This window comes from Denticeps clupeoides, chromosome 18 (genome assembly GCF_900700375.1).
Source record: "Denticeps clupeoides chromosome 18, fDenClu1.1, whole genome shotgun sequence".
Lineage (NCBI taxonomy): Eukaryota > Metazoa > Chordata > Actinopteri > Clupeiformes > Denticipitidae > Denticeps > Denticeps clupeoides.
Genome location: NC_041724.1, coordinates 9,596,772 through 9,738,925, shown reverse-complemented (window position 1 = coordinate 9,738,925; position 142,154 = coordinate 9,596,772). Strand labels below are relative to the sequence as shown.

The 142,154-nt window shown below is 43.6% G+C and overlaps 9 protein-coding genes, 2 long non-coding RNA genes and 1 other non-coding gene across 16 annotated transcripts; 6 read left to right on the top strand and 6 right to left on the bottom strand.

Moving 5' to 3' along the window:
* Positions 1-10,454: 10,454 nt before the first annotated feature.
* On the bottom strand, positions 10,455-22,593 carry fbxo38 (F-box protein 38). Its single transcript, XM_028960014.1, has 21 exons — positions 22,247-22,593; positions 21,159-21,373; positions 20,907-21,040; positions 20,040-20,203; positions 19,645-19,810; positions 19,279-19,554; positions 19,068-19,161; positions 18,856-18,986; positions 18,532-18,702; positions 18,303-18,445; positions 18,004-18,202; positions 17,085-17,225; positions 16,594-16,758; positions 16,024-16,512; positions 15,628-15,728; positions 15,449-15,551; positions 15,133-15,299; positions 14,708-14,853; positions 13,723-13,826; positions 12,919-13,032; positions 10,455-12,026 (listed from the first exon to the last, which is right to left on the bottom strand). Exons 2-21 carry the CDS (start codon positions 21,293-21,295, stop codon positions 11,848-11,850), a joined length of 3,324 nt encoding a protein of 1,107 aa, XP_028815847.1. The 5' UTR covers positions 21,296-21,373; positions 22,247-22,593; the 3' UTR covers positions 10,455-11,847.
* Positions 22,594-24,386: 1,793 nt separating this feature from the next.
* fgfrl1b (fibroblast growth factor receptor like 1b) lies at positions 24,387-50,162 on the bottom strand. 2 transcript variants are annotated; one of them, XM_028960140.1, is made up of 7 exons: positions 49,952-50,162; positions 49,734-49,816; positions 35,135-35,407; positions 26,926-27,018; positions 26,189-26,467; positions 25,728-26,081; positions 24,387-25,593 (listed from the first exon to the last, which is right to left on the bottom strand). In XM_028960140.1, the coding sequence occupies exons 2-7, from the start codon at positions 49,810-49,812 to the stop codon at positions 25,235-25,237; spliced, it is 1,437 nt and encodes a 478-aa protein (XP_028815973.1). In that variant the 5' UTR covers positions 49,813-49,816; positions 49,952-50,162; the 3' UTR covers positions 24,387-25,234. The 2 variants fall into 2 exon arrangements, with proteins under 2 accessions (XP_028815973.1, XP_028815974.1); XM_028960141.1 differs by having other exon boundaries at positions 49,956-50,162.
* A 421-nt stretch (positions 50,163-50,583) lies between these two features.
* On the bottom strand, positions 50,584-53,029 carry LOC114768351 (uncharacterized). The gene is made up of 5 exons (XR_003743038.1): positions 52,912-53,029; positions 52,421-52,473; positions 51,943-52,019; positions 51,671-51,722; positions 50,584-51,423 (listed from the first exon to the last, which is right to left on the bottom strand). It is a non-coding gene; the product is annotated as an uncharacterized LOC114768351 (long non-coding RNA).
* On the bottom strand, positions 52,166-52,372 carry LOC114768654 (small nucleolar RNA SNORA74). The gene has a single exon (XR_003743099.1). It is a non-coding gene; the product is annotated as a small nucleolar RNA SNORA74 (small nucleolar RNA).
* Positions 53,030-55,516: 2,487 nt separating the features above from the next.
* c1galt1c1 (C1GALT1-specific chaperone 1) lies at positions 55,517-57,791 on the top strand. The gene is made up of 2 exons (XM_028960443.1): positions 55,517-55,657; positions 56,270-57,791. Exon 2 carries the CDS (start codon positions 56,286-56,288, stop codon positions 57,234-57,236), a length of 951 nt encoding a protein of 316 aa, XP_028816276.1. The 5' UTR covers positions 55,517-55,657; positions 56,270-56,285; the 3' UTR covers positions 57,237-57,791.
* Positions 57,792-59,724: 1,933 nt separating this feature from the next.
* mcts1 (MCTS1 re-initiation and release factor) lies at positions 59,725-61,455 on the bottom strand. The gene is made up of 6 exons (XM_028960392.1): positions 61,300-61,455; positions 60,932-61,084; positions 60,736-60,833; positions 60,266-60,399; positions 60,064-60,131; positions 59,725-59,947 (listed from the first exon to the last, which is right to left on the bottom strand). The coding sequence occupies exons 1-6, from the start codon at positions 61,308-61,310 to the stop codon at positions 59,866-59,868; spliced, it is 546 nt and encodes a 181-aa protein (XP_028816225.1). The 5' UTR covers positions 61,311-61,455; the 3' UTR covers positions 59,725-59,865.
* Positions 61,456-61,937: 482 nt separating this feature from the next.
* Positions 61,938-66,775, top strand: gcna (germ cell nuclear acidic peptidase). Its single transcript, XM_028959995.1, has 12 exons — positions 61,938-62,174; positions 62,550-62,733; positions 62,892-62,958; positions 63,083-63,132; positions 63,307-63,373; positions 63,462-63,538; positions 63,635-63,979; positions 64,069-64,225; positions 64,309-64,453; positions 64,536-64,671; positions 65,176-65,380; positions 66,284-66,775. Exons 1-12 carry the CDS (start codon positions 62,085-62,087, stop codon positions 66,513-66,515), a joined length of 1,755 nt encoding a protein of 584 aa, XP_028815828.1. The 5' UTR covers positions 61,938-62,084; the 3' UTR covers positions 66,516-66,775.
* A 563-nt stretch (positions 66,776-67,338) lies between these two features.
* Positions 67,339-69,412, bottom strand: cetn2 (centrin, EF-hand protein, 2). Its single transcript, XM_028959996.1, has 5 exons — positions 69,017-69,412; positions 68,334-68,492; positions 68,123-68,251; positions 67,906-68,043; positions 67,339-67,744 (listed from the first exon to the last, which is right to left on the bottom strand). The coding sequence occupies exons 1-5, from the start codon at positions 69,017-69,019 to the stop codon at positions 67,655-67,657; spliced, it is 519 nt and encodes a 172-aa protein (XP_028815829.1). The 5' UTR covers positions 69,020-69,412; the 3' UTR covers positions 67,339-67,654.
* A 296-nt stretch (positions 69,413-69,708) lies between these two features.
* nsdhl (NAD(P) dependent 3-beta-hydroxysteroid dehydrogenase NSDHL) lies at positions 69,709-73,834 on the top strand. The gene is made up of 8 exons (XM_028960156.1): positions 69,709-69,739; positions 69,842-69,877; positions 70,059-70,220; positions 71,846-71,992; positions 72,165-72,293; positions 72,428-72,570; positions 72,974-73,076; positions 73,405-73,834. Exons 2-8 carry the CDS (start codon positions 69,857-69,859, stop codon positions 73,735-73,737), a joined length of 1,038 nt encoding a protein of 345 aa, XP_028815989.1. The 5' UTR covers positions 69,709-69,739; positions 69,842-69,856; the 3' UTR covers positions 73,738-73,834.
* Positions 73,835-76,064: 2,230 nt separating this feature from the next.
* Positions 76,065-89,032, top strand: znf185 (zinc finger protein 185 with LIM domain). Of its 3 annotated transcripts, none has more exons than XM_028960154.1 (34): positions 76,065-76,166; positions 77,534-77,590; positions 77,982-78,093; positions 78,233-78,319; positions 78,397-78,429; positions 78,523-78,579; positions 78,674-78,721; positions 78,815-78,895; positions 78,980-79,060; positions 79,472-79,510; positions 79,598-81,472; positions 81,563-81,652; positions 81,738-81,773; positions 81,858-81,905; positions 82,264-82,326; positions 82,469-82,522; positions 82,653-82,736; positions 82,937-83,011; positions 83,313-83,378; positions 83,732-83,767; positions 83,923-83,970; positions 84,283-84,357; positions 84,516-84,554; positions 84,636-84,680; positions 84,863-84,916; positions 85,014-85,079; positions 85,153-85,224; positions 85,318-85,395; positions 86,744-86,779; positions 87,451-87,504; positions 87,621-87,668; positions 88,183-88,242; positions 88,358-88,457; positions 88,641-89,032. In XM_028960154.1, exons 2-34 carry the CDS (start codon positions 77,575-77,577, stop codon positions 88,737-88,739), a joined length of 3,855 nt encoding a protein of 1,284 aa, XP_028815987.1. In that variant the 5' UTR covers positions 76,065-76,166; positions 77,534-77,574; the 3' UTR covers positions 88,740-89,032. The 3 variants fall into 3 exon arrangements, with proteins under 3 accessions (XP_028815987.1, XP_028815986.1, XP_028815988.1); XM_028960153.1 differs by having other exon boundaries at positions 77,979-78,093; XM_028960155.1 differs by lacking the exon at positions 81,858-81,905 and having other exon boundaries at positions 77,979-78,093.
* A 6,104-nt stretch (positions 89,033-95,136) lies between these two features.
* Positions 95,137-102,072, top strand: LOC114768371 (transmembrane protein 182-like). 2 transcript variants are annotated; one of them, XM_028960607.1, is made up of 5 exons: positions 95,137-95,417; positions 97,862-97,904; positions 98,375-98,473; positions 99,331-99,468; positions 101,345-102,072. In XM_028960607.1, exons 1-5 carry the CDS (start codon positions 95,238-95,240, stop codon positions 101,566-101,568), a joined length of 684 nt encoding a protein of 227 aa, XP_028816440.1. In that variant the 5' UTR covers positions 95,137-95,237; the 3' UTR covers positions 101,569-102,072. The 2 variants fall into 2 exon arrangements, with proteins under 2 accessions (XP_028816440.1, XP_028816439.1); XM_028960606.1 differs by having other exon boundaries at positions 97,862-97,955.
* A 21,140-nt stretch (positions 102,073-123,212) lies between these two features.
* LOC114768276 (uncharacterized) lies at positions 123,213-127,100 on the top strand. The gene is made up of 3 exons (XR_003743034.1): positions 123,213-123,325; positions 123,500-123,573; positions 124,890-127,100. It is a non-coding gene; the product is annotated as an uncharacterized LOC114768276 (long non-coding RNA).
* The last annotated feature ends 15,054 nt before the right edge of the window (positions 127,101-142,154 follow it).

Genomic DNA, 142,154 nt, shown 5'->3' with positions numbered 1-142,154 from the left:
TTGCCATGACGATTGTTTCACCCTCCATTCTGCCGCCCTAAAAGGCTTCTGACAGCACTGTAGTATAATCAGGATGTCACGGCAGCGGCTGCTGCTCCATCATCAGCTCCGCTTCCGGTGAGCGGTGCCAGCTGCTGGTGTCCCCCTGGCAGTCCTGAAGGAGCGTGGGAGTGAGTCGAGGGTTGCAAGATCACCCCTGGTCTGGATGCTTCAGTTCAGATTGAAGTTCTTCGTCTCTGGGTTTCATGATGGTGCTCCTCCCGTGTCCCTCCCTGAGATGGTAAACAAGGAGACAGCGTCAGGTCAGGAATGTTCCGAATTTCTTCTGCCACAACAGGCAGACAAAACTATTTGTGGACCGCTTCAGCACGTTGCTTTCTTGCCCCTTACCAATGATTGCCATAGTCACTTCCCAGTACCTTCAGATTATCAAAAGAGCTATTTCAGCAAAATTATGTAATTTATACAAAAAAAAAAAAAAAGAATTGAACTGAGAGAAGGACAAAAGAAACACCAAAATTCCTTTAGAGACCCCCCCCCAAAAAAAAAGAAAAAAAAAAAAAACAGGAGCTTTTACGTTGTCTCAGATCCTCCTCTTGCTGTAAATCCCCCATATAGAACCATATAAGGAATTCTGAAAGGATTTTATTTTGGGATAATGGAAAATGTAAGCTGTGCTTTCGATAAACACTCGGCTGTTCAGTCTCTCACAGCCAGAGATTGTGAAGCAGATAGTTTGTCACTGCTCACATACCCCCCCCCCCCACCACCACCACTACCACTACCACACACACACACTTCACCAGCCTCCCCCCTTCCCTACTGCTCGTCGGGCCGCATACATTCCCTTTTCTAGTCACAGTCTGCCACTGACTGACATAAAAGGGAAAAGAGAGTGTATGTGCAGGAGAAGCCCTGGAAGAGGGTGAAAAGTCTCCTCCGCCGGTCTGGCAACAATACACACCGCTAGAAGAGCAGATCTGTTTCCTCCTGAGAGTTTATTATCTCAGACGGCGTGAAAATCCCTGAAAATCCCTGCTTTGGGATGCTGAGGACTTGCATTAAGGCCCTGGAAGTTTTGTTCATTTATGTGGTGTGGAAAACATGAAACGTCTTTGTGTCTGTGTGTGTTTAAGTGTTACTAATATCGGCACGCCTGGTAACTAATACTTACTAATAAACTCTGCATCCTCAACCCTAATCCTATTTAGCCTGCCAGAATTTCCCACATCCAGAAGACACAGAACACCGAGTCACATCATATTCTTCTATTTAACTTACACCGAACTTCAAACGTTTAGGGTCATACCGACATTCTGGTGATTTCTATAGAATTTGTGCCGACGATACAGCCAGCTCGTATTTGCTGATGCTCCGACCACTCATCTAGTGTGAATTTGGCCTTTTTAAAAGCAGAGCAGCTGTTTCCAGGTGTACTAAGATCATTGCAAAAGGTTTTTCAAATAATCAGAGACACTTTTAAAGTGAAGTTAGCATTCCATCCAGTGGTGACCTAAGGAAACAGACCCGTAATCATAAGGTTGTTCGAATCCTGAGCCGCCAAGGTGCCACTGAGGTGCCACTGAGCAAAGCACCGTCCCCACACACTGCTCCCCGGGCGCCTGTCATGGCTGCCCACTGATTAACAAAGGGTGATGGTTAAAAGCAGAGGACACATTTCGCTGCAGTGTCAATCACTTCAGTTTTATCTAAAGACTAATGGCTGGTAATAATGGGTCTCTTTGTATGCAAATATTACATTCATTAATGGCAACAATACACATTTACAACATGAACAATGTCTGCAGAGGAATTTTCATGACGTTTGTGCTATTTTTATGTACAAAACAATCATTTCCCAAACACATCAAATGCCCCTAAACCTTTGAATGGTATACTATGCATACTGTTTGTATTAATTAGCAAAAAACATTTTGTAATAGGCCTCATATCACAATATGTACCTAAAGGATGTGGTCTGTTGAAAATTAGCCCCGCTGATAGACTTAACTGAAGGACCATGCTAAATAAAGAATACTTTACAATGCCAGCAGCTACGCTTATTCTCCTACACAATGGAAATTCATCTTTTTTTTTTTACCAGAGTATAACATGTAAGAACGTGTTTACATTTACATTTACATTTACAGCATTTATCAGACGCCCTTATCCAGAGCGACTTACAATCAGTATTACAGGGACAGTCTCCCTGGAGCAATTTAGGGTTAAGTGTCTTGCTCAGGGACACAATGGTAGTAAGTAGGATTCGAACCCGGGTCTTCTGGTTCATAGGCGAGTGTGTTACCCACTAGGCTACTACCACTGTTCTGTGTCACTTTATTCTTTAATGATGGTAAAAGCCCAAAATGTATATAACATGTATATAATAGTACTAGCTAGCTATCCAACTAGATAGTAACATACAATATTGCTTGATAATGTCAGAAAGCTAGAATTTCATAGCATATTTTCAGAATGTGCAGATGGGCAGTAAGCGCCTCTGCTAAAGATAGCAAGCAGTCAGCTCAAAGGGTCTTAATGGTACATTGAATCTGCAAAGTGACAACAATTGAACACGTGTAACATTGTTTTTTCCCGACATCTTGGTGATCCTGCCATTGTCGCTGTGTGTGTATGTGGGTGTGAGTATGAGCGTGGCGTACGGCGGTGTACCCGATGGTGACGGACCCATAGTCATAGTCAGAGTTTGTGGGGCCTTGCTGGGTGTGTAAGGGATGCTGATGTGTTGTGTTTTTCAGATGTGGTGCGTCCCCGTGAGAGAGAAAGCCATTCCCTTTTCCCGTTTCCACTTTCCTTTTCTCAAGGTAGATCCCTATATGTTTGTCCCGTAATTCAAAAAACCTTTTTGAGTTCCACCTGCGCCTGGGTCCTCCCCTTCCTTCATGTGGAATATATGTTTGCTGGCCTAGTTGGCTGCCCGACCCCCGAGAGCTGTGCAGGAAGATGTTCTGCAGCCATTTGGAAATTGCCTATGTTAGGATATGTATAGTTATTGCTGCGTGACAGAGGACAGGCCGCGCCAAAGTGCTCACCTCCACAGAGGCACACGCTCTGTTTACAGAGAGAGGAGCACAGGGCCCTGATAGTGGAGCGAGCCAACGCTCCCGCACACCCAAACATTGCCTTTTAAGGCCCCCTCTCATTTCTCCCCTTCCCCTTCTCCTTAAATCATCTCGACAGGAAACGTGGAGTTTGGGGGTTGGGGGTTGGGGGTTATGGCTCCCTCATTATCTCCCTTATGTATTCCTGGGCTGGATAATCTGATCTAAAAAAACTGCGGCCCAGTCATCTCCCTTGGACTCGGCCCTTCCAAGCTCGCGGAGATCAGGCTAAGAGGCACTTAACCAAATTACCTTTGGGGGATCAGCCCACTGAAACAGTGGCTTCATGTAGAGTACATCCCATAAGTTGATGCCTCTACCAGTTCTGGGTAGAAAATGACCCACACCCTCGCAGCCAGGGTGACCGGGGGCAGCCTGTTCCTGAAAAAACTTTGTGATTCTTTGGGGGGAAAAAAGCATGATTCCTAGAGCTTGTTTTGGGGGGGGGCTTTTGCATAGGAAGGACAATTCTCTTTCCTGTGTGAGGCCAGGCTTTAGGGCGACAAGGGGCTTTGAGGAAAGATTAGCACATTAATGAAATCATAATATAAATAAACATGCACAAATCCATATTAGTAATAAAAACAGTGACATTTCACTCTATGAACTGCAGTAGATGTAACATGTAAGTTCTCCCCAGGTATAGTAAAGTGTGACATAATTGCACACACTATTTTTTTTTTTACAAGGCTTAGAACCTGGCGAGGGCATTTTACAACCCACAAAGGAACTGACAAACCCCAAAAGCATTCCTTGAATGCAAATTATTGGTGCGGTGAGGCGTATGGAAAATTCTTTTCCACCGGGGATTATGGAGAGAGACAGGAGACGCAGATGTCCTCATAAGGAAAAGCCGAACCTCCACCTGAGGCCATCTGAGTGACGGAGCCCATAGTCTCGGGGTACTAGCTGAACGACCCATTTGAAAGACCCATAGGCAGGGCCGTGAGTTGGTCTCCAGGGAGCAGCCCTCTGCCCCCTGTCCTCCCTGCCTCTCGTGTGAAAGTGACTCTGGGAACGGTGGTCCCATGGGGGTCCGGCGAGTGGGAGAGTGACACACGGGACGGGCCAGAGGAGCAGGGCTACCGAGGGGTCATGTGAAACTCCCCCTGGTTTGATGGCTTCCAGACTTATGACTCCTCAGAAAATAAATACCACACTTCCTCCCTCTGTCCACATCCCATCCATCCATATGCTAGCCCATGTATGAATGAATGCCCCACAGGAAAGAATACAAAATGAGGAAAAAATCAACAGCTGATGTGTCTCTTACCCTCAAAAAACTGGGGTTTTTAAAGAAAAATATAAAAGTTTAATGGAACACAGCTGCAGTCAGGATTAATAACCGGATGTGGCACAATGATAATACGGTTCTAGGCCGACAGCGGTTTTCATCAAAAACCAGGCTGGATGAAAGAGGATTTTGACCCTCAAACCCTCATTCACATGATTCCTAGCAGCCGTTTAAGGGCACGGCCCGACTCTGCAGTAAATGTGCTGGAATTTGCGGATTGTTGCGTGAATATGATTGCGTCGAGGTCACTGCCGTGGCATCCGACAGCCTCTTAGTCAAATCTACCAACAGCTGGGCACATCTGCTCTTCCCCTCTCTGTACCTCACACCAACTCTGGCCACTTCTCACAGAGACAGAGCAGGAGATTACGCATGGCAGCAGGTCTCTGCATCATTATTTAACTTGGACTGCAGCCTTCGAGTGATACATTATCAATACCCTGTCTGTCATATTTCATAAGATTAATGTCAGGATATCTGACCTGCGCATAATGTTCTGATTATGTATGATGGTTTCTTGCTGTGTATTATCAGAAGAGCTTGACAATAGCACAGGACTGATTAATTTGACAAAAAAAGACAAATAAAGTCATCTCTTAAATCCAATATTCTTTATCCTAATCATTTTTATCCTTATGGGGGTGTTGTTTTCAGCTATGAAGAGGCCCCCATCTATGGGACATGATCATCACTACTTGGTTGTAATGATGTAAATTCTATGATTTCAGCAAAGCTGAGCACCTCAGGGGGGTTTTGAAGTGACGTGAATCTCCACCACTTGACATGAAATGGAGGAATGGAATCCATCCCTCCTGGAGATGGACAGAAAAACATTTATATTTAAGGAATTTATCACCCTCATCCAGAGCATCTTACAGTCAGTAGTTATGGGGACAGTCCCCCTGGAGACATTCAGGGTGATGGTAGTTAGTGGGGTTTGAACCTGGGACTTTGTGGTCTTCAGGTTCGGAGGCTACTGCCACCCTCCTCTGAAGATAAGCGCTGAAGGTTCTCTAAACATTTCATCACATGATTAGTTACACACCGCACGTTTAATGTTTGTTCAAATTGATTTAACACATATTTAATTGACGCCTGACGCCTAATTAGCATAAATAAAGAGTGAGCTATTTTGAAATAAATGACAATGACAGAATTTCACCCCAATTTCTTAACCTTACATGGTCTCGGCCTAAGTGACGTGAAGGTAGAGCTGGTAAAGCTCTACCATTACCCGCCATGACAACTAACACCAGCTAGCACCGTATTCCGGAGAGAAATTACTCCCAGCCTTCAACACACTTAGTTCTGGATCATGGGGAACAGGGGCAACAAGGCGTTCATGGGCAAGTAAAATGAATATTTTAACCTTGTGTCACATTAATAATGTCTGGAGGACGTGGTATGTTGTTGAGTACGATCATTCTGATAATATTGCGACGTTATATAGAGTGGTGAAGGACGTCAAAAGCGAACTCACCTCAGCGGCTGTGGTGAAAGTATGTTGCTGGAAGCTGCCATGGATTCCAAGGCCAGGTGGGAGGGCAGTGGCAGCCCAGACGGGTGTCCAGCTCAGGCAGTGGTCAAGAAGGTGGTCGCGGGAGGGCAGGGTGGTGCTCCTCGGCCGGCCGATTGAGCCCTAACTATCTGGAGGGGGTTCCCGGCTACAGCCTTCCTTTTGAAGCCCAGCCGGCGCGCCGAGCAAAGACTTTTGTTTTACCTTATATGAGCTGAGGGGGCCGGCGCAGCGCTGGGGCAGCATGCGAGGGGAAAACACCCCGAGACGTGTGATTGGCTGGTGCCTGCAGACCCCCCCCTCACACTGACCCCAGCCCCTGACCCACAGTGTCTGAGGAGGGAAAGTCTTTGAGGAGGAGGGTCGACGCTGGGGAAGGGGGTTTGGGGAGAGGCGGTCCTGTCTGCCTTCGCAAAGGGAGCCTCGTTTGACAATTTTCATATTTCTTCTAAATTTGGAGATTTCTGCCCCTTGCTGGAGTCTTGGCCGCCCTCTCCCACAGTCCATGTGGAAGCCATTACGAACAGAGGGCTCGCTGCCATTCCCGCCTGGGAACAAGAGTGTAGCACTCAGACACAGTTATTTAGAATAATTAACGTCCTCTGAAACAGTACGCCACTGCCCCATATGGGAAAGCATTCGCTCAGAGGCATGCTGGGAATCATATACAATAAAGTAATGGGGAGCTAAGACAGATCCCGAACGAAGGGAGTGAGAAAAGCATTTATCTCTTCCCAGAGCCTGAGACACGCATCAAAGTTCGGATTATGAGTAGTACGCAGTCACGCGTGCACACGAAGGTGAAGTCGTCCTTAGTTCTTCTTCTCGCTCTCTCTTTTTTTTTTTTTTAAACTTTCCTCCCAAAGATCAGGCTTTGAAGATCAGAGGGTTAAAATCTAGTGGAAACGTCTGCTTCTGAGAACACGGCCTTTGCGAGCGAGCAGTAAACACTCACGGTAAACATCCTGAATGCACACATCTACATCCATATCTCACAAACACTCCTGAGCCAGATGATGAATAAATTCCCATTTATAAAGCTACTACTAACAAGAACAAAAAAGGACCATTTTAGGAAACAGTTCAGTAATATTGACTTCTTTTGTTGTTAGATTTCATCTTATATCTTCATTCCTCATTTACAGCTGTGTACAGAGTGTCTTACAATCAGTAGTTACAGGGACAGTCCCCCCCTGCTCAGGGACACAATGGTCGTCCTCTGGTTAAGCAAGTGTTTAACCCACTAGGCCACCTTCTGCATTAGTTTTGGATTTAATATTCAAGTTGGACTTCTCTCATGTCATAGAAAGAAAAGACAGTTCGGCATCAATACCATCATGCAATTGGGAACCAGCAGACAAAAGCCTGGTGGACAAATAATGAAGGTCAGAAGATTGGGTCAAATAAAGCAGCAGCAGATCAAGAAACTTGACCTTGTGATGTAAGTGCTGCCAGATGCACTCCCCTCCTGAACATCTTGAGCCACAGAGGTCAGAAAGACAGATTGGACTCTGCTTGGGAGCGGTGTATGTGTGTGTGTGTGTGTGTGTGTGTGTGATGTCTGTGAAATGTCAGCAATGGTAACTCCCGCTTCCACTCCTGCTCTGTAACCCTGATCCACTGATGTTTAGAGGTGCTGTCCCATCCCGAGGTGGGCTGCAGATGGAGCGGCTGGAAAGACTAAATTTAGTCGGGTTGGGTTGAGAAGGTGGGAAGCGAAAAGTCACACACACACACACACACACACACACACCGCTCCCAAGCAGAGTCCAATCTGGACAGCCCTTCTCTGTGCTGAGGCGGCCGCTTCATTAGTTCAGTGAACTCCAGTGGAGGTCAGCCCCTCACCCTCCAGTCAAAGCCTTAAAAAGGCAATGTTTGGGGAAGATTCTCTGTTTACATCTGCAGAAACGAAGGTTATTACAGACCGCAGCCAACCAGGACCTCACGACTTGGCAGCTCTCAGCCCTAAGAGCCGAGGCCTGATACGACTTTTTTTTTTTTGTTCCCTTCCCCAAACTTCATGGGCATTAACACATTTTTTTTTGCCTCACAGGGATAGAACCAGCACCGATTGTTACCGTTTTGCATATGATTGGATATTTATGTAAATATCATGCAGATTTGGAGGGTTTTTTTTTGGTGTGGCTGCTGTTGAATTGTATGGGGAGGTTGTAGGTTTCATCTGGGGGCCTGATTGGTGGACAGAGTGGAAAAACAGCCGTGGAGATACAGCAACCTGCGGTGGAAAGTAAAACAGTCGCTCGTCATGTCCTCGCCCGAGACCCCGGCACATTGTTTAGCTGCGATGAAAAATGGATCAGCGACGCGCTGTTTTACTGCCCAAATACACTGAGATAAACAGGCCCCGCAGAAATGTACACAGACACATTATCAGAGAACACACGTCAGCGTGGTCTGGTTTTTTCATGGTTACTTTGGTCATTAGACGAAGGGGGAAAAAAAGTTACAGGAGATAAATGAGTCTAAGCGCATTAGAATCTAAATAAAATACTTATTGTAAAGGAATTAAAATCGATGAATTTCCTATTAGTGGAAAACATCATCTTTTTTGGGGGCGTATTATCCTGGCTCGTGGTGAAGCTCTGCACAGACATGGGAAAAACCACATTTCCAAACTTCTGTTTTTTTTTTCTTTTTTCTGTTGAGGAGCATAAATTCAAACCGCACTGCGGATTTGCAACAGCGTCAGACACAACAACTGAAGGCGTTTTCTAAAGGATGATCCTTAACCGGAGCAAAGTGTTGGCTAAAAAGTAAAGTAAAGTGACTTGATTGTCACTTGTGATACATAGCAGCACAGCACATGATACACAGTGAAATTTGTCCTCTGCATTTAACCCATCACCCTTGGTGAGCAGTGGGCAGCCATGACAGGAGTAGTGTGTGGGGACGGTGCTTTGCTCAGTGGCACCTCAGTAGCACCATGGTCGGATCGGGATTTGAACCGGCAACCTTCTGATTACTTTTAACCGCTAAGCAACCACTTTCCCACAACCTGCTTACCTGCACACAAGCTTCATAGGTTCTAAACTGGACTTAAAACTTTCTGGCAGGGTGGGTCCTTCGGGATCAGAATTACAACATTAGACAATGCATAATAATATATTACTATATTATTTTCACACTCAGAATTTACCACTGATTGTAATAAATGACATATTCTCACTTCTAGTGTTCTATGTAACACTGATATTAAAAATAGTGTATATACTATTAATGTAGTAAACAAATATAAATCTTAGTAATTAAAAAAATATACTTAATAATGATGTCAAATAATGAGGAACAGAGATTTCAGACAGTTGATCAAGTTCACGGAATGAAGATAAGTTTACGTTGCCTTTCACTTGTCTCGTACTCATTTTATTTTGAAGACCTTTCAGGGCAGTGGGATGGGGACGCCGAGACGACGAAAGCCACAACCCACCACTGACAGCGGGAAGTGTCCGCAGGAGTGAATCCTGCTCACCTGACAACTGGCCTGATGGAACCACAGTGGGATTCATGGTCCTCGACAAAAACAGACTCTGCTCTGCACACCTTCAAAACCTCCTCGCAAAAGAAAAAAAAAAATCCGCATTATCTGCAGTAGTCCCAACAACTCTCATACTCCAAATGGACAAACTTTAATTTTAAATTCTAAAATAATCAACATCTAAACTTCCATGGACACATGCAATACGGTTAAAATAAGGATGTCAATATTATAATACAACTATTATTTATTTTACAGTATTTTATATAAGTTCCTGTTCTTTCGGGGTGGTGCTTCATTCTGTATAGAATCCAGCAGTTTTTTTTTTAATTAAACAAATTCTGTTCATATGTTATTACATATTGATGTAATTAAGAATAGATCTAATTGAAAGTCTATGAACGCCTACATTAATTTGCACTAAGAGAAAGGTATATGGTGATCTGCAAAGCAGTTTTTGGCAACGCTTCTTGTGCCTTTGGCAGGAACTCATCTAAGAGAGCATAACTGCACTCCCGCCACAAATCTCGCCGCCTTCCTGCTTAGACAACGTTAAGTGACAAATGGCTTCTAACATTAAACACCTTTCAAGGTGACGGGGGGGGGTGGAGTGTAAACAGTGCAGGAAGACTTGGTCCAGAAGGGCCCTGCACATGTCTTCACTCTCAGCACAGGTAACACGGACCCTTCGATACAACATCGGACGGCGAGCAGGGGAGTCGAGTCACATGGGGCCCAGCGCTCTTCTGGTTCATACGGATCTACGTCTAGCGCACAAGTGAAAATATTGCAAGTTCCACAACTATGACATGAGAACATCGCAGAGTGATGATTTGGCGGTGACCTTTCATAAGCATCGTGTTTAACAAATTCTTTTACTTTCCAAATAACTGTTGAGCACAAGCCCAGTAGCTGCTTCATTTTGTTTGATGCTCAAAGCTTGCTGAAAGTTACCAAAAAAATTAATTAAAAAAAGATTCCACTTGTGTGCGTAGCTTTATTTAAAAAAAACTAACCAAAGTCCCCCACATGCTCACCATCAGCCTTTTTATTATGCGAAATAGGTACCATTTGTATATAAACTTAGAAAACATCTCTGCAAGGTCCTTCAAAACAAAGAAATTCTGTACACAAGTCTCTTCAGTGCTCGACGAGCATGAAGGTGGCCTCGCTCTTGTGGAAAGGAGAGCATGAGGAGCAGCAGGATAAGGGTCCATCACACGCGAATAATGGCTTATTTTCAACTTGAGTTCATTTCCTGGAATCCAGGAAAAGCTTCTCTTTTTTTTGTCTCCCCCTCCACAGTTAATGCATTTTTGATTTTTGTTTTCCGCCCGCTGTTTCTTTTCCTTCTATGATTCCCTCTGCAAACGAACCCAGAAAGGGCAACTGTGTTTGAACGTTCTTGAGATGTCTGCTTTCAGCTGATAAATAGCACAATGCAGGTAATGGTCAGCACCCGTCTTCTGGGATGAAGCTGAATGGTGGACACAACAAGCCTGGAGCCGTGCGGATAGCAGCCCGAGCCACGCTTGGCAGCCTCTTGCACCGGTCTCCTTGATTTAAAGCAGCACTGCGTTGCTCAGGGCCTTTGGAAATGTGGGTTCAATTCAGGGGAGGAACCAAAATTTTGAAAACAGACTGGAACTGGATGGAAAAAAAAAAAAGCTTTTACTCTTGGTCAATTCTGCAGTCATTTTAAAGGGCAAGTGAGTCTCTTTTCTTAACCTGGTAGAGGCTATACATATCAAACTCAGGCCAAATTATCACAGTATATGGGGTGAAAAAACACACACATACCACCACACCCCTCAAAATAAAATGAACATTTAAAATGAAATCATTTTAAGAAGTGAGGGCAAAAAGGACTAAGCCTAAGGGCACTTGTAGCTGTGCAGGTGGGAGCTTTATCGCAAAGCTTTCTTCCTGTCAGCAGCAGAGGTAGAAGCTTAATAAAAAAAAAAAAAAAAAAAAAAAAAAACAGCGATTCCATCCACGATGGCAACATACATAACCCAAAACAACCAGGGCAGGATTCAGGAGAAGATTCTCTCCAGGTCCAGGGATGGCAGACCTCAACAGACCTGATCTTCAGCGCCGCACGTCTGTTGTCCGTGCATGTGGGAGGGTACTTTAGCACAATTTCCAGATCAACACACAAGCCTGCTTCCTTAAAGCTGGCAAAACCATGCAGCGAGGGACTGCAGGCCACGCCCCACTTAACTAGACAAGGAGAAACGCAGCTTGTCACGGTAGAAGCTGATGTGGATGATGCAGCCTCTCGGTTTCTGGTGAGACTAACTGATGTCAGCGACACTGTGGGCTGCAGTGGCGTCTCTTCCTCGATGAGGCTGCGGCACTTCCTTCACTGTGAAGTTTGCAGCGTTCGAACACTCTCTGCACCCTCCATGTGGCACTAGATGAAGTCGTCATCCATTGGCTCTCCATGCGAGTCGCAGTAGTGGATGAAGACCACAACAACGCGCTGGAACACGCCCCGCCGCGTCTGTCGCCGCTCGGAGATCTCCTCTCCAATAGTCTCCATGCAGATGTCGGCCGACAGCTGCCCTTTCAGCCGAGGAGCATATATTGTGGCTGCAGCGAAATAAAGTTTTACATTTACAGCTAAATCCTTCATCATGACTTCATGTAAAGCTCTATTTCAAACTGGGCTAAGACAAGTGAAAACTGTCCATTTGTTGAAAACATGACTGTTTGTCCTAGTCGGTGCCAAATCTGTACCACTCGCCTGATCGGCTTTGCACATATGTACAGATTGGGCACTGACGGTCCTAACAAAAACTACAGGCTATTTTGGAAATGCTCTAACAACACTATTAAAAAGTTGGCAAAACAGGTTTATATCCTTACTCTTGTCTGTCCTTCCTGCATTGACTTGCTGCTTAATAAATCACACCACTATATCCAGATCTCCACACAGTATATATATATATATATATGATTCCAGGTCTGACCAGACAAAACTAAGTTTGGACGCACCTACACAGTGGTGGTTATGGAAACTAAGATAAAGCACTGTTGAAGAATCCAATGCAAGAAACATTAATAGTATTTTTGTATGAGGACAGTTGAAGTATGTTTGATGATTTTAACTGTACAACATACAGACTTGTTAGATGTAATTGCAGTCTCAGATATGGTGAAATAATTGCCCAAATTATTAAATTGTAGAGCATGGTGTTATATGTACAGAGCTGTAAAGCTGTCAAATTCACTGTTCGACATGGTAGGCAAAACCATTTTCGCTTGCAGTAAACTGGTAACGTATTAGTCTGTGATGCTGTTCAATCATATCAACGAAAAATAAAATTTGTAGTGGAGTCTGACATCCACCAGCCCAGTACAAGTGTACTGGGTCAAGGACAGTAGTCCAATTAAATGGGCCAGCTGATGGTAATATTGAATAGAGTCAGCAAATAATACAGGGCAAAAGGGACAACTGGTTTCATAACAGATGTATACTCACTGCTCTCGTCATCCTCAAAGTCGTTGCGTGCGTAAGTGTTTGGTTTGGCTGCCCGCAGGGTACGCAGCCACGGGAAGTCGGTTATCATGTTGTACGGTGCCTCGTCCACCATTCCTATGCAAGAATTAGAGAGACACGAGAAGGTGATCAGGAGTGGAAGGAAACTGAACATTCCAAAAGGAGGACAGCAAGCTGTTCTTTCAAATAGGAATGCTTCAAAAGTACGGATGTAGCAAACACCTGGAGCCATGGTGAGCCAGTACTAGTTTAAACGTGCTTGTTCTGGTCGGTCACTACCTTTACCAGTCACATTACAGCTGAAAGCTCAAGCAGGAGGGTGGAGTTGCCCCAGGACCCACAATGCAAGGCTTGGCAACAGTTACAAAGTCTTGCACATAATACTGTTAATATTTTTAAATCACTTGAAGTAAACTATTCCAGTGTTTAAATGTTAACTGCTAAAAAGTTTTCCACTACTCTATTATTTTACAGTCAGGCTGGAATTTCCAGTCATCGCTGTGCACTGTTTGCAATATTTATTTTGAATATGTGTGGTTGTGCCGTTTTGTTCAGTTTCATGCATCTTGGACTGTATGAAATGAACCTGCACTACAGCACACACAAAAAAAAAAAAAAATTACGCAGGAGAGACAAACGTACGGCCCTGAAACAGCACACACATGTGATTTGGGAAGTGAAGGGAGCTGTGGTTCACATGCATTAAACACCAGTCTATTTATAGACAGGAAGTGTGGAGCATGGGGACTCCCTGCCTCTCTGGGGCCAGAGCCCGCATCCTCTCACCCTCTATGGTGTAGATGTCTCGGCCCCATGGGTAGTTGGGATGCTTCTTCACATCCTCTTCTGTCCGCGTGGCCTCCGGGAAAAATTCGTACTTTATGAGCTCTCTGCAAGTCGAATGAAAACGGCAGTTAGTGGAGGACTGAAATAACGCCTCCTTTCTCAGTAGGGAATGTAGCACCATCTGGTGGTGACAATACATGACCTATTTTGAGTCAGCGAGTTTCAAAAAAAAAAAAAGCAGACAGAACAGAGAAAGTCTAGCTCAGAAGCTCTCAAGGTAAGGGGTCCATGAAATCTTGGTAGGAGGTCTCTTGTGTGCAAAGAGTTTCAGTTTCAGTGGAGGAGTGGCGAAAAATGTTTCTTGGGGCAGTGGTGGCCTAGCGGTTAAGGAAGCGGCCCCGTAATCAGAAGGTTGCCGGTTCAAATCCCGATCCGCCAAGGTGCCACTGAGGTGCCACTGAGCAAAGCTGCCCACTGCTCACCAAGGTTAATGGTGTCACAATGACAATCAGTTCACTTCAATTTGTTTCACATGGTAGGTTAGTAAATTATTACTTTACTGCACGGTTGTGCAACTGAACATGAGCCGTTGTGCAGATGGTCAAATTGATACGGGGAGCATTCTGTTCTGCATTTTTACATGCATTTCTCTAACCTGGTTACAATGAGAAATAAAAGGCTCCTATCTTCCTGTTTTCTAGATCAACAGTGCAGCCATATCTTCTAATGAACAGATTAATGTCTAATTTAAAAAAGGGTTCTATTATATGGTCATAATGAATCATACTGTTTAGGGCATCACTGGTCTAACATTCGCCAACCCTGAATAATCATAACCTGTATACATCATACATATACTGGAGGACAGATAATGTGTACTCACTGGTAATGAATTGGCAAAGTCGGCCAATGGATTTCTCAAATCAACAAAGGTGAATATAAATTAAGTGAATGAAATGCTTTTATGCAGGCAGACAACACTCACTGGTTGATGTTGGCGATGGTGTCCATCCAACTGCGCACGCGAACCTTGTTCCTGACATTGGGCGGCCGACTAAACTCATGGATAATGGCAATGTGGTAGGGGTAAGGGCCAGAGAAAAGCTTCCTCTCCAAGGACAGTGAGTCAATCTGCCATCGAAAAAAAGGGTTTTAAAGAGTTTGCATGTAATGTTTTCATGTGAATATACCATCGCAACAAAACTTGCCTAGAAAACTACAATTACCCGGGTTTAAACCCCACTTCCTACCATTGTGACCCTGAGCAAGACACTTAACCCGGAGTTTCTCCAGGGGGACCGTCCCTGTAACTACTGATTGAAAGTCACTCTGATAAGTGAGTCTGATAAATGCCAGAAATTTATATATTTAAAAGGGGAATTTAAGAATTAAATATTAAACTGATCAAACCTGCTTCATTGGTCTCATGTAGATGATGCGATTGCGCTCAGGTGGAATGCGCAGAATGTGGTCGAGGATCTGCTCAATGTCCAGCTTTTTGCACTGGGCGTAGTCAAAGCGATTCACTATGGGGGCATTCTCCACCTGCAGGTGCTTCAGCACCCTGCAGCGAGTTGCTGTGGTAACAAGGTAGTGCATAATTAGTAAATTGGTACATGGAGAAAAGAGAATGAAGAAAGTAGTTTAGAAACCAAGTGACATTCTGATCACAAATAAAAGTTGGAGGCGGTAAAACCATAACCACAGCACCAGAAAATGGACTCACCGTGCACAAACATCATCTTAGGGCAGTCCTTCAGCACCAAGTCTGTAATTCCACAGTTTGTAAGGGTGATTCCAACCAGGTTTTGGGATTTCAGCGTCAGCACCTGCAAGATAAAAAGACGAGTGTGATCTTCACCCTGCACGGCTACACTGGACTTTAATGAGGAATGAAAAACCCACCTGCACATGATCGTCCTCAGTCACCGGGTCACTAGTGCTGGTGGACTTGTCTGCCGTGCGTTTCCTCTTCAATCTGAACTGACGCTTTGGTTTTGACAGCTCTGCAGTTCAATATAAGGAACAATCAATTACTACAAGAATGCAAATAAATCCACATATGCAGATTTTTTTTTTAAAAGCACAGAAGTTGTGTTAGAACAGGCTGTGATGCCTACTGATTAACTACATGTTCTACTTTACAAATGGTATGATTTTTCCCTCTGAAGCAGAAAATGGTGAAACGCACACAAGAACAAAAAAATAAGATAAAATGTACAATTTAAAGACCAATGGGGCACTAAAAGCATGGAGTGGCATGCATATTATTGGTTTTTAGAGTAACTAGTGACTACCTACCTGATCCAGACAGCAGGGGAACGGAGTCCTGTCTGGTCATGGACCGGGTGATGGAGCGGCGACCTGATTCTTCCCTGCAGTTTAGTGGCTCTCTGCTCGGTCTGGACGTGGCCTCTCTTCCTGCAGCACCGCGGCCAGCATGCGCCTCGGACCTGATGCGAACCTCTCGGGCGTTGCCAAAACACGCCCTGCTACAAGTGCAGCGAGTTCTCACGGCATCGTTCTCCCTGGCCCTCCTTCGCCTCAGCTCTTCTTGATTGGCCGAGTCCTCTCTCCAGCGAATATTACACACACAGTCCCTTGTGATGCAGCTGTTGGCACCTGTGCCTCCATCTCCAGGGTCCTGGTTGGTGGAGGTTCCCCGGTCCGTGGTCTCGGTGGCTGCTTTAATATCAGCCTTGATCTGCTCGCTGGTTACCTGGCAGCCTTTCTCACAGCTGGGCTCCTGAGGGGGCGGGGCTCTCCGCCGCAGTGGCGTCTTCCCTTTATCTGTGAGAAGTCACTAATTATTGCTGACTGATAGTTAAGAAGGACAATGGGAAAAACTGCTGGACTTTAACATTAACTCACGGCTGCGGTTGGACTGCTCTTCCAGGCTAGCTTTTTTGGGAATGGCACCTGGTTCGCCGTAGGGAGAATGGACATGTGCTTTCTCTTGCTCCTCCTCATCCTCACTATCAGAGTCTCGCATCCTCACTGGCTGCTGCTTCACTGGGGACTGCACTCCACTGGGACCTGGGAGAGGAGGAAGCACTGAAAACTACATCTATGCAAAGAAGATTAACCATCCAAAAGGTAGCAGCCTAGTGGGTAAAACACTCGCCTATGTACCAGAAGACCCAGGTGTCCCTGAGCAAGACACTTACACCTGAGGGTCTCAAGGGGGACAGTCCCTGTTACTACTTATTGCAAGTCGCTCTGGATAAAGGATGTCTGCTAAATGACGTAAATGTAAGGTGGACGTGTGGTGTTTATACAGCAGTGATGTCCACCTAAAAACATCCATTCCTATAACCGCAGTTGTTCCGATAGCTCCCAAATATGGAAACTGCACCACAAACCGGCTTGCTCTTCATCAGCCTCTGGTGAAGGTTGGTCAGATGGGCTTGGCCCTGGACACCTCTGCTCTGCAATGGCCTCCACCTCCATTGGCTCACCATCCATGTTGTCCTGAACCAAACCATCCACACCACGAACTTCTGCTGGCAAAAGAAAATAAATCAGTTATAAGATCATGATTCTTCAGGTTGAAAAGATTGCTAAAAATTTTTACATTTACATTTACCTTGTGATTCAATGTTTTACGTGGCTGTTGCTAAATTCCAACATTAATACTTTAAACTTTAAAGACATCACTCTATTGGTCTAGTTCAGGGGTGGTCAAACTATGGCCCGCGGGCCACATCCGGCCCTCCAAATATTTTGCCAATTTTATACAAATTAAGTCAGAATCATCCTGTGGTGACTAACTTTCCACCAGGTGGCACATAAGGTGCAGATGGAGATAAAGATCTTTTTACACTGACTTGCGCGGTAATGTGGTGAGCTTTATTATCTGCTCTCATTCTGGCTGGAATAAGAGCTTTGTACTATTAGTAAACAGTACAACACGCCCATTTGATACTGACTAGCGAGAACGTGGCTGCTCTTACTCTGGCACTGCACGACGGTGCCCAGCCGCCCACCCACACTAACCTGTGTTTAACCCTGATTGTAATGCACATCTCAACTGGCATCATTCAATTATTTACATCAACCAGCTCATTTCCTTCCCTTCTTAGTTCAGCAAGCCTTTCTCCGAAGTGAGGGCTGATCAGCAACACAGTTCCCACTAACAGTAAATATTAACACTATAATGCCTTTTTATGTTTATGTCTGATATGTCTGCATCTGGTGCTGGCCTGGTGCTGCAACTTCTTAATAAATTCATCCAGCTAAATATGAGACCACATGTAAGGCGTTCTGGGACAAACTTCCTACCTTCGGCATGGTGTTGTTGCTGGACTACATCAGCAGCCTCGCCATTGGGTGGCGCCATATGGACACCGTTGTTATTTTGGTGATTATTGTTATTATCCTGGTGGTTATTGTTGTTATCATTGTTGGAGTTCTGGTTGCTGACCAGGGCAGAGGAGACACCAATACCAGTGCCTGCACTAAGACCAACTCGGGCACAGCCCTGTTGGAGGAGAGGAAGAAAAATAATCAAAATCACTTTTCAATTCACCACAAACCAAGCGGTCTGTAATAATGAGAAACATAGTGAAAGTTAGACTTGCCTTTGGTGGTTCTCTAAACATCTGGTCCAGACAGATAAACTCCAGGCTGGGCAGCATCTCTATGAACTGGCTGAAGGACTCCAGCTTGACGGCGTGACAGCGGATGAGCGTCAGATCCACCAGTCTGCTCCAGCGGGAGAAATCTGCAGGCAACGACGACACTTGTGAGAAGGTGTCAAGAGCGGATTTTAATTGGTGATTAAAATCCTATTAAATGCTCATTAAATACCTGTGATCCAAGTGTGAGGACTATGAAGATGAGGACAGTTGTAAATGACCAGGTACTTGATGGAGGTGAAAACCTCATTAACCACCTTCATCCCAATGTCTGTGATGATACCAGGATTCTCGATCACATCAGCCAAGCCATACTTCACCAGCTCTGGGTTACTCATTTTACCTGTTATGAAGTGTCACCAAGGATGATCACTACCTGTTCTAGTTCACCATTAGACACTCCAGGATACTGCTCTTAAACAGAACTCTAAAACAATTACATTTCATTTTAAATCTCTACATGGTCAGTAACGTACATAGAATTGTATTTGCATACATTGTAAAAGGAATTCATCAACAAATCCAAGGTGCAAAGTTTCAAACTGGGGGAACTCCAGTTCAGCCATCTTCAGAGCTAAAAAGACGCCGTCTTTGGTTAGGGAAGGCTGGACTCGAACTTCATGCAGCCTGCAAATTCATAATATGAAATTATCCACTGCACAAAAGTACAAACAGAGCAAACCGCAACAATCCAGGTAAGGACCTTACCTGCGCGCAGCAGTAATGATGAGGTAGCCCAGGTCAACTTCAAGTGCATTTTTACAGGCGCCAAATACAATTGTGTGCAAATTACGAAACCCTCCTGAAACAAGGGATTCTGGTTAAGCAAAACCTAAACAATATGGCTGACAACCATTTAAAAAAAAAAAAAAAAAAAAAAAAAAAAAAAAACTTAAATCATGCATTGGACCCTCCTTACCTGACCTCCAACTGTCCTCCACCACGTGCTGGATCAGCCCACCGAGGAAGGGCACCCTCACCAGCTCCAGCTGCTCTAGGTTGCGGGCAGACGCAAGCCCTGTCACCAGGGGCACGTATTTCAGGGAGTTGGTTGGACCAGCACAGTTCCTCATGACAAAGGTGCGGAGGCTGACACACAGGAAGTCCTTAAAAGGCTGTGGTTTTGTGAGACGCACCCATTTTAAATAGAGATGCCTCAGCATGGATATGCATGGGATCTCAGGCACATTGACTCCTACAGCACGAGAATCAACAATTATTTTAGAAAGTCTAAAACGACAGACTACAACACAAGTTGGCAAAACCTAAAATGTTCCATACATACCAACAAGGTGCAAGGTCTGGATTTTCGCTGCTGCATAAATAGTGAGCTTGTTTTCTGAGGGAATAGGAAAGGCCCCGTTCCGATTACGAAACTTCCCTAGGATGTGCACCTGAGGCATGTATTTCCAGACAGCCTCCACAAGCTCTAGGTGAGATGTTTCAACACCCTAAAGACAGAGATAGTCTCTTCAAACAATCAAGAAATCTAAAGCCCACAACAATCATACACAACTGGTTATGAGATATATACACATTTAAGTCATGATTACAATGTTGTCTAAGAGTTCCACAATAATATATTTTTTTATTTATGCATATATTAATGATGTAGCCATAATTATTTGAACGTTGATCAATGGAAATAATAAAAGTTACATGGTGAAAAAATAGACTTACCACCAGATTGGGACAGGACTGCAGGGCATCCACAACTCCTGGGACGCTGAAAGAATCATATCCCCTGACTCTGCGTCTCTGCAGGCAGCGAGGATGTAGCCCGTACAGCTCCTCAAGATCAGGCATCTTCTTCATCAGCATGAGAAAGCTGGAGTCTGTAAATCCTGCTTAAGATGATGTGAGGTCAGGAAATGGCCAGACAATTACACTAATCACAATAGAGAAAGGGACTGAACTGACGAAAGACGAAAACAAAAGGATTGGCAGGCACAAGAGACACACACCCATGAACCAGAAGACTGCAAATTCACAGGTTCAAACCCCACTTACTACCATTGAGTCCCTGAGCAAGACACTTAACCCTGAGTGTTCCCAGCGAGACTCACCCTGTAACAACTGATTCTAAGTTGGTCTGAACAAGGGTAGTTTAAATGTAATAGGACTGAGGGTGGTAGTAGCCTAGTGGGTCACACACTCGCCTATGAACCAGAAGAGCCAGGGTCTTAAGACACTTAACCCTAAGTTGCTCCAGGGGGACTGTCATTGTAACTACTGATTGTGAGTCACTCTGGATACGGGCATCTGATAAATGCTGTAAATGTAAATGTAACGAATAGAGTCTGAGAGGGACAAGGCTTCCATTTTGTCTGTAAGACAATCAATCCAACTCACTGTTCAGTGGTTTTTATATTGTAGCTAATCTCTGGTCAAGGTTTTGAATCAGATGTGTGCTTGGTCAGTAATATTTGGGCTTCATAAAAGACTGTCTTTTGACACTCACGTGGCTGAACACAAACCAAAGGTCTATTACCATCTGCACATTCATACAAAATATGCAGGGCAAATCTACAAGTCAGTCATTCTAACCTGAAGGCATGTACTCCCACCAACGTCCAGCACACAGGTCCACCACCTTCAACACCCGCAGGTATAAGGTCACTGCTTCCCGCAGCTTGCGGGACAAACACTCCATGCCCATAATGTTCTGCATGGGCAAGTAGCTGCAAAGCAGAAACATACGTTTCCAATGTATCATTACTTTCTCCAAAGCATGTCCTCAAGTTTTTTTGCAAGATGAAACTGTACATGACAGACGCAAAAAATCTGGGTCTGACTTACCGGAATATGTTACATAGCACTTCATGAGAGAGCTCATTGACAAAATCCCGGGATTCCTGTGTTTTGACAGCAGTATGCGGAAGCCCAACCACAATCTGCTTCTTGAAGGTCTTGGTGGACCTTCGCCGCTGACCCATTTTTAAATCTGGCACAGTGGACTGTTCACCCAGGAAAGGCAACAGACACACTCCTTACCTGGGCCCTAAAGAATCAGTCTGTACAAGAGATGGGAAACAACTGTGAGGTGAATTTAAATGACATCAAATGAGTCATATGAATGCTGTTAATGATGATCTGCATAAATGTAGCAAGGAATGTTATCAGCAACAATTAGTCTCAATGGAATGCTGCGTTTGTTGTTTAAAAGCTTTGATTATTATTAGAAGTACAGTTTAGTACAAATAAGCAATGGAACTGGCCATATTCACACTATTATCTAGTGAATTATCAGATGTGGGTTTGACTACATCATTATTTCAAACTTACTATTAGTCTTTTTGTAATTTTTCTACTCAAAACAGTACTTGGAAAAACACAAGAAATTTCTAAATGAGCCTAAACCTTTGAACGGATGTGAAAAAAATATTCCACTGAAAACTGTTTAAAATTAATGGAATGGTAGGAACATGCCAGTGACAAACTGTGTCACAACGATGTGATGTAATAAAACTATGTAATTTTCCTTGTGATACGAGACGTCAGTCACCTAATTGTGAGTGCAACGGGCCTTCAGAGATCACAGTGGTCTCATATCACCACTTTACCTGCTATTTAACAGGTGACTCCGATTTTGTGAAGCTCGAGAGAACGCCCACTGACCTTCAATAACTACAATTCTATAAACCCACGACCAATCAGAGCGTCGTATCAATAAAGAACTACTTCTAATGAACGTAAACACCGAGGCTAGGTGCCCTTGGCGTCTTATGGATGCTTCTTAACTAGCTGGAACCCGGAGTGAACCAGGGCAAGTCCTGAGATGGAAAGTATCCGGGGACGGCTGAGCGGACATGCACATTCAATTCACATATATGGATGCAGGCAAGATAACAACAACAGCAGCAACAACATGACCAAGTGCAATTCACCTTTCTCAGCAGTGGCATTGCACGGATAAAACGGAGCAGCGGCCAGGTCCTCTCGCCTAATTCAAAACAGGCTTCGAGGTTCGCAAAAATAACTTCGGACTTCAGTCGCTTACTTCTTGCTAGCCAGCTTAATAACTAGCTCACGGGAGCTAGCCGCAGTGCCATCCCAACGCGACCTGTCGGGAGACGGAACTGGACACGCCGTGGGTTCGGGACCCTCGGCGTGGTGGCGGAAGAGCTCGTCTTTTGGCCACGGAACCGTTTGAACCCCCCCGCCCCAGCGACGGCGAGTCCCCCGCGCATAAACAGTGCGAGGTGACTGGAAACAGCACTCCTGATATGTTCCCCTGGCTCCCCAGCTGCAGCTCGCCAACGCCACTTCCGCTGTTGGACACGTGGCCCCGCCCCTGCTCATACGTCATCAAGCCGCGTGCAAGGGGCGGCTAGCATAACCGCTGACCTGTCGTGTTTGCGGGGTGTGTAATAGCGAAAGACGCCGGTCTTTCACAGTCGCGTATAGTTTGGTTTAATCGCAAAGCCATTCGTATTAAAGTCAACTTCCTTTTCACTTTTATAAAATACCGTACAACGATGCTGTTGTATCGATATTATGAGGCGCACCCTGGGCCATATACCAAGAAAAGCTGCCCACGCCTCTACATGAAATGCTCGCACATTCATTACTTTCTTCCCGCACACACACACGCTATATCGTTAAAGAATGTAATGTGTAATGTGCACGGCCCGCACGGCTGGTTCCTTCCACAGGACCAGGCTCTGGACATCCAGACAGCCGAGTGACAGCGGCTTACACCGTCGTGGGAAAATGGCAGGAACCACTCGAGAGGAAGCACTGAGTCACGCCATTAATTTTATTAATTAAAGGTGTTGTGTGTGCGAGCTTTTTATGTGTATGTGTGAGCTTTTATATTTATAGCATTTATCAGACGCCCTTATCCAGAGCGACTTACAATCAGTAATTACAGGGACAGTCCCCCCCTGGAGACACTCAGGGTTAAGCGTCTTGCTCAGGGACACAGTGGTAGTAAGTGGGATTTGAACCTGGGTCTTCTGGTTCATAGGCGTGACGTCGGGTGGTGTATGTATGTATGTTTGTGTGTTGAAAAGTGTATATGTGAGGAAAATCGGTGTATGTGCGAGCTTTTTACGTAGATGTGTTAGGAAAAGCGGTGTATGTGCAAGCTTTTTGTGTGGATGTGTGTGGATAAGTGGTGTATGTGCAAGGGTTTCTTGTTATATGGCGTAGGGGGCTCCTCGTAGTAGTAATTATGGTTTATCATGAGAACAAATAAATTCTATAATATAGAACCTGAGCTGTTTTTCAAGAGCTTTATCTGTTGTATTTGCTGCTTGCAACTTCATGACTACATTTAACAAACTTGATTTGGTTGCCCAGTTGGCTGTAAAATATAATGTTAATAACCTGGCAGTGCATAGTGCATCCTGTCCTGTTTTACATTTACCAACACAATGACTTCATGGAGACTAAATCCAGTCTGCTCCACACTTAAAATTGTTACTTAATATTTTCTTGTTTTGTTGCTTATTTTTTACAACACGTTGTAATCAACTGTACTTCTACCTGGCGGCCACAAGATGGCGATGGCTTTACAAGTCAGAGACCTACATTTAAGTTGAAGGTCACTTCTTCATAGCTTAAGTTTTTTCTAGAGGCAATCGACAGATAGGCATGCAATTGCAACTCTGAAGTTGCGAGAACTATCATGAAAAAGCAAGCTACATTTTTGGTGTCAGTGGTGATTTGTTGTTGGGAGTCTTTCAGTGGGAAATGAGAGGAAATGGCACTGTGGTGCGCTGCCCCAGCAGTGAAACCTTACACTAATATTAATGCGGCTCAAGCCCTTCAGGGAATATTTATCTTTATTTCCCTGCGATGCAAAACACAGCTTTATTTCCCCTTTGCATTCACAAGGATGTTATAGCCACAATGTGATGATGCCATTCCAGGGAAAGAATGAAGGCCATGTTTGGCAAACACCTTTATTTTAAACAAACATTTTCATTTGAATAAATAGCCACAGAACGGTAAAACAGAGAATCTTTTGTTTTATTACAAAAATATCATGGAACGTATACATAAGCAACAGTATGAGACTGCAGCATGCAAAATGTCATGGAAAAATATCCAAATATCCAATATCCAAATATATGGAAAGTTGGGATGTTAAGCAAGACCTGAGGGATGTGTGAATTAATGATTGTACCTCATTGCAGCAGCTGAACACCAACATTACAAAATTTCCTATTTGCTGCAGTTTCTTCTAACATATTTGACAATTTATTTCTCATTTATTACACTAGCTTCTTTAACACACATGGGGTTAAAATAATAATACTGTATTTATCAAACAATGTTACATATAAAACATCTATTAATTCAAATATAGTTTAATATAAGCCCTAACTGATTTATCCATGTATAAGATGTAGACAAACTTTCACCTTACTGTAAAGTCTCTGTACAATAGCAACAATTTACAAAAATGAAACTTAACACCACAGTATATTCTGCCATTGTACTACAACAGAAGCTCAGAGTGCTTTGTAAACAGTATTGCTAGCACAATTAGCAGGTTTGTCACAGTCGCAGTTTCCAATTTGGTAACAATTCAAGAGCAAGAACAGAAGAAAAACACACAAGTCCTTTATGGCTTTTAAAAGTAATAATTTCTTTTGTGAAATCAAGGTTGGCAGAAAAAAAAAAAGATTGAGACTTTATTCCAGCCCTGAGTCTTTGAGACTTCTCCACCTCAGTACTTTGTCAGTGAGTCCAGTCTGAGTCAGATTGCTTCTTGATGAAGTAAAAACAAAGGGTGACAGGAAGTGATGTCAAAGCTTAGTTTTTCCCAACGATTCTTTGCATTTATATGCGTTGGCCCCTCAGTCCTTAATTTAGTCAGGGGAGCAGCAGCAGCAGCTTAAGAGAAGAAGGTCTTCCATGACCACTCAGCACTGGTAGTGGAAGTGCTGATGCACCTTGCCCTCTATGTGGGCATGGGAGTGTGTGTGGGTGTGCATGTCTGTGTACACCTTCGAGTAGGTCTTCGGTGGCACCCCTAATGTAGGGCCCATCAGCCTTTGGTTTGGAAAGTCTGGTGTGATGCTGAGGTCCCTGTCTACAGTGTGGTGCTCTCGGTGGGCCGTGGATCGGGGAGGCAGGGCACTCTGCCGGCGACGAGTGTGGCATAGCCAGAGCACGATGGTGCCCACGATGAGGAGCGCAGCTGCAGGGATGCCAATGATGAGAGGCCAGGGCAGACCGGGACTCAGGTGAGGAGGAGGGATCATCTTCTCACCTTTAGGGTCTGCATGGTTAAAAGAATGTCAGTTAACAGGAGTCAATCCACTAAAATCAACACGTAAAGAAATATCGAGGAGTGACACGTTCTAGATTTAATAAATGACTATTAACATATAAAAATGTAAAAATATGCCATACCTGGAAGCACAGTAAGGAAAGCGCTACGGAAGCTGTAGCCCATGGTGTTTGCCCCCAGGCAGATGTACATGCCAGCATCCTCCTCTCTGGCCTTTACAATGGCCAGCTTATTGAGATAGGAGCCGTCTGGCCGGGACCAAACATCTCCCGTTGGTAGCACCACGAAGTGCTGACCTCCCACCTCCAGGGTGGAGTTGTAACGCCCTTCGGTGCCTTGGTCCAACCGCTTCAGCCACTGTATGACGGGTTTGACATCGCTGTGAACTTTACACTGGAAAGAGGCCGTGCCCCCGAAATCCACCGTCGTGTTGACTGGATGAGTGCCGGTCAGGATGGGCTTGGAGTTGGTTCGCTCTGCGGGGGCCGAGGACGTTACAACAAATGATCAACAACAGATTCTAAATAATATTTATAAATGGGAGTTGTTTTTAATCACCCCAAAAATAAATAAAGAAACGTACCAATAACGTCAACATTGTATGTTGCACTGATGCGACCTGCAGCGTTGGACACATGGCAGGTGTACTTGCCACTGTCTTGCGGCTGCAGGTTCTTCAGCGTGAGAGTCCACTGTGGCCGTTTGCTGGAGCGTGGAGGTGGCATCTGTTTCTGGTCCTTCCACCAGACGATGGCCGGCGGAGGGCTGCCAGTGGCCAGGCACTTGAGACGTACAGAGCTGCCCACTGGCTGCTCCAGGACTCGACGGCGCATTTTAGTGGGTTGACTGAAACGTGGCCTCGCTGAAAAAAGAAACATTTTTCATGAATATTTGCTTCCCTTCCATCTTCTAACATCTGTCATTTACAGTGCTAAAATGGCCAGTGCTGAAAGCGCTGAAAAATAAAGGCAGCTTTTATTTCTATGGCCATCCCATGTCAATTGTTGACTTTTAGCACCAGCACACATTCCTTACGATGATCAACTGAGCCAAATGTCACCAAACACGTACAACAAACAGAAGGTCAAATATGTATGTCAAGTTCACCATAAACATGCATGCAAATTGTACAAGGAGCCACAGAAAAATCAACATGGCAGCAGAACTAATACATGACCCGTAAACACTTGATTATCTAAAAAAAATTATATTTTGAAAAAGGTCAAATGATTGAACTACATAAAAAAACCCTTTTCATGGTATTTTTTAATGTGAAATAGAAATTAGAAGGAGCAACAGGAGCAGCATGTGTACACCTACCCCATGGCTCTTTAGTCGGATCCTGGGCGGTGAACTTGGTGCTGGGCTCCGCCACAGCTGGTGGGGACTGGTTCTGGGTCATAGCAGCATCATCTAGAAGTAATAGATCGTCAGTGCAGAAAGGGCAGATGAAGTGTCTGACCTTCTAAAGCAGAGTCTTGACTGCTATAATATATATACTTTCCATGCCGCAAGTTAAGCAACTATAAACCTCAGTATTGAAATAAGAAAAAAATACACCAACCAAAAATGTACCAGAGACTAGATAGATATGGCCCCATAAATCAGTAAAATTGTTATTATTTCAGCAACGCGAGAACTCTTTCATCCCTCGAGCCGCTATTAACATCTTAAATTGGTGTCATGTAAATCATGTGGGGGTTCGGGTCACCGAAGTCATAACACCGGGCGACGTATGTTTTCCCTGCTTTGAAAAGCCAGAGGCGAACTTGTGTGTGAGAAAACGAATGATACTGCCTGTAAAAAGTGTGAAGTCCGAGGTGTGGGTGGGACCAGCATGTTTGGATTTGGAGCTTATGAAGCTTTCGCAGCTCTATGGGAAACCCAAACCGGGGCAGAACTTGCGTATTATTCTAACCGAGGGATTGTCAGATGGTGGGGGGTGAGCAAACAGTGCCATATTGTTTCATCTCTCAAATTTCCACACTGTTGAAAACACGATGCCGTGTTGACTTAACCCAGAGCAGGAAGCCAATTAACTGACTTTAACCTAAACTGCGGAGATGGAGCAGAGAGGCCTGCTTTGTTTGGGCCGCCTCACTGGCAAGTCTCACAGGAATGCACAGAGAACCTTTTCTAACCCTGCTGCTGACAGAGCTCATACACACTCTCGCTCACACACACCCTCTGCGACATAACTCGTATGTGTACCAGACTTATTCTGGGCAGTCCAGAGTCAACAAACCTTGCGCTAGACCCCCTCCAACACATACACACACACAAATGTTTCTCACACCTGTACGAGGAAAGCTCCCAAAATTCCCGAAATTATCCTCCGCTCTGACTCATAACCAGAGAAACGCTCGGTGTAACGCTGAGGCTCTGCTCGGGATTGGCTAATCCAGTTTTTACACGGCCCTGTGAAAGCAAACTGTCCTCAGGCTGTGTCTACTGCCCAGACAGAGGGCTGTGCACCTTTGTCTGGGCTAATCCCTGCATGCTCAGCTAGGGCATAATGACCGGGGGACCCGCCCTGCCCCTGGCTGATGTGATGGGGATGGCAAAAGTGGGTTCCCATTGTTAGTGTTGGACCAGGTGTACGGACACAAAAGGCCTCACGAGGACACTCGCCGTCCCGCTCTGGTGAAGTAGAATCGGCAGGGGATTTAACAGGGTCTAAAGGAGGTCTTAGTGAAGGCTCTCGCACTGCTGGCCAGAGCAGGGTATCTTCTGTAAAGAGCTGTTCGGCGAGCCTTTATCCCTGCATTTTCACAAAATCCACCCAGCGGCTGCACAAAATGCCCTCATGTTTGCGTGCTACCAGACACAACATGCATTAAACCAGGCAGTCCGTGCCACGGGATATCGTCCGAGTTCCTCAGGTTTGGGGAGGAGGGGAGTTGAAAGCGGCGCTAGGAAGTGAAGGACAGGGGCCTTCCTTTCACTCCTCCGGGCCCACAGAGACGCACGGTGCGGGGGTGTGTGTGGTTGGAGACGGCGTGTCTGGGGCGCAGAGGGACGAGGGCAGCCCTGCAGCTCCCGTTACAAGCGCTCTTCATGTAGATGTGGTGTTTATATGGCCCCCATATTATTTTTTCCCCTACCAGGAGGACTTAAAAGCGTGGCGCTTGAAAAAGGCTCCATTCTCCATTCATACCTGGCCGGTCGACATGCGTGCCAGCATGTCAGAGCCCCGGTCCGGCTGCTGCTATCTTAAAGCAGGCCAGAATCAAAAGCAAAACAAATGCGCCGTTACGAAAGTGCAGGAATTCCTACCACGATGAGGGAACATCTGAACAAAACAAACACGGTGCACAGGGAAAAAAATTGAAACAATTACTCGCTCATTTTTGCCAAACGCATGACAGAGCTGAATTTCGTAAATTAGCCCTGCTGGCATGATTAAACCATTAACTCCAACTGTATATACATATCACTGCTAAATGAAAGAAAAATAAAGCCAATGTGCTTATCCCCTCTGGCCACTAAAATATTTTATAGGTATTTTGGAGGCGGTCAAAATTGGGACATGATCCAAATAGGTCTTCATTGGGGATTGAAACCTGGCTGAGAATAAAAATTCCCACAACCTTATTCCATCCCAAAGAAGAAAAATACGAATTACTAACTAAATACACGAAAATACAGTATCCAGTGAAATACAATACAAAACTAAATGCAAAGTGCATTGACTTTTCCTAATATAAAGAATATTGTACACTGAGGACATTAAGAGTAATAATTAAAGTATGTTTAAACACACACACACACCAATACACAAAATAATCTCATTGGGTACCAATAGATTATTGAAAGTATTTATTCTTACCCGAGTTACAGAAAAACATAAGGCTGAGCTGCTAAGGCTGCTAAGCCACTTGCCGTGCTCATCACACAAAGCTGCGATATGCTATTATGTTCGTAGCCAATCACCAGAATAGATATATTTGGCATAAGCCACTGCCTACATAGTCGTCTGTTAAATACGAGCAGGGAGGGCAAATTAGAGAGTGTATGCGCAAGCACAGCATGAGAGACACAGGGTGGCGCTGAAGAAAAGGGTAATTAGAAGTCTCCTGTATCTTTTATAGAGCCATAAGCGGTTTGCAGCAACAGGCGCATGGCGACGCAGGAGGAAATGAACCACCCCCCCATCCCAACCTAATCTGCCTTTTCTTTTCTTCTCCGCTGAGAGCGAGGCGGGCGCTGGCGTGTCCTGCAGGGGACCGGCTCAAGCCACTGGCCCCTCTAATGAGAGAGATGAAAGGGCCTTTTAATGTGGAGCGCCGAAAACGAAGGTGGATAATTTGCATCCTTCCATCTTAATTAAAAACCTTTGCTCCTTGAGCGGAGGTGGCGACAGTGCTCTGGTTGCGGTCACCGTCGAAAGGCAACATGCGCCGGGGCTAGAGAGTGATGGAGTTAGGGGGGGTTACTGTTACTTTGTCAGATACATCTAGGCACAGTAATACAGTTACAACTTGGTCAGGTTGTGACCAGGCCCGGTAGAGTGTGGATAACACACAGCCACCTATAGAGTCTGAGTCTGCTCCAACTGCTTTCCATGTTTTATAGGAAAAAACTAGCCCATCAGATAACGGGAGTAAAGGGAATACCACCAAATGCTCTGTTTAAGCAAAATCTTTGGAGTTAGTAGGACAAAGTGTTTGTTGGGTACTGGTCCCCTCCAGTTCATGCTTAGAACTTGCCATCTGAGCAAAGGACCAGTTGTCACAAGGTGGCTTGGGTTTTCCATGGTTGAGCTTGACTAGTTTCTATCTTAACTATGCCATATAATCTGACTACAGTCAATTTAATGGCTTGTGTGGTGATCTACACTTAGCATTGGGCTTTTTCCAGTTTTTATATCCAAACAGTTAACCTGGCAATAATCAGGCAGCATTACAACCCTGTTGTCACCAAATTGTCCACTGTATGGTCTTGGAGTGCTGCAACCCATGTAACCTTAGTTATGATTCTTCTGGACTTTGTGAAATTGTGTAGTACAATTTCACTTCTTTTTTACACGTATGTTAAAAGTCCAGTTTTAGTCGGAATAACATAATAATTTGACTTTTGAACATATTGAGTGTAACCGCTGGATAGACAGAACATGCCAGAATGAGACAGCGGACCTACAGCAGATCTACATATTCTACTGCACATATGGTCCAACCAAACTGTCACATTAGCATGTCCCCAATTCAGCTTACACTGGGTGGTGTACAAATCCATCAACATTTCTTCAACAGAGGCCTTTCTTCTGCTACTTACAGGCTTGAATCCATTTGCGGCCACATGTGTGCTCGTTTTGAACTCCTCTTCTGCATGTGTTAAGGAGATTTTAGCTGACAGGCTCTAAACTGTAGTACTAGCCATCAGTATTAAAACATGCGATCAATGTCATTTTTGTGGATGGCTGATCAAAGGCTGACTTTGCCTCTGTCGATCTGTAGATAATATGACTTCAAATGCAAAGCCAGCTAATCATTTTCAACACCAGCTTCCACTTCCATTTTATTTTTGTCCACGTCCTGTATCTTTAAATTGTGGGGGGGGGAAATGACATCTGCTTCATTATGAAGAGAACGATAATGCCAAAAATACATTATCCGCACTTGACCCTAGCTGCAATATTTACAACAGGCAGGGGTAGGTGGAGCTGGGGTGGGGGCATTGACCACATGGACTTTTTATTTTTATTACCTCTGTTCTATTGACTTGTGCCTTCCCAGCCCACACGGTGTGTGTCACAGCCCAACCAGAGACTGTGTGGCCCTGAATTTAACCTCCTTTTGGCCCACCACTGTAATTGTGATCCAATTATCCATTTAGGTGAGGAGGACGTGAGCTAAACTGCAGCACATGTAGCCCCTTGATTCACAAACAAAGAACAAAAGGCGAGACCTGGAACCGCTCCACCATTCTGTTTCATAAAACAGCCAGTCCAGACCGCCGTCTGACCAAAAACCACAGTCTCTGCCACAGTGACACTAGGGGTTAGCACGGTGAATGGTGCTAGATGTGTGGCTGTACAGATGAGTGGCGGTGGTCCAGGGGGGTGGTGATGGATGCCAGGCTTCTGAGAATAGAAGACTCATGACCCGGTGTGGTTATAAATTCCAAACGTCACTGTTGACGGGACACAAGGGTACGGAAACCAGGCCAAGGTCATATCAAGCCAGGAGACGTGATGCTGCCTGGACAGCTGTGTTCCGCACTCAGGTGCTCCTGGTCAATTCACAGACTTTTCTTGGAATGTGAGGCAGGCGGTATTTGCTATTTAGAGGAGAGTGAAAGGGATTTAGAGTTGTTTATAGCCCTATCCCTGGACTACAACTCCCCGGTCTCCTGGTTGTTATTGGTGAGCTATAATAAGTTTGCCCCCCAGAGCAAAGTGCCTTTAAAACAACGGAGGCTGCGGGCGCTACAGAAGTGACATGTATCCTTGATTATTTTAGATCATTTAGACATTAAAACATTGCATGATCAAACACCATTACATATCATTACACTACCGAGAAGCCCCATGCTGATCACATTGCACTGTGCATAATGATAGTTTCAAAATAGTGGCCTATAAGATTTTACTGTATGGCTGTACAGTGCAATTCTTCAATGTGGCCTATTCTTCAATGCATATTTCCTTTTTAGCTGGACTGACTGAGGAGTGATGATGAATGATGGAATGATGAGTGATGATGAATGATGACCAAGTATCAGAGATTGTATTGATTGTGGTTTGAAAAAAAGCCTTTTTATCACCACCTGCATAAAACCACCATCCAAAGTGTCAGATGTAAAAAAAAAAAAAAGTGCCAGGCAGCTGAATGGCTTGTTTAAACTCCATTTACACGGTTTGCATTTAGCATGTCTGAGGGTGAGTGAGAAAAGTTCAAGGGGATGAGGGAAAAAAAGCATGTTGAGTGTGAACCATGATCTGGGATGAAATGTGAGGACTTCAGTTACGGCCCAACCTCACCAAGTTATACAGCCAAGTGATTACACCAAGTAATTTGGCAGACAGCAGGACATTTAAGAGCAAAAATTACATTTCTCCCCCCTTAAATGACAACCGGAAACCTTTTTGGAGGGCAGCAATTATAAACGGATCGGAATATAAGGTTAGACAGGCATCTTTGCCCTTGCCTGCAACACAAGGAGCTCACGAGATTAGATCAGTTATGATGACAACATGTGCTATTGAATGTCACCAAATTCCTCCTGTCAGATTTTACAGAGAGGAGCTGGAGTTTCCCTGCTGAGTTGCTGTATGACTGCTTGAGGTGCTGGTGTCAGTCAAGAACCTCCAATTGCAATTTTTTTGGATTGTTGAACCTAACCATGTAGGTCTGAGCACTGCTTCAGTGCGCAGCTGCTCAATGAAGGGCCACACACGAGATTTTCAGAAGATGAGAGCCACACCCGTACACACCATCATTTATATTTATGTTCTCTAATGTTGAATGTATTTCGATAAGGATCTGGAGAAAGTAATTCTGATTTTAAAAAAGAGAACATCTAAAATACTACAAAAATGTTCCTCATTTGTCCATTGTGCAATGCGATTGAGACAGTCTTTAAGAACTTCGATGACTTTTTAACAAATTTCATAATAATTTTAAGGTGCTATGTGTAGGAATTTGCCACTCTCCATGGAATTATGGTTTCCATGTGACCTTCAACATGACAGAATATGATCTTGTGGCAGTGATACTTACTTGACATTGCAGGGCTGAGTGCAGATGTAGTTAATGCACTCTACAGTAACTCACTACGACCTCACAGTGTCATCATGAGACAGGTTTGGGTCATTGCTTGCTTGTAAGCATGCAAACGTACTGCATGTAAGATTTCTTTCTTGGCATAAGAGCTCAATAATGTGATGCACTGCTGTGAAGGCCAAGTGCAGTTTTTATTCTCATCGAATTAGCTAGTCTAAATGGTATCACCAATCAAAAAAAAAAAGAAGAGGAGAACCCATGAAAATGTCCCATGATAACAACCCCTAAAAACAGTCGCGGGTCAACATGCTCCCCTTTTGTTCATGAGGCTGTTTGCCATCACAGTTAATGGCTCCAGTAAGCTTCAGCCATGCAGCCCACGGGGAGTCACGCTCCATAACTCAGGAGCTCCATGGTACTCTGAGTAGCAAAACAGGAAGACGAAGGGCTACCTTCACTCCCCATTGTGGAGGCTTTGAGCAAACACCATAGGCGCTAAAGGGAGGAGGTGTTCACAGATGGGAGGTTCTCAGATCAACAGTCCATGTTGGTGGTGGGTTAATCTCTACAATGCTCCTTCATAGGCCTCGCTCCTTTGGGTTTCAAGAACAGCTTCTCATACAGGAAGTGCCTGGTTGCTGGGGTGGGGGAGTCAGTATTTGGGGACCTTCTGTTTCACTGGACCGGATTTATAGCCTTGTAGGCAGCAGGTCGCCCCTGCCTCCCATGTCCGTCTGGGAAGCCCCAACAGAAAATGTCCAGTCCACAGTCCCACAGCAGCCATCAGGAGCTCATTCCAAAAGGTGGCCCCGTAAAACATCGTAAATGCCCTTCCTCTCCCAACCCCCCAACAAGCAAACCACCCTCACACCGAACACATTTCTGAAAGTTCGCCCGATTTTCAGGGCCATGTACAGTAATTATCCTGGTCTGTCAGACTTTGGTTAACCTCTCCACCCAAAATGTTCTGCAAAATGAAAAACACTGTATTGGATTACATGCTTCATAAACAACTGTGGGTATTGTGTGACAGAAGTGTGAGGCAAAGAAGCCTGTCTTTGTTCTCTTGATTTGATATGCAATGCGGTGCTGTATCTGAACACCTCTGCAGAGCTTAAAGCTCATAAATTTCCTTCAGCACAATGCTTACTTGTGCTTTTTTATTCTAGGTTGTGTGTAAACGAAACCACACTTCCTTAATAGCATGTTGCCTGCAAGTCATATCACTGTCAGCTGTAATTCAGCCTTTCCTGTCCTACAGTCATTCTTCTGTAAAGGCTGATAAATTAGTAGACTTGTCTAATGCTGGTAATGGCCACATTTGACATAAAGTAATTAGAGGAGAACTAATTAGAGGCCATAATAAACTCTGTTGGAAGTGGCAAAGAGTCTGACTTTGCCACTTTTTATATGTAACGTTTTATGTGTCCACTAGACTTTAATGTGATTCGATTGTTAAGGGTTCATACTACGTGGGTGATTAATGACGGGGGGGGTCACAAACATGATCTTTCACCCCTGACTGGTCCATCGGTTCTGTCACAAAACGTTATGCGAGAAGCAATATGGGAAATTAAGTGACCCTTTTGCAAAATATGGACGACAGACAAGCAGTACAAGATTAGTTCCAAGAAACCACACGAAAAGAAAAATAAATGGGTCAAGAAATGGATTGGCACATGTGGGCAGCATAGTTTGTCTCTTCTACAGAAAATGTCAGCAAGATGTTGTCGATCCTCAATAGAGGAATTAAGTCTAAAGATAAAAGAATCATGTTTACATAGAATTTTGCACATTGTCCTTACCAATGACAATTAGAGTGTAGTTGAGGGCAACGCTCCCAAACCCATTGGTTACGCGGCAGATGTAGACTCCGGCGTCTTCCATCTCGACCTCCTTTATCTTCAAGCCCGTCTTCAGCACCCTGTAGCGGCTGTAGGCCCTGTTCACGTTGCGTCCGTCCTTCACCCAGAGAAACAGGGGTGCAGGGTCAGCATCCACAGGGCAGGGCAGGCGCACTGTCCGCCCCAGCCTCGCCGTCTGCCTCTCCTCCACCTGCTGGCTCACCCAAGGAGGACCTGCACACATTTACATGCATGTTAAAATCACTTTTACACAGGACACCTTCTATGTCAAATTAAAAAAGAAAAGCTAGTCCACTAAGGAAGGTTGCCGGTTCGAGGTGCCAAGGTTCCACTGCTGAGGTGACACTGCTCCCCGGGTGCCTGTCATGGCTGCCCACTGCTCACCAAGGGTGATGGTTAAAAGCAGAGGACACATTTCGTGTATCACAATGACAATCACTTCTCTTCACTTAAAAATAAAGCTAATTGCCGTTCTGTCCAAAGCTCAAACTTGGCAGGCAAGTGTGTGTTCTTTATTAATTAATTTTTCTTGTTTAAACTAACAGAGGAAAATGTTCATATACTACTAAATACTGAAGCACTTAAGAATTCTTTTTTTCTTAAATCCCCTCCAGTGCTTTGAACATGTAAACAAACAGGAGCTCAGATTGAAACCCTTTAAATCCTGCTAAAATAAACAGTGACTGAGACAGAGTGCATTCTGGGGTGTTTTCTGCAGGTAAACAATCCATGGAAAATGTAAAAGAACTAGATGGCTGTGACGTACGTTGGCCTGGGTGAATGAAGACTCTTCTGTGCCCCTCAGAGCCAGAGGTTCCACCCCACCCAGAGTTTAAACCGGTGTGGAGGGAGCCTTCTCCAGCCTATCAGAGCCCTACGCTCACCTCGGCGTCAAGAAAAACAAATAAAAAAAAAAAACACACCAGGAATGAGGAGTGTGGCCACTTTTACTCAAGTATTCCTGAGATATGCCCCCCACTTTCTCCTCCTCCTTCGCGTGCACAAGGTCCTTTTCAGAACGAGGGGAGACTCCCGCGAGAGCTCCCTTTCCACTTCCTGTGGGCCTTGGAGCTGCCTCAGCGCCCGGGACTGTATGTGTTGGAAGCCACCTCTCATTCATGCCTGGTACTGTCACATCCTGTTGCTGTACCGGCAGTTGCTGTGAGAACCGCCAAGATTATGGAAATTGAAAAATGAAACTGACCCCCACCGCGCCTTAAAATGCCCCCCCCCCCCCCCCCCCCCCCCCCCTCCTCTGTTCCTGTCTGACTCCTCTCTGCTGTAGTGAAGTGTTTTCACCTGGACTCGCTGGTTGCCATCCAGGAAAGTGCCAGAGGAACCGAAGGAGGGGAAAAGCAGAAGGTTTGTTTTGGTGCGGGAATTAAATTACAGTACATTCCAGAACGTCAGAGTAAGACGTTTTCACCGAGACACTACCATGCCACACCACTTATGGCATAGAAATCCTCCTTTCCATGTTTAGAATAGGAGGTTGCGTGGAGCAATTTTGCCATATTTAAGTCTCAGAGGGCAAGGGGTGTTATGTTCTAATGAAGAAACTGAGGTGGATTTGGCCAACCATCACAAGTTCAAATCCAACAAACTACAACTGTGTCCCTGTAATTAGTAAATGTAAGTAGTTCTGGGTAATAAAAGCATAAGAAATAAGGTCATTCAGATTGAGTTTTAATGCCTGTGGTCTCTCAACAGACAGATTAACATGTTTTTCCATCTCGCTGGAAGACCATATTAAAACAAAATGTCTGCCGCACTACTCTGGGATGGCGATGGCGGAGCTGAGCAACGACCTCCATCACCTCTGCATTTGGCACTCTTCGTGGCATGTCTCGCTCCTACGAAGAATGGGGCTACGTGGGGAGAAACGGGGGCAGAATTTAGAGGAGGAAACCAGGCAGCCCGGCTGTCCTCGCCTCTGCCGTGATGTGTGTATTTGTCACGCAATCCGCAGGCTGGCAGCGAGGCACTTTAAAGTGGAGCGGGGAGCTCGGCATTTTTCTGGCCGCTCTGGGGCGCTGACAGATGCGCCCAGCGCCACGCCCCGCACCACCAGCACCACTCAGGACTGTACGGATCTGTTGGCAGATGGGGCGCCGGGCGAACCCCTCCTCTTCCAAAATCTGCGTGAGTGGGGCTGGCCCTGGACTTGAAAATCATCACAGCATGGAGCCTAAACAAGAAACCATCACGTAAAGCAGAGAAATGTAGAAAGGGATCCCATGCAGTTTTCTGTGTGCATTTCGGGATCAGGGGCATCACAGTCTACAGGTGGGATGAAACTTTCATGGTGCACTAGACAGAGGCTAATTTTTTCCCCCGTTTTTGCCCTTTCGAACCCTCTTGTTTCGGAATCAGGTTTATATAGTCAATACTGCAATATATATTTGTTTAATGTTTAATTATTTTTAATAACATTACAATTTACTTTAACACAGCCACGTGTCAGTGTACATCTTGGTACTGCTCCCATGCCTGGGTAAAGGTTGAGGGTTGATGTCAATTGTGTGGACTGATTCGCTATGGCGACCTCTAATGGGAGAAGCTTTACAATCTACTTTTATCTGGATTTTTGACCAAGCTTTATGTATAATTATTATCAGTAGAGATAATGATGGCAAGTCAGTAATAAGTTCCATGTGTGAAACTGACTGTGGCACATTTGCTGTGTTAAAACACAGAATATAAACGTATCCCATCAAATTAATAACTTAATCGCTACTTTAGGACGTTCAGTATACTAAAAGTGTAATGTAAGTAGGGTCAGTGGGCAAATAGTGTTCTTTTTATCCACTGGGAGAAAAAATCTGGAGCATTTTAGATCTGGTTCTTAGATAGGTAGGTTACCCATCAGGCTAATATTAGCACATGCATCTGCATCTGCACAAATTAAGAGGGGATTAAGAGATATTTTAATCATTTAAATGCACTTTTTGCTGAGTTCGGACACTTGGAATTTTTTAGTTTCTTAATGGTTTTTTGCTGTCTCTAGTTTAGTAAAACTTAATCTGTGTACCTTTTGGGATGACCATTCAATCTGCCCACTTTCGCCTCATTTGCATTAAATTAGTTATCCACTTAAAATTGTATCACTCTGAGCTTGCGATGAAGGGAGAGCGGCTTTTTGTTTGACGCCAGTGGAGGAGCACCACCGGGGTGAAAAGAGCCAGCTGTTCCGCAGCAGGCCAACCACCTCACAGAGAGATCCATTTACACTAAACTGATACTGAGCTGTCCCCGCTCTCCACACAGACCCTTTTACTACGGGCTACACAGGGAATCCGGTCCCGGTTCAGACCGAACGTGTGCTCACCACAAAAAAAACAACCCCTCCATCAGCACACACTCATCAGTTATTTCCCTTGCTGCATGAAACAGCAGGGACGTCCCTGTCAACCCGTGAAGTGGAGCCTGGGAGGCAGAGACACGCAAAAAATGTCACAGATGTGCTGAGGCCGTCTGAAATTAATGTCAGATCTCCTCGCTTGCTCTGCGCCGGCTTGGCTCGGCTGCTGCTTTCATCTCAGCCAGTGCGTGGCCACAGACATCACCGCACTGGCAGCAACCCCCCCCAACACACACACACACAATAAGATGATAAAACTCTTTAAACGACCTACAGCACTCAGCGCCCATAAATAATAACGTGACATTATGAGTCATTCATGTAGTGGGGACATAATCAATGAAGGGTCACCTCAGGACAGACCTTTTGGGCTTGATGGGAACGTTGTCCCGTAAAACTGGCCATCACGCAAGCCCCCATGATCCCACTTTGCTGGTAGGAACAGCAGAAGCGCTTGTTAAGGTGTCTGTACCATGTGACTTTTTTTTTTACTTCTCCTCATCCACTCTGCTTTGTTTTAGACATCTTGATTTGGGTTTTCGATTTCGGTGGGGTTGGGCAGGATTTATGGTCGGGAGGCCTCACAGGCTGCAGTGGTGGATGTGCTTTGAAGCCTGGGCAGTTTCAGATGAACAGAGCTGGTGTCATAGGGGGAGCTTCAAACAAACCTCAACACCCCTCACCATGGATAACTTATTATACTGGAGGAAGTAGCATGCCTTTCAAAAAGATATGAGAGCGAGAAGGAGACAGACAAGGGGAGGCAGAGAGCAATAAATACACAAATAAATAAATAATACATCAAGCTGCCAATGGAGAGCGATTCAGTGGAGAGAAAGCAAGGCTGAAGTGTGGGAAACCTGCTAGATTCTGCTGTTAGTTTGAATGGACACACACACATGTTACACGGTCCCAGTTATAGCGGCGGCCATGAATCATGTCACACATTCTATAGTGCCATGTTTAACAGAACTCCAATTTCCAATGGAGACAATATGGAGACAGATTGATTATTATCGATATTATAGTTATCACAATACAGTCACACCATGAAGGATGATTTATGTAACTAGATATCTTGGAGATGGAAACATTTTTTAAGAAGCCAAACACAGGCTTAACCTGGTAATATACCAGGTTATTAACCATGGATCACCAGAGGAAGCAATAAAATCATAATATAATTCTGAATCTATGTATTATCCACCTCTGATAATAATGCACACTCTAGAAGCATCACATATATTCAACTGGTCACTGGTTAAATGCTGACTGAGTAAATTGATTCAAAAAGCAACATTTTAAGATAGTAAGATACTGTATATTTTTAAACTCCTGTCATATTTCAGTCACTTATTATTAAATTATTCAATATTGGCTAAAAGCCTGTTCAGTTATTTGTTAAACATTATTGTAACAATTATACTATGATGATGTGCAATGTGTTTTTATACATGGCCATAAAATGAGAAATGCTGCTCATAATTAATGTGTTAGTTGCAGTGTAGTAAATGTAGTTCATTTGAATGCATCTTACCAATATGCCCATATTTGTATGTTTTACATTTCAGAAATAGGTGAATGTTTGCTTTGTTGACTTTTTTTTCCCAAGGTGCACTGCTGTTTTTGACCAGCTGTGTAAATACCTCAGACGTTACTGTGTTATCAGCTGAACAGAACAAAAAACATAAACGGCATCTTTCTCCATCTGAAGCCTGAGTTTGTGGGTGGACGCCTGCTCCTCCCCCCGCCGATCCATCCACTAGGAAAGACAGTCTCTTCTAAGAAGCTGTTTGTCTTCTCTGATAGAGAATCCTGCTCATGCTGTCGGAATTTTTGTTGCTTATCAGTGAGAGATAAAGCTGAAGACTGATGTTCCTGAGATTTGATTTGCTGAGCTGAGGTCACACGCCGGGTAGACAAACTATGGTGTATAGTTCACCCAGCCTCTATTTACCAGGGAGCTCACCTCCATGCAGGTCATTGTGGGCCTGATGTTCCTCGGCCTCCTCTTTAACTGGGTGTCAAATACAAAAAAAACAACAAGTAAATATGATTAACCCCCCGAACCACACGTCTCTTTTAGCATGTTCGCTGATCTTCGATCCATCTATCTGCATGTGTCTTCACTCCAGCTGTTCAGCTGTGTTGGACGTATAGCATCTGGCTAAAAGTCCTTCCTCCACCTCCATTTGGACATCAATCACCAACCACGGCAATTGGCAGCCCTTCTCTCGCTCGGAGACGCCCGACAGCGGCTGCGCTCAGCCAATTAACCATGCGCGAGACGGGCCTAAGCGCCACGCTTTGCAGGTAAAAAGCTCTGAGCAGCTGGCCGGGCAGCTGCTGCTCTTGTTCCTGGGCCTGCGAGCAGAAGCTGCCCTGCCTCCCCCGCCCGTTCAGGGGGATATTTCGGGAGCCTTGAGATGCGATACACAGGGCAGCTGTGGCTGTAAACACTCCGCAGAGTGCCTGTGTCTGTCATTACGCTGCCCTGCTTGCCTGTTAACGTGAACCCTCTGCTCGTCCCCTTGACTCTGCCAAATGGAAGCTATCTCCCCGTGATGCATCTCATAATGCAGCTGTCCCACAAAAGCATGCACTAATGCACCTACACCATATCGAACAACATATTTCACCTCAAGATGTCCTTCACCTTAGACTCCTGTGACTTCAGCACCGCCTTAAAGAAATAATAGCGTACAGAGAAATGAAACGAATGCATCGGCTGTTAGGATAACCTCATGTCTAGATCAGATCTTATTCCGATAACCTGACGTTTTGATTGGCCAGACTCCAGGTATTCAGAATATTATGAGCAAAAGGCAAAGAATTCTTCTACACTTGCTGAAATAAATAAATCAATAAATGTATGAGACAATACAGACGTAAACCAGGCTCTACAATATATCTTTAGGAATATTACTACTATAATATTGTTGTATTGTCTTTATATAATAATTACTACCTTCTGCAATAATAAATGTCATTAAAATAATAATAAGGATTAGTAGTAGCATTGTTGATTAATTATTAATAAACATACAAATGTCGTTTATTATTTTTTTAGTCATCATTAGGTTGTTCCGACATACCAAGGTGGCGGTGCACCACCTTGGACAGTGGAATTAAAAGCCACATGCTCGATCAACGGCCATGTGTTGTGAACAGCTTTTCGGCTCGGTAACCGAACCCCCCGCTTTTGATCCTGAGCCCGGCAGCAGCAGAGCCCAGGATCCCCTTTCAGTGCCAGGGAGGCGGACATTGTTGAGCAGACGCCCCTCGAATCTCTACTCCTGCTGTGTTGTTGTTTATGACTGTACTTTGTTTGTGTTTATGTCACCCGGTCCCCGATGCTCTTCCTCTACTGTGAGGACCACCGTCAGATCCCAGACCGCAGGGCCGCGGGGATGCCGGGTAAAGGTTGTCGAACCTCGGCCCCCGTCAGGATAATGAGCACCTGCCTATTAAGAGCCGCCTTTGTGTCAACAGCCCCGGCCGACAGGGCATCTCACGCGAGCTCTGTAATCCCGCTCTGGCGCTAGCTCTCCGCAGGGGTGTTTATGTGTGCAGCTGTCTTGCACAGCCAGCTACTGCAGCTACCGCTCTGCAGCCGCGGACGAGTTGCGTGCCAGAGCTCGGGCAGGCCTGTCTGAATGCGAGGTCTGGACAAGCCGGCCGGCCCAGGTGGTGATAGTGATCGGCGACTCCGCGGCGCGCTATTAAACAAACACACGAGGGGGGAAAAAGCCTCTGAGGGCAGATTAGCTTACTGTCTCTCAATCAAGGTGTGCAGTGCTGTGTGAAGCCGGGCGTCAGAGTGAGAATGAAACCTAAAGACTAACATGTTTCAGTCATAGCTGCGTAGATGTAAAGAAAATAAGAGAAAATAATTCCCATCAGAACTATGGCGCTGATAACCTGTCTGCAAATTTGCTATCGGAAGTGGTCCCAAGATGTCTACAGCAAAGGCGATGTTACATGGCAGTGGACTGATCACAGAGGGTGTAAAAACGAGGAAGCAGGGTATGTGAGAGCTGTCAATCATCCATATGGGCTTGAGTGGGTTTGATTAAACTTTGTCACAGATACTTACACACATACAAAAGGTGCTGGTTGGGTTATTAGTTCCTCTGCCAGAAACAGACTCTGATGTTACATTAAGGAAAAATCTGTGCCAGTGATGCACATGATACTCAACAAACATTTACAGTATATTTACATTTACAGCATTTATCAGATGCCCTTATCCAGAGCAACTTACAATCAGTAGTTACAGGGACAGTCCCCCCCTGGAGCAATTTAGGGTTAAGTGTATTGCTCAGGGACACAATGGTAGTAAGTGGGATTTGAACCTGGGTTTTCTGGTTCATAAGCGAGTGTCTAACCCACTAGGCTACTACCACCCATCTCAGATAAATTTTAAGTAGCTCAATTTCCACTGCACCATGGAAAACATTATACTGCCCTACTATTTTTTGGCCCACCTGTACTATATATAGCCATGTCAGTGAACCATGAATTCCAGAGATGATCCATCCACAACAGAGCCAAACACGGCATGGTTTGGTTGACATCATAGTTGTTTCTTCAAAGCATGTGAGCTCACTAGTGATGTGAAGCAATCACCTCTCATTTTAGATCATCTGTACTTTAAATAAATTTTCCTTCCTTGTCATAACACCTATAGCCTTAACAAATATCATATCAAAATGGCTACTGAATAAGTTCCTACGATTACAGAGACAGTATGACTACAGTAATTAAAGTTTGAATTGCACTATTTTAACCAGCCAATCAGAATGGTGTATTAACCCACACCATGGCCTAAATAACTGGAATCTCTGAGTCTTTCACACGTGTACCTCACAGGACTCACTTTTGAAGAAACAGATGCTGTTTTGGTTGTGTGTTCATTCAGCTTTTGGTCAGAGATCTGTTCATTTTTGGGGACAAAGCTGCTCCTCCATGGGGGTATGAGATGTTGATCAGTACCCACAGGAAACTTTTGCTTATAGCTCACGAGATGGCAAAACGGGTTTGAGTGGGTGGATACAGTGGATATCAGATTCTCTGCAGCTTGAGTTCCAGATTGTTTTTGCTTTTAGGACTGAAATCAAGACAAGTCATGCCAGGTTTTCCTTAGAAATTTAATTAGACCCCGAAACCAACAACATTGGTATACACCTTTTACAATTCTTAGGATTGAGCAATCACCTTGATTATGTGAGATTTAGCAAACCATACCTGATCAGAACGTCAAGGAATTACTGTTTGTAAAGATAAATGTGATGTAAAAAAAGGTAATGGTTAATAAGAAGGTGAAATTTTACAGGTGTTTATAATATATAATCTATGGGGCAGTGGTGGGTAAGTGGGTAAAAGGACCCGTAATCTGAAGGGTTTGAGTTCAAATCCCGAACAACCAAGGTGCGACCGAGGTCCCCTTGCGCAAGGTACCGTCCCCACACACTGCTCACACTGGGTCACGGATTAAAAACAGAGAACACATTTCGTTGTGTGTATCACAATAACAATCACTTCACTTTCATTTCATTTTTCATTTCAAATTAACAAATGTCTATTTGTAAATATTGTTTAATGTCTTTATTAAGTATCTGATTCCAGAATCAGGTTTTGGATGATATCTGTTAATGTTCCAAAATTCATGTAAGAACAGTAAAACTGTAAATATGCATATTTGCAAATGTAATTTGCCTTCACCTGACAGCACATTCAAAATGGAAGTGTCAGTATGGTTCATATAGAACAATTTTATGTTACGTATAGACATACAGACCAGGAAGAAATATGACAACAAGTGGAAAAAGGTCAGGAGGTCACTCTCAAATTGACGACCGAACAAGGAGCCAGCTCAACGGGGAGGCTACTAAGAGGCCAAATGATTAATGGCAGCCCCTCACCACGCCCTTTTAGAATGTTCACCATACACCTAGAACTATTATCTCTTAATGCAAATGAAATGCATTCATACAGGCACCACTGAACACATTTTTACATTGCATGGTGCTGGCAGCTTCAAGGCATTAGGCGGCTTAAATTAAGCTAAGAAAGTAACTCTTTTCCAAACAGAGGCGTGATGAGCAACTCCAATGACGTCAAATGACTTTCAATTTCTGTGTTCACCATAAATGTTAAAATGTAGTGCCGCAGTTGCCGTTTCTGTGGTGAAACTGTTCAAAACCCTCCAAACACATTCACTCGGCCTATCTGCATTCCCTTTCAGCTTCATGTGGAGCCCAGGTCTCACCGGTGACCTCTATCAGCGAACCACAGAGAAGTGGACCCTCGCCTCCAACCACCGCTGAAAGGCGAGCACTTGAGAACGAAGCCCATTACAGAGGCCCTTCCACCCTGCTACAGGTTCCAAATGGCTGGAATGTTGGCACTTGGAGGAAAACCGCACAATTGCGCCCACAATCGCGCCCCTAAGTCAATTGGAATATGCACGTAAACAGAACTGTTCTATAGTCCTTTCGGGGGCGCGCTAAAAGGCAAAGTGCTCTGTCAGTGCTGATGTTGCAAAAGGTGGGGGGGGGTGGAGCCCGGACGGAGCGGGACACCTGTAATCCCTCGAGTGAAATTCTGCGTAATCCTACTTTTAAAAAGCGACACAAAAAGCTCTGATCCCGTGAGAGGCAGGCCCGCCCCCCCCCTCCTTAACAAGACAAATTGCACATAACGAGTGCCGGGCCCGGTCTTGTGCGAGAGCACCGCTCTGACAAGCTTAGTCCACCGGAATGACTGGAGACAATGGCGGGATGGGAGCTGCGGCTCTCTTTTTCACGGCGAAGAATGCCTTCTCCCACCTGTGCAAACACAGCAGGATCCCGGGTCACGCAGGTACGACATGGAGGATGCACCGGAGAGCGCATACCGGTGAACCGCTGGAGCCATTTACAACAGGAATCGTTAACCAAGCTGCGGTGTGTGTGTGTGGGGGGGGAAGACAACGTTCAAAGGGCGGCCGGCGTCCTTTGTGTTTTTAATGCCTCCTCTATAAATACCAGCACGCACCAAATAGCGGTTCTGCAACAATAGAACCAAATGTGGCTCATAAACAGCTTTATTTGTGCAAGTTTTGAGCCCGCAGGAAAAATCTATAGCCTCGAAAAACAAAAACAAGGGGAGGGAAAAGTTCCCTTATTTTACCTGGAATGATGAAACCGTGGTGATTTTTATTTGTGTGAGTTTGCCCTTTGTGCTTAAACCTAAAAAGCGATTCGCCGCTATTTCAACACCAGGGAACACAAACAGAGAAACGCGGCAATCCGTTGGAGCGAATTAAAGCAGTGCTGGGGCAGTGGTGGCCTAAAGGTTAAGAAAGCGGCCCCATAATCAGAAGGTTGCCGGTTCAAATCCCGATCCGCCAAGGTGTCACTGAGGTGCCACTGAGCAAAGCACCGTCCCCACACACTGCTCCCCGGGCGCCAGTCATGGCTGCCCACTGCTCACTCAGGGTGATGGGATAAATGCAGAGGACAAATTTCATTGTGTGCACCGTGTGCTGTGCTGCTGTGTATCACAAGTGACAATCACTTCACTTCACTAAAGCGGAAGTGAATTTGGTTTTCATTAAACTTTCAGTTCACTACATATTTAGAACAAAGCCAAAATTGAAAATGCATATGAAGATCATCACCAAAACAAAAAAAATCTATCATCAATTCGGACTCCTGATCCTCCAACCCTACGCCTGGCCACCTGATGTGGCTTAACATGGGCGGATGTAGACCTGAGACGTGACAGGCCTAAATTCGCCAGGATTCGTGGATTGCATATCACATTGTCATCATTCGAGCGGGGGGACTTTCAAAATGTCTTCTTCAGGCATGACGCGAGCTCACTCCAGGGAGAGATGATGTGATGTTACTGAAATTTCAGGACCCATGTTACAACGTGCAGAACGCGTGTGGGTTAGAACTCTGGTTACCCTACCTACCCTACTCTGCTGCCATATCCGCGTGGAAATGCTAAATTAAGAGTAAGGCCCACTGGTCCGAGCGTAATGAAGCCCTGTTATCTGGCGGAGGCCTAATTTGTGATAAGGAAGGTAATGGAGACATTATCTGTGTAATGACCTGGAGCGGCCCGACACCTGCTGAGACAGGCAAACAGGAAGGGGCGCTGCGGCCGAGCTTTATCTTCTGAAGACTGTTTGCTCACCAGCACCCAAGAGGTGGACCGTTCTGTTGCGCTGAGATGACCTTCCTCTCACCTCGCGCTCCAAGTCGCCTTTCTTGCGTTCGCGCCGGGGGTGGGGTGGGGGGTGGGGGGTGTATATCTGCGAGCAGTTGTCGACTTGGCCCCGGCACTTACTGTGAATCCAGTTCATTATAGGTTATTTCACAGAACACACGCACACACAACACTCTCAGCACTCCGCCTCCTGCTCGGTGCCAGCGCTTTGAAGTGCGTGCCATTCGGCGAACACGTGGCGGCGGCTGTGACCGGTACCCTAACAGCGTTTTATTCTCTTGTTTTTTTGTTTTTTTTCCTCCCTCCTTCCGTGGTGTGCGAGTGGGAGGGAATAAATCAAAAGCGGCCCGTGTTTATTAGCTCGGCCCGGTCTGACGAGCCAATCTCCTGCCAGATCTGAGTGAGTTCGGCGGGCAGCTGGGCCTGGGGCTCCGCGGGGCTCTGGAGCGGGGCCACCGAGGTGTACATTTACATTTACATTTAGAGCATTTACCAGACGCCCTTGTCCAGAGCGACTTACAGTCAGTATTTACAGGGACAGTCCCCCCTGGAACAACTTAGGGTTAAGTGTCTTGCTCAGGGACACAATGGTAGTAAGTGGGATTTGAACCCGGGTCTTCTGGTTCATAGGCGAGTGTGTTACCCACTAGGCTACTTCCACCAGGTGAACAGCACGGACTTTGATGCAGGGACGCGACGAAGCACACATTTGTCTAATTCAACACACCCCCGCACCGTTACAGTTGTTACGGCCATATTCCACCGCAATAATCCAGTAGGTAAACACTGGTTTTATGAAGGGCAGGAGTGGGTTTGGTTTTGAATGACGTAGTCTCGGTTGCCGAAAAACGCGTCCCACCTGCGCTGCGGTGCCGTGACCGTGCTGTTTTCAAGCAAAGTAAATATATATTCTACATTCCATATATGGTGGGGTTTTATGTCCACAATCAAACATCACGAAATGCAAAAAAAAACTCCAAATATTTGACTGCATATGGACCCAGCGTGTCCAGCTTGATAGCGCGTGTGTTTCCATGCTGATCTATCGCATCTGTGTCCTCATTCCAGAATGGCAGGAACTTTAAATGATATCTTAATGCTGCATTCAGGCACAGTCAACGCACGGTGTTGCTGTGCCACTGTGAGCGAACCTGCTAAATGTGTCGCCGCAGGTTGTGATGTAAAGCCGGCCTCAAGGTTTTAACAAAACGGCCCGAGCAGTCAACTGGTTGAATATAAACGCGTGAATACAGTGAAATGTGTCTATGCAGCGAGATGAAAAATAAGTGCTGAATCAACTCGACTTCATGTCTGAGCGCAATTACTCATTCTAGGATACCTCGAGGGCCTGTATTTTAAAGGTCTTAGTGCAGGGTATGTATTCACCAACACACACACACACACACAAACAGGACTTCTGTATCTTTAGAAAGCAAAAAAATTGATCCAAATTTTTTTTTTTTATTTAAAAACAGCCCAAAAAGCTAGAAGATAGAATAAAGATAGAATTGATCACTCGGAGACCAGAAGTTTGGGCCCAACAAATAAATATAGATATGCTGCCTTTTAAAAAATTCATTACTTTCAGTACTCAACTCATGGTCAAGTGTGTGTTTTGTACGTTGGCATTCACGCGGCATGCTTGAAATGATTTCCATAGACTGAAGTGGATCTGTGTTGCTGTGAGAAAGGCAAGGGTTGCCTATTTTGTTGTACACAAGTGCCGTTTTTCATTTTTGTTTTTTTGCATCATCCCTCCCACATCGGCCCATGTATTGGTTGAAATGCCCGAATTCAAGCATTCCATGCATGAGAATATAAGAGGTATAAGACTATAAGAGCAACGCATGGTCAACAAAGAGTTTCGAATGTCCCCAACCGAGTCTGTCCCTGACGCATTCGCCACACAAATTGACGAGAGCAACAATTGGCAGATGTTTCCTCAGGACACAATGGGATGTTTGAGGAGCTGGCGCAGCATTCTCCGGCATTCAGGCACTGTCACCACATCAGAGCTGACTGGCTGATGGGCCCATTGTACAGAGCCAATCCTCCACACACAATCATCCTGTTTTCTTAATGGCGAGTGGAGGACGTTGAATGAGGACGGGTCGGATGGCCGTAGGTGCGCCCTGCCCTGTACTCATCTCTCAAAAGCAACTCATTCAGTGATGCAGAAGCACCTCCCTTAACAATACGTTTCAGGCAGCCCCTCAATGCTGATCACTGCACGTTGCTTATTCCTCCCCAAGGACACAACTGCAACCTGGATAGCAGTGAGTTCCACCATCGACCCAGCAGGTGTCATTTCATGACATAGCTCGGGTTCATGCACATCAGCACGGCAGAGAACCAGTCTCTGATGCACACTAAAGTATTCTAAAAACAAATTCAAAACCAATAAGCTCGTAGGTATTTAATACTGGGAGGGTTAGCAGTTTCCAGTACACCTAATATAAAGATTGACTTCTCAACCAACAGCGGCGCAGTATAAGGGTAATAATACCATTACTGTCCTATGTTTGAGGTCACAAGCATGCCATTAATCAGCAGCTCCTCACGCTCTTCATACGCTGAGCATGGACAGAAGAACTCCAAAAGAAATCAAGGAAAAGTCAAGAATAATGAAATTGGACACACGAACGTCCATTTGTAATGAAATTAACAAAGGCTTTAAGTTTGTTAGACCCAAGGGCAGTACATTTGATGCTTTAGGACAATTCCCAGCATGAATTAGAGCAAGGGCAAAGCTGCATATTTTGGATTCTGTGATATAATATAATATAACATAACATAATATCATAATATACTTCCTAGGAAGGACCACTGACCGTGAAACCTTAAATACAGCACTTTCTACAACAACCACCCTAACTAAAATATTACTATTACTAATAACAATGCCTTACCAGTTGAATAAAATAAGAACAAAGTGGGTTATATGAGCTTTATGATTACCTCTGGCATCGCAAAGAGACGTAAGCAGCAGAATCCCTGCGTACAGAGCTGGAAACTGGCGTCCCACACAAGCGCGCATTTTCCTGCAGCCACAAAACATTCAAACAACTAATAAAGCAAAAGCGTCAGACAACAAACGCGTCATTTGCAAGACTTTCCCCCAAAATGACAGCACGTGTTGTGCCCGGTATTAAAAAAAAAAAACCAACGCAGCCTACCCACGTTTCTGTAGCAGATGTTCAGTCGTCCGCTGAAGTCAGAACACGAGCAAGCACTCTTGGCGTAAACTACGCAAGCGTAGTAGAGTTAAATGATGTTTAAAATAAAAAGTCACTAAATTAGAGTGCGACGAGGCAGGAAATAGTCCAGGTTTTCGGGCGCTCGTACAGTTACTCTCCATTCACCTCATCCCCGCTCAGCATCCGAAGACACACGCGTCCCTTCTGTCAGCCCTCTCACGCCCCTACGCAGCCAATCAGCGCCGCGGCCCGCCCAGATGATCTGGGGTCAGTGTGGCGCGTCCTCGCGAAACGGAGTCGGGCGGGCGTTTGGCGAGAGAGGCTGCTTCTGAATCAGCGCTTCCACTGGGACGTGAGGAAACGTGCGAGCGCCATCTTTCGGCAAACAAGCGCATTTTCACACGAATTTAATTCACTGATACGAACTGTATATATTACATGAAATACATTTTTATTTTATTAAAGTCTTAGGTGCTCTGGGGATTACTGGTCCTGCAAATTTTAACTTCTATGCGTCGTGAGATAGATTTGGTGTGGTGGAACTAAGATACAAAGAGCTTGGTACATAGACAAAGGGAGATGAAATAATACAAAAAAACATAATCAAGACATCTGTAGATTTATTTTTATTAAATATCACTTTTATTCTTAAAACTTTAAATTGTTTCAAAAATAAAATAATCCACCCTGCAATTCAAATTCATAAGTATGAACATTTAATGTCCCACATGCTAGTTCTTAACAGAATTTGCCAAAGAAGACCTGTGTCCTCTTAGAAAACATTTCAAGGTCATTCACATTTGAAAATGGACAGTCCCAGCAGTGGCCTGGCGGGTAAGAAATCAGACCCCTAAGATTCAAACTTAAACAACCAAGCAAGGTACAGTCCCCACATTAAACCTTAAATGAAGTGACAATCACTTCACAAAATAATTAAGTTCTCCATGTTCAGTTTCTTGTACAAATCACTACTAAACCTGCACTAACACCTATTGCATGCTCACTGTACCCTGGAAGGGCATCTCTCAGAGCAAAAGTGAGTCTCATTGTGAAACACTGAAGCACAGAAAAACATGCGGGGATTGTGCTCAGTGACACCTTGGCGGATCGGGATTGGGAACAGCCACATTTCAATCGCTGGTCCATTTTCTCCCAGGGCTTAATTCAGTTTTTCCCTTGTGTGCAGAAAAGGTCAAATCCCAATGAGACATGCTGTAAAGTGATTTCAGGCTATAGAAGAAATAGTGTAGACAGAACTACAAAACATCTTGTTTATGAATTAATGGGAATATTCATGAATACGTTTTTCCTATGGAGAAAAGGAAAGGCAGTTTGGATTTAAATTTATTTTTTTTAATTAGAAGTTACATTTACAGAAGGCAAAACAAATCAGCTTCACAGGCAGAAACAGTCCAGCCACAAAAAAACCCCTTGTCCAGGATCCTTGGTACCTACAAAAAGAATAAAACATCAATGTACCTTTCAGAATACTACATTTGAGTGTACAACAATGTTTCAGGCCTTCTTGTCAGATTAATGCAGACAGACCGCTTTAACCTGTGCCAGCCCTGATTTACTGTCCCAAGACTAAATTGGATCATAGCAAGGAAGTCGCCTTCGCCATGAGCGTATCAACTTGGGGATCGATGGTTGCCTTTAAAAATAATAATAATAATAATAATGTGTATGTCATGATACCTGCCACTGGAAGCACTCAAACATCCAGGAACTCAGACACCAGCCTGCTGCGCTGAAGGAAAGAAGAGAAAAGAGGGGGGAGGAGGGGGAGAGAAAAAAAAAAAAAAAAAAAATTTACAAAAATGGTACACAACCATGCACAACCAAAAATTACATTTCTGTGCTCAGTGCTTGTTCAGCTCTTCACAGAATCATAAGAATGATGCGTTGATTATTTTTAATCCCGGCACAGATTGTCAAAAAAATAAAAAATATTGCCAGACAACACATACCAAGAACTAGCTACGATGCGCTGACGTCAGGGCGAACCATCTTACTTCTGCAGCACAGATTAGTGCAGCCCAGTTTCCTGAAACACATGAAGTAGAGTAAAACGCCATCCTCCTGGTAAGCAGCACGCAAGTGAAGAGTTCATCTGTGGTGGTTGAAGTTTGGGGACAGTTCTGGCCACCACTTCATGCGGCTTCAAATGGAAACCAATCAAACACAAGGTGTTGTGTACATTCCCAGACTAGGATGGCGCCCAACTAACAGCAGGCCAATCCACTCTCAAGAGGAAACGCCGCATCGCCGTGGCCCAGCATCAGACGGCCCCCAAAACGGGAGCTGCTGAGTGGCGCCGTGCTGGCTGTGCGTTCATCTCCCAGCAGAGTAACACTGGTTCAGGCATGGTGTTGGCCTGCACAGCTGACTGCCGCTGGGTGGGTGACTGATGGGTGATGGTCGACCAGGAAATGGGAGCCAGGTTACCTGGGTCACGTGGTCCATGTAGATCAGCACACAACACGTGCAAGTCACCGTGGCTGCAAAGAAACATGGAGAAAAGGAAGAAAGGCATTAACGGCAAAACATCAAACAACTAACGCCGGATCATGTGAATTACACTGACTAAAGCAGGACCACCTCGAACGCAGGAAATTACACGCTTTCTGAAGGTAATGGTCATTGCTAAACCCACGTAGCACGTGCTAATGCCCAAACATGGCGGCACGAGTCACTTCATCGCAGCGGGAATATAAAAGGCGAATTCCACGGTCTCACACGCGAAAAACAAACTTTACCTAAACTTATCACACAGGAACAAAAACCTGTTGATTTGCTTATTGGGCCTGCAACACTACCGCTTTTCGCCACACGAGACGGTCCCGAATCGACGGAAACTAAGCAGACACTCGGCAAAGCACGGTCAAGAGAACTATTAAAAAATACAAAATAATAAACACACAATTAAGTCTACATACGTTCACATCGCGGCACAGACACCACATCCCACGTCCACAGAGAGAGAGTGAGAGAGAAAGCGCGCGCCCGCGCCTCACATTTATAGCGACCCAGCGGCTGGAGCTCGCAGTGCATGATGGGACAGCACCCCGGCGGCCTCACTCCGCCATGATGGGGCGTTGTTTATTTATTCATAATTAATATACTACATATTATGATATATCATAATTAACATGTTAAGTACAATGTAAACAGTCAAACATTAGTAACAAAAAGGAAACAGTTACAAAAAAACATCAACCAGCAAGAATTAAAAAAAATTATAAACAAGAAGCCATAGAAAAAATAAATAAACAAGAAGCCATGTGCATATAGTGGCAACTTAGGAATAAATAAAGCACAACAATGAGACTGTTTTTAATTATTTGGAGAAAATAATTGTAATGGAAAATTATAATGTTTCCTATGCTTGCAGGATTTGAAAGTGAAAGTGAAGTGATTGTCACACGTGATACACAGCAGCACAGCACACAGTGCACACAGTGAAATTTGTCCTCTGCATTTAACCCATCACCCTTGGTGAGCAGTGGGCAGCCATGACAGGCGCCCGGGGAGCAGTGTGTGGGGACGGTGCTTTGCTCAGTGGCACCTCAGTGGTACCTTGGCAGATCGGCAACCTTCTGATTACGAGGCCGCTTCCTTAACCACTAGGCCACCACTGCCCTGATTTTATTAGAGTATAACGCCAAATTATCTGTGCTTTTTCTATGCATGTACAGGTGTATTTTGATTTAGTATTTGCAGGAATCGGTTTTTGCTTTTGGAAGGTCAGCTTAATCTTCTGCTTTGGTAAAAAAAACATCAGGATGGAAAAACATGCTTTTCAGGGTTTCGGTAAGATACAAAAACATGTATGTACCTTGGTCAGACAGAGTCTTCCTGCTGCGCAGAGGCTCTCCATAAACATTTTCCTTTCCTTTGGCTGGGATTGTCCTTCTGCTAAATACATATTTTTTATTTCCATGACTGAATCTAATAGAGAAAGGACATATTCAAAATGTGTAAGTTTGTTATGGCCTTCTGGCTGGAAGAACCAGTGATAGTACTAAGGTAGCATTAAAAAAAAGTCCGTATATTTTGTCAGTATATTTACATTCATGGATAAAAACACTTACCATAAACTACAAATAGGTTTGTATCAAAAAATCCAAACAAGATATTTTCCAAAAATGGTAATTTGGTTCTGTTTTTAACAAATCGAAACAGGTCAGACCAGAACTTTTTTTTTTTTAATAACATAAACACATTTCCAAAAAAAAGTCTCTGTTCCAGTTTTGCCTTTAGCTCGAAAAATATACAGATTAGATGTTGTCTGTATTAATGGATGCTCTTTTTTTCCCCATCCCACCCACGTCTATCCCACACTTTCCACATTAATAGAACACAACAGCGTTGAATTGAAGAATTCAATTACTTTATGAATAATACAGCGTTTCATAAAAGTGACAATTATTTACTTTTCTCTGAATGGTGTGGTGCCAGAGTTACCATACCAAACCATGCTATATTTATTCATAAAGCACTTTAACACAAAAAAGGAGCTGACCAAAGTGCTGTACATTAAAATAAAAAATTTGTTATATTTCCGGGAACAGGAGAGACAAAAAGTTTATGAAAAATAAATAATAAAAAGAAAACAGAACAAATAAAATAAGCAGCGATTTGAATTAAGTAAGGGGTCGAATAAAACAGAAAACAGATTTGAGACAACATAGTAAAAGAGTTAAGAACGGGCTGCACAAGAAACCACATAAAACACTGCATAAGGACACTGAATAAGAGCCACCTCACACTGGGTTAAAAGCCAGAGTGTAAAAGTGTGATTTTAAACGAGATTTTACCACAGTGATTGACACTGATTGGCGGCCACTGCAAAGGCCCTGTCACCTCTGAGCTTGTAATGTGAACGAGGAACAGACAATAGTCTCTGGTCTGAAGACCCGAGGGAACGGGTCTGGGGTGGGGTGGAAGGGGTGGTAGTAGCCTAGTGGGTAACACACTCGCCTATGAACTTGAAGACCGCGTGGTAAGAGACGGCGTGGCCTAATGGATAAGGCGTCTGGCTTCAAATCAGAAGATTGAAAGCTCGAGTCCCTCCATGGTTGATTTAGTATCCCTAAATCCCCCAAATCCGCTTACGCAAAGCACCGTCCCCACACACTGATCTGTCATGGCTGCCCACTGCTCACAATGGTTAAAAGCAGAGGACACATTTCGTTGTGTCACCGTGTGCTGTGCTACAGTGTTTCACATTGACAATCACTTTCACTCACTTAATGAACACCCAGGTTCAAACCGCACTTACTACCATTGCGTCCCTGAGCAAGACACTCCAGGATGGGGACTGTCCCTGTAACTACTGATTGTAAGTCGCTTACAATAGCGATTATCTGATAGCGATTCAAAAACAAATAAAATAATTTGAGGACGGACTCTAAAAGAGACAGGGGTGCCGGCGTAGTGAGGCCGAGATCGGGGTTGCAGTGAGAAAACGTGCCGCGGCACACGGGGGCGCCGCTGCCACGCCAGAGGGGACACCACGTGGCCCTCCGTCCCGGAAGCTGCGTCCGGAAATGGGAATAAATAAAACGCACCACCACCGAGGCCGTGGCGCGGACGGGGGACGCCGAGTTTCCTTATGTAGCGACGAGTGGCACATTCGATCTACCAGAGTTTCGCCGGCTTTTCACGCGTGGACGTGAAGGGGTACGTACGGTCAGAGTCGGACTGGCTACGGTGACGCGGGACATTAGCGTGGACCAGGCTCGACGTGCTTTAATATTTAGTATAAATCGGCGTATAGTCTTGCGCTTACTGTGCCACGGTGTATATGTTTTTTTTTTAATTTTTTTTTTTATACAGTATTACAGTTTATTTTATTCTTCGTCATTGCTCGGGCAACAACACAATTGTAAAATACAAACATTTAAATAAACTCTATACTCACAATACGTCTAAAGTATATAAAAATGTGAAAATAGACTGTTAGCAAAAACATATATTAGTCAAGGAAGAACATCAACAACGTCAGCAAACAATTCCCATCAACAATGAGGATATTTCTAAATGGCCCCAAACATTTGACAGATCGTGAATGCCCAGTAGTGTAAATTGCGTAAATTAAAGTGGACTACTACTGGATCTGTGCCCTAGTGTCAGCCTGGAGCAGCATCTGGAGGAAAAAACTCCCTTTTGGAATTCTGTTTTGAATATTTATCATCACCGTGTTGAAGCTGAATTATTATTATTTTTTTCCCCCCCAAATAAAACACCAATAAAAAATAACAACGCCCTATGAACGTTTCCTTGTCCCCACAGAGCCTGTTCTGTCAGGATGTTGTCAGAGGGCAGTTCCTTCTTTAAGGGAGTGGCCTTGGGCGGGTTGTTCTGCCTGGTGTTGTCCCTCCTGGGGAGCTTCAGCTCGCCCCGGGCCAACACCGAGCAGCACCTCCACCACCACGTCATGGCGCCGAGCAACAAAGACCTGCAAGACCTGCCTGAGGACCAGATGCTGGAACTGACCAACAAGGTGCGGGTGTACTGTGTGATCATGGTTACGCCCAAGCTCCTGCTGCACTGGGTGGCTACCAACAACACGTGGAGCAAACACTGCGACCGGCCGGTCTACTACACGTCCGAGACTTCCAAGGTCATGGAGGCGGTCGACCTCCAGGAGCCGGACGAGTGGGCGCGGATGCGCAAGGCCCTGAACCATGCGTACGAGAATGCGGGCGATCTGCGCTGGTTCTTTATGGCGCGTCCCACCACTTTTGCCATCGTTGAAAACCTCAAGTACTTGCTGATAGATAAGGACCCCAGTCAGCCGTTTTATATGGGTCACTCCCTGAAGTCAGGGGAGCTCGAGTACGTGGAATACGAGAGTGGCGTTGTACTCAGCTACGAGGCGCTGCAGAGACTGGTCAAGATTTTCAAAGACGACGACATGTGCCCGGAGCGCGGCCGGGCCCTGTGGAAGGTGAGCGAAGAGATGCAGCTGGCCATCTGTCTGAAGTACGGCGGGGTCTTCGCAGAGAATGGCGAGGACGCCAACGGGAAGGGCCTCTTCAACAGCAGGAGCGTACAAGCCATGATATCCGAGAGCATGACCCAGAACCCTGGCAACGTGCTGGAGGCCTGCTGCTCAGACTTGGCCATTACCTTCAGCGGAATGTCACCCAGCCAGATGCAGGTCATGATGTTCGGAGTGTACAGGCTACGTCCGTACGGACACGATTTCCACGATTCCTTGGTGTTTTTGCCTCCAAAGGGGTCAGATAATGATTGACATTAATTTTTTATATATATAAAATGAATATGTGGGAGATGAAAGATATAAATGAAGAACATCATGACTGTCTTATAAAGCTTTATTTTTGATAATGCCTTTTTTTTTTTTGTTTTGCTCCATCAGCCACCACTTTTAAAAACAATAATAATTATTTTTTTTAGGGTAACCTACGCTACGCTTTGCTGGAGTTTTATTAACCAAAATCATGGAAGCAGTTAATAATCACACACATTACTTACAGTTGTCTCGGGGGGAGGAACTTTTTTTTTTTTTTTTTTTGTGGATGTCAGTTGAATGTCACTTCATGATGCAAGTTGCTGTAACGCTCGGCATTTGTACGAAACAAGCCAAAGCCACCAATGAAAATTAATATGAATCTTTATATTTGGAACCTCCTTTTGTAAAAACCAAGGCAGATTAGTATATTCCCTGGCTGGTGGAACAACCTGCCCTCCTCCACACGACTAGCCGAGACTATCACCACTTTTAAGAAGAAGGTGAAAACCCTCTTATTCCAAAAATATTACAGACAAATTTAACACATACACATGCATACACATTTAACAAACAAATACAAAATGTATAAATACATTATAATTTTTTTTAGTCTAGCACCCAACACTCTCCGAGCATGTTCTTCAACGACAAGTCTAAGCCTTATCAGGGCTCTTAGTTTGTATACTTGATATTCTATAGAAATCGAACGAGAATTGCTGGTGTCTTCCCATTGTAAGTCGCTTTGGATAAAAGCGTCTGCCAAATAAAGTAAAGTAAAATAAAGTAAAGTATTTATTCTCTAAAAGCAGATTTACTTATTTGCGTAAGAAAAATGCACTAAAATGTAACATGGGTTCATGGCTTTACATGATTGCTGTCTTTTTTTTTGCCATTTCTATCAATAATGAACTGTGTAGCGACGCAGGAGATAAGGGGCTCCAGTTGACTGTTTGCTGTTTGTGTCTGTCATAGAGATACTTTATTTGGTGAAGGATATGAATTGCACAATTTATTGGATTTTTATGTTATTGGAATTTGTCTCTCAAAAGAAGTATTTTTTCACAAATAAGGCAGAAGAAGCTGTTGTTATCACAGCAAGATTTAGCTGGGCATGATGACTAGCAAACAAATTGTTTGCTGAATCACTGAGACAGTGAAACCATGGGATGAACAGTACTTCGAATAAAGACTCACCACCTTCTTACAATTTTTAAATATGATCAAAACAACAGTGATTTTGCTAATAAATTAATAATGATTTGACAATGTGCCCTTTTTTGCCTCTTCAATTCAATCTATTAGTTAAAGCAAACGTAAAGTAATACCACATACACTACATTTACAGCATTTACCAGATGCCCTTATCCAGAGCGACTTACAATCAGTAGTTACAGGGACAGTCCCCCCTGTGGAGCAACTTAGGGTTAAGTGTCTTGCTCAGGGACACAATGGTAGTAAGTGGGATTTGAACCTGGGTCTTCTGGTTTATAAAAAGCTGATATTGTCAGTAAGTTCATAATTCAAACAGCTATGAACACACAACGTCACATAACCGACGAGCAGTGTCACCTGGCCATGCCGCACCGTCTGCCACACAGCTGAAGGCCAGTTTACAAGATGCAAGGGGTACAAGGGGTGGTAGTAGCCTAGTGGGTAACACACTCGCCTATGAACCAGAAGACCCAGGTTCAAATCCCACTTACTACCATTGTGTCCCTGAGCAAGACACTTAACCCTAAGTTGCTCCAGGGGGGGACTGTCCCTGTAACTACTGATTGTAAGTCACTAGATTGTAAGTCACTGGATAAGAGCGTCTGCTAAATGCTGTAAATGTACTAGGGTTTACAGACAAATAATTCGCAACCGACTCCACTTCCTAACAACCGGTGCAGGTGACTCCACTGACACTCAGACACCGCCGTGACCGTTTGCAGTGGGCAAAGGACCATGTGACCTGGACAATTCAGCAGTGGTCTACAGAACTGTTCAATGAGGAGTGTTGTGTCAGAGTTGCTGGAGAAGGTGAGGTCAACATGGTCCCCAGGGTTTGCTTTGTTGGAGGAAGTGCAACAGTCTGGGCAGACATCACCAGTCAACGCAAAACAGATTTGATTATTGTACATGGCTTGGTCGCACTTAGTAGCACTTGTGGAAGAGTGGAGCGCATTGCCTCAGAACATAATGAGGCTAGTGAGGAGCATGAGACGTCGCTGTCAAGCTGTCATTGCGGCAAATGGTGGAAACACCCGCTACTGACATTGTCAATTTTTGTTATACTTGTTATTGTCTAAATCTTTGGGGTAATAAATATTAAACTAATGAAAATGGTGTTTCTTCTCATACATTATTAGTAAGATCAAAGGGAACTTTTACTTATTTCATTAAAATTCAGCAGTAAATAACAATATCCCTAACTTATTGTGAGTAGTGTAGATAATCCATATACAGTAATACGGGATGGAAAAATTAAAACAACAGAATTACGAAATCAGAGAATGGCGTGGATGTAGGCTTTATTGGTGTATTGGTTTTGGGGTGGACCGCAAACCTTCCAGCTGGTTACACAGCACAGTCCAAACAGTGTAAACAATAAATGGGCGTCGGGGGTTTCTCTGGATGTTGCCTGAAATCATTTGTAAGTCTTCATGTGCCACAGTCCATCATTGAGATAGTGAACGTTTTCGATGCCAATGCCCTTGTTGACCTTCTCTCTATTTGTTAAGCAAAACAGGCAGATCAATAAATTTGCATTCTGATAAAAAAAAAAAAAAAAACATGCGGCATCCCGTTTATCCCACACAGGCATGAAGATATTGTCACCACTTACATGTCTTCTGCAGACATCTTCATGACACCAACACAAAGAGCATGCTGCTTGCCTTCAGCCATTATTGCCTTAATTACTGCTGAATTAAGGGAAACTATAGTCCATTCAATGAAACCATAAACCTTATTTCAGAAATCCTGCCAACCAGATAATAAATTGAGTTTTATTGACCGTGCGTAGCTTTTAAAGAGTGGAAGGATACAACAACAGTGTCCGCATCTGCAGGATACAGCTTTGCCCCTGGAGAGGTCAGCCCTGGGCACATAATATTGGCGCCGCTCAAGACAAATTTGATCGCTCCTTTGTCAACTTGCTGGTGAGGAAGAATGAATGGATCTGAGGGTGGGGGGAAGAGACACCAAACACACAATAATTGAATTCCGATCTACTAAACAAACACGACCACATCCCGTAAAAGAAGCAGTAAGACTTCTGTCTAAACACTTCCTTGAAAAAATAAACCGAATGATCTACTGTGTCTAGCAAATAATAAGATGCCCCAACATGATAAAAACACACATTAACACTGGTGGAAGAACAAAGTCTTAAAAAGCCTCATAAGAAAAGTTATTAAGTGCATGTAAGACTGTATTGTGATGGCCTAGTACTGCTGATCTATCAGGGAACAAGCTGTAAACTTTTTTTAACTCTATCTCTGACGGAAAAGGGTACATTTGTGCAGCAGCCGGAGTGTCGGGTAGAATGGTCCCTCCCTCTGTCGGAAGAACAGCAGCTCCCCGTTCACAGTCAGGATTTCAATATGTTCATGGCTGCAGGTGAGATAAGAGTAAAACACACGAGTGGTGCAAGTTAACACCATGTGCATTCAGGCAGCTCACGTTACGCCGTGCGTTTTCCGAGCGCTTACCATCTCACAATTTTGACAGGATCTTTTTTTGGCATTATCTGATTGAGCCATTGGTCAATGTTAGGGAACTGGTCCAGCAGCTGGTTCTTGATGCCCTTGATCACAGAGGTCTTCAGCTGGATACAGTTGGAAATGTTTTCCTTCTCATCAAATCTGCAGAGGTGTAAAATGAAGACAGGTGAGCAGACACAGCACATGATATAGTGGGAAAATGAAGTAGAGCATTTGGTGTAAATTGCCGTGTACTCGACTGCCCGTGTCTGTCATGCCGAAATAAACGTGCTCCATGTAAGGTGCCATTGGGCCTAATGCTACAGAAGCAAGGCGCGTAGCAGCCAATGTAGGCAGGTTATAACGCGAACACATACTTTTTAAACATCCTCGACGATCAGCCACTCGGGTCTTCTTTAATTTCACTCGATATTCCAAATCAGCAGGCGTCTCCTTAACAAATGACGGACATGGACATGAAATTCAACGTATAAGCCACAGAAAGCGTATCATAGGTCCCAGTCAGGAACGACTTCCGGCGATCATTTTCAAATTACGGGTTTCCTATAACGACATTAATTTTTATGTAGAATTATTAAAGCATGTACATATGTTCGTATTGGTTAGATCAATCAATTTATACCGCTGTACAAATGAATAGATGCGTTGCTTCGTTTTTTTAAACCAAGACTTTTGTATGGAAATAAGTTCACGTCAAAGCGCCAATGACATCGCAAAGAAACTTTGCCTTTTGTCTTCAAAATAAGAGTCTTACGCTTGGTCTTTGAAGGAAGATGTTTTAAAAGTGAGAAACTGATTTCCACTAAAAACAATTGATTTGTTGAATTGTATTACACTGAGCGCGCCGAATGTGGCTTGGTGTCTTTGTTTCATCGATATCCCCCCGGTTTCCGCTGTAGTCCCTGCAGACACGTGACCTCGAACAGCGCAACGTCTCCGGTCACGTGTTGCTGGCACAACGAATCACGCTGCGGTACGGCGCTTTAAACTGCGGCGCGGGTTTTAGGCCGACACTTTCGTACACTGTAGTTGTTTCTATAAAACAACGAAACGTCGCCACGATTACCACACGCGAAATCACACGCCGAGGGACTAGCTGGGTGTGTTACGTACTTGTTGCGTTTCTGTGCCGCAACAGGGAATGGAGCGTGACACGCAGGCGCTCTTCCTAAGGGTTTCCGAAAAGCTGGGCTGGATCGGCAGCGGTGGACTGGACACGGCCGAGAAGAAGGTAGCCTTCGCCTCGTCCGTCCTGCCGTATCGGACGCTGCGGGACTCGAACCCGCAATGACAAAATAAGAATTGTAACATGACGAAGATGTGCTGCAAGATCTGGGGCTTGGTCCCTCTCAACTTGGCAAACCAACGAATGGTCTAAAAGCATAAGTCTACAGACGGAAAACTGTATTGTATTGCTGCTCAGAGAAAACATTTTACGCGCAATACGCGCAATTTCATTGTGTACTGAAACAAAGGAAATAAATTCAGTTAACGCTATAGTTAAATCAATGTTTGACCAGGGTTTTTTTTGTTTGCAACTTAGTTGGCCTTTGCACAGTACTGTGTAACACATTATTATTATTATTATTATTTTTTTTACGTCAAGCTTCAGAACAGCATTAAAAAGAGCAGACGCCTAGCAGTTGAATGCACTTCTTCATGGGAAGAAGAGTCACCAAAGAGCCAGCTTTCTAACAGTAGTTGCCCAGGAAAGGAGAACCAAGAAGCAAAGGGGAATGGGGCTTCGAACCGAGCTTGGATGGACTCCAGCGACGAGGATTTTGATCAGTGTAAGTTAATAAAAATGACCAAGACATTTCCAAGGCCACTGTGTACTGTTTCAGTGTCTAGGTCTGTGTGTGTGTGTAACTATATACACACACACACACACACACACACACACATGCTTCTGTACACCCATCTGATTGTGTGTTGATGGCTCTTCCAGTTCTTTTTGAGAAAGTCACACCAAAACCTACCTCCAAACAGCCTCGATCAACTACTAAGAAAGTCAGGTATGTGAAAGTTTACATCTACCAGCTAAATGTAAAGGCAATGAAGTTTGTTCGAATATCAATTTTCAATAAAGTAGTAGGTGGTTTATTATGTTATATTAATGTACTTAATTTTTTTCACCAGTGAACCAGTTCATATTTTGAGTTCTGACAGTGATGGGAGTTATGAGACCTGTGAGTAATTAAGAGGAATTATTGCGTATTATGTTTTATTGCTTCTTCCTGTATCTTCTAGTATTTTAATCACTCTCTCTGCAATATGTGTGTGTGTGTGTGTGTGTGTGTGTGTGTGTGTGTGTGTGTGTGTGTGTGTGTGTGTATATATATATATATATTTTCTTTGTAAAGTCTTGAATTCAGTGAGAAAACCCAAAGCACAGGCAAGAAAGATCTCTCTCAGTGGAAGTGAGGACAGGTTAGTGCTGTCTGGTTCTGGCTTGTGATTTTTACATTATATCATTTTTATTTTTAAAAAAAGTAAATGTAACATTTGTTCTTTACAGCCTGAAACATTTCATTGTGAATAGTTTGTCGTCTGATGATGACTTTGTCTTAGAGAAGAAACCAATCACCTCAAAAGGTATCCGCTTTGATCCACTTCAGTCCAAAAAATCTTTTGTCCTTTTTTGAGGAATCATCTCTTTTCCCCCTGAGAAATTATTTTTGGTTCATACAGGCAAATCCAAAGCCACCCCCAAGACCCCTCAAGTTCCGAAGAGTGTTGACAGACAACCCCTCTCTCAGTGGGAGTCTCCAGTTTTCCTTAGTGACAGTGACGATGATAGTGCCTTGGTCATCAAAAGCACATGGAGGACACGTCACAGTAACCCAGAAAGCCTTCCCAAATCCCCCCTCCCCTCCAGCAGAGCACCTCCACCATCCTCTGTTCCTGTGAAGACCTGCAATACGAAGCCAGATCCCTGTTCCAGCTCAGATGACGAATTCCAGTCGCTGCTGGACCGTGTCAAGAAGAACAGCAGATTGCACAGCAGTATCTCGCACAGCCCCAAACCGCAACTAGGTACCAAGTTTTACGCTGCAGCTCTTCATCACATCAGCCTGACCGGGTGAACTGTCAGGACTTTTCATTCTTTTAATCCTTACCTGCAGAGTCAAAGCAAAGCCCCCTTCTCCCTGACCCTCCTGTGAGAGGTCAAAAGAAGTCTGAGGCCAAACAATCAGAGAAAAGCCTCAAGGATAAAACTCCATTGCAGCCTCGAATGGTCCAGCCTGCCGGCCAGACCTCGAGTGCAACTAATAACAGCAGGTACAATAGACTGATAATAATGGTATAGGTTATGTAAGCTAGTATACTTTAATATACAAGGCACCCCCCTCCCCCCCCCCCAGAGTCGCTGTATGCAAGACCCCCAGATGTTTCCTGCAATCTTTGTCGGAGCCCACCTCCGCTCACAGCCGAACTTTCAAGCAGAAGAAGGAGCAGCTCACCAGCGAACTCTACCAGCTGTACAACTCCAGTGTTTTTGAAGGAAAGGTGAAGGAGCAAGTTTGTTCTTCCATGGAAGTGTCTTAACGTGTGCAGTGTGCCAACATTTTTAAAAAAAAATTATTTGCAGCTCCCGAGCGATATGTCAGTCACTTGGAACAAAAGGTTGAGGAGGACGGCTGGATGGTGCATCACTGGGAAGACACGTGGCACTGGGGATCGCTACGCCCGTATCGAGCTGTCCGTCAAAGTGTGTGACTCTGCAGGTACCATTCGCCCTTCGTTCTTCATAGAGTTTAAATATGGGTCTTTATATGTGTGAAAGGTCACAATTCAGAGTTGTCAATTGGGACAAAATATAAGTGTTGGAGGGTGGCATGTAAGTCATGTATTAGAGTGGTAGTGACCCCGAAAACCACAGAGTCACAGGTTTAAACCCCACTTCATATCTTTGTCTTTTTGGCAAGACACTTAACCAGGTCGAGTGTCCCTTTAACTACTGATTGTAAGTCGCTTTGGACAAGGGTGTATACTAAATGCCATAAATCTTGATGTATTTGAGATTGATATATTTTAACCTATTTGTGCTGGGACTAATGGTATTTTAGTCAGCCTATATTAATAAATTGTTGTAGATTTTTTTTTCATCTTTTTGATAGGCTAGTTTTTTTAAATGTGGTCCTGCACCAGATCTATATTATTAACAATATTCCACTGTCTAAGTAGCGCCGTTTACATTGTATTCCCCACCTCACTTTTGTGTTCGGCAGACCGTCTGAGAGACACCTTGGTACATGAGATGTGCCATGCTGCCACGTGGCTGATCAACAACGTGCGAGACGGCCACGGACCCTTTTGGAAACTTTACGCCCACAAAGCCATGCTGGCTCACCCTGAGCTGCCTATGATCTCGCGATGCCACAGCTACGACATCAACTACAAATACCAGTACCAATGCACGCGCTGCAAGAACACGTACGTGTCCTGGACCAGGGTTCCTATGGTCATTAAAACCTGGAAAAGTAACGGAATTTGAAAAGAGAATTTTCCAGGCCTCAAAGTTTTGGAATACGACTCAAACATAAAAAGTTTTGGAAAAGTCATTTAAATCGGACACATGAATGAATAACGAAGCACATAGTTCCTGTAAACGTTTCTGCGTGAGAAACTTTTTTTCTACGTTTACAACTACAACTTTTTAAAACCAGCGCAGGTCTGAAATATCCTTGCTGGTTTTACGTAGTGAACAGCATTTTACATTTACATTTTACATTTTACATTTACGGCATTTATCAGACACTCTTATCCAGAGCGACTTACAATCAGTAGTTACAGGGACAGTCCCCCCTGGATTTAGGGTTAAGTGTCTTGCTAAGGGACACAATGGTAGTAAGTGGGATTTGAACCTGGGTCTTCTGGTTCATAGGCAAGTGTGTTTACCCCTAGGCCACATTGCTTCCATATTCCAGATCTTTTTTACATTCGCACAGACATTTATGAGAACATATGGTCTTGAAATTTTACCTTAGATTAGTTGAGAAGTTATGAAAAAGTTATGGAAATTATTTGTAAATATGTGTAAGAACCCTGCTGGACAGACACCTGATGCACTAACTAAAAAAAAAAAAAAAAAAAAAAAGATGTATTTACTTTCCCCCGGTATATCAAACTATACTCAACTGATTTGCATAATTCATACTGGTAGTGTTAAAATACTCCACAGACCTGGGTTATGTATCAGAGAACAGTGGAAATGTTGGGGGGAATGACTGTTTCTAAGATGCTGTTTTTGATGCCAGGTCATGAACAAATAAAAAAAATATGAATACTTCCATGAGACTTGGGTCGTATAAAAACTCTGTGATTTGTGCTTTACAGGATTGGGCGACACTCAAAGTCCTTGGACACTGAGAGGTTTGGCTGTGGTCTCTGCACGGGCAAGCTGATTCTGCTCAATTCCTCCACACCTCGCGCTCCCACGCCGTTTGCTTCCTTCGTCAAGGAGAATTACGGCAACGTGCGGCAGGAGCTGCAGGGCCAGAGCCACGCCGAGGTCATGAGGAAACTCAGCGAAGACTTTTCCAGCAAGACACGACTGAGCCAGAGCTGACGGGCCACAGGAGAGACATGTCATATTATTTTCCATATTCCTGTCTTGGCCACTTTTAGAATTTTTTACTAGTTTTCTACTCTTCCATCCTGGCATAAATGCAGACTGCTTTGGGTTATTGCAGGATGAGGAACATTGGTTTTTGTAGTTGTGTACAATGTATGCAGTTATATATGTTAATGACATGCGTCAACTGAATGTCAAGTGAATGTTGGGTATAGATGTTTTGTCTTTTTTTTTAAATTTTTTTTTTTTATTTAATGTACAGGTTCTTTATTACTGACCTGAATAAATGTGTTTTTATTCACTGCTTGACTTTAAATGACACTTCCCCTTCACTGCTACAAAATTTTATACATTTAAAGCTGTGGATGTTGGTTGTAGTGTGTGGGTAATATAATAAGCCATTGAATGTGACCAAAGAGCCAAGATAGGCTCATGCACCTGGTATCTGTGAACAAATTGAAAAATAAACACATATTGATGCTTTATATGCTATCTTTAAATATTTGAAATGCATTTACAGTGATAAGTACATAAAAAGAGCTCACACAGGTAAACAATAATGAGACGTTAATATCCAACACAATTAGCATATTACTCAAAATAACATAAAAATGGAATTTCACAGAACAAGTGCAATGGCTGCTTCTGACAAACATAATCAGCTTAAGATGTGTACAGGCAAGCCCACATTTACACATAAAAAGAAAAGTAAAAGTTTTAAACCGCTTATAACATGGAAACAAATAATTAGGCTACTTTCGCATGTTATGAAAGATATAGTATTATTCAACTGAACCAAGAGTTACACAGGAGTGAATACATTTTCAAGTTACTTCTTTTAATGCCAGCAACAGCATAGTATTCTTTATCAATATTTTTGGCAAGTGTTACCACTGTCAAAGGTCTGAACATGAATCAAAATTCATATCAAATAATACCAATACGCTGTTCACTGTGGAGAAAAATAGGCAAAAATGCAAATACTAAATAAAATCATTCATAAATGATTTTTAAATCTTTTTTTTGTGTGATTATTTAAATTTTGAGTAATTTGGAATAAAATCTTTGGAATGCCAGTGAAATTACTGAAGTCAAACAGACCCTCTTTTCCACCTTAACCCCTGAAACAGATCTTAGTACAAGCTGGTTTTTTTCATTATGCGAAGAAATTCCTGTTGGTTCACCTCTCCATCGCCATCCCTGTCGGCCTCGTCAATCATCTCCTTTAGAAAGATGGAACAACGACAGCATTAACAAAGTGCTAAATACTGTTCTGTGCTGTCTGGTCACTCTCTATGCAAAGGATGCATTGTTAGACAAATAGATAAATTAATCCCAATATAGTGACCATGGAGGGCATATTAACACTCCAAAATCATCATACCTGTAGCTCCTCATCTGTAAGGTTCTCTCCTAGCTCTTTGGCCACCCTCTTTAGGTTACGAAATGATATTTTACCCGTCTCATCATCATCAAAAAGTCGGAATGCTTTGAGGATTTCTTCCTTAGAGTCTTTCTCTGCCTTTAAAAGAGGCAAGGCACAAAGGATTGGAATAATTACAAAAAAAGCTGTGGGAAAACATCTCTAGAATTACACGTACCATTTTTTGAGTCATGACACTTAGGAAATCGTTGAACGAGATTTTCCCAGTGCCTTCCTTGTCCACCTCTGTGATCATTTTCTTGATCTCCTCTTTTTTGGGTTCAAACCCCAAGGCTCTCATGGCCACCTGACGAACACAAGACACACTGCATCAGATCAGTCACGTATGCAAACGTATGTGCGTGCCGGTAAACAGACTCTGCTCCAACCTTGAGCTCCTTCACATCAATGTATCCGGTGCCATCGGTGTCAAAAAGCTCGAAGGCCTCCCTGATCTCCTGTCGAACCTCCTCAGTGAGCTCAGGCTTAGGGCTGGCTTTCTTCCTCGGGGCAACGGCCCCCAGAGATGGCCTCTTGGCACCGGTTGCCTGTGAGGAAGATAATGGACTTGTAAATGTCCTGTACGTCTCGTCACATTTAATAAAATGTTATACCGATTACGTTTCATGAAGTCTCGCGATATCTGGCGACTCTTACATTTATAATTACAACGTAAACAACGTGAAAAGCTCATGCAATAAAAACACAATTAAGGATTTTACCTTAATTACCTAAAGTCCGAACGATAATGGCTTAAATATTAAGTTAAACAAGTTTAAATCCGGCGTTCTGGAGCGTCACCCGCTACTACCCCCTGGCTGAATTATGTTGCTTAGCAACAACACCGCGTTAAATCTATGGCTGTTTTTGCAGGTGCTTTTATTGATAACAGTCCTTCATACATTTTAACAATTAAACTTTTATAAGCACAAGAACACAAGAGCTCGTTGTCATTCATTGTCCCTTAAAAAAACAGCTACTGGCCTCAGCAATTATTGATTACGATTTATCAGGCGACCTCAGATAAATTCGTACGCACGACGGATCGAACCAGTCCAGCCGCGTCGCTTACCATGATTACTGTTGGGTGGAGAGCAGCAGGATCGCCAGGGATCCTCTCCCTTCACCGAGCCTTTCACACGTCTGTAACGAGATTAAGGGAGAATGAGAACGTGTCCAGATTTCATAACGCGAGCATCGGTGCCAGCAAACGCGTTTCGATAAGAAGCATCTGTAAAAAAGAAAAAAGACTGCTGATCGGTTGTATGCGATTCTATAATTTTCTACTGACTGTCATAACCCACAGACGCCTGCCGTTCTATGAAATGTTCGGTACGACTGGACAGAAATCTTTTCGCATAAGAAGCTATTTTCTTATTGGCTGTTGCAGACACTGGGCCAACCAGAAAACGAAAAGGATGATCCTAGCAAAGAGATCTTATGGAAATCATTCCTCAAAATAAAGCACTATGTCGTGAGGGGACGCGTTTTCTCACATTTTGTAGCCGTGGGTTTGAAGCCTGAAATTGATCAAATGTTTTGTGCGAGCAAAAAAAAAAAAAATTCTCTGACGAGTTCTTTATAACGCGATATGGTTGAAGGCGGGTCTACCGTTTTCTTGCCACCGATTGGTCTATGCACTGGCGTTCTTTTACGATGCCCAATCCCCATTGAGTTCGCCCATCTGTCTTCGTGACGTCAGAAGTTTCCATCGACCAATAGGAGCGCCGAACACCGTCAGCTGATGTTGACCGTAATATTTGTACTGGGGCTTTTGAGCGAGCGTTTCATTCAGGTGAGTTGGTTGGTGGGTGATTTTTTTTATTAAACTTTTACATACAAGTGAGTGAATGGAGTTGTTTAGTCTTTTACTCTTTATTTACTTTTACTCTTTTAGAAACTCGAATCCAGGATGACCACGCGCGTTCGACCGGTGAGGTGTAGTTTTTAATTTAACTTACTTTGATACACTCTGCGGCTTAAAACGATTTAAAGGATGTGAAATGACTCAACGCGAGCTAACATTTAAAAAATGTGTTTATTCAATAACATAGATTTTAATTTTTTTTTATCGACCATAGTTTCCCCAACGTGCTGATGTTCATTATTAACAGAGCAGCAAGAGATGTGCGGTCATCGGCGGCTCGGGGTTCCTCGGCAGGCACCTGGTGGAGAAGTTGGCCGACAAGGGCTACACCGTGTCGGTGTTCGATATTCGGCAGAGTTACGAGCTACCAGGGGTCACGTTTTACCTCGGCGACCTTTGTGACAAGCAGGTTGGCACATTTTAACCCCTACACAGGCCACAAAGCCACTTTCTGCCCTGAACAGAACGCGTTGTCCGGGATATTTAGACACACCCTTTTATCTTGTAGTTTGTCCTCCCGACATTAGCCAGTTTAGGGTAGTCAGTGTAACAAACTGAGCGGTGACCACAAAGCCACATGGCCTTTATAATCTTACCCTGTACATGACCCCTGACCCTTACTGTCTCCAGTGGGAATGGGAATGAGCTTTTGTCATTGCTGGTTGTTGGCCATGATGTAATGTGGTGGCATTAAAATGTTAGATTCTCTTCTTAATTAATGAATTATATCCTGCAACACTTCAACCGTCCAGGTGACTTATCCCAGGATCCTGTTTGGGGACTTTGTGGACTTTGCTTTCAACACCATATCACCGGCTGCTTGTCAGTGGCAGACAGGAAGCAGCGAGTAAGGCTGGGGGAGACCACTGCTCTGCTAACTCTACACCAATGACTGCACTGAGATGTTAAACTCATGAAGTTTAAAGCAGATGACCCCTGAACAAGCTCAAGTGAAGTGTCATTGTGAAACACTGCAGCACAGAACATGGTGTTTTCTGCTTTTAACCATCCTCCTTGGTGAGCATGACAGGCGCCCAGGGGACGGAACTTTGCTTAGTGGCAACTCAGTGACACCTTGACTGTTCAGGACTCGAACCAGCAACCTTCTGATTCCTTACCTGCTAGGGCAGCCACTGCCCCAAGACTTAACAGTAGATGGTAACACCATCTCCCAGGACCTGAAATGGGAGACCAACATCTCCTCCATCCTCAAGAAGACCCAGTAGAGGATGTACTGTGGCAACTAAAGAAGTAGAGTCCTCCACAGGATCTAATGATCTAGTTCTTCACTGCGAGTCTGTCCTGTGCGCCTCCGTCACACTCTGGTATGGAGCAGCCACTAAACAGCTTAGGAACAGGACTGTACAGACAGAAGATAAGATCATCGGTGTCCCCCTGCCCTCCACCCAGGACCTGTTTCTTTAAAGAACCAAGAAAAGGACAAGAAAAATAATCACAGATCCTACAGACCCCTTTTTATTATTTTTTTTTACCTGCTTCCATCTGGCAGGCAATATAGAAGCCTACAAAATAGGCTCTCATACTTTGCCAATAAACATTATTCTGATTCTGAATGGCAATGGTTTAGAGTTATCACTGGGCATATTTACATTTACGGCATTTGGCAGACACCCTTATCCAGAGCGACTTACAACGTGCTTTCAAGTTACCATCGATGAAGAGATCAATTCCGGTTCACTAGGACCCCAACTATGAATACATCTATTTTATTCACTCTGTTGTAGATTCTGTACACAAAGTTCGACAACAAGAAAATTACAATTTAATCTAAATATTCTTTAAAGAGGAAGGTCTTGAGCTGTCGTTTGAAGGTGCTCAGTGACTGAGATGTTCTGACCTCAAGGGGAAGTTCATTCCACCACCGAGGGGCCAAGATGGAGAAGAGTCTAGATGAGTGTTTTCCTTTTACCTTCAGAGATGGAGGGACCAGGCGAGCAGTACTGGAGGCTCAAAGTAAACAAGGTGCAGTGCGAGGTGTAATATTTGTTCATTGAGCTTTTCTTTTTCTTGCAGGCCTTACTCCCAGCTCTGCGGGACGTGTCCCTTGTCTTCCACTGTGCATCACCTGCACCTGGTGCCGATGACCGAGCTCTGTTTGAAAGGGTCAACATCAGTGGAACCCGCACAGTCATTCAAGCCTGCCATGAGGCTGGAGTACAGGTAGGGGGCGACCTAGCTCTCTGCTTGAATAAACAGATGATGAATCCTGGATCCAAGTGTGACTGGTGTAGTCATATGTTTGGCTATTGCATGTGCCATTTATGAACCCGCAAACATTACGTTTGTTAAAGGTTAACGCTTTAACCAGAAGAAAGCACTGCATTTGTTTTAGAAACTGGTCCTGACTAGTAGTGCCAGTGTGGTATTTGAGGGAACGGACATCAAAAATGGGAAGGAGGACCTTCCATATGCCAAAAAGCCCATTGACTTCTACACACTGACCAAGATTCAGCAGGAAAAGGTACGTTGGTTTAACAGCAATTTATGATGTTTTGTTTTCTTTTAGAAAAACAGTTCTGTAGTAAATGGCACACATTTGACTGCCTTTTGTGAAGGTACTTGAATCAGTGTAATTAACAGTCCTGTTGTTCTTAGCTGGTTCTTGAGGCCTGTGATAAGGAAAATGGTTTTCTCACTGTTGCCATCCGACCTCATGGGATTTTTGGGCCTCGGGATCCACAGTTGGTCCCAATCCTGGTGGATACGGCTCGACGAGGAAAAATGAAATTCATTATTGGGTGGGTTCTGTGGACAAATGTTTTGAAGTGTTCTTTATTTACTGTAATGTCTTCATTTATTTATTTTGAACCAATGCTGCTATGTATTTGTATTTTTTAATCAGTTTATTAAATTAATTATTGATAATTCTTCTTTGTGGATATTATTGAACCACTTTTTAGCATTATTATTTGTTGTGAGTCTGACAATTAAGAGTATCATATTTCCAGGTTTCATTTTGCAAACATTTTATAACTATTTTATAATCACTAATTGAGGCACTCTTCATTTATGTGCACTGACAATTGTATTGTTTGTCGTGTAGACCACATTAAATTGCAAAAGTCTGTGCAGTAGGCACATTTAGGCTACTGATTACTGGTTAAGCTCTGCTAACACTATCTGTGCTCTGTACTGGTACAGGAATGGATCAAACTTGGTGGACTTCACATATGTAGAGAATGTAGTTCATGGTCACGTCCTGGCAGCAGAACGTCTTAGGCCAGAGTCGCCAATCTGTGGTCAGGTACGGTATAATCACATTTTTATTTTTTAATTTTCCAACATTTTTAGCCTGTGATTATAAAATCTACAGGATTGTGACTCCAACTTTATTATAGGCAACACATCAATGAATTATTGTAATTGCTTCAAACTCTTCAAAGTAGATTACTGTAATATTACTGTATATATAATATTCAATGTGTCTTTTTTTATGTCATTTTTGAGAGGAGGTGGCCCCATGTCATTTAAGATTTGGAAGCTTTTAACTGAATGATTTTTTAAATTTTTTTTATTTGTTTGAAGGAGCAGCCTACACATTTCTCATAGCCATGTTCCTGTCTCTCTTTAAGGCCTACCACATAACCAACGATGAACCTGTTTTCTTCTGGGACTTCATGTCCCAGATACTGGTGGGTCTGGGCTACAATGCACCTCGCTACCACCTCCCCTACTGGCTGGTCTATGGCATTGCGCTGCTCCTCTGGGTGCTGACCGTCCTGCTGCGGCCCCTAGTTTCATGGAAGCCCACCTTCACACCAATGCGGGTGGCTTTGGCTGGAACTCACCATTATTACAGTTGTGCACGTGCCAAACAGGACATGGGTTACCAGCCTGTGGTCAGTCTGAAGGATGCGATCATGCTAACAGTAGAGAGTTATCCACATCTACGACAGGGAGCGTAGCAGAAAGTGACCACACACAGCTAATACCCATTCTACACACACTTATGTTGCTGCGGGTGCAACTAATGGGAATACAGTCCATCAACCAAGCAGCATTCCAACCTAAATGTGATGTTATTTGTGGAGAATTGGGAGGAAGCTGAACCATCTTGTCTATGCTGCCTGTAACTGAACCTTATGGTACTTCATTGCTTCTGGTAGAATTTCCATTTGCTGTCCCTCTGTACACTGAGTGATTTAAATAAATATGACAACTGAGTGAACATATTTTGTTTTTTCCTTGATATTCCAAGAATAATTTATTGCTGCACAAACAGTTCCACGAGGTATACACTAGGCATGAACACACTGTTGTGACCTCACCTGTGCTGTGTTCCTGGTCTGGTGTCTGTTTGCTGCCACCTACAGGGTGGATTCTCTCCATGCTGCCTGTCCAGCCTTCTCTGCTACGGGTCAGCATAACAAAAGGTGATGCGAACTCTTCAGAAAAGTTCTGGAAATTGTACTTTTCATATCTTAAACATAACCTTGTTTAGAAATACACCCTTTACAGAAACTAATCTTGAATGGTTACTCTAATACACTTTGTGGGCGTGGCAAAACAAGTCCGTTAACAATTTGTAGAATTGGGACACTACAGAATGTAACACTAGCTCTAGACCTACCTTTTTAACCACTGACCACCCATCTGTAATTCCTCAATGTAAAAATCTTACAAACAATAGTATCAGAAGACAATTTGGAACCCCTCCATTCAAGTGAAAGCAAAGTGATTGTTATTGTGATACACAGCACAGCCCATGGTGCACACAACAAATTGTGTCCTCTGCTTTTAACCCATCACCCTTAGTGAGCAGTTGGCAGCCATGAAGGTGGCACCTCATTGGCACCTTGGCAGATCAGGATTCGAACCGACAACCTTACGGGGCAGCTTCCTTAATTGCTAGGCCACCACTGTCCCAGGGAAAGAGGCCAAAATAACTGGTAATGATAACCACGATAAGGAAATAATAAATATTGGTTCATGACATTACAGATATTATTGATATGATATGTTGTCAAACTGGGGCATCAGAATCAAAAGTAATCAAAAAGTAATAAATAATCACATTATGTCCATAAATCATTGCGCAGTAAGTGTGCAACTCTGTACACTTTGCAAAGCTGAATAAACCAGTTACGCACAGTAACGGAGAGTTTTGTCATTGTAGCCAAATGAACATTCCTTCAATACCATTATAAATGTATGCGTATTGAACGTGTTCCAGAACATTCCAGTAGTGGCGGAATGTGTGCCTTGCTTCTCTCCCATCTTGGTATGAACCCACAATCAATTGGGACTCACACAATATTCGTCTCTTTCTCTGTCCAATTACTGTGTCACCTGGACAGTGATGAGTTAATAATCAATCGTATTAATCCTTCTGACGATTCTGATCTGGAATGATTTGGGAACTTGCAGTGTGACAGAAGTGACTCACTCCAGCATCGCTGTCATTCCATCTGCTGGCGTGGTTAAGAGGAGGAGGGGCATGAGGGGTTGTTGCCGAGATACCAGAAATTCTCTAAACAATAATGAGAACTACTGTCTTGCCTGAGACTCGCAGGTTGCCGAACAGGTTGGTGTGGTGGCTGCGACTGACTCCTGACTGTGTGCATTTTGACTATTGGAAAAAAAAGTTGCGACACTGCGCCCAGGCCTTTTGTGAACCTGCCTGGTGGCCCAAAAGCATGTGTGTGTGTGTGTGTGAGTGTGTGTGTTATGACAACCTCTGACAGGAAGGTGGGGTGTGTACCTCTCATACGTCCAGCTCAGCAGAATACAATATCTCAGCAGAGATTGTTATCCCCATCCCCTAATCTGCTGGGAGAGACAGGAGACCTGCCCATGACATCCGGCTCACTCCTGCCGCATTGTGAGGTGAGCTGCCACTCTAAAGCTGCTGACCTTCACAAACCGTATGACGAATACACAGTTTTCTAGCACCATGAATAGAAACATACCTGCATCAAAGCCAGCATTTTGATTAATGATTAACGTGGCCTGACAATCCATGCAGAGTCTCATTAGGTGACTTTACTCTGCACTGAACTTTATAAAGGCTTCATAAGGAGAATGTGCCAAGGGGTGATGTTCGTGTCCCTCACAGCATACAGATTTGTCCTCAGGTTAACCTGGACACCACATACTTGACTAGGCGAATAGAAAGTGCTAGACAAGCTCTCTTCATATCTCAGCACACACTGAAACACACACACCCTTGCTCTAACTGGCTGAGCTTGTCCGTGGCAACGCCCGTACCTGTTTCAGGGATACACCTGTTCCAGAGGAAAGACTTCCTCAGCACTCTCAGCGAACAAACAGTCCTGCCACCGTCACGCAAGTGTTGTCTTCCAGTGTCCTGTGAACCCAACTGTCTCTCATACGGGTAGGACCTGAAATTATTTCTGTGCTCGTCTGTTATTTGCTTTTATTATGTTATTTATTTTGAATAGGAATTTAGTTTTATGCTATTTTTATGAATTGAAATTATTACCATGACGTATCATTAAACTAAATGGACAGAGGTCTGTGTATTTCCTAAATTTTTTTCCTAAAGGCCCATGTGCAGAAAATCATTAGGTTAACTCATTGCCACCACTTCTCTGAAGGCATCTCTCTGTTTGGCCTTGTTTGGCATTGTCGTCATGCAATATTTAATCTCTGGTCATATTTGTTTTGGGCTTGAGTCAATATCGGAACAAACTGCTAGAGAAAATATTATCATAACTTCTAAATAGTGGTTTTCGGCAAATTGTTTGACCAGCACATCGGTAGCACTTTGGCATTTTCAACGTACTTTGTAGTTTTTTTTCTTGTGGAGTCCATGATGAAGTCATTGACTGATTGTTATATTGGAAGAGGAGAGAAAGTTTTGTTATGTGACTGAGCTGTTCCTACGATTACTATGAAGTCTGCGAGAATGATACATAAAGACATGCTGTATTTCATATTAATATTAGAAAGAACTTCATAAGGGGTGGTAGTAGCCTAGTGGGTAACACACTCGCCTATGAAACAGAAGACCCAGGTTCAAATCCCACTTACTACCATTGTGTCCCTGAGCAAGACACTTAACCCTAAAATTGCTCCAGGGAGACTGTCCCTGTAACTACTGATTGTAAGTCGCTCTGGATAAGGGCGTCTGATAAATGCTCTAAATGTAAATGTAAATGTAAAGATTGTATTCAACGGTCCACTCATGACCCCCACATTGCTTAGTATTTGCCACTGTTGCAATATATCAAATAATCAGCTAAGACAAATTTGGGCCAGGAATAAACATGCTCTTGTCGGGGTTACTTTGAGCGATGCTGGCTAAATTATTGTACGTTTCTCCGTCTGATTGAATGAATTAAAAAGGATTGCACAGCCCTTTTTAAAACCACTGTGGCACACATAGATCTTTTTGGGCACATCAGAGTGGCAGCTCATAGCAGGCGTGTTCTCTGCGTGGCAGAGGAAGAGTGTGTAGAAAGTATAAAAAAGTGGTAGGACAGGCCTTTCTGCATGACTAAGAGATGAGACTGAAGAATGCTGGACACTGTCAGAAATTGGGCCGAGTCCCTTTTTCCTTTGAGAAGATTGATGGACATTTTCTTCACTCGCTTAAATGTTTAAAATGCCCCGATTTGACCTGAGATCTTTATCTTCACATTGTGTTTTTTATTCAGTTAGCTTGGAATAGTCTAGAAATACAATATTAACACAATTGTGAACATTCATGTCCATTCTATGTCTTGTCTTATTCTGCAGGTTGCCAGAACCAAACTTTAAGAACATTCGAACTGCAGACAATGTCAACGTCAAACGGTGAGTTGCAGTGACTCAGGTGCCTTCGATGCCTGGTATTTGTTAATGCAGTTTTTCTAAATATTTTCAGCGAGGGTTAAAGGAATGCCATTTATCATTGCACATTCCATTGTGATCTGGTATTTTTGAAATCACATAACCTAGGCCATTCTGAGGGGAATTACGTTTGCACTCTGTTATCTGGATAAGAGAAATCCTGCCCTCAGAACAACCCCAGTGACTCAAATCAGCTACGAACTTCTGCAGTCAAATCAGACAAACTGGAGATTTTTTGTGAACAGCTAGTTGTGTAATTTGTGTACACGGGCGGTAATATTGCAGGCTGTTTAATAGTGTGACTCTTGTCGAAGATGGAAGCCTCTAATCTACAGTGCTTGTGCGCCTTCAGCAGGGGACAGGCAGTCTGTGTTTCGGACCACCAAAGTCCGGACAGCTCTGAAGGGGGACAGCAGCTGGATACAGAGACGTAGTGATCCCGAACCGGAGGAAGAGGAGAAACCATGGTGAGGAAGGCTCCACAAACAACAGAAGAATTGCATCTGTTAGAAGAGAGTTCACTCAGTTTATCTCACCGTAAAAAACATATTATTATTATTTTATAACATAATAATATATAAATATATATATACCTAAATATTTCAGGATGGCAGAGGTTAGAGCAAACCGACAAGATGGTGACTCCGTAGAAGCAGAAACAGACTTCTCCCAGACGCCAGCTACAAACGAAAGGTAGATTTCTATTCCAAGTCTTTTTTGATCTTTAATTGCATTTGGCTTAGAGAAGTATAATGATTTTGTCTCTGCAGCCCACGAGAACCAACATCAGGATTCATAATCAGGTGAGATAAAGGAAAGAGATAAGGAATATTTCCACATGACGCGTGTGAACGTTTCATCATCATTTTATAACATCCAAATGTACCCCTTTGCAGAGGGATTTTCACAAAAACTGAGAACAAACCGGCTTCACCCTCAACCAACGGTTTCAAGTGGGCAAACCAGTTCATCTGAATGCTTAACAGTAAAGACCATTTGGTCATGCTCTTGTGTTTTTTGTATAACTTTTAAAATGAATTCTTTCAGAGCTCCACCTTCCAGCTTTAAGAGACCCTCTGATGGGTACAAGAAAATGTAAGTAAGCTTGTCCATCTGTCAGCTCTCTTTTCACAAAACACACACTGGATCTGTTAGATTCTTAGTATACTGACTTCTGATGTACCACAGTGCCCCTCATACTGTACGGGCCCCTCAGGAGGTTGCACCACCGTCTGATCCCCAGATTTCCCCCGAGGAACAGGAAAAGCGGTAAGCGAGATGGCTATTTCTTTCTGGTATCTTTTCACTGATAAAATAATCCTCCCTCTTCATCGTACCTCTTGTCATTTTCAGGACTGAGGCTGCAAGCAATGTCCTCAGAACTTCAGCTTCCAGGCAACGCTCATACGTCTTCTCTGCAGCAAAGAAATATGAGTAAGTATGGGCTATGAGTATTTGCTACTATAAAGTTACTATTCAGAGTAAACTATACCAACGTAAAAAATCATGGCTCTCAAAAGAACCCCAAAACATCAATGCATTAATCTACTTTTCTCTCATTAAATGTATTTTTTGCTATGACTTGTTATAATCTAATTCCCATGGTTGGAAATGTTTCTGTCGCTGTATTTAAGTTACAGAGGGGGAAAATAAGTAATAATATTCATACTGTATCACACATGAATAAATATTGTATGACCGTATCTCTCAGTTAGTGTGGCTAAATATTTCACATTTATATACACTGTGAATAGCTGCAATTTAGGTGAATAATTGCTATTATTAAAAACCTATTACTATTACAGAACGTCAAGTATCTTAATGCTTAATGTTCTCGCTTTTCAGTTCACAAGAGGCCTCACCTATGAGCTTTGTTGCTAAAAGGTATGTGATATATTTGCTGGAGGTTATGTGTACACATATATGATTTTTAAAAATGTGTATATGTGAAGCTCTATGTGATCCCTGAAGGGTTGTGATCAGTGATGACGAGGAGAAGGAACCTACAGACCAAGTGCCTGCCACACCCGAAGGCACTTGGTCTGTGATTTCACAAGCCAAAGCCACACCCACTCCTCCAGCCCCTGCACCTTCCCAAACCCCATCTGCAGCCTTTGTCCCTGCAACATCCCAAACTCCAACCGCTGTAACACCAAAACCTACGGCCACACCCGCTCCCCAGGCACCCACCGCTACTCCAGCTCCAACTACACCCCCAACTTCTGCTACATCCCAATCCAATGCTACCGCCCCAACCAGTGTCACGCCAAAAACTCCGGCCACACCCACTCCCCAGGCACCCACCGCTACTCCAGCTCCAACTACACCCCCAACTTCTGCTACATCCCAATCCAATGCTACCGCCCCAACCACTGTCACGCCAACAACTCAGGCCACACCCACTCCCCAGGCACCCACCGCTACTCCAGCTCCAACTACACCCCCAACTTCTGCTACATCCCAATCCAATGCTACCGCCCCAACCACTGTAACACCGAAACCTCCCACCACACCCACTCCCCAGGCACCCACCGCTACTCCAGCTCCAACTACACCCCCAACTTCTGCTACATCCCAATCCAATGCTACCGCCCCAACCACTGTCACGCCAAAAACTCAGGCCACACCTACTCCCCAGGCACCCACCGCTACTCCAGCTCCAACTACAGCCCCAACTTCTGCTACATCCCAATCCAATGCTACCGCCCCAACCACTGTCACGCCAAAAACTCAGGCCACACCTACTCCCCAGGCACCCACCGCTACTCCAGCTCCAACTACAGCCCCAACTTCTGCTACATCCCAATCCAATGCTACCGCACCAACCACTGTAACACCGAAACCTCCGACCACACCCACTCCCCAGGCACCCACCGCTATAACAGCTACAACTACACCCCCAACTTCTGCTACATCCCAATCCAATGCTACCGCCCCAACCACTGTCACGGCAAAAACTCAGGCCACACCTACTCCCCAGGCACCCACCGCTACTCCAGCTCCAACTACACCCCCAACTTCTGCTACATCCCAATCCAATGCTACCGCCCCAACCAGTGTCACGCCAAAAACTCTGGCCACACCCACTCCCCAGGCACCCACCGCTACTCCAGCTCCAACTACAGCCCCATTCTCTGCTACAACCACTGTAACACCAAAACCCCTGAGCACACCCACTCCACAGGCACCTGCTACTACCCCAGCCCCAATCGCAGCACCAATTTCTTCTATTTCCCAATCCACTGCAACTGCCCCAACCACTGTAACACCAAAAAACCCTGCCCCTGTTACTGCCTCTGCCACACCCACTCCCCAGACGCCTGCTGCAACCGCTACTACTCCAGCTCCAACCACACCCCCAACATCGGCTACACCCCAAGCCAACATCCCAACCCCTGTAATCCCTGTAACCCCTGGTACACCCACTCCACAGACGCCTGCTGCTACTTCAACCCCAACCTCTGCTACATCCCAAACCACACCCCAATCCACAGCAGCAGCCCCAACCTCCATTAAACTCCAAGACCCAACCCCAGCTAATGTAACCCCCAAAACCCCTGCCCCTGTAGTAGCCCCTGGGACACCTGCTCCACAAGCACCTGCCACTACTCCAGCTCCAACCACAGCTCCAACATCTGCTACATCCCAAGCCCCATCCACACCCCAGGTTACAGTGACAGCTAAAACCCCTGTTACATCTTCAACCCCAACCCTCATACCATCTAAAACACCAGATAAAGTCCAGGCCCCACCAGCTGCTCCGCCCACATCCCAAACCACCGTAACCACAGCCCCAGCGACGAATGGCAGTGTCTCAAAGGTCAGCGTGCAAGAACCAAAGTTCAGGTGAGAGCGGGCACAGACAAATCCTCCGCCTCGCTACTCTCTCTATGGTTTATAGTTCCAGATGATCTACTGTACTTTATATTTCTACAGTGTGGAAATGAGCGTAGATGAGCCAGCTGGGCCAATAAAGACTGAAGCTCTTCTGAAGTCACTTGTGCCCAAAAAGGCAGACGATAAAAGGTTGTGGAGCCGTCTATAATCTACAGCTTGTATATAAATGCCATTTTGAATTGATTAGAATTATTTTTGTCTGTTTATTTCTCAGTGCTGCGGTCATATCTTTTGATGCTGAACCTGCCAGGTAAATAAAATATTAACAACACATAAACAGTCCAAGCACAGCACACGACACGCCATTCAAAATGAAACCCCTTCGCTCTCTCAGGCCGGTCAAGAAGCAAGAACCAGTCTCCACCCCTCCAGATAAAAAGAGGTGATTTGCCACGTATACCATTTTCAAATACAGAGTACAGTGTTGGCCATTTATGGAGAAGAAGATGAAAGCGGCTGAAATTTTACCAGAATTCTATTTTAATCATGTTATAATTGTCCTTGACCCCTGATTCAAAATTCGTTCAGCCAAATATAGCATACTAGCTAATTAGCTAACGGACGTGGCAACTCTCCCATTCTCTGAATCATGTCCTTTACGCAATCAATTCTGCAATACAAGCCAAGAAACGGCTTTTCTTGTCAAACATTAATTCAGAGTTTGAAGAAATGCAGGTGAACGTGTTGTGTAAATCCATAACAAGGCTGTTTTTTAAAAATGTGTAATTATTATCTTGCAGTGGAGTTTCCATTAAGTCCAGTGACAACTTAAAAAACGATGACCTCTTTGCCCTGTCTGAGAGGTTTGTTTAAACTTTTTTACGTTCACCTTACTGTCCACACGAGGGCGCTGCACCTCAATTCATTTATAATCCTTTTGCAATGTCATAAACCGTCAGCTATTCATTTTCATGCACCCTATACTCTGGGTTTATGTCTTTTCAGCTCTGTGCCTGGCAGCAAACCTTCAAATCAGGACCTTCTCTCAGGGATATCAAGGTACTTTGCAATGCATTTAAAGTTCAGATTAGTCCTAATAAACATAAATTCACATGCGATTGCTGAGACTGTATGGTGGTACACGAAGAGGCTCTATAATAGGATGATTCTTATACTGTTTTCTACACAGCTCTCTCCCCAAATCCGAGAAAACCAACACGACACTGAACATGCTTGCCAGAGACGTGATCCCAATCGACACCACCACCACCACGTAAGTGGACCCAAAATGGCAGAGGAGCATGGAAATACTTTTAGAACTCCAAATAAATTCTCCAAATAAATCTGTTTGCCCCACACACTGCTCCCCGGGTGCCTTTCATGCCCACTGCTCACTACATGAAATCACTTTCACATAATATATTGCATTGAAAGCTGCATCAAAATGACCTGAATTGTGTCCATGTTTCACAGTGTAAAGGACAGTAAAACCACAAGTGACCCCAAGACCATGGAGAAAACCGGTATAGTCACAGTCAGTACAAGCAGGTATGTCCTGTGCTCTACATTCAATTGAACCCATTACACTGCAATTTTAATATGCTTGACTTAATGCAGCTCAAAGATCAAGATTTCAAATTATAGTAATTAAAAACTAAATAATAAAGTAAATTATATGCCATATACATGCAAAGAGTAGACTCAATTAAGTAATGCCTGACAAATGCATAAGGTGAAAATCAAACACTGAACAGATAAGAGTGGGACAAGATTTCACACCACCTATACTCACCACCCACCCACTATATATCAGCTGACCAGAGGCTTGTCTTGGGTTTCCCATCCGCAGCCTCAAGACAGAGGATACAAGCGTGGCTTCCAAGCCGGTTTTAAAATCTGATATCATCAAAAGCAGGTGAGAAGAGGCAGAAATGAGCTGGGCAGTTTCATAAAGTAACAATAATTAATGTTATGTTTGTCTACTGTTTTATATCATGTTGTAAGGTTTTATTTCAGCATAGACGTCATATAAAAATTATTTATGTGCACTAGTGACTTTGAATAAACAATATTAATTTGTACATCCTAGTCAGGTTCAATGTAAATACTTCAATTTGCAGCTTGACCTGTTTAGTTTTACCTTGTTCAAAATCTTCAGTGTCTTAAGACAATGGGGTTGTTAAAATCCACGAAATGTTTCCGGTAAAGTCCACTACTAGACAATGGTGAATGAACACAAATGGATCTTTTTTTTTTGTTTACTTCTAGTGTCACTACCGTCCAACAGCCAACAGTGTCACAGAGGTAGGAGCCAGCTACAGCTCTTTTCTTTTTTGTCATAATAAAAAGTCATTTTTTTTCTCAATGTCATTTTTTTTTACCCAAATATTTTTGCCCCCTAGGGGGCTCCGTAGTAAAGTGACACAACATTATGGTATAATTTTGTACCTTTTTTTCAGCTCAACAATCTCAGTAACCACCAAAACCACAGTCAAAGCAGACGAAAAGTATGTTCCATCTTGTTCTTGCTCAATTCTGTGAATCACACGAACAACAAATTGGTACCCTGTCATAGTGAAGTAATCAAAGAATGAAAGGCTCAACACAATTACCTTGAACCTAGATTAAATGAAGGAAAGCAGCTAATCCTCAGGGACAACACCAGCTACCAGTTAGATGCTTCTGCTTAGAAGGCTCAGAAATACGATTTGCATAATTTTCAAGGCACTTTGATTGGGTCAAAACCCAAGCAGGGCAGGAAAAGCATGCATTAGTGCCTTTTTGTAAGATTTTTGATGAGTCTTGTCTGTGCTCTGCAGGAAAAATGGCGGCAGTGTCACGACTGATGTGAAGACCACAGTGGAAACCACCCCTGCCCCAGTCATGAAGAGCAGGTACTGCAGTGTGTTTCACAGCACTTGCCTAGGGGGCTCAAAGGCAATCTTTGACGTGGGACAACTAACAAAAAATTATTCCGAAGATGTCCTATAACCCGATCTTCCATGACAACCAGTAATGAAATGACTATCCTTATTATTATTATTATTTACAGTTCCGATGTCATTAAAAAGGAAACCACCCCTGTCAAAAGGTAATAATTTACATTTTCAGTTGGACAGTCGCAAAATTCTAGCTGCGAACTGCACTGAAACGCCATGCACTTTCATTGCAGTCCCGTGGAGATGTTTGATCCCCTGATGCTAGATGCCATCAGCAGGTAATATTAAATATTAAAAATGGGGAGGGGTGGAACCCAAGTTACTGTCTTGGTGCAAAAAAAAATCTGCATAGATTTCTATATGCAAACTGCACCATAATCTGAATGAAAAAACAGGCCCAATAATAAGCTATTAGCGCCATTGCTTGACAGCTTTGGCTAACGTAATGCCGATGTTATAGTTCTGCAGAGCCTGGGGTGAAGCCAAAAGATGAACTCAGCAACGTCGACCTCAGGTGAGACCGTTTACCCTCCTTTTACTCTCTGCGTTCACTCGTTCATTGGTGCAAACTGAATGGCTTATCTCTGCCCTGATGTTTGTCTGGACGCCAGCTTGCCCTCTGACGCTCTGGTCAACCTCGCGTTTGATGTGATCCCCATTGACACCAACGCCACAGAGTAGGTTCTCCTGCTCATTGTCACTTCCTCACGTCGCGCTGGGAAACGCCCTCATTTCCTCCTTCCCTCGCAGGCTCAGCACTTACAAGCGCTGGGAGAGCAGATACGATAACACAACCAGCGATTTACCCATCACAGTCAAAAGGTGCGTAACAGTCAAGCCACTTACAGACTGCAGATGCAGTTTTTGCTTGTCTACATGCTTATTGGTCTCGACCTGTGTTTTATCACGGCACAGCCAGAAGGAAGCCTCACCGGTGTCTGTTGAAAAGCTGCCTGACATTACAAAAATGGTTGCAGCTACTCCAGAGAAAACGTGAGTTAACATCACCACATTCACATGCTACAAAGCAAAGTCACACTAATGACTATCACTGTGCTTATTTTGTTCATTTTGACACGGTAAGGAGACTCCTTCCTTATAAAACCAGCACATTGAAGTTCTAAAGGACACTTTACTTCACATCCACAGGCTCGATCATATTGTGTAGTATACAGTGTATATTTTCTCAAATAAATCACAATTATAGTCATGAATATATTATTGTTATAACCGATTACCATAGTTGTAATGTCATGCGCCATCACAAGTGTGTGTTTGATATTCAGTGATACTCAGAGCTGATGTTCTTCACCCCCAACATGAAGACATGTCTGGACACACCTACTCATTTAGGGTTTTTTTTTTTTTACACAGAAATATGAAATAACAATGAAGCAAAAGTTGAACATTTGAATTTCTCCAAACCAGGGAACTTCTGCTGTGACATCAGCATCATACAATCTGGTCCTCTGAAAAATCAGATTGATTAAACACACTTCACTTTCTTCAAAATGACCCTATTCCCATAGCCACCACAGAGTAGGTGTGTCCAAACTTTGGACTGTTACCACCAATAAATGGGCACTGACGCATCTTAAGTATCAGCAGGTTGAATAGATCTAGGTCTTGTTTGACATCTGAGATGCAGAGTGTGCGTTTCATTCAGACTGGAGCTGATTTCTGTCACCATAATCACTGCACTGTAACATTGATCTTTCAGGCTTCAGGTACTTTATTATTTTCATGAAATAACATTTGAGACATGTGGTAGCTCACTGTGCCAGTTCACAATATTTATGGGCTATTTAAAGTCCCAAATTGTATCATGGGACATTACACCATCCAGCATTAAAGCTAAATTGGTAAAAACAGGAAAATGTCATGTATTCTAAAATCTAAATAATAGTGTTCTGTAAATTTTTTGTATCATTAGCAGTATGCACATGGTCAATCTGGCAGTTCACTGCTTTTCCAAACATACACAGATGTGTCTGCTTAGGTTTAAACCATTTTAACATATTGAGATGTCTGCATAAAAAACTTCCAGATAGGCAGGGGTTAAAGAGAGTAGTGGGGGAGTGGTCAGGAAGTCTCACATTAGACGTGCAACACGCCCCTCCTTGGGGGGCCGACTCAGGGAAGATAGTTGGTGTTCAGTCACTCAGGGCTGAGTCGCGTGAGAAACAAGGAGCTATATCACAGAAGACATTTCATCACTAGTTCTGCTAAAAAATTCATACCAGGCGCAAAATTCATACCCCAATTGCTCATAATTGGGATAACTGTGAGGTTCCTTCTCTGCTGGCTGGATTTATTCAACGCCTGCTGCTATCTGTTTCAGTGAAATACACATCAGCCAGAAGTCCTCAATGGACAGGTGAGTACAAAACCCCCTTGCATTTTATAGGAGAGTTTTTTTTTTTTTTTACCTTGAATCATTATTAATACCATCATGTCTTAGTAGCTCAATTCTATACAGATGTTTTGCAGTCTGACTGCTTGGTCTAATGAATTTGCTTGAAATTGTGGAACCAGTGATGGAATTTCAAAGTAAAAGCCTTGGACTGTTGTTTTCAATGCATGAGAACGGTGGCTCTGCAATGTAGACGTTTGCCTGATGAGTTTGTGGAGTGGGTGCGGAAGGCATGAAGCTCCACGACTTGGTTCACGGCGCGTCTCACGCCCTTCTTGTGGGAATGCTCATCTGGTTTTTCCTGTTCATTGCCTGAATGAATTATCACCGGAGAGAAGCTCCACATGGAGAAGCAATGTGAAGTCACAAATAAAGGCCACCCATTAGACACTGAGAACTGAAGTCATTGTGATTCCTCTGGGGCCATGTAAGACAAGATGTCTTTATTTATGCTTTTATTATTAAGCAGGTGATCCTGATAGCTCAATTTTTTCGTGGTTCCATAACAAAAAAGTCAACCAGCATCATTAACAATTTAAACATGTTGATTCCAGTACTTCCTGTACAGACTCCATCAGCGGAGAGGAATTATTCGTTTTTCTTATCTTATCTCCATATTATGCAATCTTTTGCAGAACCTTGGAGAAGACAGAAGTGAAACCCAAGTCACCGGATTTGGACACCAAGAAGTAAATGAACAGAGCTTGTGAAACCAATTTGTGAAACCAATTTGAAACCAATCTGTCACGTAAAGGTCCATGCTTTTGTGTATTTGACCTTTGTCCTTTTAATTTTCGTGTCCTAGGGGGTTTGTGTTCTTGAAGGAGTATGTCAACGTGCCAGATATGAACAGGTAAAATGTGTCTGAAAGGTCACCCTTCAAAGAATGATTAACCACGCGACTTTATGGTGGTCATTGTACAATTATGGGCACATTAAACTTAATCCAACCTCAAGTCTAATCTAAATTAGATTTTTTATGTCTTTCGAAATCCAGTAAAAAAGAAATGAATTTGTAGATTCTCTCATACAATCGGGACACCTTTTGTACATCTGTAATTTTTTGCAACACAAGACATTCTGCAATTGCTAAGAAATTCCTGCAGATTACAGAGCTGCCCTGTGCTCATTTGCGGCAGATATTGGTGCATTGATACCTGGTAAACATGCACTGCAAAGGGTTTATATATTTATGTACACCTCCTCTTCATCTCCTCCCCAATCAGCCTCTCATCCTCTACTCCACTTCTTTATTGTGGTTTTCAAAATTGCACAGTGGCTGGCTGGGAGCAGCCTATTTTTTGCAAAAAATGTTTTATTATTGGATGAACTTCTGACTATAACCCCATTCTGCCCTCTGCTTATAGTGACTATGTGACTTCCTCCTCAACGTCCTATGCATACAGCAGCCCCACCTCCCAGTACAGGTAATTGCCTTGTGCAGTAAAACTTTATATTTAAGTTCTGATTTTGTGTACAAGATTTTTGTGTACCATCATTCGTATTTTTAATTGTGCTTTTTTAAATCTGATCTTTTGCTAGTGTAAAAACTATGTGCACGTACTGTGAAAAACCAGTGGGCAGTGAAGCCAGAATTACGATTGAACACCTGAACATCTGCTGCCATCCTGAGTGTTTCAAGGTAATAAAGCCACTTTACATCCTGAAAAGTGCTGCAAAAGGCAGTTTTAATCAGCATTTGATTATTACTTTGCAATTTGTGGTTTAATGCTGCCAAATGCTTACCCCACATCGTAGGATTCTGTTTTGTTCTCCGGTGTCTCTGGTGTTAATACTGAACCCTTTTTTTTTTTTTTTTTTTCAGTGTGGCATATGCAGCAAGCCGATGGGAGATCTGCTTGACAGCATGTTTCTCCATCGGGGAACAGTGCACTGCGAGGGCTGTTATGCAAATGTCATTTGATAGACATCCAATGGTCTCGCTGCCAAGTTGTATGAATTTATAACTTTCAATTTTTTTTGCCTCATAAATACTGCTTTTGTTTAGTCATGATTGTGGTCTTTAACAAACGTTACTACTTTTTACTTCTTGCAGTGAAGTGCCTTAAGTATATTTCATTAAACTGAAAGAATTGCTTTAGTGATTTTCTCAACTAATGAACACTGTTGTGTTACAACGTTGTGTAAGTATTTACTGTATAGGACTCATATGTTTATTACCGCCAAAAATGTGCACAAATGAAGGACATTTTTATATTTGTATGTTCCCCTGTGTCTTTTCTCCCCTTCTCATATCTGCTGCTGGACATGGTCAAGGAATCTTGGAAGTCTGTTAAGGGATGTGGTCATATGTGTGCTTTTGTGCTTTGAAAGTATTCGTCACATAGTAATTGACTCTCTGGTCTCCAATTATTTTTCAATAAAGTTTGCATGATCACAAAAGCTGACAGTCTGAATACAGAAGTCCATCCTACAGGTTTTCCAAGACATGGCATTCCTCAGGATCTGAGATTTGAGGCTGCCACATTATAAACATTTTAAAACTGGGCAACAAAAGATAATATCAGGTGCAACCACAGAACTATCAGCTTATTAAAACCATGAAAAAGAACATAAAACGAATAGTAACCATGAGAAATATGTATTGCTTCTTTAACCAGAGCAACCAGAGCAAGCTGTACTAAGGTCATTGAAAAGGGTTTTCTAATAATAAAGTCACTTGGATGACTTGGGTTAATGAACACAGCATTCCATTGGAACTCACAACTAATAATTCCTGAGGACGTTTCTCTCTACATGTACAGTATGCAGATATTCCATTATTAGCAGCCATTTCCAGAATCCAGAGTAACTTTAACAAGGTCTTTTAACTGGACTTTTCACAGCTAAACAAACACAAGGACTTTTGTGTGTTGTGCACAATTCATAGTGTATTTTTTGATTGTAGTTGTAATGTTTTCTGACACTTACTGCTCAGGTAGGATATGACCTCCAGGTATCAAGCAACTGCAAAATAAAAGATTTCTGAAGTTTTTGGGTGAGGTGCTCAGTATGGCCGTGCTGCTGGTGTTCGGTGCCATTGGTTGAATATTGCTGTGCCAGCTCAGAGATTCCTGTGCACATTAAGTGCTTCCATTATATTTGTGTTGAGAATTGGGCGGGGCGGATAGCCTACCCGACAGCACATAAAGAAACACACTCACAGCCTTCATTCTCTTCCTCTCCATGTTGAAAAATGATTTGTTCCTTCACAAGACCCTGGTTTTCCTGCTACTGGGTTCCCAGGGCCTCTGGTCAGCTGCATCACAGGAGAACAACTGCATCTTGGCCCAGACCATCAGTGTGTTTAGTGTGGACTACCATCATGTACAAACAACCTTTGATATTGTGCTGTGGATCATGGTGGCTTCACTGGCCAAACTGGTTTAGTTTTTGGTCCGCTTGTTGAGTGATTTACTTTCATTGCATTTCATCCTGGCTTCATTTTTAAATAGAGTAAGTATTAGAGAAATTAGAGAAATCATGGAAAAGACTGTTACACAAAATAACAAAAGGAAGCTTCTAGGAAAACATTTCTGTGTCAGCTGCGTTATTGAAGGTCAAAAACTCAAACGTGGCTTACATTGTGATTTGGTGCAGGCGATTTGGATGTCCAATGCTAAGCATCACACACTCAAGGTGGTTTTGACTCTTTGGGGTCAGGATCAGGGCCATCGATCCATATTGGCCATGTTGGCTGACAAAACCATGACAGAATTCAATAATTATTATATAGTGATATACTTATTTATATGTATCCTTTCAACAATGTGAACATAGCTTACTGTGGTAAATCTAATTTAACATTCAACACAGCATTTTCACAGATGTGAAGGAACATTAAGTGAATTATCAAGAAGGGATTAAGCATTAAAGAGAGCTGTAAATTTATAGAAATTAATAGTTAGGAAGAAGAATTAAGCACTGAAAGCACGTTCCACCAGCATCGTGACGTGTAAAGTGACCATGAAGCAGTATGTTGAAACCAAATTGTCAGAGAGGTCCAAAACCGCCATCAAGTACTACATCGATGTCTTCCTTTTCACTGAATATGTCCAGGTAAAACAGATTAGTGTGTCAGACAACTGACATGGGACCGAGACTGGTTTAATTTCCAAACTCTCAGAAATAGCCAAGGGTCAAAACTGCTTCTTTGGCCTGCTGGCCACCATCACCCTGTTTTTCTTTTTTTTTCCTGGCAACCTCTCTCTCTGTATGTAAGGGTATGACCATCAAATCCTTGGTGGAATTACTGGTTGTTAATGACGAGATCCACAGCAAGGTGGGTTAGATGAATCGCAAAATCACTGTGGTTGCCACAAATCACTGACAGAGTGAATTCCTATGAACTATCTAAATAAGTTGTTCTGATATTCTGATTCAGTCTAGTCATCTATCTTTGCATTCATAACTTCCTAGATAGTCATCTTATACCATGTAATGTTACAACACAGAATTGTAGTGATGCCCAGTTCTGTCCCTGGCCATTGTCACTTTATAGACTCTGAAGAAGAAAGAAGAAGAAAGAAAGAAAGTTAAGTGATTGTCATTGTGTAATACTGCAGCACAGCACACACAACAAAATGTGTCCTCTGCTTTTTACCATCACCCTTGGTGAGCAGTGGGTGCCCGGGGAGCAGTGTGTGGGGACGGTGCTTTGCTCAGTGGTACCTCAGTGGCACCATGGCAGATCGGGATTCGAACCAGCGACCTTCTGATTATGGAGCTGCTTCCTTAACCACTAGGAGCTGCTTCCTTAACCACTAGGTCACCACTGCCCAGGTGGACCACCTGTTTGCTGGAATTGAGGATATAGCTGACCAATTGGGTCAACACTACTGGAAGGACGAGTAATAATATCTATTCATTATTATTCTGGTATATGTGAATCCTGTAATCCTGTAAAAAAACACAACATGTCAGTTCTACTCAGGCTGTTGAACTTTTCTGAGGAATTGCAATGCCAGAGTTTCACCATCAGAGGGCAGTAAATACTTTCGCCATCCTGTATCAATTTCCTGTATCTAGTTTCATGCAGTCCTTCATTAAACATTTACATAAATAAATACATTTATTAAAATGTATTAATAAACTTTACATTTGCATCTACTACAAGTATGTTTAGTTCATGAATATATTTACCAGTTTTAAGAATGTAGATGTCACATTTGGGCTGGACATGGCGAGGAAGGAGGACGCATACGCACGACTTCACACGACAGGGGTTTAACACAGACTGCACAGGACAGGGGAACAACAACATGCAATGACCTGACAGCGAACAGACACGAACAGGATAGTTTTATACAATTATATAAATATACACCAGGTGAACACGATCAGGGAACATTACACAAGACGAACATGAAACTCCGGTCCGAACTCCGGATCCGGAGTAAGCCCTGCCGGTCCGGATCATGACAGTAGAGTATGTTGTAGAGTAAGCTGTTGATATGGTTGGTTCTGTTGACTCTGCTCTGAGATTTGAACAGTTCAGCAACAAATAACTGAAGAGGTTTCAGATCTGCAAAGACAAGCATCCCAAGTCCAGGATTGTTCGACTCTACCAGGAGTTGGAGCGCAGAGAGATGATGGAGGCGAAGGAGCCAAAGAGGAAAGAACAAACACCCACACTGTGACTTGAGGAACTAAAAATACTGCATCACACCTACAAAACCCAAACTGTACACTGCATTCGGAATGGGTGAATTCTCCTTGTGTGTGCATTAGAAAGATACTGACAAACAACCTGCGCCACGTAAACGACAAAGCGACCACGGTGACGTGAACATAAGATGGCTTTAGAAAGAGAGATAACACACAACGCAAAGCTTAAATAAAGTGAACCGCTAGGCCACCACTGCCCCATAAGTAGCTATTACAGGAAAGCAATAACAGCTATTTAGTAACAAACTGTATGTGTGACCGACCACGCTCAACACATCACGGCGTGCAGCAGACACAAGCTACGCCAGCCAGCGAACATTCACAGACTGGACAGGTACACACTCGCACGCAGAACACCGCTTCATTACTGAGCTGCTGCTCATTAAGTCTTGTAGCTTATTTATTTCTTGGTGTGTGTGTGTAACACTCTGTAACACTGCGAAAGCAACATAGACGATCACAGGGGCTTCACCAGGTCGTGTACAGTTATACGGCACATAAATAGACACTAGTCAGTACCGTAAGGTGATAAATCAACTTCACTCACAGCCCCTTCTTCTCTCCTCCTCCACAGTGGGTTCAACCCCGGCAGCTGTCCGCCCGAATCTTCTGCAGCCAGGGGGAGTGCAGGTCCATCCAGACAGCCAGGCAGGGGTGCTTCGGGACAGGACTAAGGATCCAAATGAGCACCAGTCCTTTGGAAGACCAGGCAGCGAAGCAGCCAGAAATCCCAATTTCACCATTGAAGCAGGTGGTGAGTGGCAGGAAATGCAGCACTAAAAGGTGCTTGTCAGCTGTAAAACACAGTCACTTAAAGTCACTTGAACTGCTTTTTTTGCTTAAGAGGCGCAGTCGATTGGGCTCATGATGCAAAACAAAAAGTAATGTGTTAATTGTGTTATTGTGTTAAAACAGAGGATTGTGAATGGTCTTCTTGAACATGAGTTTGGCCATGAGCTCCTGTTTTAAGTGTGTTTCAAAGCAATGGATGTCTGTTCATTTCTAAATACCAAGAGATGTGTTCAATTTAAGCCTATATCATTGTATTTTTCTATATATTTTTTTATTAGAGACCAGAATGTGTAACTTCATTGATTAAAAGGGCAATTTGTGCCCTTTGTTGAGGAAGTGTTGGGGTTGGGGCAGTGGTGGAGGTTGGAGCAGTGGTGGCCTGTCATGGCTGCCCACTGCTCTCTCAGGGTGATGGGATAAATGCAGAGGACAAATTTCACTGTGTGCACCGTGTGCTGTGCTGCTGTGTATCACATGTGACAATCACTTCACTTTCACTTCACTTGTGTCCCATCAAAAAACCCTGTCAGTGTTGTCTGTATCCTATTTATAGAATGTGAAAGATGAATTTATATATCTATATTGGTAATTTCTGTGTTTTCTTAGCACGATCCTCACCATTTGTAAAGTAAGCAGCTCAGTAAAAAATTAAAGCCCCATCCAGACAGGTTGATTCATCGGGGATGTGTCTTCACTTGTTTTTCCTGTGATTGGTGAGCCACGCCGGTTTCTGTGACAGCATTAATTTGAATTAATGCAACAAAAAAACGGACTGAGTGGCTTCGTTTGCCCGGTGTCGGCAAGATCGGTGAATAATTGACTGAAAAGTTAAACAGAGATGTCATGTTGGAGACACATGTCTATGTCTTCAGCCGTGAGTCCAAAACCAGAAGAGGAACAGCAAACCCACACTCCTCTCACTCCTCACCCACACTGCCTGACCCTTCACACCAAGCAAAAATCTAAGTGCCTCATTAACACCGCCGGCCTAATTTCCCTCCTAATTCCAACCTGACTGTGGCACGGAGGAGCTAAACGGCACAAACTGTCAAGCAACCTTCCAGCGTCAGAACTGATGGTGGAAGGTTGACCAGCCATTCCATTAAAGGAGCAAATAAGTGTTAAACGCTCAGCTTCTAATTTTAATCACTTCCCATTTCTTTCCTTTCCACAGGGGTGTGGGACAGACAACCTAAATAGACATAAATGCAATCAGTAGGGGCATTCCAACCAATTTCTACACATTCTTCAATAGTGACCAATTAATATTAATACAAATTTATTTCAGACCGTTTGGTGACAAATCTATGCATAAACTTTTACCCAGCTGCATTCTGTATTCTAATTAAGCGATAAATAAGGGAGTGTTTTTAGTGCTGCTAAAAGCCAAGTCTTCACACCAGTGCCATTGTATACAGCGTGAATGTAATAGAGGTGTAATGTAAAAAGAGATGCAACAAATTGGTTGGAACTGGTACAATAGCTGTAAAGATAAGATAAGATAAGATGTTCCTTTATTAGTCCATTACTGGGAAATTTACATTTAATAAATGCATCATGTTAACAAATGATAATAAATACATAATGCAAATGAATTAAAGTCAAGTGCAAAGGCCTAGACCTCTGCCAGAGCAGCTGGTTCCAATAAAGTGGAAGCAGCCAACAAGTACTGTAGATGAAGCACAATAACTGAACAGCGGCAAAGATCAGAGCAAAAAACAAGCTGCAGCGAAAGCAGATGTCAGAATGGTGCGGCCCTACAAACCCCCCATCCTCCCCCCGCCACCTCAAGTAACTCATTCCATGGCCTTATGGCCCGTGCTTACTCTGCGTCCCTAAAATAGCAGCTAGACCCCCTTCTCCACGCCCATGCTGTACACTCTCCCTGCGATTGCGGGGCAGTGCCAACTGTTGGGGGCCTTACTCACCCAGCGTATTGTGGCATTCTTGGGTCTGGAGCAGGATGAAAACCGGGGTGGCAGCCCTGGTGGGGGGTATCGTGGGGAGTATTGGGGTGCTGTGCTTCCTGGTGGCGTTTGGCACCGATTACTGGGTGCTGGCAAGTGACGAGTGTGGCGGCCATGGACGGCTTGGGAAGACACCCAACACCAGTGCTGCTATCGTGGTGACACATGCTTCAGAAGTAAGTTATGGCATCCTGCTACCTGTAATGCTCAGAAAAAGTGCAGCACTGTAGTATTTACGATAAGAGTTTTAACGTGGTTCCAGTAAAAGCACATTTTGAGTAAATGGAGATTCTGTCTGAGGTCTCGAAGAGCTGTAACCACAACACAGAGGTGCTCTTGAGCTCATTTAATCCGTATTTTACAGAAATGCTGTATTGAACTGGGATTTAAAAACCCTGTAATTTAGGGGAACATTTAACTCACATACAAAACATTAATAGCTTGCAATGTCTTAATTCTCCTAATCTCTAATTAAGCGTTTCCAAAACAAGTGTTACAAAAAAATCACTCCAAATGTTCTTAAATTTGCATATAAAAATATAATTTTCAGTGATTTTCATAATGTAAAAAACACATAGACATGCATTAGCACCGGCCTTCCTGTTCAGTTCTGCCCACGATGCATTGCTTGAATTGTTGGCATGGGTCAGATCTCTCTTACTCTAGTGAAAATAATAGCATCTGTTTTCAAAATTAACTTTGGCCTTTTGGAATCTATGACTTAGTAGTGGCTGTTAACATTTATTTAGTATTGCATTGCATTATGATGCATATTACGCACAGCAGTATGAAATGTCTTCATTCAAGTTTAGTTCAAGGCTGTTGACGTTTCCTATGGTGCTGTGCACTTAGAGCCGCCTAAACACACACACCGCACATGGCTGGCAGCTCCGAGGACAGCTGTGTACTAAAGGGGGGGACCACGCAGACAAGAAATGAGCTCACACAGACCAAGGCTTTCACATGCATGCATGCAGAATTACATAACATTTTGTATAGTATTTTTACATTACTTATGCACCCGTGTGTAATTTTTACAAAACATAATTTATTAAATGCTTTACAAATGTAACTCATAATTTCCCAGAATGTCCTGTAACAGAAACACATGAGTAAAAAGTTTAGGCTTTCTGTATTAGAAAAGTCTCATTACAAAACGCTTACTTGATGGGGCAGTGTTGGCCTAGTTGGCCCAAGATCCCTGTAATCAGAAGGTTGCCGGTTCAAATCCCAATCCGCCACTGAGGTGCCACTGAGCAAAGCACCGTCCCCACACACTGCTCCCCAAGCGCCTCTCATGGCTGCCCACTGCTCACTCAGGGTGATGGGTTAAATGCAGAGGACAAATTTCACTGTGTGCACCGTGTGCTGTGCTGCTGTGTATCACAAGTGACAATCACTTCACTTTACTTTACTTTACTAAATACCATGTATAGACTCTATAGAGCATATATGGGGCAGTGGTGGCCTAGCGGTTAAGGAAGCAGCCCCGTAATCAGAAGGTTGCCATTCCTAATCCAGATCCACCAAGGCGCCACTGAGATGTGACCGAGCAAAGTACCGTCCCCACACACTGCTTCCCGGGCTCCTGTCATGGCTGCCCGCTGCTCACCATGGATGGTGTGCTAATTTTGCTGTGTCACCCTGCGCTGTGCCGTGCAACACAATGACAATTACTTCACTTTCACCTTTCATATATAAATATTGTATTGTCCACACACATGCAAAGACAAGACTGAGATGGATGGACACACACACGTTATTCAAACATGATGCACATTTGTCTGAATATCTAAGCATGATTAATTCATAGAAAAATGTGTGATTAATCCATTTACATAATGTTGACAACACTTTAAACCAGAATTTAAAATCGGACAACTCTTCTTTCTTCAGATCTCATAGGCCAGCATGATGTACACACACGCACACCAAATGTGAAAATAAAGACGGCACAGAAGAAGTAATATATTCATCATAAGCAGTCACTGTATGAAGCAGCAGAGCAGTTGTGGGCATAATCTGGTCAGTTCATTCCTGTCTTACTTCCAAAAAAAAAAAAAGCACGCATACAAACACAGAAAATCCAAATTCACCCCACGCCATCAATCATATTTATGACAGTGCTTAGTGTGTAGAATATCGTTTCACATATATTCTTTAAAAGCCACACACCACAAATTATTTCCACTTTTTCTCTGGACGGCTTGCCTTTGGCACATGCGGCCGCTCCATTCACCATCAGGTCTACCCCAAAAAAGGCCACTATTTATTCTGAGCTACTCCTCCACTCGATCAGAGCAGCAGCTGTGTGGATGTTGCCACAAAGTGGGCTGGCGGTGATTCGAGTAATTTCAGAGGGTCGCCGGGTCTTCCTCTGGATCCATAAATCACATGTCGGCATCAGAGGGAGCAGGAAAACCGGAAAAAAACTCACGTTCCCTCCATCGACATGCAATGAGGTTGCTGTTGGCTTGTGTTGTTGCTTCAGAAGTCATGTTGTGTTGCGTGTCTGCTTTCCTTCACCCACACACCACCCTCGTCCTTCCTCACAAGTCCTTTTTCAACTAGTTCTCCTATTAAAATGTGCACTTTCCCTTTTTTTCTCTATGCTGAGCAGGATGGATTCCTTACTCTCCATCATGAGGGCTTCTTCTGGCATTGTGAGTTCCCACTGGACACCTCGGTGCATGTGGTCTGGGCGGTCCTCTTCAGTAAGTTTTGTGATGCAAGGCCAAATGAGCAATACAAGCATGCTATATTGATGACAACTAATTCCTCAAAATGTATGGCATTTAGCAGATGCTCTTGTCCAGAGCAACTTACAATCAGTAGTTACAGGGACAGTCCTCCTGCTCAGGGACACAAAATGGTAGTAAGTGAAGTTTGAACCTGTGATGTTGTGGTCTTCTGGTTCATAGACAGGTGTCTAACCCACCAGGTTACTTCCTGGTAGGAAGTTGGCCAAAGGTGTCCTGAGTCATGAATTCCATGTAGCTAGGCTACTACCCGCACGTCTTGAAGTGCATCACCACTTTGTCTCTGGCTATTAAATCTCACTGTTTAAGTTAAAGTCTGCTCTCAAAGGTAATGTTTTTTTTATGAGAATGTGCAACATACTCTGTGTTCACAGCAAACCAGCCTGAGTCAAAAACATGCATACGAGGATACCTCTTCCCACTTCCTGTCGCCGTGGGCGCAGTGCCGCATCCTAAGTATGATGCTACTGCAGGTAAGACACATGGACAGATTAGTTTTTAACTTTTATTTTGAGACTACACTCTCACATCCTCATCTAAAGTCAGGCCATAGATTTTTATGATTTTGCAAAGACCGTGCTTTTTTTGTAACAGTTGTAGGCTATGCAGAAGAAACTTTTGCCCGTGTGTGCACAGTGGTTTGCGCAGAAAACAAAAACATCAACGAGAAACGAAGATGCCTTAGACAAACAATAAGACTTTTATTATATAGCACCTCCTGTGCTTTTAGATGAATGTTGACGTAGCATAGTAAACATTGCTAGCTTTACAAGCTAGCTTGTAGTCCGTGTCATGGCAAATTTCAGCCCATTGGGGTTTTTTTTCTCTATACTGTATCGTGGTAAGGATGCGAAGTCACATTATAAATTCATGTGTGCTCGGCCCGCAACTCCAACAACCTCTCCCCTTTTCACACCGTCCAAATCCGCATCCTTCGAGGCCTCACTAAAGTTTCCGCCATGCTTCCATTTGCCTCTTCTGTTTCCCGTTGCATGTTCATATTCAATCACTTCTTGTTGTTGTGTAGAGCTCATGTTCTTGTCGTTGACCATGCACGTCACTATTACGTAACAGCAATTCTAGAAAAGCGCTGTCTTAAACCTCACAGTAAACGATTGAGAAGAAGGGATCATGTTATGACTTCTGCAAAACTCTCACAAATGTATTGGAGAAATGATCTGCTACTCTGAAATGATATGTTAAGGATGGCATTAGACATTATCTCACCAACGTTTCATTGCACCTCTTCCGACCCTATGTTAGCAAACACAGCCCATATATACAAGTCTTATTTGTGACTATTGATTTTAACCTCTTTCATGTGCCTCAGTATTTAGGGGTTTCTGGACTGTGTTTATCATCCTGGCCCTGGTGGCAAGTCTGGTAGGGGGCTTCCTGCTGGTGTGTGCAGTGCCCTTCACCAGTCCCACTCTCTACAAACTGGGGGGAATCTTCCTTATCACTGCTGGTATGTACACTACTACAGCTCACATGTCCAATTTACAAAGAGCATTAACTCATTTGAACACATTTGCACCTCAATACTTATCATGTATTATATTGCAGCAGTTTAATACACTAATGAGTTACGACTGTGCCAGACGTTTTCGGAGTGTAAGCATGTGTACACATGCATTCACGCCCAAAATAGCCTTTCCCTCCTGTGCAGTTCCAGGCATAGAAAGGCATGACACAGACAGACAACTCTGGCTCACTGTTTGCTGGGATGGGCTTAGCAACAGCATTGCAAACAAAACTATGGAGAGTCAGAGACTGGAAAGTTTCAGACACAAAAGTAGAGGATGGGGGAGGGTGAAAGAAATAAGAAAAGTGAATTGCTGTCATTCCCCAAATTCTTTCTGCAAACTATAATGTGCTCCATTATAGTATTAATGGGGAAGGGTTTCGTCCATCTGTCACCAACTCAAAAAAATCCCTTCAGAACACTTCTGTTTTTGCTGGAGCTGAAACAGTGTCACTGAAACAAAGGTTATTAAACATGGTGATGGTAAATGATTTAATGGTTCAAATCAAGAATAAGGATCAGAATTAAAAGTTATAGTACAATTATCTGTTTAACTACGTGATTAAAAAGTGAAAAGTGAAAGCAAACTGACTGTCATTTTGATACACTGCAGCACAGCACATGGTGACACAACAAAATGTGTCCTCTGCTTTTAACCATCACCCTTGGTGAGCAGTGGGCAGCCATGACATGCGCCCGGGGAGCAGTGTGTGGGGACGGTGCTTTGCTCAGTGGCACCTCAGTGGCACCTTGGCGGATCGGACAACCTTCTGGTTACGGGGCCACTTCCTTAACCGCTAAGCCACCTCTGGCCCAAATAAATTAATTCAAAATCCTTTAATCGATAACTTCATTTCATGTAACTATATTTACTCAGTGGCTGTGCTCTATCAGCAGATTATTCATCTCATAGTTGTCTCCAGAAGGCTCCATTCCACCATCTCCCAGCCGACTAAAGGATTCCCATTGACTTGCTTTATGATGTTCTCTGGGGTCTTCTTAGAAGATTCCACTTTGAGCTGCAGCTGTGTCATGCTTTTCCTTGCTAGTCACCCAGACCTTGCTATTTTGGGGAATAATTCTAGTACACATTTGAATTTAGAAGACTTCTAAGCAGGTGCTGAAAACAAAATTAATTTTTACATTCTGTTCCAAATTCTCAGATCCAATTAATAACTGGTTAGAACCCCTTTACAGTTAATAAGGTTATTTTACAGATGATTACCTCTACAGTGTGGTCCATGACCTTTTCCTCCTCACTTTTCAAAAATTTTAATATATAGTTGAGGTGTAACCCTTCACTGGTCTCACAATTTGATAATGATTACGGTTATCAATGCATTGATTATCGATGCATCATGATGCATCCTATCTTTTTTACTACATGACTTCACGTTATGTTTTCAAATTTGTCAGCGAGATGAGAGTTAAGGCCTTGTTCACACGGACGTCTGAATCAGGCCTTTTTTTTGTGGCGTCAGGTGAGTGCGGACTGAACAGCGATTGTTTTTTGCTCATTGGAGCAAATCAAAGCATCCACAGGGACGTTCAGCACCAGTGTTCGGTCAGCTGCTAGTTCGAACGCAGCTATAGCACAGCATATGTCATTCAGAGGGCATTCATTTCGAAAGTCCTTGTGGACAAGGCCGAACTTCTACCCGGACTGGCGTTGTGCCCAGATCAGGTAGCCAAAGTCACTATTTTTTGACTAGAATTTTTATGCCACCACTAGAAAATCAATAAGCAACTTCATATTCATTTCTATACCACTAACATATATTTTACCTCCTTCACTGTAATGTCTCTCCTTTTCCCTCAGCCTTCCTCTTCCTGACCCTGGTGGGCCTGTTCGTGCTCTGGAAGGAGCTGGTGGATGTAAGGGGTTATATTCTCCAGGAAAGGGGAGAGGGCTGCCCTGATGCCCCACTGGAAGTTCACTATGGCTGGTCTTTTTTTCTGGTGGTGGCTGGCATCCCTCTGTCTCTGCTCTCTGGCCTTCTTTTCTACTTCACTGGCAGACACCTCCATGGGACCAAAAACTAGATGAGATCAAATTAGACAAAATGAATTCATCTTTATTCATTTGAAAATATGTATGTTGAAAATTTTGTATGTACAGAAGAAAGGAAATGTTGAAGACCCACGGATGCCCCTAGTGGATTAATGAAGACATTGCATGACAAACCCACAGACGTATCACCATGAGTATGGTGATATGTATGGCAGGAATTCTCAATGGCTGCCATCACACTTCTGATATAAACGGCTCATCTGATAGAACAGTTAATGTGGTGCAAAGCAGGGGTTGATTAGAATTGCTCAATGACACGCTCCAAAAGGCCTGAAGTTTAGATTACACAAAGGTTTGATTTGACAGTTTTTTTTGTTTTTTTTTTTGCAAAAACCGCTTTGTATTGTGATTTTCATTTTTAATCTATTTTTTAACATTGAATTGAATTGAAACACTGAATACAGTTGAGGATAATACTGATACTAATATCTAAACCTGAAGTACAAGCTTTGCTTAATAAATGTTTGTCAAAGAAATTCGTTTTGGTGATATAATAAAGTGCGTTGCGCATAAACATACTCACACACAGTGGTGGGCACAGTGGTGGCCTAGCAATTAAGGAAGTGCCCCTGTATTCAAAAGGTTGCCGGTTCGACTGAGGTGCCACTGAGCAAAGCACCCTCCCCACACACTGATCCCTGGGCGCCTGTCATGGCTGCATACTGCTCACTAAGGGTGATGGTTAAAAGCAGAGGACAAATTCCATTGTGTTACCATGTGCTGTGCTGTTTATCACAATGACAATCACTTCACTTTCACACACACACACACACACACATGTGCTCATTTGTAAGTAAGTGGAAGAAAGGTAGGCGGGATGCAAAAAAATAAATACAGCCTCCCATTCATACTGATTGAAATGAGATCAAAGGTGGTCAGGACTTTGATAAATGAGCAGCTGCTGGTGTCTGGGGTCTGAGGTTGTACAGTAGAGCAGGAGCACCTGCCACTCACACACACACACACACACACACACACTTTCTTAGAGCGCTTGTCACCTGACTGGAGCCCGTTTGCATGTGAGTAAAACAGAGCGGCCTTGTAAAAGCTCGTCACCATGATTTGCATGCAGACCCCACCCCTCCTGAGGGGTGCGGTGTGCGAACAAATCCTTGCTAATGAGCCACCGAGGCAGCAGCTGAGCGTACAGCAGTGAACAGGAATCAGTATTCAGCGGGGCAGAAAGGAGTGCAGTGCCGTAGGCCCGTGTCCTCATCCCAGACACACACTCTACGTGTCTCGCACACCTTTACTCAAAGATGACCTTGAAAAAAAAATTAATCATAGGCTTTTACTGCTGCTTAGTCAAGCTAAATAACAGAGGTTGTGGATTTGCTCATGGATTTACATAGACATGTGACATGGAACAAAATCCAAAAAATTTTGATTTGAGGTGTAGCGCTATCTGACAAGAGTTAAGTATGCCACATTGACCAAGAAAACATTTCACTTTTACATGCAAAACAATCCATTTGTGGTTCCCTGATTAATTATAGATAGTGCTATAGGTCTTTCTCACTCGCCAAGCAGATCCACTCACTGATTACTGTGATGTATTACTGTAATGGGCCGATCATTACACACTTCTAGAGATTTGCACACAATTAGTGTCTCAAGTTGAGTGCTAAAGAGCATGTGCCATCACATGTTGATCCTGACTGACAGTTGAAGGAGATTTGTCTCCGCTTAACACTATCAGACATGGACCAGTGTCTAGTCTTAGACTCACATACTATTCATGAAGTTATTTCCTTTATAATCAGTGTAGGGCACTTCATGGTGACTGATCTTTGTGTATGGACCACAATGCACTGTGTACATGGATTGACCTTGGAAAAGGATTTGTTGTTTTGTGCCAAACAAGTAATCAAATTATGTTGTCAAATCACTTGGCACAGATACAGCACATATGCGTGGCCTTTTTCTCGACGTAGTACCTCAAAAATGTTAGAATGTATGAAAAAGTGGGTACGGAAAGTAAACATTTTTCACTCTTTGTTATGTTGCAGCCATTTGCTAAAATTATTTAAGTAATTTTTTTCCTCATTAATGCACACACAGCAGAAGAACACAGAATTGTTGACAATTGCAGAATTGTTGACAAGGAAAAACATGCTATTAAGGGTCCTATTCAGACCCTTTGATGTGACACTCAGGTTCTGTCCATTTCTTCTGATCATCTTCGAAATGGTTCTACACCTTCATTTGAGTGGGTAACACACTCGCCTATGAACCAGAAGACCCAGGTTCAGTCCCCACTGACTACCATTGTGTCTCTGAGCAAGACCTGAGTTTCTCCAGGCTGACTGACCCTGTAACTAGTTATTGTAATTTTGATTGTGATCAAAATTAGGCTGAACAGTGAGATGAAAGCACAAGGAGGCTGGCGAATTTCTACAACTTTGATCTGCGAATGTGATCCGGCACAAGCAGCAACTTCCATGGATGTTGACTTTCGCATGAAATGACAAGATACAAATAGGGCAGGAAACAGGTAGGTGAGTCTTTACATAGGGAACAGTGGTAATGACTGACCAATGATTGACAGCCCTCTTGGCTATTTATATTAGTCGCGTCCGCTTTGCTCCCGGTCACACGGATGGAATCACGTGACATGGATAAGGGCATCTGATAAATGTCGTAAATGTAAATGATTGAGTTGGAAAGATACACATCTGTCTACATAAGACCGTACAGCTCACAATGCTGTAGGTCAAAGGAACTGTCCTAAGAGCTCAGAGACAGAATTGTGGCAAGGCACAGATCTGGCCAAGGTTACAAAACATTGTGCTCCCTTTAAGGTTCCTAAGAGCACAGTGGCCTCCATATTTCTTAAATGAAAGACGTTTGGGATGCCCAGAATACAATACAACAGAGTCCCAACAGTGAAGCATGGTGGTGGCAGCATCATGCTGTGGGGGTGTTTTGATGCTGCAGGGACAGGACGACTGGTTGCAATCGGCCCTGTACAGGGATATCCTTCTCCAGAGTGCTCAGGACCTCAGACTGGGCTGAAGGTTTACCTTCCAACAAGACAATGACCATAAGCACACAGCTAAAATAATGAACGAGTGGCTTCACAACAACTCCCTGACTGTTCTTGAATGGTCCAGCCAGAGCCCTGACTTAAACCCAATTAATAATTTCTGGAGAGACCTACAAATGGCTGTCCACCAACGTATACCATCTGACATGACAGAACTGGGGAGGATCTGCAAGGAGGAATGGCAGAGGATCCCAAAATCCATGTGTGAAAAACTTGTTGCATCTTTCCAAGAAACATTCTTGGCTGTATTAGATCACAAGGGAATTTCTATTAAATACTGAGCAAAGGGTCTGAATACTTAAGACCATGCGACATTTCAGTTTTTCTTTGTTAATAAATCTGCAAAAATGTCAGCAATTCTGTGCTTTATTGCCAAACTAGGAAACGTACTTGTGGAATAATCAAAACATCACGGCTATCAAAATTGTTAACAATTTGTTGATGCTTTATGACAGAAAGCATGTAAACATAAAGTGCTGATTCGTAATCTGCCAGTCATCAAATGACAAAATCAGTTTTTCTCCTCCCCTGGAAACCCGGCACAGTAGATTGTAGCCAATTAAGTGCCATTTTTATCCAAACTGGAATCTAAATTCCGGCGGGCATAAAGAGAGAAAGAATGAATATTTACGCCTCACAAGTGGAGCAGCGCCCAGAATACGGAACACCCTTTATATCATCGTGATACTTCATTAAGCACTTCGTTCTCACACATTCCAGCAGTTGCTCTTTGATCATTGCACTGGCTGACCTCCTGTCAGCTCCGATTCTGTGGACTCTCGTGTGAAAACTCCACACGAGTGGGGAAATCAGCAGGCCTCAAAAGGCAAGAAGCAACCAACTATTCATTTGATACCAGATGCCAATTCTGTGAAATCACGTCTTGTTCCTTCTTTTATTTAATTTTTTTTACTTTAGCACGTAAAAGAAGATTTTGCCATACACACATGCAATTGCAGAAATAGAAACTATTTCATTACGGTATTAAATAACGGCAACCTTCCTGCTGAATGGGGTATGTGTTAAAGCAAGCTGGATTTAGTTTTCAGAAAATCATCTTTTATCTCCCCATTAAAAAAAAAAACAAAAAACACAGCAAACCCTGTTTTCTTCAAAGTGCCAAGTGTTCAATCCCCCCCCCCCCCCCCCCCCCTTGTCAGGAAGCGGATGAAAGGCATGCTAATAGCTAACTGAAGAGCCTCTTCTAATAGGCACTCAGCGCGGCGCGCGGCCTATACGTATGCGCACTCACGCGACGCCCGTGCGCAGTAAACACACTCGTCCTCTGATCCGTTAAAGCGGTTAGCGCGTGGTCACCCGTATCCGTGCAAATGGCGGGAAAGGCGAGGTGCCCGCGGGGGTCGCGCCACCTCTCTGACTGTAGAAGGCCCGGTTTTGAAATTGTAATTTTGTGGCGTCCGCTAATTGTGGGAAAAGGACGGCGTAATGAAGGACGTCCAGCCAGTGAGAGGAATAATGGTATCGTTTGGGTTAGGCTAGGTGCAACATCAGAGCGGTCCCAGCGTAACGGCAACTGGATTGGCGAAAGGGAACCCACTGTAAATTGTTTGGGGGGTGTCTCATTTGTTTGTGTGCATAATTGGACGCCCTCTTCCACGGCTTGGGGCCAGTTGGCGAAATTGATTTTGAAAGAGAATAGTTTGAAAGCAGCCAGGCAGAGGGCCTTTTATAATTGGATCAGTGTGGCAGCGCGCTGGAGGCTAGCTTAGCCGCGGCATTCGCCGCTGACAGCTCGGCTCCCCTCGCAACCTCGAGACCCGCCAGACGTCAAAGCGAAGTGTTTGCCGCCGGCGCTGTGCGCTTGACCATCGGTGTCTGCGCCAGGGGTACCCAGAGGCGGTGTGATGAAGGCTGTCAGTGCAGTGACAGGTGCAGTAATCTTCACCTCTTCAGCTAAACAGACATACAGACGGAGTTTTCCCCCATCACCCAGAATGGCCACATCGCGGATGACTGTCATGTCTAAATAAAAAAAAAAAGCTGATTTTTTTTTTCTGTCTATGACCTCTTATTTAGCAGGAGAAAAAGAGAATCCTATGTTGTCTAAAGATGCATAACCTTCTCTCTGAGAATGAGCAATGATCCACAGCATTTACGCTAGTGTATGCTAGACTATTTTTCAGACCAGCTAACTGTTGAATTATTGGATCGTAGTATCTTAGATGTGATACTATGATAAGCACAGGGTGGTAGTAGCCTAGTGGGTAACACAACTTGCCTATGAACCAGAAGACCCAGGTTCAAACCCCACTTACAACCATTGTGTCCCTGAGCAAGACACTTAACCCTAAGTTGCTCCAGGGGGTGACTGTCCCTTTAACTACTGATTGTAAGTTGCTCTGGATAAGGGCGTCTGATAAATAATGTAAATGTAAATGCTAACTATGGAGCTTGCTCTTGCTCCGGCAGGGTGTGTGAGATCTTTCAATCATCTGACTCCTCCCATTTTTACGCTCTGTTTATTGAAACACCATTGAAGACGGTGTTCTGCGTGACAGAAATTGTTACACACCAACAAAAAGGGTCTTCCAAACAATCACCAGCGTTTTTGCTGATTGTTGCATCTTCCAGACACAGTATACAGCTCTTCCAGATTCTTCCTTGACTTTCACTTTAGTAAACAAGCCCCACGCTTACCGCCTAGCACTGCACTTAGGGGAGTTTCGTGGCCATGGACCCAAAATTTCAATGTTTTGTTCCCCGAGCCACTGAGCTGTCACTTTGACCTTATGGCATGATGCTCCATCATGCTGGAAAAGGCATCGTTCTTCACCAAACTGTTCTTGGATGGTTGGGAGAAGTTCCTGTCGCAGGAGGTTTTGGTACCATTCTTTATTCATGGCTGTGTTCTTAGGAAAATTGTGAGTGAGCAAACTCCCTTGGATGAGAAGCAGTCCCACACATGAATGGTCTCAGGAAGCTTTACTGTTGGCACAAGACAGGACTGATGGTAGCGCCCACCTTTTCTTCTCCAGATAATAATTTTTGCAGATGCCCCAAACAATTGGAAAGGGACTTCATCAGAGAAAATGACTTTACGCCAGTACTCAGCAATCCCTGTTCTTTTTGAGGAATATCAGTCTGTCCTTGATGTTTTACTTGGGGAGATGTGGCTGCTTTGCTGCCCTTCTTGACCAGGCCATCCTCCAAAAGTCTTCACCTCACTGTGTGTGCAGATGCCCTCACACCCGCCTGCTGCCATTCCTGAGCAAGCGTCTTTTATTTAGTTTGATGTTCTTATAAAAACAAAGACATGATAACTAACCATCCTTATTGCTTTCTTTTTTAACTAATGAAATTATCTCAGCAGGTCCTTTTGTGGCAGGGCTGAAATGCAGTTGTGTGTGAAATGGAATTAAGTTCCTGTTCATGGCAAAGAGGGACTTTGTATTTCATCTGATCATTCTTCATAACATTCTGGAGTATGCAATATGCCATAATAATATGCCTCCCGTGAACCGGCTGCCTTTATGACCTCTGGTCTACCACTAGAGGGCCCTATTGGTCCAACACCGAAAAGCCATCATACCGCCAAAACAGTGAGGTTTCTAGTACAATGGCTTTGCATTCCACCTCACTAATGTTCTCTTGCCTTCAGTGGTGAAAGATCCAATTTTGGTGTTACATACCCACTGAAACAGTGCCATTCAGGAATTTTGCTTCACCATGGAAACCCTAAACAGCATTGTTTAAAGGAGTAGAGCTTTCAGATAAAGAGTTTGGAAGAAGAGGGTACTGCAGGCTACTGTCACACACAACCAAACATTATTTCATGATTTCTTTAAGTCATTGAATAATTGATGTGTAAAAATCGGTGAATGTGTTGCCCTTTCTTTATACATTTAATATCTATTGAAATATACATTATATGAAGATGCAAACACACATACATGGATGTGCATAGAAAATATTATTTAAGAGATGTTCATACTAAAGTGAAGTGAAATAGGCCTCGTCGCATGTCATTAATTAACCTCTAATTCCCCTGTGTTTCAGCAGTCAGCGACAGGAATATCTTCATTTGTTACAGAATTACAAAGGAAAGGGGAGCGCTGGCAATTGTGATAAAGAATTGGCCATGTGAAGAAATCACCTAAGTTAAAGATGAGGAAATTAACTCTGTCTGACTGTAAATGGCTCTTCAGGGGTATTAACAAAAGTGTTGTGGCTGCAAGATAATAAGTCTGGGATCCTGTAAACAAATGCAGGGCATTATTTGGGCTGACAGTAATTATGCCAAGTGGGCCTGTGGTAATGTCGGGATGCCTGTGATGGGTTAGTACAGTTACTCACTGTTCGGTAGAGGAGGATTGGAAAAAAGGGCAAATTTCAAAATCTGCTCACATAAAACCAGCACTCTGCTGTATTAAACAAAGGACTGTACAAATGTGGAGTTTCAGTACGTTTTATCCTAATCTTATGCATTGAATGAAAGCTCCTCTATATTAAATTTATATTTACTCTAATGTAACTATTGATATTTTGACACATTGCGTGTGTTTTTTTAATTGATATTGCAACATAAATTTAGTTGCTCTCTCAGAATGAGAAATACGTGTGAAATACAACCGATTTCTTGACTGAAAGTGGTGAGCAGCTCTTTTTTGAGCATAAAAGTGTGAATGGTGCAACAAGCCATTTAGGTTTGGCACTAAAAGCCCCCGGAAGTTAATCCAGTTTTATGGTGTTTGTACTTGAGCGTAAATTAACTCAGACGTAGTCAGTCAATCTCTCCACTTCCTGCATTTCACTGTGCTGCCTGCCCAGCCGCTGACAAATCATCAGCTGAACTCTCAGCACCTCACAGGAGTCATGCTGTGCCTCCCATCGAGCAGTTGATCTAATGTACCATTACAACAAACACACATTTAAGCCTTAAAAATATGAGCAAACACTGTAAACACAGTTACTGCTCTTTAGTAGTACCCTGGTGGTAATTTTCAAATAAGGGAGCTTCTTTATTATTATATATAATTACACTTGCCTCTTCCGTAAGTGTCTCTGCTTCAAAATTCCTGACACGCTTACTATGCACACTCTTATTAAAATTCCATGCAAGTGTCCCACTGTCTTTTTTCTGTGTATCTCTTTGAATAAAATGGTCTCTTAAATCCATGTGTAAACTATTAAACATATACATAAAAAGCAGCAGTTCACAGGGCTACCAGGGTAATCATCTATAATGTATATTGTTTTTTTAATTACAAACAAATTAACACATTTAAACCAAAAATGTGTGAAATACTTGGAATCCTATTTTGCCATCCGGCATGCAATTGAACTACATGCACTTGAGAAGTTTTGTCCAATGCCTAAACATTTCAAAGATGTCACACGACATTACTCAACACTTTTAATTTGGTCATCTTAACTCTTGTAAGAATTCTTGTTTTCAAACTAAAGCTTTCAGGTCATTTCCATTTTTTTCAACTCTGATGGGCACATTCAATTGCCGTGGGTCCTACACTCTGTAGTCAGAGGCAGTTTGCGCTGGCTCGGGCGGCTCTGAAGTCAGCACTGCTCCGGCTTCATTATGCTCCCTCTTGGGCAGCACTGGTGCAGATGGAGTTGTTCTGTGGGCCCTGATTTTCACTGTGGAGTAATTACCACGACACGATTGCCGCTGGAATACCTTAAGTACATACATCAGCTGTGGTGTGCTTAGGAAAGAGACCTAATATAATTTGCACTTAAATAGCATAGTTGTCTCTTTGGTGATGGGGGGGGGGGGCGACTGTGACAAATGTAAAATTGCAAATGTAATGAATTGAGTCATTTTTCTGTTAGGTTGACGCCACCCACACTAATAGCGCCTCACATTTATTTTACTATGAAAATGACTTCTCCTGTTCCGAAACACAGCGCTTTGCTGAAAAAGTTGCACTGTTGTGATACTTATGGTACACAAATCGCCATTATGTGCCCCGGATTGTGACACGCTCGATCCATTTGCACTTTTTCCCTTTTCCCCCTTTTTTTTAAAAGAGCTATTTTTTCCACCCTTGTCTCCGGTAGCTGTGATGTGAATCAACCTCATTTGTGATGCAGAACCACACCGTTTCCAGCTCATTAATCGAGGGGAAGCCATTTGCACATTTTAGAGGCAGGGCCTGAGATTTCCCAATGAAAAGATGGAAAACAGGCCGACTACCTTCGAGGCCGAGGGTGGGGCTTTGTTTACCTTTTTATTCTGCTTTATTTAGGAATATCATCATGTTCATGGGGGACAAATGTCAACAGGCCCTTTTAATTTCTGAACACGGAGCAGCTCGGTGGTCTCGGTGAAACTGATTTTTTTTGGTGGTGTGGTGGTGGGGGGGTGGTTTTGCCTGAAAAAAAAAACTGTCTGATGTTAATCTGAAAAATCGCTCCCACTCCAGACACCCGGCCTGCTCAGACAAGAGGCTTTGTGCCCCAGAGCTGCACGGCCATATGGGGTTCAGTGGGATCACCAGAACGCTACTGCCGGCTACTGAGAACGAGAGCAAGAGTGAGGAACGGAATACAGCAAAGCCAAGCAAATACAACCCCAACCCCAAAAAAAGACCTTTCCCCCCTTCTATTCATACACCAGATTACCTGAACCTTGTAAGCAGGGGGCCAAATCCCCCAGAGGGGAGCGGAGGACACGAGGAGGCCAAGCTGTCGCAGTGATTAGGAGACTGACGGCCTGTCTATATGTTACCGCCGATAAGAGCACATAAAAGAGAACTTGCGGAACGAGGCCACCCCCCCTTTCTGGGCCTCGAACCCACGAAATCCCGTAACCCGCCCTCCTCGGCTTGTTAAAGGCTGTACCCCCCCACCCAAACCCTCACTTCCCAACCCAGGCCTAATCAGGTCTCAGCCGACGATGGCATGGGGTGGGCTGGTGTTGGGGGGGTGAGATCAGGTGGAGGGGGTCCGACTTGTGCGCATTTATATTTCCCGAAATGACTTACAAGTCGTAATTAAACGGCGTGCAGAAGCCCCACCGAAGGCAGATTATGTTTCCAGCAGCTGCAACTCTTGCCTTTAATTAACCTTACAAAGACTGGATCAGTTACACACATGTGCTCACATGTGCTCATCTCTCTCTCACACACACACACACACACAGATACACACACATATATTCAGGGGTGAACAAAATTGGCATAAATTAGACTGAGAGAAAGGAGGAAAGAAAGAACTGATAGAAACATAAGTCACAGAGGGGATTTAGAAAGTGTATTCAGATGAGAGGGGGGGCGGAATCCCGGTACTTGGCGCAGCTTAAGAACGGGCGATTTGTAGCTGCTTGTTAAGTCGTAGGGACGGCTCTTTTGCTCAAACCCCCCCCCATTAAAAAGTTTCTGCACCTGAGTGACATGCTCTGGACCTAATCCATGAGAGCTGGTCTTGTCTCTGCGCCTGCACCCTCCACAGTGCCAGCTGTCGTCTGAATCGGGTGGGTTTGCGCCACGGTCAGCAGCACAGCACGCAAAGTCGCGGGAACAAGAGGACAGGGGGGGCTGTGCACAAAATCTCTGCACACCCTGGTGTGTTCTGCGTGTGTTTGTGCATCAGACTCCGCATATTGCAGGATTCGTCAGTGTTGTCCAACGATAGAAGCCAAAACCTCTCCAGCTCGAGAGGCTTAAGCGGACATATGGTCATTTCCCTTAATTGCTGCCAGTCTCCGTTGATTGGTGGTCGTAGCGTTCGCTGTCCGACTTTCCCCCTTAAAAACACGGACGGATTTAAAATATCTACACTTACAGCGGTAAACCAATCCCCACCTACTGCTTGAGATCAGGAGAGAAGCATCATGGGAGGGGTGGTGGCAACCTCTTCCGGTGTAACAGCAGGTGAAGAGAGTGATACGTTTCAGAGAAGCGCGTGGGAATCTGCCACAGGACATCTTTGCTCAGCTGTGGAGCCCAAAGTGCTGCCAAAGTTGTTTGGTAATTCTGCATAATTGCAAATTGGCAGCTCTTTGTCGAAAAATTGAGATGCAATTTGGCTTCTTTCACACCGAGTGATAATGGAAGAAACGGATCAACCTGTAGAAGGCAAACGAAGAAGAAAATGAAAATTTGCCAATTCAACATTGTTACATAAAACGTGCTAGAATAAGGCTGCCTCTGCGCCATTTTTTATTATCCAACCTGAAGATGTGCCCCCTCCCATATTGGGGAGAAACGGATGCCCATGGAGGAAAGGAGAGTGGAAGGGTTGTTTTTTTAACATTCCAGTGCTGAACTTGATTGACAGTGCGAAGCATATGGAGCCAAGGAGAAGCCTTGCCCACATTTAGATCTGAGGAAACAAATATTTGCCTGAAGGGGGTTGAGGGAAAAAAAAATATTAATTAGTTTGCCTGCGCGCACACACACAAACACACACAGAGACACACACACACAAAGATAAAAGTCTGCAAGACATCCTCATCAAAAGTGTGCCGAACAACCGGCAAAAAATGGAAATGCTTCACAAACTGACAGTATCCAAACTCGGCAACACTGTGGGGTAGGCGAGCGGTTTGCCATGCAGAATACTCAGGGAGGAAACCGACGTCTGTGCATACATTAACATATTCTGACAGAAATTAACATTTACACATGCATCTTCTGTGCTTGATAAACATTCCTTTAGCCTCCTTCATTATTTCTTAATTACCAGCCCTGTGTTGCTCTCCACAAACATTAGACAGACAAATTAAAAACATATCAATAAGGTATATCAACTAGATAATGCATAGGTTATATGCAATGCATGTGTTTGTTCATGTGTATATATCTTAGGTATATTAACACTATTTATTAAATATGCAATAAATAGGGTAAATCAATAAAAAATGAACAAACAAAGCACATTTTGCAATTGATTCATTAAGATTAATCATGGTTAAAGGTGATTAATCGCAATTAATTAATAAGAATAAAGCCTGTGATTGTACATATTTAAAATCATGGCAGAGACATGTGTGGGATAGAGTCTCAGATGGGGAATGATAAGCAAAATACAATTTGCATCACTAAGGGATGGGATGAATTTTGTATTTGTGTCATGGGTCAGACCGACACAGCAAGTTAGTCAGCTGTGTTAAATAATAGTAAAATAACTGGCAACTGACAACCATAATGATCAATCATAGTCCATGTTCAAGTTCATTGTTCATAAAAAAGCAATCAGCTACAATATTTTATATGAAAACATTGAAAAAACATTGAAAAACATTGATACTAAACAATGCATGTTTAATGTACATTGAATATGCATGTATTTTATTTTTTATTTAAATGTGAAAACTAGCAAGAAATGTCCACTTGCTTACCCTTTTTTGGTTGAAGGCTGGATCCCTGTCATACAGGATGTGTAATAGAAAAGCTAACTTCATGTAAACCTCACCCAACAGCCCATAACAGGTTTGGCTTTAAAAGCCGTGTTTGGATACCGGGGTGGGGATTTGCCGCATTCTCCCTCCGTAAATCCCAATAATGAATCTGATGAATATAAATGGAAAGGATACGGTGGCACCCCATGGCTAAAGTGTAAACAAATAACTGGGATTTGCGAATGGGACCATGGATCATCCCGTCAGGCTGCACACAATCTCTGGACAGGGGAGACCCCAGATCCATATTTCCCTTCCCAGCCGATACAGGCTGATTGTATTTACTATTCTACTGTTATAGAATGTCATGGCACGTATAATGGACAACTTACTATATGCAGAAAACAAGGCTAAATACACATAATCCATTCATTTATTTCTATTTCAAAGTTTCATTACATCTCAGCTGTAAATTTAAACAAACAAATCCATAAATAAAGAATTTACTCTTGTGTGCTGTAATTACTAAAATAATCCCCCATAACAAATATTATATGATTTGTGTCAAATCCCATAGATTAAGAGAAGAGTGCCTACCAAATTACTGTAATTAAGAAGCATATAAGAATGATGTCCAATTAGGGCTTGTAATCAAAGCCTGTGCTGCTGTCTCATGTCTTCTAAAATAAAGAGAGAATGGGAAGAGCTGTGTGTTCGGGTTTTTTTTTTTTTAAATCCCGAATCCCACAGCCTTATGATGAGGGTTTCAGTTTGAGAATTATACACTAAACCCAGTTTCCCCAGTTGGAAAAGCACATATAAAATCTGCTAAACTGCTTTTTTCATCAATAAATAAAGTCTGCGGATTAAACCAGGTGACTGTTTCACTTTGTTTTCGTCTATTTGCAGGGCCCGCGGCTCTCAGAGAGCGAGGACCACCGCATTCTCATGCAAATGCAGCCAGCTGTTTAGCTGCGGCCTGTTTTTTTTTTGCTGGGGAAGAAATCCGAACGTTGGTAGTGCTGAAACAGTAGCAGAACGAAAGAAAGATATAAAGAACGTGAGAACAGCGCAGTCGAGACAGCTGGAATGGCAGAGAAAAGAAGATGAGATATGGACAAGAACAAAGCCTATAATAACACAAAAAGGAGTAAGAAAGAGAGAGGCTGCAACTGAGACAGACTAAGAGGGGGGCTTATTTTCATCAAAAAGAATTAGTTGACAAAAAAATAACGTCATTGTGAGGAAATGCAGCAATCACAGGGCCGTGGAAAGAGGGTGGGGGGCTCACAAACACGCTAAGCTGCGTGATGATGCCTTGTCATAAGAAAAGAAATGATAGCACCATTGTTGAAAGGTTTCTTTGGATAACTCTATCAATAGCTGTGCAGTGTGTATGCATACGCGTGTGTGTGTGTGTGTGTGTGTGCGTAGTCTTTTGTTACCCAATGCTCATTTTCATTTGCTCTGCCAACGCCCGGTTTATCCGGGCTTACAACCTGGGCTGTAATTCGCCTCTATCGGCAACTATGTACTGCGCTGTGGCTTCACTCATGATTTTAAAAAGTTGATGTTTACGGAACATAAGTTTATTCTGCGCACTTTTGCGAACGCAGAAAATCGCATTTGACAGCGGATTCATAATTTTCTTTCATGTTTTCATTTCGCCTCGCCAAGTCCGTGCGTAGATGTGATGTCGACGGGATGGCACTCTCTGGAATATCAGCGTTGAGGAGCGAGACGCCCACTATTCCCTGGTTCTGGTGCAGCGTTCCAGGTCTTTCTGCAGCTCCACTTCTCCACTAGCCTTATTGAGTCAGTAGTTATTAGGCTGTGTGCTGCTGTGAATTGCTGCAGTAATTGGAAATTCATGTCTGTCTAGCTGGATTTGTCGAGACCTGCCAAATCCGCCTCATTCCTCGTTACATACATTTAGGCAGAAAAAGATCGTCCAGCGCGCTATCCAGAGCATTCCGATGAGTCCAGATATATTCTAATTATTTCTCCGCATGCAGTGCTTATTCCGGGACAAACCCAGAAGTTTGTGGCCCAGTGACAAACTGAGCAACTTATTGTAAACATTTCAACGGTACCAGACGATTTAAGTTTGTTTCTTGCTGAAGCAGTCCAATACATAAGCCTTAAAGTAGCTCATTTTTTAGGCAAATTTAGAACCGTATACATTGTCAAGGAAGATTTTGTATCTTGTGACGTACAAAGTCAGTTTATTGAGATGCACAAGTTGCTCAGAAGTTAGAAACTGTCTATGGCTCATTTGTGTCGATTAACCTCAACATATTTTTTATGTTTCTTTTCAATCAGATTAGCCTGCTGGTAGAGTTCAAATATAATCAGACATTTTCTGAAGAATGTAAAAAACTGTCTGTCTTTCCTATAGAAATACCTACTCTTACAGTACCTTCAAACTTAACCTCAAGGAGCATTTAGGCACGTAAGTGGAAAAAATATAGAAATAATTTGGGTGTCCCCTGGAATATTGGTCTCTGCTTAGATGTAAATGCAAACACGCATACACACTCACACACACACACACACACACATAGTGCGACCCTGACACTGACTGAGATGGCAGATGTGCACTTTGGCTTTCAACTCTCCTCAGCTGCAGGATGAGGGGCATCCAGTCTACAGAGCCTCCTTCAGTCCTCTGGGCGGCTGCTGCCTGCTTACGGTGTCTTAAAAACCGGATAATAAAATAAAAAACTCCAACGAAGTGTACAATGTACGCCCCCATATCTATTATTACACTTGTGCTCTGTCTGAGTCTCAGTGTGCTTCATGAAGAGGCTTCTTTCATGCATTTGACTGCATACCGCACCGATTATTTCACTTTCATCTGTCATAATATTCTCTTATTCTTCATCCTTCCAGCCAGGTACTGCGCTCATCATTGTTTCCATATGTTTTCTTTTAGCTCATTTGGAAACCTCCTCTGTTCTGAATGGATGTTTTTTTTTTTTTTTTTCTTGTCCAAAGTGTTTCTCTTCTCAGTTGATTCTAAAATAGAAACTGAATCCCCCCACCGTCTCTCCGGCTCCCCCCCATCTCTCGTCTCCCTCTCTTCCTGCCCACCCCTCACCCCCCCACCCCCCCAGCCACAGCTGCCTCCCTCCCTCTCCCTCCCTCTCCGTCTCTCTCTTTACCCATCCGCACTGAACCAGCACAAATGCAAGTGCCTGAGATTTATATAATAATTTCTTTTTCCATTTGCGAGAGGCTGCATATCAGGCTCGGGCAAACATCTGAAGCCCGGTGGCAGGGGATGAGTGGAATTATGAAACAAACAGACTGAAAATATTGTAATCATCATTTTTGTTATCATCAGCGTTATTATAATTCTCAGCTTGTGTAGTAAACAAAAACTTAGCTGCAACTTTTTTTTTTTTTTTTTTTTTCAAATTCTGCATGACCCAGAATTAGTTTTTTCCTACAGTGCACAAAGAAGCCCCATTAGAAGAGTGTGCACATTTATTTTACTGTTTACACACACACACAATCTTTAGTGAATCTTTGAAGAAATTTGTTTTTTAGTTGCTTCAGAAAGCAAACATATTTTGACATGAGCGATTTTCCACCCCAAAACTAAAACACTGCACAGTCCCCATGACTGACTGGAGGACAGGCTCTTGTCTGGCTCCAGATCTGGAGCTATTAGTCTCTGCACAGGGGTCCTGGTCTGACCTGTAGCCAGTCTGTCAGTCTGCTGTTTTCACTGGGGCCCTCCCAGACCCTCTCCATTTCGGCTTTTCTGCCTCCGCTGGGACCCTTTCCTTCATCGCCCATGTCATGTGACCTGGGATGGAAGGGTGGGGTAGCTGGGGTGTAAAAACAGTCCCCATTCCTACACCAGGGGTGTCGGTGGATGCAGCAGAAGATGGCCAAAGGCACAATAATTATTTACCGAGCCCTCGGCACAAGAGACGCACAAAGCGCCATCAATCAACGCCCAATTATTCAGCAGTCAGCCAGTGACGGGCCGGCTTTTACTGAGAGGTTACAGTCTAATTAAGTTGGCAGGATCCTTTTCATTCATCACAAGCTCAACACACATGACCCGGGCTTCTTTTAGCCTGTAACAATGTGCCTGTCTACTACCACACACACACACACACACACACCTCCCTACATTGAGAATTAATGGATTCCATGTCTAACACTGCATGCTGTGACTATATCTGGACCAGCACACTTCATCCTACTGGCTGAAAACATGTTGGCTCTTTTAATTACATTTTATTACTTAATTGGATTAAGATATGTAATAAAATGTGTTGTATTTAAATGGCATGAATACAAATTTCTATGTACATTCATCAACAATTTTTTATAGTAACTTTATCTATTGAGGAATTCCACTACATATTAAAAATGTGTATCACTGACTAAATTATAATTTTTCCCTACACAGAAGCCACAAGACATTCTGGGAGAGCAAGATGAGACGGTATGATGGAAGGTGAGAAGCCAGAGATATTTGAGAAATTATGATTATGAGGGTGACTCATAAGGTTCCAATCAAATGACCATTCAGGTTCTTGAGGCTAATTACATGGAGGGAGTCAAAGTTTGGGTTGGAATCAGAGAAATAGGGTGTATGTGTTTGCTTGCATGTGTTTGTGTTGTGAGTGTGCATGATTGCTTGTGTGTGTGTAAGGGGAGTGTGTATCACTGAGAAGAGAGGTGGAGCAGTGGAGTCCGGAGGCTGAAAGGAGGGGATTAGGCAGATTTTCATATCAGCAGGGGTTTCAGTTAAAGGCTTTCATTTAAACACCAAATGCACGCATGCACACACGCACACACACACACACACACACACACACACACTCCTGCATATTGCAAATGAACCCCCCTCCCCCATAGACACCCACACACACAGTAGCCCATCAAATTGGCACTGTCTCCCACTCTCTGCTGTGTGAACAGTGGGCAGTCTTTACCCTTGACTGCAGGGCATGTCTCTCTCTGTCTCACACACACACATACACACACACACAGATCACAGGAGCTCCCAGCTCTTCTCTTTTCCTGTGGGCACTTATTGGGCACTCCAGTAGAAACACTGGACACTGGACACTGGTTAAGGTTAAGACGTTCGTGGGGCATTTGCTGGTCATTCATTAAAGTCAAACAGGCACTGTACTGCTTACACACAAACACAGATACACCCTTCACAAGCAACCAAAATTTCAGCAACACCTGTCATGTGTTGACCAAATCCATTCTTTAAACAGGAATGTATTTAATTTCCCTCTCTGACAGATGGAGGAAGTAGGTCTGAAGCGATGTGTGTATGTGTGTGTGTGACAGGATGAATGATGTTCATCACATTGAGTAATGGTGAGAGGAAGGTATCTGTAAAAGCTGCAATCTGCCTCTGCTTCTGTCGTTTTTTCTGCCAGAGGAGCTCCAGCCTGGACATCCCATCCTGCTGAGCTCCACAGAGCTTCATTTCCACAGGAAGTCATTAAGAAAAGATTACTCTGTGTGCCGTCCAATCAGCTGCGCCCGGCCAGCAAAGAATTGCTGTTAACGGCATAGCAGGAGGAGGAGAGGCCTATGTGTGTTTAAGAGTCGGCTGATCGGGGGCCTTTGATGACGATGACTCTGGAGTGTTGGAGTCAAGAGGCACAGAGTGGAATGAAAGCTAAACCAATCAGAGGAAACATGTGCGAGTGTGTTTCTCAGTGCATAAGCGTTTAAGAGGTCCCAACAACAACAGGTTTGTGTGCCAGGTTCAGACAACGTGCAGTGGGGGTCTTGCCAGGTTCTCATGTTTCTCCTTTCATCTGTCCCAAAGCCAAAGAGTCGATCCTCCATCCCCCTCGATGGGTGCATCAAATTTCCCTGAATTGTGCAAAAGGTAAAAAAAAAAAAAAAAAAAAAATCATCCTCTTCCTCACCCTGCTTCCGCAGACTGACCCCTATATTCCTCTCTGGGGGTCTTGAGACGTACAGAGAGAGAAAGAGAGCGAGGGAGAGAGCGAGGGAGAGTCGTCAGCGCTCCAGACGAAAACAAAACACACACAGAACACACATACACACACAGTCAGGTCATGGTTTCAGAATGAGTGCTGAAATGGGGCCGACAGGTCAAAGTGCAACAGAGAGGGGGATAGAAAGAGGATTTGTTTGGAGGTAGGGGGTTGAGCAAACATGGGAGAGGGGTGCTGAGACACAACCTGCACGGGTCCTCAGACAAGACGGCAATTCGAGAAATTCTCCACGAAATTTCCAAAAGATAACTATGAGAAGATCTCTGAAGAAAAACACACGGGAAAAAAAAAATCAGGATTCATGTGGTCATCACTGTTCCCATGTACAAAATGACTCTTTGTAAGGACCCAAATCCAAATGCCTCCCTTTCAAATGACCAAAGGGCATTTAATTAATTTCGGTGGCGTGAAATGGAGGCCCCTACTTTCCCTCCTGCCTTTAAACATTTTGCAGAGGTTCAGTAACCCCTGAAATGGTGCCAGATTGCAGTGGATCTGTGGTGCTTATATAGTCTGCCAATGAAAATAATTCAGCCCAGAATTCAGGCCTCAGGAAAGAAAAGATGAAACACAGTTCTTCATTCTTCTTTTCTTTTTTTTTACCATACAGATTCCCCCACACATCACATTCCAAAAGAAGCACATACCGCTTAAAAAAAAAAGAATGAAAGAAAAGAAAACATCCATGTATTACACTTTTCCCCGTGCATGGGCCAAGAACACACATTTCACAGACATGTGGTGACTTCGACATAGTCAACATAGTGTTTACTGGTAACACTCCTAGACATTTAATTTTTTAACTAGTGGAAAGTGAAATGCACATTGAATATCTGTAAAGCGTCCTAAAATATCATTTCTGTATAAATTGTACATCAAAAAAACATAAATTCAAATATGAAAGAATGTGGCGTTTTAATTAAAAGCAATGTGAAATAATTACATAATAAAATCTTTGAGAGAAGTAAATAGAGTTGTGGTGGAGTATGCAATTGTAATTAAAGTCTAATATACATGACTATGACAGAACTATACACCTTTGTTATTGTTATAACTGCTTTTTACTCGTGGTCAATCAAAGTTTCCTTATTTTCTTCAGATTCTTCGGCCCAGGTTGGATACATTTTAATGTGAAAATTCCTTACATTTTCCACACAACTCTGGTGCTCCAGAGGTTATTGAACTGGCTGGTTGAGCAACTGGCTGCCGTCTTCACGGTTGCCCCGTTTCCTCCCCGGCTCGATGCGCGTGGACCCTCGCTCCGCACGTCCCGACGTACCCACGCGCACATGATTGATACTCGGGGCCCGGAGAACCCTATCTGCACCCAAACAGAGCGCAGGGCCGCACCCCCCCCCCTCCGTTACAGAGGTTAATGCGATCAAGATTAGCACGTCCTCCGGCTGGCCGGAGTGTGCTGGGTCGGGAGGGGCGATGGTGGTGAGGAGGGGGTGCGGCTACTCTAACATGACATTGACAAATTGCCCCGTATTTATTTAAATAATGTAATCCAATCTCCCGGTAGTCTTGTAATATGTGTTTTTAAAGCAGTTGACCCCGCCGACTAACAAAAACAAATTAGCCCTCTGGGCAGCGCGGCGGTGGCGGCGGCGGCGGCGGTGGCGGCGCGCTGCGTAATTAAGAGGAGGGAGGTATCCGTTCCACCTGTGGCTTACGACAACAGCCCCCACAACGCTTCACGGCCCAGCGGAAGACACCTTGTTAGCGCCGAACCAGTTGTTCCGTTATCACGGTGCACTTCGGCAACATACAAAAACCACATGATTATGAATTGTGCCAGCGCGACATGACTGAACGTGCACGTTACTAGGCCCGGTCCTTTTGTCTTAGCATTAGCATGAACGTGCCCACAAATCGTTGGTTAGCATGTATGGCCCGAGGCACCTCTCCAAACCCTGTTTTCCGCTGCAGCTCACGAGGGTCGTGGCTTCCAGAGCAACTCGGAGACGGAGACGAAGCTCCATCCCCGGCTGCCACCGGCAGCAATAAGCAAGTGTTTGTTCTGCAGGATGAAGCTGGATCCTGGAGAAACAGATCAGTGGCAGATCTGCTCCTGTTTAAATGTCAGCCTGGGACGGCAGGCGGCATTACGTCACTGTGTTTCTCTCATCCGCCGTGAAGGTTATACGGATCCTGTTCAGTGAACCCGCACACATAGACTCGAGCGCGCTTCATGCGGAAACGAGCGTGCAAAAACAGTGATGTCATCCTGCTTCATTTAGGTGAGCGGACCCAGATACACGTTACGCTTCAAACCAGAGGATATGCTCTGTGGAACACAGCCCCCATGACCTGACTACTGTGGGAACACAGCAGGAACCCTTGCATTTTATAAGTCATTTAGATCCTTGTTATACCTTCATTAATGTCATTGTATTCATGTTAAATGATTTTATGTTCTCATTGCACTTGCTGATTTCCTGTTTTAGTTCCCCTTGGGCAACACAGTGACAGTTAAGCACGTATTAGTTGTTAAAGGTTCAAGACAGAATATGGCAGCAATATTAGTTAATGGTTAATGTGCATTCACTGATTCAGTTTAAGTAATAATTACAGGATTGGTAATTAGCAGTCAGCAAGATAACATCTCACCAACACAAAAGGCCCAAAACATTTTGAAACAGGTTGGACTAGATTTCTGCCTGAGAGACTCACCAAGTCAAAAAAGGTTTAACAAGCATTACGTTGTTTAGCAATTTCAGGACACAGAAATTTCATCAATAATATCAATACTTCTATAGACTGACAGACAGAGAGATTCTCAGTAATCTTAATGGCAGTTTAGTGATGTTAGGTGTAGCACCACCCCTACATCAGAGATGTTTACTGACATTAGCAGTTTAGTACCACTAGTACCATTAGTACCACTGTGTTCCTCCAGAGGCGACAGTGAGTTTAACAGTGTAACAACACGTCTACCTCCAGTCCTGCCTGTCGAGTCATAATCAGTAATCATCCCTACAATAAATTGTATGCATGCAAAATAACATAAATTATGTCATTTATGAAGCTCATATTATTATTCAGCACTGACACAACTTAAACGAAATGTGGGAAGTAGGAGCGCAATGCCATGCAAGCTCTTTGGTTTGAGTAAGAACTGTGGTCATCAGTTCCGCAGCATGCAGCACATTTGCGTAACTGTGCTGCACAGCTAACGCACATTGCGTTAAATAGCACGCATCATTTTCAACCCACCACCGTCTCATCCACCCACCGAGAAATGAAACACACCCTCCACCTTTCGCTAACAACCAGAGAGAAAACATATCAGGATCGTTTTTCCTGGGCAATTAGAAAGAGAAAGGCATCCCAGAAGGCTTACAATGGTAATCAAAAATCTTTTTCTTCCACATTTAACACGGGTATTAATTTCCTTGCAAGGTTAATTAAATAGACCCATTAGACAGTGGTGATTATTTCAAAGGTTAGTGTATCAGTCTAGCCCGTGATTCCAAATCGCTTTTCTCTTGTCTGTGCCCCCGGTGGGCGCATTCACTCAGGACTTCACTGATAGCAGGGGTGACACTATCTCTCCTTGGAGGTGCCCTGCTTCCCAAACAGCGAATGTCAAGATGTGAGTAATTCACTCTGCTCTGTGGGAAGGTCCTGAGGAGGATGCTGATCACCCTTGCTGTGTGTGTGTGTGTGTGTGTGTGTGTGTGCGTGTATGTACGCATGGCGGTTTCTATTTATTTCTCAGCAGGGATCAAAAGTCCTTGCAAAGAAATGATGACCACATGACACTTATTTACATAAATTAAAAACTGAGATATTAAGTGCTTTTGGTCACTGAAGTAATTTGTTACATGTACACAACTCTAATACTTTATTGCTGTACGTGAATCTGTTTCAAATCTCATCAGAAAAAGTTTAACTTGAGCGTTCTCAGCAGAATTTTCTCTCTTAACAACACAGTCATCAAGAAACCTTTCAGCCAGACCAAATCTGATCAGGCAATAACAAGAACCTTGTCAGGATCAACTGGTATAAAAATAGCAAACAGCGTAGTTCAGTTGCACTACAACTAATTATTCCTTATTACATGTTTGAGACATGGAAAGACTATGAACACTGTAGTACTTTATTGTGGAGTTATCGTGGTAAACATTTGAATTTTGGGTTGGTTCACGAAATGTGGCTTAATGATGCACTGGAACATATCTGGAACATATCGGAACATATCTGGAACCGATCAGCTGGCAGAATGAGAATGCATCGGACAGTCGGTTGGGTTTGGGCGTTTTGAACATTTGAATCAATACTATGACAAGTGTCAATTTTAAACATGTATGACTCTAAGCCGCCAGACAGAAGCATGCAATTATTCAGCAATCTCGGAAGACTTTGTTTTAATAACTAAGCAATTTCAAAATTCATTCAAATTTGTCCAAATGGATATTAACACTTTACGGTGTGATAAAGTCCAGGCGCTCCGTTTATTTTCTGCTGCCATACAAGGCCCGAGGCCTGAAGGTGTCCCCCATTCTTCCATGCCTGTCAACCACAGTTCAGATCTCCCCCGTTACCACTGACAAATTAGATATGCGATAAATTGTATAATTTGTCTGCTAATAACACAGCTTTATCTGAGCAAGCATATGTCGCCCTGCACCAGAAGCATTATTGTAAGTGCCAGAAGAAGATAATGTGTGCTTTACAGTGTTTTGTCTTAGGTGTAATGGATCATTGACTATGGAGAAGTGCGCTAATAAATCTCCCAGGCTTTGTTAATTGCACCCAATGAAGTGGCGCTGTTAAAACAGGGACGATGTAATACGGAGCGGTGAATATAATGTCTTACAGTTTTACAATTAACAGTTCACTGGGCAAATCGACCAAACAGCTTATCATTCGCTGAAGGCTTATTAACTTGTTTCTCTGCATGTCAAGGTCGCATTTTGTAATGCAAATGGGGCCGCAGCGCCAGCACTCTGCCCTGGCTGCCTACATGCCACCTACTGGCGCACGCATGCGTGGATGGCTTGCTGCCGCACAAAGGGCTTGACGGCAACTGCATCGGGCTGACTGAAAATCCCACTTCCATAAAGAAGCCATCCAAATGGTTGAAGGTGAATAATTAAGACACCTTCACACCACAAGATGAATGAATGAAAGAATGAAATGTCGAGTGAAATGTAGAGTGGCCTTTGTTTTTTTTTTTTCCTAAACGTGACTTCTGATATATACAGATTAATCAGCATCATTAATAAATGCACTTTCTAGGCCTAAAGCAAAGACGTAAAGGCATCAGAGCACACGTATTGCTGAAAATGGCTTTTCTGGCAAAAACATCAATCCATCAAACAAGCACACAGACATGCTCATAATGTAGATATTGTTTGCTGGTTGACATACTATGCGATGTGTGGCAAAAGCTTTAGCCTCCAAGTCACACCTCTGAATTAAATAGAAATCTGCTATTTTTTAAATGTATTTTTTTATTTTATTATAGTCTCAGATCTATTGCACTTTTAAGCGCACATTTGAATGACTGAACACTACCCCACTAATCCTAAATTTATGTTAAATCTCAAAATACCCCAAAAAAAGCAGATTAACAAAACTGATTTTCGAGGCTGAGATTGGAAGACAACCTTTCTTTCTTGCAAGTGAGCAGCGGGCATGTGTGTGCATACATTAGGCCTCTCTCTCCGCCTCGGCGCTATAAATCTGGAAGAGTTCAATAAAAGGACGGCATATTCCCTGCAGACCCCTGAATCGGTGACTGGGGCATGTTGGCCCTCCCCCCCTGTTGTGAGGGGGCCACATGGCTCACGCAGCGGCTGCCACGTGACAAATCACCTGTTGCAAGCTGAGGGTAGGGGGCTACCAGCCCGCACACCTCCGCACACGCACAAGCATAATGTCCAGTTGTTTAATTATTTACTTCCTACCTGTCGTTTCATAAAGTCTTTTTTTTTTTTACATCATTATACAACATTCTGCTCCTAAATTTTTTCTTTTTAAATCCATGTTGAAATCGTGGAGCTCTATTTTCACAGTGCTACAATAGATTTGGCGGGCACATTCACTAATGTTAATGTAATTTGCTCTTCAGGATTTACAGACCAAAAGGATCGATTGCTACGTATCTGGATCTTGGAGAGGGAAGAACTAACCGCCCACTCTGGCACCCAGAGCCCAGTTTGTGTGGAGTTTTTACTAACAAAGTTAAAAATATGAGGAGCCCATAACCATGATTGACAGCTCTCACGTACCCAGCCCATGTTACATGCACAAATGTGTGATATTTCCAGTCCAGTCCATCAAGCTATTTTGCATAATTGCCCAGTATGGCAGCACAAGGTGCACAATCCTGTCTCCTGCCGTCCTCTTCTGTTTACCTCTGGTTTCTTTGCTCATTTGTGAAATAAGCATATCTTACTCTTTTATTATTCACTTTTTTTTAGTTTGCTATATTTCTATTTGATATGCCATCTTGTCTACTCATTTTTTTCACTTGCTCTCATTTATCATTTATTTTCATTTTCTGTACTTGGTTGTTGTAATTATCAGTGAAATATAGCACTTCGGTATACACTCTTCAATGTACTTGAGACTTATTTCACTTTATGTGTTTACACCACAACTGTCCATAGGGTCAGTCTTTCTCTAGAAGGCTGTGTTGAAAACCAAGATGTAGAGGTCAGGCAGAAGTGATTGTCTGGGGTCACGTTACCATGACGACTGTGTGAATTTAACATATTTGCACTTTCAGCAAAAGACCATCTCTCACACATGGGGCAATGGTTTTAAGACATAGCTGCTCTGTACATACATGCACACACACACACACACAGAACTAAAACCAAACAGATTATATAGGTTGACTGTGGCGACTTGACTGTTGAGGTGCAAATTTGAACCATGCAGCCATACCCTTGTTATACTAGTAACTACTCTACAATGGTCTCACTTAGAACACATAAAGATGTAAATCTTTCTAATACTTGTTTAGCATAAGTACCTGATCTCTCTGGCATCACAGTCAACACAACAAGGCTGTTTCTGACAACCTCTGGATGTGTCTTGAGCTGCTTAAAAAAAGAAGACCACACGCCGGTGTGTTTTCTGTGGGGGTGAGGCTCAGCATAGGTCAATCCTCCAGCACTGATCTCAGGCCTGCTGCTGTTCCTCCCTGATGGGAACACACTGAAGAGCGCGATGGAGAGCGAGATGCAGAGCACGATAGCAGCATGTGTCCTCCTTTCATGTGCCGAGTGTATTAGTGGAGTGAAACGCGTGAGGCAGTTACCTGGAGTTACCTGTTATGTTTGTGTGTGTGTGTGTGTGTGTGTGTGTGTGTGTTTGTGCATGTGTATGCAATGGTGGGAACAGCCCAGCTTTGATTGAGCTTCTCCAGACCTCACACACATACCCTTGCAAACCCCTCTCAAACGGATGCCTGATGCAATCCCTACTGTACATGAAAGGCACTCTCTCACAGGCAAACACACACACACACACACACACCTGGGTACCAGTGGGATGTGAGTGGTATGTCAGGCCTTTGAAGTTTCTGTCTTCTTTTCTCTCAGCTGCTCTACAGCGCCCTAACACCCTGCCTGCTGTGCTGCTGAGCGCAGCTCGCAGGAGGGCTGTGAGTAAGACCCTCTCTATCCTGGACTAGAACATTGCACAGCATTCCCCCGCAAGTTCTCAAAGTGTTGCCTGCTTTTTCCAACTTCGACATTCTAGGAATGCCTGGGCTGTGCCAATTAGAATAGACCTGTTTCAGAAACCACAACACCTACAGAACGTTATTGGAATATTTCAAAAAGTTAGAACGGAGCATACTAGAACATAAAAAACACCAATCATTGTGTTCTCACAGCATGAACAGGATTGTACAGGATGACTAACTGATACTATCTGCTAGATGATGCTGAGAGAGAGACACAGTCTTATCTATTATAATGGTGAGTTCAGCTCTATAGGCCTCATTACATAAATACACTGTTGCTCATTAGTGTCATTCTTATTAGGTCTGGCCAACAATCTGGCGCCCGATTCATCTGATCATGTCCCTTTTGCTGAAAATCTTGCCCATCAAAAAATATTACCACAACAAATCATTTCAAAACCTTTTCCACATTTAACCCTTTAATGCCGTGTGTATCATATTTGAGACATGCATTTCTGAGACCCATTGCATAACATGACATAAAAACTTGTTTACTGTCTGATGCTTGTCTTCTACCTTTTGCACTACACCAATTCTCACATACAGTCATTTGTTATATGTTATGTGCATTGTCTTGCAGAGTACACAATAAAATGTTTTGATTAATCAGTTACACAATTTACAGATTGGAATGTGATATTTACAACAAATAAGCAGACTCAGAATTCATAGATATCTATGCTATTTATAGGTGGCTAAAATGAAGTTCACTTGCTTGATGGTAATTTGAGTGACATAGAGGGGCTTGTAGAGACAGATGACAAAGTGTAAGATAGGAATTGAAAAAAAACAGGATTGCAAATTATTATTATTTTTTTAATACAAAATTTGAAAAAAGCAGTGCTTCTTGTCTCACATTCCCTTGTATGGTATGTTGTGATGAAAGTGTAATGAAAAATCTCCACAGGTGTTGAGTTGGGTTGAGATATGGTGGCTGATACTCAGACAGCATTGAGTGATGCTTGTGTCCTGCATCATCCAGAAAATGTTTTTAGAAGTGCCGAATTTCCATGTTAGGCTATTAACAATCACTCAAATCCCTTTAACAAGGGGTTGGAATCAAATAATGGTCCATAGTTTACCAAAAGTTGGAAAGCTGATCAGATTCAGAGCACAAACCAGAAAAGCAGCATATCATTATTGTGACAGATTCACGAGACTTTGATATAGAGCCAGTGTTACATGTTTGCATTCATATGCAATTAGGAAAAAAAAGAAGCTAATTCAACAGCTAATCTAACCACCTCCACAGTGCAGTTTTGGAGCGACTCTTGCACTCGCTGGGAGGAAGGTTATCGGCCCCTCCTGTCACTCTCATGAACTGTGGCACGGAGGATTTTATAAAAATTCTTCCAGCAGACTGAATCCAGTGGGAAGAGAGCGAGAAACTCAGGCTCTGGCCTGACAGCGAACAGACAATAAGACAGCCAAAGCGAGAAGGGGTGTGAAAGAAAGAAAGAAAGAAAGAAAGAATGAAAAAAAAAATCCCTCCTTTGTTTTGCCCGAGACTGTGTGTTGACACTGTCTTAAGTTTGCTCCTTTGGGACCAGTGGGGCCCGCTCTATCCTGGGCTTTCATATGCAAATGCGGCGGAGGGAGCAAAATGTGTTTTCATAAAAGAGAGGTTTGTGGCCACCATCCAGCCGAGACAAAGCCAGTCCTATCAGTTTCCTATCGGCAACCCTGTGCCCATTGGATCACACTCCAGCAAACCCCAAAAGGCCTTTTTTGTTTGTTTGTTTGTTATATTTCTCATGAAGAGAGGGTGGGGTTTTGGGCGGGGCGGTAGGCAAAATTGATATCGCTGTTGAGGAGCCGGTGGTTCCTGCAACATTCTTAAAAAACATTGGTTTCTGAGGTGACTCCCATATCAACACGTGCATTAATGAGATTTGGGGGAGATCTCAGCACAAATTAACCACTGATAGTAACACTCATCAAACATTGGGCTGGTCTGCTGTTAGAACACTCCACATCTGTTTCCAACCACCATACGGAACTCTTCGCCGAAACCCCCTCCGCCCCAAACTTGAAACCTCTGGACCAGGTAGAGTGGCTGTAAAACAGCTCCCAATTAGTAGCTCACCGTGACAATGGCCTGGCCGTGGTGTGGCTTTTGATTAATGTGAAACTGTTGCAGTTGGCTACCTCGTAACATGGCCTATTTTGACGTCCAATTAGTATGCTAATAACAGTAATTATGCTGTGTGTCTCATCACCTAGAGGGTTTTTAAAATGATAAAATAATGAGAATAAACAAGCTGAGGCTGACATTCAGGAGGCCAGCCTAATTACTCAGCGCTAGGGCCGCTAGGGATTCTGTTCCTCTCCCTTTGCCTCACTTCCTCTCAGTGCTCCGGAACGATGGAATCACCACCCCACTGTGCTTCATTTGGAAAGATACCGGGTCACTGGAGGCAAGAGGGTAGTGAGAAGGGCAGGACCAAGGGGAAAAGCTGGGCCGCTCGCCACATCTGGTCTTTGGTTGAGGGGTTCCCCAAGACAAGAAAAATACCAGCTTCACTAACAAGGTGACAGTGTAAATACTTATGGCTATATTTGTTAAATATTCATTTTAAAATACTGCTGACTCATTGCTCATGCTCACTTTATCCATTCTGTAAGGGTAGTTGAAGGGAATAGAATGCAATGTAAATGACAAAAACCTTGCAAGGACACATTTTTTAAAATCATTTTGTGATATTTAAACTGTTATTTATTTTAGTTAGCAACAATTTTATTGATTTTTGTTTTAGCAATAATGCTTTTTTTTGGTTTTCACATTAGTTTGTTTTATTATTATTGTAATGACTGTAATGACTCAGGTCTTTATTGTAATGACCAGAGGACCCAAGTTCTAAGAACAGACACTGCTTACAATAATAAAAAAAAACTGGATGAGGTCACATACACATCTTTCAGAATGTATTAAATTAAGTAAACAAGAAATAAAATAATAGTAGTTAATAAAAAACATCATAAAATCTGAATGCTTTTACATCTGTCACAATATTATTCATATCAATTTGCTAAATTGTAATTGTACTATTCAACGCAACTCTGACTAATGTTCTTCATAAATTACAGCACTGTGGACAATATTAATTTTCAGTCAGGGCTCACATGAAGTAGCTGAAAACTCACATTTTTTGCAGGTTTGTTATGTTATACATGAAGCTTCACTTCTGATCTCTTTACATTATTAAGAGGGGAGAGTACATGTTATGAGGACATTTCTTTCTGCATCTTAACAACTGGTATCACTTTAGTATTGTGATTGTGCTCTTAGTGGGTGGCAAAAAATGTTAAAATCTCATTGAGCCTGGCAACAGCTAATAAGAATTATGTTTTCAAGGAGGGCATTAAATCTCATGCTCAGGGTGTTGCCATGAACTTAGACTTTCTTGTAAGCATTTTACGTTGAGGAGGGGTAGCGCTAAACAATCACACAGCAAGGTTGCTCATCCAAATGTTATTTCGATTTTATTTACTTTCAGAGTCTGCATGGTGTCTCATTTTAGAAAATGACCAGATAATCTCCCCTTCATTTCCCATCTGAAAGTGAAGTGATTATCATTGTGAAACACTGCAGCACAGCACACGGTGACACAACAAAATGTGTCCTCTGCTTTTAACCATAACCCTTGGTGAGCAGTGGGCAGCCATTACAGGCGCCCGGGGAGCAGTATGTGGGCACGGTGCTTTGCTCAGTGGCACCTCAGTGGCACCTTGGCGGATCGGGATTCGAATCGGCAGCCTTCTGAATACAGGACCACTTCCTTAACCGCTAGGCCGCCACTGCCCCACATCTGAACCTCTTTCCAACAGAAAGTTTTAGTCTTAATCACAATTTCCTAAAAAAAATGACATTCCTAAAAACTATAACGTGCACTTGCTTTTAGTTACATCACTGTTGTGATGACTGACATGCAGCTTACACACCAAAATAATGGTGGTCCATTGTGAAATGTGGACCGTTTAAAAATCAATGAGCGCCTGCCTGAATCTGTCCACAATTCTCTTGTACCCTACTTAGCCTGCATGCTAGAGTTCCTCTCCAAGCCCTCCTGTGGTTTGTAGCTGGGCCGACTTCAGTGTTTCTCTGACTCATCACCATGGGACCATGGGTATGGGGAATTCTCTCACCGTCTGACAGTATCCAATATCTAATTATGCCGCTGTGTTTATCCGTGCACTTGCCACATCCCTTCGAGAGACCAAGGGGGGAAAAAAAAACAACATCATTAAAACAACCAGGGGAAACAAAGCACATTTTCACAAAACTGTTTGCCAAATGACTTTCCCTTCCATTAGGAAAGAGCAAGTTCATTAACTACAACCTCTACCCCCCTTTCCTTACTCTTGTTTCCTGAAAGCACTTTGCGTCTGCCCCACGCTGAGTCACAGATCTGCTCCTGAGGACCTCTGCCAATGACAGCACAGCTGGAAGGTCATGTGACAAAGGATCTGCGCAAGGATGGTGCTGTGGTCACATGTCCTCATTGTGCCTGCAGAGGTCTTGCGTGAGCAATCCGTTGACCCCAGATGGGAAGGTCACCCCTCCCTTTCGTTCCCTGCTTCCTCTGTTTTGAGCATCCAAAAGATTAACCGAGCTGACATGGTGGTGTTTGGGAAAGCAGCTGGCATCCTGTACCCACTGCTAAATGGACAATTAGCATGGCATCAAATGTGGCATTGGAAGTTCACCTCATTAGCAGTAAAGCTATTAGCTGAGCCGGCACACTCCAGACTCTTAATTGCCAGTTCTTGGAAAATGTTTATAACTAAATGTGGGCAGCCATAGAAAAATGCTGATATTTAGGGAGGGAAGCCTCTTAAATCGTATAATATTTACCAGGATGATGCAAAGACAAGTGCATATATATTAGTTAGACCACAGAGCAATATTACAAATAAACCCCCAATTTTTGTCTGCACAGATGGGTCTTAAGATTCAAGAGAAAGGGACAAAAATAGAGAGAAATATGCAGGTGTAGAGAATGGTCACCATGTGGCACAGATGAAATTAATACAAGTAATACACATAGAGAGGAAGTTTATGGGGTCCGTTATTTATTCTGTTGGACTTCTGCTTAATGCAGGATATCTCGAGTCGGACATATAAAGTCAGTAGACCTATTATGCTAAGATACCTTCATCAATTCATCTGCATCTTTGCACAGCTCTAGCTTTCATTATATGAAAGTACAATAAGCTTTCACAGCTGACAAGATTGGTCAATAACACTTGAAAATTATTACATATATAAATAATGATCTAATCCGAATGAACCAAAACTTTAGAAAGAAAAATTATTCCATATTACATATAAACATGTAATTTTTCATTCAGTCACTTTTCTATTTATCAGATCATGCAAAGACATTGGGACAGGGTGGGGACAGTTTAAGGTGACCAATTCAACTAGTTGATGGTGTAAAATAGAGGATCTGGAGGAAACACAAGCATAGCATGCACACACACTTGCACACACACAACCTTGGAGGTGTGAGATCACAACGGTAGCCGCCACGCCAGTACGCCGCCTTTCTATTATCATTCTAGTCTAGACCATGTCTTGTCGTCGTATTGTTCCTCTAATTTCGAAACTTCTGGCCCCACCAGTAAACCTACGCATACACACCTGCACCTCATACACACACTCGCAAACAGCCGCACAAACACGAGCTCTTGATTAATGCAGAGTGAAATTGGTCCAATAATTACATTGATAGATGGTGCGCAGGGCTCTTTCATGTCGCCGTGTTTCAAAGTCTAGCACTTTCACGGGAATGTTTTACATCGCGTGAAAGCGGTTCGGGATGCCGTACACAAGTGCGTGCAATTCATCTCCCCCTCTGCCACGTTACAGAGCTTCTAATTTGCCTAAAAAGGAAGCACAGTCTTTTAACGCGGCACTTCGTTGAAGCTCGCGGCTTTTACTGGCCAGCGCAGGCCTCAGATTCTCGGCATTGCCGCAGCCACGTTACGATCTTGGCGGCTTGTGTGCTGAGGTGTTTTTCTTTTTCGTTACTCAGTACCCTGTTAATTACATAACTTATTGTAGTTTTGGATATACTTGAGCTATACACAGGACAAACCGGCTATTTTATACTTTTAACCCAGCAACTGGGGATGCACATGACAGTGTATTTCTTGCCGCTCCCAATCCCATTTACATTTACATTTTTTACATTTACAGCATTTATCAGACGCCCTCATCCAGAGCGACTTACAACCAGTAGTTACAGGGACAGTCTCCCTGGAGCAACTTAGGGTTAAGTGTCTTGCTCAGGGACACAATGGTAGTAAGGGGGATTCGAACCCGGGTCTTCTGGTTCATAGGCGAGTGTGTAAATGGGGAGGGTTGCATCATGAAGGGCATCTGGTGTAAAATCTTCGCCATGTCAGTTGTGTGGACAGCCAGACGGGTCGGTCCGCTGTGGCGACCCCTAACGGGAGCAGCCAAAGGAGGAGGAAGAGTACTGATATCTAATTGAATAGACCATTAAACGTACAGTGTGACACCAAAATGCAGAATGGCTTATTAAAAATGGTAAAGTAGATGAATTGATTTCAACTGAGTAATTAAATGTGAAAATAAGGCTAAGGGGATTAACTTGAGGTTGATCAGAGGTGCATCACGTTTCATTGCACAGAAATATAGTTGAATGTTAAGCGCGACATCTCGAATAATCTCAAAGATGTCACTATGTGGCTTTTAGAGAGGCTCAGATAATGGAGTAATCGTATTTGGGTGCAAAACCGACAACATGCTAATTAAATTAATGTAATATGCGGTTTTAGATAAAGGCTTTTCCTGTGTGTGCAATTTGCCGTATTGTGTTTTTTTCCAGCTACTTTCCGTGTGTGTGGTGGGGGTCTTCTGGGGCTATAAGCTTCCAACCAAATGGCCACTAGAGGGGGAATTATCAATGAAGAGATGAATACCCTTTTGTTAGGGACACAGCTGAGCTCTGACACACAGAAGAAAAAAAAAAAAACGGGGGAAGGGGGGGGGGGGTTAGCGGGAAGGAGAGAGAGGGAGATGGAGGCAGAGAGAAGTGGAAGGGGGGGGGGGGGCTGAGGCAGTGAAGGGGCGGGTGGAAAAGAAAAACAGAAATCAACAGAAGGATGAAGGAGAGGAGGGCGGCGGAAGGGAGCGGCAGAACGGGAGGGAGGGGGGTGAGGGAGCGGGGTGACGGAGGAGAAGGTGGGAGGGGAGGATGAAAAGATGAGTGGAGAGTCAGTATCACTTTGCAAGGCGATGGTTTCTGCTGTTTGGGTTTGTTGCTATCTGGCAGGTGGGTAAACACACACACACACACACACACACACACACACACACATATGCAGCCATCACTGTCAGCCATCTCAAGAGCCCTTTTGTCAACATCAGCAGAACCAATGGCAGAGATTTTTTTTTTTTACCTTGTCACACTTCCTGCGAAAAGCATCCCTCGAACCTGCATCTTTCAGCACTTCTGCTTTCTAATATCTCCACCCGGTTTGATGCGGGAGGCATCGCCGCGGCTCCATCTGCGCATTTATCTGGTCTATTTGGGCACAAACCGCAGCTGCAGTAGGGCGCAGTGGTTAAAAGCCCACGTCTATAGGCTGCGATTGGCAGGGAGCTGTTGTGCTTTTTTCCTCGGTGCTGACAGCCATCTTTGCTGTGTGCGCCGCGCGCCACCTCTGCTGCTGCTGCTGAAAACTCCCCCCCCCGCACCCCAAAACCTTCTGTTCCCGGGAAATCACAGACCTCTGGGAATTTTTTTATTTTTATTTTTCTGGTGTATGCAGAGCTTTCCTGATACCGAGAGGTATTCTATATGCTGAAGTCTTATCAAACCTAAACAGGAACACACACTTACCCACACACACACACACACAGAGGGAGAGAGAAATCAGAAATCTGTGTTTGTGTCCCCCTTCTCTCTCTCTCTCTCTCTCTCTCTCGCTCGCTCCGTCTGCCCCCACTGGCCTCAGAGTGCCGGCCAGCACTGATCTCTGGATGGCGTAGCGCACTGCCCCGCCACTGAATGAAACAGTTTCAGAACCTTTGTGCAGGGGTAATGATGCAGAAAGGCCAGTGAATGGGGGCTCAGTGTGGGGGTGTGTGAGCGGGTACAACCAGCTAAAAGCGTTCGGCCGAGGAGTGGACCGTCTGATCCCTGCTTCACAAACGTGAGCGTTTTTCTTAACTCTGAAAAAGATGCATTAAATTGTGTTACTCCATCCGCCTCCATTAAATAACATGGCAATCGAATCTGTTCCAATTATTTTAGTTTGAATGTAAAATATATCTGACAAAATATGCCGTATTAATACAAAAAAAAAAACAGTGGGAACCACAAACTAAATAAAAAAATGAGCAGACAGGGGAGGTTCCAAGAGACAAATGTACCTACACACATGCCAGTCCGGCCATGGAACACATTCAGAATATGAAGAAATCTCGAACAACAAAACAGAAACAAGTAAAAATGCTGGAAGTAAGTTTATGTCCTTTATATATAGTTATAGTAAACGCTGTAGTGCATCCTTATTTCAGAATTCCCCCTTCCCCACAATTCCACAGGAGGGCTACTAATGACCCCTCACCCTGGTCCTATCATGTGTACATTTTCTGTTTCCAAAATTGATAGAACCACAAAATGCAAACATGATAAGATGCACATACATTTAGCCGTCACTGCACTAGTGTGGGCGACAGAGGAGTGATGCATTCACTCTTTAATGTAGCCCACATGTCACACTATTTCACACACACACACACACACACACACACACACACGCACACCGAACAGATTGACCGTGTTCCCTCTCTGTCATCTGTCCTGCTTGGTGCCTCAGTGAGTTAAGATGTTTTTATGTCACCACCAGTCACCAGCTCACACAGATCCCCCCCCCTTCCTTTCTCTGCGCTCATTTTGAAGACACTCTGTACCACTTCCTGTTTGCAGCTGTCCTGTGCATCTGGTGCGGGCTGCTCCTCTGCGACTCAGCAATAATTCACGCTAACAACCATCTCCCTTTGACAACTTTAATGTCTCACTCTCTACTGACAGGCTGATAGATCTGTACAAACTGCATATGTGTGTGCAGCGTATGTGTGTGTGTGTGTGTGTGTGTGTGTGTGTGTGTGTGTGCAAATGAAAACGAAACACTTTCTGCTCGTCAAACAGTTAGCATATCTTAATTTTTGATCCTTTCAGAACTCTCTATAATTTAAACATCATGCGCCGACAACATCTCCAACAACGCAGATGTGAAAAATAAGTATACGTGTGTACACACACACACACACAATGCACTCAAAGGAGCAGTCAGACCTAATGTGTACTGTACTGTGTGAGTGTGTGTGTGAGAGTGTGAGAATTCTGATGTTGCCAAATATTGTGTGAAAATGTGCAGGATCACGTGCACGTGTGTACCTGTATAATTGCATGTGTATGTGTGTGCAGTGCTTGCATATCTATTTATAGAAGTGAATGTTGTGTGACAGAAGTCATTCTAATAAACTTTTACTCTTAAAAAAAGTAACTGCGCGACGGTTGTGACTGCAGGAGCTTGAATGCTGTGAATGCTCAGATGGAAGGTGGACATTTTAAGTTAATGATGTTGAGTAGATAATAACAGAATGGGGAGGCTCTGACAGAAATGCTTATTTTTTTAGAGTGTGAAGGTCCCCTTTAAAGTGCTACCTGTCAGTTCTTAGGCTCCAAGTGGTTGATTAAGCGTTTCCCTTTGAATCACATGATATACAGAAATATATAGCCAACTCGACCAATTATTTCTTGTTTTACTCCATTGTCTTCTTCCACACATTTGAATCCCAGTCATTGGCCTTTGTGTGTAATTAGGGGATATGGATGTGGCATTGTTCAAAAATTCAGTCGAACAACAGGATGTTCAACGTGGAGGCCAGAAATCCACAGATATCTAACTTAAAAAAAAAACAACAACCTGGATTCAGTGGAAGGGTTCAGTTTTTCACATGAAGCTGGGAGATTTGCATTCTGTCTTAGCCCCCTTGTTTCGGCGTAGATGGCGTTCTGCTTTTGCGACTACTTTTCTTTGTTGAAAGAGAGCAGAAGAAGAAAAAGAAAATTTAAAAAAAAGAAAAAATCAGTCGGCCGTGCGCCAGGAGACAATAGCAAAATAGCCACAAATCCTCCCAGATTGCTCCCCCTGCTTTCCATGATTGGAAATCTCGGCCAAAAGGGAGTACAAGATGATTCTATTGTGGGGAAAGGCGTCCTCCGTTAATTTGGGGCAGGTATTGTACCCGCGGCTTTCTGATCACCCGTTTGAAAGGGGGATTAGGATGGAGGAAGCCTTTGAATACTGTATGCATGCGTCCCGCATGCAGCGAGAAGAAGGAAGAGAAAGGAAGGTGGGGTTAATTTTTCATGGTGAAAAGAATCCAAAAATAAACAATACACCATTATGGGGTTGTGTGCACATGAAAATCATTTATTGTGTTACTATATTCTGCATAATCAAAAGGTTTCCTTCTTTCCTTCTTTATTTCTATATTTAGTTTTTGGGGTTCGTTGTGATGTTCAGTTTATGAGTTTGTTTATTTTTTAATATGTGTGTTTTAAACACACACACATTCATACACACACCACAATTCTGGGCATCTTACCTGCACATGTATGCCAGCAGGCATTGGATGGTTTCTGTCCAGCTCAAACATACGTGCTCTTTTCATCACAGACATATTTATGGAATAAATGACATGGGCTTAGTAACACACACTTCTCACATGAATTAGTGGCGCTATTAGTAATTATTTAATCCCATCCAGTGGATGTAATCTATGTGCTGTGAAACGGTGTGGACATTGAAACATGCTCTCTGTATTGACAGCATCATCAATCATGCTCATATTGTGTTCTGAATATTCCTGCTCCTTCCATGTTAATTGCTTCAGCATGCGGTCCAGTGGCGCGCACGAGTGTGTGTGTGTGTGTGTGTGTGTGTGTGTGTGTGTGTGTGTGTGTGTGTGAGTGTGCATGGACGGGAATGACAGAAGCTCACTGAGTCAGATACAGGGAGTCCATGTGAAAGTGAGCGGGCCAGGCAGTGGACATGACCCTTTGACCTCTGCGACCCAGGCCCTGCGGCCGTCAAACGTAACACCTGTTCTCTAGAGAGCCGCCGATCGGAGATTCTGATCCTAGTCCAGTGAGGGCCTGTGTGAGGGGTAACAAGCACATTTACATATGACAAATTTACATTATTACACAAATTAACCCAGCACCGGTCCCCAAGGACAATATGAGCACAGGAGGCAAGTGTTTATTAATCACTTATTAAATTACATATTTAATACCTTTAAAATACTGTCCCTTAATTTAAATGACAAACCTTTAATTTATGGATATAAGCATAGATTAATGGTCTTTATTAAAGTGCAATGAATAAACAAGTGCAAATATTTCACTATGCACACCGATTTTTTACGGTTGCATTTATAGGTGCAGTAGCATTTATGGCTAATGATGAGGCTACGTCTGCTTCTAATACTGCGGTAATCTCGGGTTTGTTCAGACCATGCCGCCTATGGTGATGTGGTTATGCGTGCTGCTTTGTTTTGCTGGAAGAATGAAGTCCAGACTTTAGAACTTTTGCACAGAGCACAAAATCCAGACCAGAGGAGAGAAATACTTCTTCATCAAAACCAGGTTCTGGGAACCCAATGGAGGTGAATTTTCCAACAAGGAAAAACCAGAGAAAGATTCCGAAATGTTGTAGAGCCAGAACATGATCATGATCCGTATCGCAGTATAAACGCACAAATCTTCCCAGGGGTGATTCCCGAGATCGTTTCTCTCACCACAGCCGCATCGTGCGGCTCCAACACATTTCATTAACTCCGGGGTCAGCTCATTTAGATCCGCGCTCAGACGGAGGGGCGAGGAAGGTAGGCCCGTGTGATTAATGCCAGGTGTGGCGTTCCAGCGAAGCGTTTCAGCGCCACCGACAGCCTCGCCTGTGACGGGCGAGGCCGGGCAACACATGGCTAAAGTCTGCCTCGGCCTCTGAAAGTGAAGCCAGCCGTAAACCGAGGCGACAACACGAGGAGATGGAGCTCAAGCTGCCATGTGATGAAGCTGCGTGTGTGTTGGTGAGTGAGTGTGTTTGGGGGATGGTGGTACGGGTGTGTGTCTGCATCTGTGAGTGAGACAAGTGGAGTTGACACCTCAAAAGGCCCTGGTTCCTGTTCTTACACACACACACACACACACACACACACACAGTCACACCAGCTGGGCTCTCTGCTTTCTCCCGCCGGTCCAGTGTCTCGTTTGCGGGGGCTGCCGGGGTGGGTGTTGGTGCGCAGCGGCTGCTCTGGGTGGATGAGTGACAGGCTGTGATGGTTGGCTGGCCTCCCCTCCTCCACGCTCCGCTTGCGAGATCTGCGGAGTTAGAGAGACGCCCCGGCCGTTTAACCAACACACACACACACATCCTGCACCCACAAATGACTAGCTTTTCACCAAATAGTCATTCTCATTGCAAAATCTTTTGTTTTAACAAAGGCACAATGCGCATCAGCACCAAAGCCATGTGCATGCACTGGGGTCACATGACCGAGGCCCGAGACCACCAGCAATGCTTAAACAACACACTTAATTGTTTTAGAACTTAGCAATTTCCATTTAACATTACTGGCTGTGTACAAATGCTCCTGGCAGCCAATGACAAATATTTCTATTCCGTGCAGATGGATCAGCATATGTCTAATATGAGTGTTATGAGTGGTTATGTTTAATATGATCGAGCGGATCTATCAGTCAAGTAGACAGACCATCATGTTGTTCCGAATACCTTTTTTCAGGGGATTTTGTGAAGACTCTTTTCACCTGTTGCCCCAAATCAATGCAACACCTCAACCTTAATTCACTGCTGACATCAGAACCCGAACACAAAGTTCAGTGCCAGAGTGGAAGAATGATATTCATGATATTCACGATGTCTATCTTTTGTTGTTGTATTTAGAATATTAATAACTGATGTCCCCCCTAATATCATACAAACTTTTTTTTGCAATGTGGCATGTTCTCAAAATGTATTTTGTTTTATTTCTTCCTCAGGCAGCCTATTCTTTTACTGATCTGACTTCATTTGAAAGCAAGCTGACGACTGAAACGCAGTCCGTCTCATCAGAGACACTTGAAGGTTTGAAAATCCTCTTCACTGATTGTGCCCTGCTGCAGCGATGGCCTTTTAACACCTCTTCTATACACACACACACACACACACATACACACGCACACCATCTGATTATACACTCTGCTCATCCTGCATGCCTCCCCTTCATCTCCTGAACTCTCAGCTCCCTCTGTGTTGGTGATTCTGATCCTCCAGCCATCCTCTGTGCATTAATGATGTTCAGAAGTAATAAATCTGCATCAGTTGCACATCTGCACCAGTGTTACTGGTAACTACTGCTGCAGTTATTACTGCTACAATGACAACAATAATAAACATGAATAAAGAAAACATTATACACCATTATAAAACATAAACCACTTAAACAAACAAACAAGTAAATAAATACATACATAGATATCTGGATACCTTTCTGAGGAAAGGCAAGGTCACCGAATCCATAACTCAAGAGCGGCCAAGCTGGAGGTGACTGATGATTCTGCATTCTGGGAAGAAGGACACAAGTGCATGCACAAACATACACACACACACACACACATACACACACACACACACACACATACATACATACGGTGTCAGTCTTCAAGTATGGAGATGGCGTTCAATGACCAAAAATGCAAGACCTCCTTATTTCCTGTTAATTTTGTTCATCCTCGAAACCTGCGGAACATTGAAAATATTTATTTTTACAGTTATTTATGTGTCTATGCTGACACATCATTGAATATTGAATATATGTCACTGAATATCAGGCATTTGTTATGAAATAAAACCCATAACCCCATCATATGCTAGTAAGGGTGTAATATATGGTTGTAATGCTATTACCAGACATCCAAGGGCTGCCAACCCAGACGCAGTTGTGCTGCCGCTGTTCAAGCCACCGTATCTCACAGCGAGGCCTTTTAAGCCCAGAATGCAGATGATAGATTCAGGAACCATGTAAATAAATTATTAAATGTAATCCGCTAAGATTTTTCTTCGTCTGCCTCTCTGCATATTACACACACACACACACACACACGGCAGGCAGTAACCTGGCTGCCATGAGTTTCTCAGGAGAGCTCCTCTGATAAGACTTTGACATAAATTCTATCCCCTGATTAGTATTCTGCTCAGGCGGGCTGGATGGAAACCAATGCAACAGCCGAGAAGTGCTTTAAATCGCCTAAGTCATATATCAATGACAGCTTTCCAAGTGCACGGAAAAGGTAGCTTTATTTAAAAACAGATTAAGTGCCCCCCCATAAAAAAAAAAGAAGAAAAACGCAAGACAGAAAAAG

Excerpts from the sequence above, each read along its gene's own strand:
- znf185 (XM_028960153.1), top strand. Across the intron at positions 81,473-81,562 it reads GTGCAAGAACCAAAGTTCAG|TGTGGAAATGAGCGTAGATG; the intron begins GTGAGAGCGGGC and ends ATATTTCTACAG. Across the intron at positions 83,971-84,282 it reads ACAGTCAAAGCAGACGAAAA|GAAAAATGGCGGCAGTGTCA; the intron begins GTATGTTCCATC and ends TGTGCTCTGCAG.
- mcts1 (XM_028960392.1), bottom strand. Across the intron at positions 60,834-60,931 it reads CCTGTCAAAATTGTGAGATG|CCATGAACATATTGAAATCC; the intron begins GTAAGCGCTCGG and ends TCTCACCTGCAG. Across the intron at positions 60,400-60,735 it reads ACTCCGGCTGCTGCACAAAT|ATCCATTCATTCTTCCTCAC; the intron begins GTACCCTTTTCC and ends CCCCACCCTCAG.
- cetn2 (XM_028959996.1), bottom strand. Across the intron at positions 68,252-68,333 it reads TTGATGTGAAGGAGCTCAAG|GTGGCCATGAGAGCCTTGGG; the intron begins GTTGGAGCAGAG and ends TGTGTTCGTCAG. Across the intron at positions 68,044-68,122 it reads GTGTCATGACTCAAAAAATG|GCAGAGAAAGACTCTAAGGA; the intron begins GTACGTGTAATT and ends CCTCTTTTAAAG.
- fgfrl1b (XM_028960140.1), bottom strand. The coding sequence starts at position 49,812 with ATGCGCGCTTGTGTGGGACGCCAGTTTCCAGCTCTGTACGCAGGGATT. Across the intron at positions 27,019-35,134 it reads CTACACTCTAATTGTCATTG|ATGATGCTGCTATGACCCAG; the intron begins GTAAGGACAATG and ends TATTACTTCTAG. Across the intron at positions 26,468-26,925 it reads TCCGACTAAAGAGCCATGGG|CGAGGCCACGTTTCAGTCAA; the intron begins GTAGGTGTACAC and ends TTCTTTTTTCAG.
- c1galt1c1 (XM_028960443.1), top strand. The coding sequence starts at position 56,286 with ATGTTGTCAGAGGGCAGTTCCTTCTTTAAGGGAGTGGCCTTGGGCGGG.
- LOC114768371 (XM_028960606.1), top strand. The coding sequence starts at position 95,238 with ATGAAAACCGGGGTGGCAGCCCTGGTGGGGGGTATCGTGGGGAGTATT. Across the intron at positions 97,956-98,374 it reads GGTCTGGGCGGTCCTCTTCA|CAAACCAGCCTGAGTCAAAA; the intron begins GTAAGTTTTGTG and ends CTGTGTTCACAG. Across the intron at positions 98,474-99,330 it reads TAAGTATGATGCTACTGCAG|TATTTAGGGGTTTCTGGACT; the intron begins GTAAGACACATG and ends CATGTGCCTCAG.
- gcna (XM_028959995.1), top strand. The coding sequence starts at position 62,085 with ATGGAGCGTGACACGCAGGCGCTCTTCCTAAGGGTTTCCGAAAAGCTG. Across the intron at positions 63,980-64,068 it reads CAGCCCCAAACCGCAACTAG|AGTCAAAGCAAAGCCCCCTT; the intron begins GTACCAAGTTTT and ends CCTTACCTGCAG. Across the intron at positions 64,454-64,535 it reads CCAGTGTTTTTGAAGGAAAG|CTCCCGAGCGATATGTCAGT; the intron begins GTGAAGGAGCAA and ends AATTATTTGCAG.
- fbxo38 (XM_028960014.1), bottom strand. The coding sequence starts at position 21,295 with ATGGGTCAGCGGCGAAGGTCCACCAAGACCTTCAAGAAGCAGATTGTG. Across the intron at positions 19,162-19,278 it reads GGAGGACAGTTGGAGGTCAG|GAGGGTTTCGTAATTTGCAC; the intron begins GTAAGGAGGGTC and ends CCCTTGTTTCAG. Across the intron at positions 15,552-15,627 it reads CTGAGGACGATCATGTGCAG|GTGCTGACGCTGAAATCCCA; the intron begins GTGGGTTTTTCA and ends TTTATCTTGCAG.
- nsdhl (XM_028960156.1), top strand. The coding sequence starts at position 69,857 with ATGACCACGCGCGTTCGACCG. Across the intron at positions 72,294-72,427 it reads CCAAGATTCAGCAGGAAAAG|CTGGTTCTTGAGGCCTGTGA; the intron begins GTACGTTGGTTT and ends TGTTGTTCTTAG. Across the intron at positions 73,077-73,404 it reads AGTCGCCAATCTGTGGTCAG|GCCTACCACATAACCAACGA; the intron begins GTACGGTATAAT and ends TCTCTCTTTAAG.